The 144,179-nt window shown below is 38.0% G+C and overlaps 1 protein-coding gene and 1 long non-coding RNA gene across 13 annotated transcripts; both read right to left on the bottom strand.

Moving 5' to 3' along the window:
- Positions 1–24,021: 24,021 nt before the first annotated feature.
- On the bottom strand, positions 24,022–121,438 carry LOC139827833 (uncharacterized). 11 transcript variants are annotated; one of them, XR_011738886.1, is made up of 7 exons: positions 49,906–50,076; positions 48,024–48,246; positions 39,707–44,176; positions 33,867–34,069; positions 32,482–32,580; positions 29,328–29,640; positions 24,022–24,559 (listed from the first exon to the last, which is right to left on the bottom strand). It is a non-coding gene; the product is annotated as an uncharacterized lncRNA (long non-coding RNA). The 11 variants fall into 11 exon arrangements; XR_011738876.1 differs by lacking the exon at positions 24,022–24,559 and having other exon boundaries at positions 29,327–29,640; XR_011738880.1 differs by lacking the exon at positions 24,022–24,559 and having other exon boundaries at positions 29,327–29,640; positions 48,058–48,246.
- Positions 121,439–130,657: 9,219 nt separating this feature from the next.
- PCDH18 (protocadherin 18) lies at positions 130,658–140,018 on the bottom strand. Of its 2 annotated transcripts, none has more exons than XM_065836516.2 (4): positions 136,999–140,018; positions 136,038–136,126; positions 135,745–135,908; positions 130,658–131,836 (listed from the first exon to the last, which is right to left on the bottom strand). In XM_065836516.2, exons 1-4 carry the CDS (start codon positions 139,501–139,503, stop codon positions 131,172–131,174), a joined length of 3,423 nt encoding a protein of 1,140 aa, XP_065692588.2. In that variant the 5' UTR covers positions 139,504–140,018; the 3' UTR covers positions 130,658–131,171. The 2 variants fall into 2 exon arrangements, with proteins under 2 accessions (XP_065692588.2, XP_065692589.2); XM_065836517.2 differs by having other exon boundaries at positions 136,038–136,123.
- Positions 140,019–144,179: the final 4,161 nt, after the last annotated feature.

Below are 144,179 nucleotides of genomic sequence, written 5' to 3'. Positions count from 1 at the left end.
ATCTCTTATGTTCCAGTTTGCACCCATTGCACCTTGTCTTATCATTAGTTGTCACAGAGAAGAACCTGGCTTCACCCTCCCAACACTTATCCTTTACATAGTTATAAATATTACTGAGGTCACTACTCAGTCTCCTCCAAACTAAAGAGACCCACCTCCCTCAGCCTTTCCTCATAAGGGAGATGCTCCACTCCCTTCATCAGCTTCATTGCCCTGCGCTGGACTCTCTCCAGCAGTTACCTGTCCTTCTTGAACTGAGGGACCTAGAACTGGGCACAATATTCCAGGTGTGGTCTCCCCAGGGCAGAGTAGAGGGGAAGGAGAACCTCTCTCAACCTACTAACTACTCACTTTCTAATACATCCCAGGATGCCATTGGCCTTCTTGGCCACAAGGCTCATGGTCATCCTGCTGTCCACCAGGACTCGCAGGTCCCTTTCCCCTACACTGCTCTCTAATAGGTCATTCCCCAACTTGTACTGGAACCTGGAGTTGTTCTTGCCCAGATGCAAGACTCTACACTTTCCCTTGTTATATTTCATTAAATTTCTCCTCGCCCAACTCTCCAGCCTGTCCAGGTCTTGCTGGATGGCAACACAGCCTTCTGGTGTGTCAGCCACTCCTCTCAGTTTTGTGTCATCAACAAGCTTGCTGACAGCGTACTCTATTTTCTCATCCAAGTCATTGACGAATATATTGAATAGGACTGGTCCCAGTACCGACCCTTGAGGGACTCCACTAGATACAGGCCTCCAACTAGACTGTCCCATTGACCACAGGTCTCTGGCTTCTTTCCTTCAGCCAGTTCACAGTCCACCTCACTACCTGATCATCCAGACCACACTTACTCAGATCAGCTGCAAGGATACTGTGGTAGACTGTGTCAAATGTTTTACTGAAATCAAGATAGACCACATCCACTGCTCTGTCATCATCTATCCACCTGGTTACGTCCTCATAAAAGACTATGAGGTTGGTCAAACACAACTTCCCCTTGGTGAAGCCATGTTGGCTGCCCCTAATGACGCTCTTATTTTTGATACACCTTAAAATGGCACCAAGGATAAGTTGTTCCAACACATTTCCAGGGAGGGAGGTGAGGCTGACTGGTCTATAATTACTCAGGTCCTCCTTCTTGGACGTTTTAATTAAGCACCAGGATTTTGTGCCACAATGCTGTTTAGGAGTCGGCAGGCTACTTAGAATATGTTTAGTTTTGAAGTAATTAATCCATTGTAAGCACTGTAAAGCTCTCCTGAAGAGAGATAAAATCATCTTTACCTAAAAATATTCTTTGTCTGATTGAGTTTCTGATGTTTTTCTCATTTTACCTGGTATTTGCTCAATAGCTCCAGAGTTACATTCAGTGTTGTGAAGTTCTGTCCCCTACTGCCAGCAACCAGGTTCTTCTTTGAAAATAATAAATAGCTTTTAGTTCTCACATTTTACAATGACATTATGTTGTTTGGTATTCTCAGCTTTTGACCAGAGGCTAAATTTAGAGATGAGGAACATCCTTTAGCTTGTATTGTGTGAACTACATTGCAAAATTTGTCTCAACTGTGACAAAGAACGTTTGAATTTATTTGTACAACCTTCTTAGTATTTAACAACAGTATCTGATAAATTGCATTTCAGGTTTTCTCTCACACAGGTGGCAAGTATCTGTCCTATTATAAACAATAAAACAAAATACATTAAAAATGTATCTTTGCAGCACTGATCTACTGTAGAACAGGCATGATCTCGAACTTCATCATTGAAATATTTTATAAATTCTTCACTTCTAGTGGTGGAGAAACACATTTCATGAACGTATTTCTCCTCACACTCAAAAAGATTTAATTTACAATAGAAAAAGAATTCTCTGATTTTTTCCACTTATAACGAGGTTTTCTCTAGAAAAATAATGGCCCCAGCAATAGGAACCTCCTACCATTGGAGGGAGCCAGCAGCACTTGTTCAGAAATTCTCTTTCTAAAGTCTCTGGTTTGAAGTCAACTTTTTCAGCACTGCAGTAGTTGAATCATGTGCTGAAATGCTGCAGCACTCTCCACTTTTCATAATAAAAGTGGATTTCAAAAAATAATGACCTATTCCTTAAGATACAGTCTAGCTACTCTTATTTTGAAGTATTAAAGAACGTTCTTTAATCTTAGAGCAAGCTGTATTTGGTCTTGTTTTGAAGTTTCTATAATAATCAATAAGTTTACTTTACAAAGCTGTCACATATGCTTTTAATTTATTTAATACATTAAAACGGTGATAAATACAAACTATTTTTTTTTTAAGTTTAAAAATAAAACCACCTTCTGTCTTACCATCTTATTTAACTCTACAGTTAGAGAGAGTAGAATTAGGAAGAAAGTAACATAGAAAAGTGTTGTATTTGGATTTTTAAATGCCATTTTCCTTGTGCACCAAGGTGGTGCATGAATCAAGATTTTAGCTTTTGTAGGGTTATTCCAGAGACAGCAAAAAATATACAACAGCATTGGCTACACCTTCAAATAAAATACTGGGTTCTGGACTTTCACAGATAAGATCACTTGAGGACCCACAAAGCCCATATCCAACATCTAAAAATGTTTTCTTATTTTTTATTTAGATTATAATTTCACTTCCATTTAACCACCACATAGGTAAACTAGGTCAGGAAAACCAGAAAGTTAACGTTAAGAACCCACCAAAGTTTTGTTCTAAATAAAAATTGTTGAGTTAAACACTAGTCAGAACCAGAAAGGGAAAATAATTAATCCAGGTTGTATTCCAGCTTGTAAATATTTGTCCTCTATAACTGAAAATAATTGTGCATGCCTTTCATAGTATTCTTTTATTTTTAAAGTGCTTTCCTTTCACAGAAGCCTAGGTTATAGCCAGGCCTGTGCTTGCGTGTAGAGAAATAAGGAAGACTAAAGCCTCTATAAGATACCTTGGCATATTGAAAAGGCAGAAAACTGTGGGAAATTGGTATGAAGTATTTACCCTCCCTTACTGTGGTCCCCTGAGGTACCTTTGGATGCTATGCCTATGACAATAGCCGTGCTACTGCTGTGTCATAATTTCAGCAAGTTATCATTATAGCAACATCATTAAGTCTCAGATGACTCAGACTGGGATTATCTCATCTCAAATCCCTCAGTTCTGGAAGGAGTCCTTTTTCTCCTTGCTGAACAGATCCACTAAAGTTCTGGGCTGGCTGCATCAGGTTCCCTGAAAATTAGACCAACACAGATATTATGCTTATTTTATTACTTGTGTGTTTTTATTTGTGTTTGGAGATTGAGAGGTATTCTAGTAACAACTGACATTTCTGGTTGCAATTGTTGGTGATCTCAGAATTATCAAGGTAATTCATAGTAAAGAGCTTCACTGCAATCAAGTGACAACTATTATTTTGTACTATTCCAGGCTTAATGGTGTAAACCAGATGTGTTGTTTTCTTCTGTAAGACAACAGTATATTCTAAGAAGGTAAATTATTATTCATTGCACATAGCTTGTCAGCTAAGTATCATGAGTCTTCTCACAGAAGACATCTATGAAAATAGACTACTCCTGTCCTTGACGTATTTTGAGGTACACAATATACAAACTACAAAAACACTCAAGAGTGTTTATAATGTTGTCTCTGCTTTACATTAGGTCTCGCTATTTCAAAATGTCCTGGTTTAAAGATGTAACTTTAACAGGAAGATTTAGCAAAGGAAGTTCAGGACTGAATTTTTTCAGGTGTCATATTCTTAGCATTCAACCCATCTGACTAATTTAAAAAGAAAATCTTAGTATACATCCTCGTTTTGACTGGGATAGAATTATTAATAATTCTCTTCCCAGTAGATGGTATAGTATTGTGCTTTGAAGTTAGCATGAGAATAATGTGGATAATACACTGATATTTTAGTTGTTACTAGGCAGTGAAGGACTTTTCAGCTTCTCACACTGGCTTGTCAATGAGAAGGCAGGGAGTGTACACCAGGTTGGGCGGCGACAGTGCTGGGACACTTGACCCCAACTGACTGAAGGGATATTCCAGATCATACAACATCACGGTCACTATGTAAAGCTGAGGAAAAAGACGGTGAAGGGAACATTCGGAGTGGTGGCACTTATCTTCCCAAGTAACTGTTACACGTGGTGGTGCCCTGCTGTCCTGGATATGGCTGAACAACTGCCTGACAATGGGAAGGAATTAATGAATTCCTTGTTTTGCTTTGCTTGCATGCACAGTTTTTGCTTTACCTGTTAATCTATCTCAACTCATGAGTTTTCTCACTTTTACCCTTCCAATTCTCTCCTCCATCCCACTGGGGGAGAGTGAACAAGTGGCTGGGCAGCGCTTAGTTGCTGGCTGGTGTTAAACCACAACAGCATAATGGGATAATTCAAGTTGGAAGGAACCTCAGGAGGTGTCTGCTCCAACCACCTGCTCACAGCAGGGTCACCTCTGAGGTCAGACCAGTCTGCTCTGAGTTTTATGTTGTGAAGCTCAAAATAAAAAGACTACCCAAGCTCTCTAGGCAGCCTGCTACACTGCTTGGCTGCATCCAAGGTGATAAATCTTTTCCTTCTGTCCTGAGAGCCTGTTGTTTCAGTTCTTGTCTGCAAGCAAAATGGGGGTGTGTATCTATATCTGTATCTGTACAGCTAAACACTCAATGAAAAAGCATAATGTCAATGTCAAAATCTGTCAGTTCTTATATTAAAAATATCAGCCTTCCATAGATTGTTACCTTCCTGAAATCTGCACTTGTGCAAACTGAGTTGGGTTCTGTTTCTTTGATTTTTCTGTAAAAAATGAAGAGATTTTGAAGAGTTATTGAAACAAATAATGATGCTGTAGCTTTGTAGTAAAATAGTAGTTGTCACTGGATTGTAAAGAAGTTTTGTGAAGCCTAGGATCATTAATGTTGACCTAATAAGTCCTTCACTTCCTCTGTGAAGCACTTGCTTCTCTGCTTCAAACTTGATTATAATACTGCAAATTCATGTGTATTCAATGTAGTGCTACAATTTCTTTTTTTTCCCAACACCACAAATATGTGGCATAGTTTATCAGATGAAGAATGAGAAGCACTTGAAGGATTGTGAAATCTCAGGTCTCATAAGTTGTTCCAGTGGGTTTCATCTTTCATATGAACACTTTAAGCTTTTCAAATTAAATAATATATGCACAATTAACTTAAAAGACACAATCACGATGAAGGAAAATACTATTGTATTGACACTGCAGACTATCACTCATGTTTTTCAAGAGGTTTCCTGAAATGTGCATCTCTCAGAACTCCCACACATAGACCACCCTTTGGCCATGGTTCTTAGAAGACAATCTCGCAAGTCAATCCCTTAGCTCTGCTTCCATTCACCTTGAAATGATGGAAGCCTGGCTCTACCTGCACTTTGGCTTCCAAAGATCCTTACAGTGAAGCTGGGAAGTATCCTTTGTTTAAAAGTAGGCTTACAAAGGATTCCAAAAGAAGGATTTTGGAACTTCAGTGTGGTATGCCTGGTATCACAGAATGACTCTAAATAGGGATATGCATCTGGTTACACACTGCCCAACACTGCATACTCAAGAAGTTAAGAGCAGAAACAGTATTTGCATGATCAACCACATCTTGCTAACTGAATATTAAATATATGTGTATATAAAAAAATATATAAATGCTGTAAACATAATAATACAATTAGACTACAATACAGAAGTCAGACCTGTGTCAAAACTGCAGTGCACAAAAACTTTATTTTTAAAAAGAAAGTTGGTCCTTGGAGATACAAGGTGGAAAACATCAGATAATGCATTTGTGTTGAACAATTTTCCATTGTCCTAAAATGCTGCTCTTACAATTTAGAATTTTGTTATTGTCCTTTGATAATAAGTGATAGTTTTTGTAATAAGTAACAGTTATTACTATTAACAGATAGATGCTCTCTGTTAATAATAATATCTGTAGTTCTGGATGTTTTCAAGTATCCAGAATAAATGACTAATTCTTTACTGGGACATCATAAGAACGAACAACATTTGCCATCACTGACTTCAACTGCGAGAGAGACACTTCTGAAGATAAAGTAACCGGATCCTCATTTGTGCATCTTGGAATAAGTGCAGAGGTTGTAAACTTGTCAGGAAAAAATATAAAAGACCAAATGGTTCATTTCCACTGTTTCTGGTCAGGAGAGCTTTGATGCTTGCCAGAGGCAAATCTGTTCGCAATACCCCCACTTTGTACTGGGAGCTTTCCTTCACACCACGTTCATTGTAGTTGTGCAAGACACTGCACACAGTTTCCCTGAGCTGTAATCTACCTTTCTGATAAATTTCATCCCCTGATGTCCTCCCCCTGAGACCGAGACCAATACAGGAGGAGCTTATGTTTGTTTAATTATTCTGTTCCTGGTTCCTTTCAGATCTCACACATCTTGAGAGCATCCTGTAATTCTTAACTATAATCATGTTGATCAGTTAAATATGTATTTTACACAGGTGCTAATCTGTGAAGATGATATAAAAAACGAATATTGCTGGGCTCTAACCAGATCTGAGTTTTAACTTGGATAGACGGTATGCAAAGTACTACTAAATTTAAACACAAGCCTTTAGGTTGGTCTCATACTTGACTATGAAACATTATATTTTTATCTATTTTGAACTAAATTTCCCTTGCCAAATAGGAGGAATGGATTAAATTGCTATAGAGCCTCCAGGAAAAGAGACTTTGCCTGCAGAACAAGCATTTCTTTTTCTAATAATTCATGTCTGCAAATGTCATTGCCTCAGAGATATAACAGTATCCTGCCACAAAATATTGCAAAACTGTAGGCATACTTGATTGTGAGTTACTAATGATAACTAGTAAAAGGGTTTTATTATTCTATATGATATTTAGAGTGTGGAACAATGAACACCGCAGGTGAGCCTGTGCCCCACACACCTGCTGTACAAAGAATCATGCAAAGCAGAAAAAGCAATTGGTTTTGAACTCTCTTGTTCCAATTTTTTTTTCTTTTTTTTTGGGAGGGTAGTACTGACCTATCAACTACCAGGCTATGAACTAAGATGCTCCACAGAAAGCACGTAAGACCACTTGTAAGCTAGTTTTCACTGTGCTGAAATTATGTATTTAGGTACCTTGATTTCTCTCTTATGCTGTTTTGTTCATATCATAGAAGGCACTCTATAAGAATTTTGCAAAACTATGAGAATCTTCAGTATAAAGACCTGTGGTTTCTACAGCAAAACCCAGTTTCTGAATGGATCTTGGTCCAGTACTACATACCGATCTTTTCTTTGAAAACAGAAAGGTTGCCAATTACAGCTGCAAAGAAAAACGGCAAAACATTGCTCTCATGTAATCAGTGACTACTCTCAATGACTGTGAAGGGCTTGCCTGTTTTTGGTTTGTTGTTGTTGTGTTTTGTTCTGTTTTTTTTTTTTTTTTTCAATGCGGCAACCAATTATAAGAATGAAAATTCAAATTTAGGCGAGTGATCTACCATTGACCATCATTGTCATCTAGCGCAGGAATTTGCTGCAACAAAGTTCAATTATTCAGTATCAGAAAAATGCTGCAATGGTTATTGTTCTATGTATAGGATAAAACACATTTTCTGTTTAGTGAGATAACTAATAAAGCTGCATTGGAGGAAAATCATTATTACATATTTATCTCATTTTCTGAAAAATTTACAGTCAGAATTATAACATCTCTTTAAAAAGGATTACTGTCACAATCTAATGCCCACGTTAATTCAGACTATAAGTTTTTGTTTCACTTCACAACATGTTTCTTGTTGTTTTCAAGAGAGGTAACAAGAAAGACTGAAAAAAAAAGTCATGACTGTGAAAGACTAAAATAGTTGCAGATCACTTATTTGGAAAAGAAACAAGAAAACCTACCTAATTCCAATGAGTAAGGTTGCGTTATACACATATGATCTTGCCTAAATTACCCAAGAAACAACTGAGGTAAGCATTGATTTACAAAGTGTTGTGTGGCTTTTGAATGTATAACCTCACATCAAACATAGCCTGATATGTCTTTGAGAGGTCTCTTGGATGCCTTTGAGGGGATGCACCTTATAAATGTTAACTATTCTGTCAAAATTTAAAAATGACCATTTCAGGTGCAGACTGATATCTACAAGCTATCTTACAAGCACACGTCTGTCTGTGCTGCACTCAGTTCTTCCTACTTCATAGTATACTCAGATGTTTTCAGAAAAGGCTTAATTTTGTATTTTCTCATTATCTTGAAAAACAAACAAGCAAAAAAAAAAAATCGCACCCAAAAAACATACAAAAGATACACGCACAAGAAAACAAACAAATACACAACCCAAAACAAGAAGAAAATAAAATAAAGCATTGCGCCAAAAATATACCAACATATTACTGATAAACATTGTTTTTCATTAACCAACTCCTAAAGATTGTAAGACTGATTGGAGAAAGTTTCCAAGATTTTGGAGACAGAGGAAAGAATATTCGATAATTTCTTACTAGACTGAGAAAAATTTACAGATTTTTAAAATTTGCTTTGTACTACAATAATGCAAAAGCTTATTTAGACTGACAAAATTGCTTTCAGTAATTCACTAATGGAAATATTGGGTTAAAAAGCAACCATGATTAACATTTTGAGGAGGCAGGCGAGCATTTCTGACAGAGTCATCAGGTTCTCACCCATCAGGTAAACCCTCTTGAAAGAACTCGATATTCTAGAGACTCAGCACGGTGACATGTAGTGCTACCACACATCACATGCCAGGCTGCACTGAGCTCAGCCTTCTTCCTTGTGCCATGGGAGGAGGCACATCTACCAATCATGTCAGTTATTAGATTTCAAAGCAGTCAACTCTGAGATCAAGAACCTGTTTAGAACAACTTTGCCCACTGCAGACAGCCCGTGTAACTTCCAGCTATCCTGAGATATTAAAGATGGTGGTAACTGTAACATGAAGATCCATTTAGTCTCACATGTAGTCCAGAACCCCTGGTCTTAGGTGGATGTCCAACACCCTAATATAGACAGTCTATATTCAGATATTTTGCTCCTTGCACCCCCCTGCCACCCTGAGTCTAACATTTTAAAGCAGTTTTCTTCACTACACACAGCTCTAAAGACCAATGTACCTGGTTTTCTAACAGTACATGATATTTGAAGACATTTTTTAAATGTTAATTTAATCTTAATGTTTGCTATTATTTTAAAAGCCAGTACAAATATCAATGAAGGCAATGTTAGCAAGCTAAAGACCAATTGCTATAATCTATTCCTTGAATATTATATGACAACACACTATGGTTTTATGAAGGCATACAAGCTTTGAGCAAATGGTTTCTTTAATAATTTAAAGATTTTTCAAATTACTGTATCCATGTGTTGCCTCTGAGTACATAAATTAAAAAAGTAAGACAATGAAAACATGCTTAACTTATAATGTTATTTCTCAGACTGAATCTCTCTTTTGAACCAACCCATCCAATGAAAAAAAGAAATTTAATCAAGGGTGACTTTTTTTGTCAAATTATTACTTTCCCTCAAGACTTATTTAATTTTAATTATGTAATAATGTGCTTAATAACAAGAACTGGGTTTTAATGAAAATCTTTTCAGAAAAAAAAGGTTGTAAGGGGATCTTTGAGTTCTTTTTAATACCAAATATAGATATAGCATGTAATGCAGTTGTACTTTGTAGCCCTTAGCAAAAGAATCTGTTACTACACCGCTTCTCATTTTCTTTCCATAAAATAATATTGCATTTGAAAAATTCACATTATTGTGCTTGTAAGAATTCTCTTACACAGATAAAGAAAAAATGGTGGTGGTGTATTACATTTAACCAAGAAGTTCGAAGTGCATTTTACTTGTTACTTCTCATGCTGTCCGATACCTTCTCCCTCTCTCCCCACACATATGTCACAGTTATTTTCCATGAAGTGTAAGAATCTCTGTTGTTACAAAGCATTAACAGAAAAACTCTTAGAAAGACTCCACTTGAAGGTATTATAGTACTAAGTGGCTTAGGTATTTGGATTCTACGGTAATGGAGCAGGCTCAGAACCTGAAAAGAATAAGGGAGAATGCTTAATGCATCTTACACATGGCAGAAAGGCAAAGGGCGAGGGTGACAAGTTACCCCAGCTGCAATTGTAAAAGCTACACAGGAAGAATCTTTCCACACCACAGCATCATTGCTGGAAAATCAAGCAGTTGAAGTCAGGGTTTGGTGGAACACAAAGGGACACAGAATCATTGTCACTTTCCATCATGCTCTGAAACTGGACATAAAGAGAGGAGACGAGCTGGAGGGTGTGACACCAGATGACATAGAGTTATGCTCTGCAGCTTATGCAGATGGCCTCTCACAAGACACGCTGGAATGAAAGATGTTACTCTGCTACCTTGCAAGTTCGGTGTAGTCCACTTATGAAAACTGCCATGAAGAGAGAGCGCTTGTAACTGAGCTAAGAGACAATACATGTGTACTGAAAAGCAGCAGTGGAGTTGCTGAGAACAAGTCAATTTTCATGTGTGTTTAAGAAACTTGATCAGTGTTGACAGTTCTACCAGGGATGAGATAAAAAGGAGATAAGCCTCAGGGACAAGCATACACAGAGAAGAGGGGAAAAAAAAAAAGGATGAAGTAACGAACTGATAAACATATTAAGTTTAGAACCAAAGTACAACATTATCAAACTAATCCACCAACAGTATTTTTCTTTGGGCTGTAACCTTTAACAAATTTGGTAAAAGCCAAATATATACTAGCTCTTCCCTTCTTCCCCTTTCTGCTTTCCACATTCTGTAATGCCAAGTATGTTTAAAAAAACTAACAAACAAACAAGAAAATCTCAAAAAAGTAGAGGTAAAAATAGATAACATACATAGCACTTTTTTTCCTGTGGTTCTATGATTTCTATTTCTTCTCCTCACGCTGTTATAAACAAAATCCCACCCAAAACAACCAGGACTTGTATCTACTGCTTCCAACAGCACAGCTAAAGTCTAGAAAACTTATATATGGATTACTTCTCCACATGTAAGTAAGTGTGGATGGAAGATAACATAACTTCATGGCAAGAACATCCAGTCAAAGCATTTAACCCCTCTGACAAAGAATTCTCTAAAGGAGTACCTCCAATGTCTACATTTCCACAATATTTGTATACATCCCTTAAACCTGGAAGGTTAAGAATTAAGTTTAGTGAAAATGATCAGAAACCTCTATGTATAAGGCAGATGCATTTATATGATTGACTGGTGGACGTGGCTGACTTCAGTAAAGCATTTGACACAGTCTCCCACAGCATCCTCACAGCTAAACTGAGGGAGTGCGGTCTGGACGATCGGGTAGTGAGGTGGACTGCGAACTGGCTGAAGGAAAGACTCCAGAGAGTTGTGGTTAGTGGGGCAGAGTCTAGTTGGAGGCCTGTATCTAGTGGAGTGCCTCAAGGGCCAGTACTGGAACCAGTCCTATTCAATATATTCATCAGTGACTTGGATGAGGGAACAGAGTGTACTATCAGCAAGTTTGTTGATGACACCAAGCTGGGAGGAGCGGTTGTCATGCCAGAAGGCTGTGCTGCCATCCAGCGAGACCTGGACAGACCGGAAAGTTGGGTGAGGAGAAATTTAATGAAATATAATAAAGGCAAGCGTAGAGTCTTGCATCTGGGTAGGAATAAGCCCACGTTCCAATAGAAGTTGGGGAACAACCTGTTGTAGAGCAGTGTAGGGGAAAGGGACCTGAAGGTCCTGGTGGACAGCAGGAGGACCATGAGCCAGCACTGTGCCCTTGTGGCCGGGAAGGCCAACAGCATCATGGGGTGTATTAGAAGGGAGGTGGTTAGTAAGTCAAGAGAGGTTCTCCTTCCCCTCTACTCTGTCCTGGTGAGACCACACTTGGAATATTGTGTCCCGTTCTGGGCCTCTCAGTTCAAGAAGGACAAGGAACTGCTGAAGAGAGTCCAGCGCAGGGCAACAAAGATGATTGAGGGAGTGGAGCATCCCCCTTACGAGGAAAGGCTGAGGGAGCTGGGTCTCTTTAGCTTGGAGGAGACTGAGGGCTGACCTCATTAATGTTGATAAATATGTAACGAGTGAGTGTCAGGAGGATGGAGCCAGGCTCTTTCTCAGTGACAACCAATGGTAGGACAAGGGGTAATTGGTTCAAACTGGAACACAAGAGGTTCCACTTAAATTTGAGAAGAAACTTCTTCACAGTGATGGTAACAGAGCACTGGACCAGACTGCCCAGGGAGGTTGTAGAGTGTCCCACTCTGGAGACATTCAAAACCCACCTGGACACATTCCTGTGTAGCCTCCTCTAGGTGTTCCTGCTCTCGCGGGGGGATTGGACTAGATGATTTTCTGAGGTCCCTTCCAATCCCTAATGCTCTGTGATTCTGTGTGAAATTACAGGTCCTGGCTTCTGCTCTCCTATATCTTTTCAATGTCCCTTCCTTGGATGTCTCATTCAGTCCATCTTGATTCCCAGCCTCAAGTCACTTATGTCTCTTGCACAGACCTTGCCAGTTGCCAGCCTGGACACAATAGCAGTTTTAATAATTAATAAGTTACCTGTTCTTCTAACTTACTTTAAATGAATCAGACAAGAGAAAATATTTGCCTGAAGGAGAACATTGTGCTTCAAAAGTTTTAATTCTGAAGTACATATAGAACAGAGTTTACTTTTGACAACGCAGGCTTTCCAATGTAGTAGGTTTTCATATTATTTGAGATGATAAATCAGTGGCAAATTGACTGTTTACTTGTCAACAACTTTGATGTAAGTTGTACACCTCCCACCTGTGACAACATGATAGACATCTTTCAAAAGCTATGTGATTCAAAAAATTTGCCATTTGATGTGATTCAACAATAAGTGCAGACCCCCTCCCAGCTAACACTAATATGGCAACTAACCCCCAGGGTCCGTTCCTGTAAATATGTACTTAACCCTGTCACAATTGGCCTTTGACAAGGATTGCGGTATTTCAGATCTATAATATTTTAATATTGTTTTCACATTATTATTTACTTGGTATTTCATTGGCTTGAAACTCTGATATGTTGACACGAAATACCTTCACATACATACATACAATAGGAATCCAGCTGTAATGTCTGAAGAGGTGTTGCTGTCAACCACAATTGCCCTGAAATACATTCTTCTTTTCCCCAATCCCAATGGTTCCAAGGAGCTACATACATAAAAGTCTTGTATACTTCAAATACTACGTGCCAAAGTGTTTCACATATTTAAACTCTTGGTTTATTTTGAAAACATGAAATGTGGACATCTAAAATATAGATATGGGAAAAAATAGAATATAAATGATTTTTATAGAAAAATCTATAGAACTCTTGTGCTGAATATTTCCATTATATCAGCTCAAGACTTCTATAGACTTTCTCTGCTTGTCTTCATTCCTTGATGGAAAATCCCTGCCAGCAGATACTTAAATGCCATACAGTATCCAATTTGAAATGTTATCAGTAAGTAACAGTGCAGCCAATGCTGAATTATTTCATCTTTACTATCAAGATACCAGATGATACTATCATGCACTATGCACTCAAATTATACAGGCCAGTTGAATGTCATCTTTTCCATCTGCAATATGCCCCTTATGACTGTACTACCATTTTGGTTTTGTTTGCCCTATCTCTGCATATTCTGGCGCATTACATTAAAAATCACAATTACTGTGTATCAGTTCCCTATGTCCTTCTCTGACATGCTGAAACAATTCTCTGCTGAATAAATAATTCATGTATGCATTCTGCAGATTTGATATCAAACTAGAAAGATGAAGGGAATCAGATTCCTCTTTTTTCCCAATATCTAAATACACACTATTATGCAAGAGGTGTCTGATATAAGGACAACCTCAAAAATACTTCAGCAAAACATAACTTACAGTGCAGGTAAACTTTCTGGTTTTAAAGAAGCATCTGTACATAACTTTACATTGTTCAACTTTGTAACTTCTGTAATCATAAAAGCTACATGCACCAAGGTAAACCTAATTTGTGGTATATCTAACAATTATGAGACCTTTTATCTAGGAATTTCCTGTAGTTTATGTAGTGACACTGAAAATATTATTTTATAATGCCCAATAATTTTTTAGGTATACTCACAAAAATTTGGTAAAATAAGAGATAGAATTTTGGGTTAGTACTCAAGGTTTTTCTGAACAGCAAAATTAAAAATATTTAGACTTCTAAATAAAACAGGAATTATGAAGTGAGAATGTATCAAACCATGTAGCCACAAATCAAGCTCGTATCAAACTAATCTCCCCACAGCTTGTCTCCAAGCGCGTGGTTTGGCATGGCCATTTGTTGGGTATTGATAAGGATCGTGGCTGAAAACATTGTGGCGCAACTAGTTCATCCAGCCACAGGAGATGACAGTGTAGGAGGAACTGCGATTTATATATCAACGACAAGCTAACGAGCCACAGCCCAGGCAGGCTGGCTGATACTGGAGGTGGGGAATGAGCTGAAGGGCACATAGCTCCATCTCTTGATAAGCCCAGCTTGGCACACAAAGGGGAAAAGCTGAGACCCCTTAACATGGCCTGGGACTTGTCAAAACTTGTTGATCTTTCGCAATCACCCCTTCCCCCAGACTTTCCTCTACTCTAAGAGCTATAAAAAAGCTCACCTAAAACAGTACTACTAGGGAATCCACCACCCTGAGAACCCTCAGCCCACCAGCCTCACCGAAGGGAACCCACCACCCTGAGGACCTTCAGCCCACCAACCTCAGCGTGGGAACTAGAGCAGACATCAGAGGACACTGCACTTCTGAACTACAAACCCCAGCATCCTTACCACAAGACACCAGAGGCCATACATCATCGTACAAGTCCTGTCATCCACGCTGTGGAGCCATAAGAGTGACTGGATGCCTCACCCTTTTCTTTCTTCTTTTCTCTCTGCTCTTTCCTTCTCTCCTTTTTTTTTATATCCCTATTTCTTTGTCTCTCCTTCTGTGATATATTACTCTATTTCTCTCTCTCTTATACCTTAGTTTTCCTTCCCTCTCTACCGCTCTCCTTTTCTCCTTTCCTTTTGAACTTATAAGAGCAACACCATCTTAAGCTCTGCTGTTGGATTCTTGTTAAGTCTTGTATTATAGCTACTAATAGTTGCCAATACATCACTTGTAGTAGGACTTCTGCTTTTAATGTATTGAAAAGCTCTGTGATATCATAAAATACTTTTGCCAAACCACTATTTGCTGTAACTGGTATTCCAACACGTACTTTCAGTAAAACTCATAATTAATTTGGACCTCTGGAGTGATTGTCTGTCATTCACTTCACATAACCGTGCAGAATTAACCCAGAGTTAACTCACATCTGGTCTCATCTGTTGAGTCAGGCTGTGTGCCACGTTCAGAGTTAACTCATCCTTCACCTCATCTGTTGAGACAGGACACCATTCTGTCCCTCTGTTTGGTTTGCTGTGTATTTCAATTCTCTCTAGTGCACATTACACAAGGCTCAGTCCTACACTATAGGTCCTCATTTGCATTTTTAATAAAAACAGCTTTCCACAAGTTTACCTCATTACCACATCCAACACTGCATCAATTGTACTTGTGGGATATAACTACATATGGCCATCACTATATAATTGCTGAAACAAGGCCCAGCCAGAGCATTTGTTGCAAAACAAAACAAATAACAGAAAGCATTACTCTTAAAAATGCTTTGTGTCTGTATGTTATTATATATCCAATATGTGAAATGAATTAATGTATACTTCTTAAAATATTCCTAGATAAGGGATTTATTTGGAACTGAGTGGGAACAGTTTTAAAAAATAATAAAAGACAAATAATTGAAAAATCTGTTTCTACTGTATAGCCTGTACAGTTGTAATGTCTCACATTTTCACTGAATTTAGAACTACTGCCAGTTCATCACTCAGCAAAAGGACCAGAAAGCAATCATGACATACCTTGTACTGATAAATTTTATTCCAAACTCAACCACACTACCAGACTACCACATTACCTACCAACATTCACTGACATAAATGATGTCATTACATGATATCATTCTACATGTATCTAGCACAAAATTACCATACACTTCTTCTAAAAACTGAAGAGCTAGTAAGGTGCTACCACATATTTAGAGCAAAAGATTTGTTGTAGCCTTGTGAAAATCCAGCCCCTTAGAGCACAATAGTGTAGTAGGGATCTTGTACCCTAATAGGATAGATAATATCGGAGGTAATACAGAGGCAAGAAAGAGGATTTGGGCATCTGTAGGTGGGTCAGCCTCACCTTTGTCCCCTGGACATTTACATGGCAAGTGTCCTGGAAGTAATTTTCAAGCACACGCAGGACAAAATTACAGTTCAAAACAGCCAACATGGATTTACTAAGATCATGTGTTGCCTGACCACTGTGATGAGACAAGTGGTTTTGTGAATAAGAGGTAAGCAACATATATTGTTTACCATGACAGTAGTAAGGCCCCTGACACTGTCTTCAATGCTATCCTTATAGCCAAATCAGTGAGACGTGGATGATTTGGATGTTGAAGAAGTTATGAAGGCAATTAATAAATTAAAAAAAAAAAAAAAAAAAAAAAACAACCAGAACAAAAAAAAAAAAGTAGTAACTAGCTGTTGGCTGAGTATCTTTTGGAGAAAATTATTTCTCTACATGTAGTTGCATTGGCCCCCAGTTCAGGCAATATGCTTCAACGCAATGAAATCATACCTGCCACCTCAGGAACAAATATAGGTGTCCTGTCATTGCTTTCTCACTCAGCCTCAGTTCTGGCTGTTTCTAATATGTTGTTAATATAGAAAGAATCATCTATAAAATGTGCTTTTACAAAGTGTATTTGTATTTTAATGTGTTACGAAAAATGTACTGTTGCAATTTTTGAACACTGCTAAACAAAATGCATAATCATCACACAAAAAAGGCTCGACTCAAGAAACACTTAAGTCATGATTCCTTTCCTATATGATCAGCTATTGAAATGTTGAAGTCTTCAACTTAAATATATACCTTAATTAACAACTTACATGAAATAGCATCAGCCGAACACTTCAGACTAGCCTCTTGACCAGTCAAGTATGTGGTATTGTCAAAGAGAAAGCATCTGAAAATTCAACTACTGAAAAATTCTAGTTACTTTTTAAAGAACTCAGAGTCACAAACTTAAATAGAGAAATCAGTCTATAATAACAAAAACCAAACTTTAAAAAAAATTGAGTTAAATTAGCAAAGTATACCGCTTATATACCTTATAAACCTTATACTTGTTTAGTTAACAAAATGTTCAACCTCATTCACAAGTTACTACATGCAACAAGCCATTTTGAAAAGCAGCATTGATGAATGATATATATTGCTCAATCAGAAAGCTATGAAACCAAGTCATAGAGCTGTAAGAAACAAACTAGTTAAGTAGAAAGTTCTACTACAGAAAAGGAAAATAAACTTCTTTCGCTAAAATCAGGTTAACATGTGATATCTTTCATTTAAAATAACATTTGATATTTCTTTCCACACTTTCAAAGTTCCACCAGAAGAATAATAAAAATAGACTTGATTATTTAACCAAATAAAAATATAAGAAAACTGGAGTGTGTACTACAACCTGATGTTATGAAGTCTTATTTTCTGATGTTCTTTCTTAGGCTGTCCTGAATGAAATTGCTGGCTGGTCTTTCAAATTCAATGTAAGTAAAAAGGGTGGATACCAGCTAGAGAGGCCTCTTTAAAACCACTCTTCTCAGGTGTCACTGATAAGCTCTAATCAAAGTGATCGGAAAAGACTGTGCTTTTTATTCCTGAACTTCAGAAAAGGAAAAGAAAAAAAAACCACACACACAAGAGAGTCTGCCCTTGTACAAGGTTAACTTGCAAGAGAGCACAATGCTTGTTAACTAAATGTAAAAACTATAATTTGGCAGACAAATACATAAACATGTTCTGAAGTGGTCTTACATTGCATTCTGGCATGCTTAAACTGACTAGCAAATCAATATTTGCTATATAGCAAATATAGCAACATAGAGATTAAACAGAACTGGCTTCAATATTGAGCCCTGGGGAACACAACTTGTGATCGGCCGCCACAAATATAGTCTATATAGCTGCGAACCACCCAAAGTATGTGCTTGCCCAGACACACAAGTAAGGAACATGAGGAGAGGAACAGTGGCTAACTTGGGCCATAACAATAAACAGAAAAATGAGCTTCCTTTCTTTGACTGATCGTAGAACCTGACCTTATTGGGCAATACTTTTCCTCACCAAAACGTTTATTCCTCAATATAAAAAAATACCTGTTACTACTCCTTTTTCGTTGTGATCTGGTTTCAAATTCATGAATACTTAACTAGCTATAAATAGGGTTAATGACTTACTGTAATATTTTTGCCTTAAGTGTCAAAATTCTAAGCTTTTCCTGTGTGCTTACTATGAGACAAAAATTTCTATGAAATGTATTATAAGATACATGAGAGTTATCCACTACTGCATACTTTTATGTCATTCCATATTTGCTCAATAAATAAAAGTTGTATGCATTATTTACCAAGAATATCACCATTAAATTGCTCTAAAACAAAGGCATTCAGATGTTAATTAAGGTAGAGGTATGAACGTGCATGAATGTTAATGAAGTATCGGTTCATGTGTTGGGTGATACTTCTGCCATGATTGACAAAAATTGGAAACCCTATTTTATATCTGATGGAAGAATTTTAACCCAGGCCTCCTGTGATCTGAAATCATGTCCTCTTAACATCCATACTCATTTTGTTTGTAACAACTGCAATTTATGACTCTGCTAGATAATATTCCAAAGCATACCAGGACCCTGGTCTGTAAATCCCTTAATGTAACTTGACTGCTACTTTCTGTTATGAAAGATTAGTCTGTTTCCTGGAAAAGCTTTAAGAACTCTGCTGATGGAAGCAAGTTGTGGCGGCTGGGAATGCCTTCAGGCTACAGAAATAACTTGATGTCATCTGCAAACTTACAGAGGATGCACTTGATCCCCTTGTCCTGATCAATGATAAAGAGATTAAACAGAACTGGCTCCAATACTGAGCCCTGGGGAACACACCAACTGGATTTGGCTCCGTTCACCATAATTCATTGGGCCTGGCCACCCAGCCAGTTCTTTACCCAGTGAAGAGTACACTCATCCAGGCCATGAGCTGTCAGCTTCTCCAGGAGAATGCTGTGGGAAATGTGTCAAAGGCTTTACTGAAATCTAGGTATACAACATCCACAGCCTTTTCATCGTCCACTAAGTGGGTCACCTTAGAGACCTTAGGAGGTCAAGTTGGTGAATCAGGATCTGCCTTTCATAAACCCTTGCCGACTGGGCCTGATTGCCTGGAGGTCCTGTACGTGCTGTGTGATGGCACTCAAGGTGATCTGTTTCATCGTCTTCCCTGGCACTGAGATCAGGTTGACAGGTCTGTAATTTCCCAGATCCTGCATCTGGCCCTTCATGTAGATGGGCCTCATGTGTCAAACTCCCATCAACTGGGACCTCCCCAGTTAGCCAGGATTGCAGATAAACGATGGAAAGTGTCTCTGTGAGCACTTCTGCCAGCTCCCTCAGTAGCTCCCTCATTTTACAATCCAATTAATCTTTTGACTTTTACTGATAAGGGTGGCATGTATGAGATACCCAGAGCAAGTAAGCTATGTGAACTCAGTCACATAATTTTTCCATTTGTATTTGAAGCTACCTTCTAAGTTTGGTCCTGTCTTTTATGGCACAGTAGATCATATTTGATAGGGAAACAATGGACAGAAGGAGAGGTTAGAAATCAAAACATCAGCTTGAGGATTAGTTTCATACAATGTGGTATAATCTTCTGGTGAGCAGAAAGAGACTAAATGAAAGAATCAACAAGTTTTTCCGGTTTCAAATATCCCTGGCAATCTGTATTTCACCATTGACTATAAAAACTTTCTTAAAATGCCCATGCAAATCTGCCAATTCACTCTGGTTTAGTTCTGTTTAGTTACTTTCCACAATAACTGCTGCTAGCTCTGCTCAGTCAGCTGAACTCTCTTTGCCCCTTCTGTATTTTATGCAGAACCACATCAGCCAGAACAGGAAACAAATAAGCATTTAATCCAGAGACTGATGTATCAAGTGAATGTGAGCCAGGAATAAGCTCCTGTGACAGAAAAAGCTGTTTGTCTATCTGCCCAATTATGGTTTTCAGTGCTTCTTTTGAACAGTGCTGAGGTTTCTTTAGATATGTGTTTCTGTTTGTGTGAGCATAAAAAGGCAAGCAAGAAAGGATATTATAGTCCTTGAAATACCAAAGCAGTTTAAAATCAAGTCAAAGTACATTTGTTTGTACAAAGTATGTTTGACAATATTATGAAGTGGCTAAATCAACTCAGCTAGCTAGGATAAGAATTTTTTTTTTTTTTTTCTATTTTTTCTTTTTTTTTTTTTTTTTAGTTTCAGACAGGTGTGTTACTCCTTTAAGATAAAATTATGAACTATTTATATAATTTCACAATATCAGCTTAGGTGGGTTGGAACATCTAATTCCCATTTCAGTACTGTCATCTCTCTCTACAACTCACATATAGACAAGTCCACAGACTATGTCTTCTTGGGTAACATTCTACAGATTTCTGTAGAGTAGGATTTGACACTTTTTATTTATTGCATAATGTCCTATGGAATCTAATAACAAGCATTCTCTGTCTTGCAGTTTTCCAAGTTCCTATGCAGACAGTCTGCCAACAAGCACAAAAGCCAGAGCACTTGTATAACATATCTGTCACCCATGGGATGTGTTATGACAGCCGCAACAAACACATTGACTTGCTAGACTCAGCTGCCCATTGCTGAACATTAAATTACTAAGCTGTTAAGGGCTTTTGTACAGACTATGACTTAGAATTTAATTAATTAATTGTTCTTCTTACTTCAAAAGAAATAAAATATATGAACTCGCTTTTTATTAAGTTATTTGAATGATTATCCATTTACAAGGCAGAAATATAGTCCTGTAAGAGAGCAGAGAGTTCCTTAGTCAGTGACAATGTTGTATAAAACAAAAAAAAAAAAAAAAAAAAAACCAAAAACAAAAACAAAAAACAAAAACAAAAACAAAACACACCAAAAAAAAAGATAATTGTACTATGAATATGATTTTTTTCTGGCACTTTTCAGTTCCTGATCCTGCAATTCAAAATGCAAGCAAGAAAAGCTGATGTGAAAAACCAGAGCTTTTGAAAGCTGCACCTATCTGTTGTACCTTCTTAGCAATCTGAGGCAACATTATCAATTCAGTATTCTCAGTGAATCTCTTTGCAAAGATAGAGAATATAAAAAAGGGAATTAGTAACCATCTGAAGAGATGTGTCTAAGATAATACTATTCTTTTCTATCACTCAGAGCTTTTCTGAAAGCTGTGATAAGTGTGCCATCACAATATCTTTGCCTAAAAAGAAACCGCTATCACTCTCATAATTTCAAATAGAAGAAAAAGTAAAAAAAAAAAAAACAAAACAACAAAACAAACCAAACAATTGATTTAAACAGTTTTTATACTGTCATAGTTTCAGTTAAAAGAAGAAAATTATTGATATTAATTTCGTTCTCGGCTTCTGAAAGAGTGAATAACTCGGAATGACAGCATATTTAGATAAAATCGAGGAGAAACTACTGAAGCCGTACCCAAAAGCTGAGACATTGAAAAAAGAAAATCTTTTATGTTTTTACTTATTATATGAAATATTTTAGAATGCTATAAGGAAATATAATATTTTATATTTAATTACAGTTCATACCCTCCAGAAGCAAGGTGAATAGATTCATCACAGCCAAATGAACATTCAATGTCTGGATGTTATAAAATTAATTCAAAAAACTGTTTGGCACTTCTACTTCAAAGACCATGTAAAACAAACATATTGAGTGGAATAATATTTTTTGTGTTATTTTTTCCCACTTAAACATATTTATCTTATTTAGTCCCATGTGGACATCCAGGAAGAAAGAACTGCTTGTGGTTACAGAAACAAAGGGTCTAGATACCATAGTTGGGAAACAGAGGGAATGTATTAGAAAAACAACAGCGCGGGAAGATCTTGTGAATCTGAGAGAGAACAAAGGAAAGAAAATGGGATAAAAATAATTTATGGGGCTGCTAGCCGAGGATTTCTCTTCTCTCTGAAGGAACTGCAATGGCTTCTTGCAGTCCCCAAGAAAAGAACCCAAGTGCTGAATTTCAGCTTTCTGAAATGAGGTGAAATGAGCATTCAGCATAAAATATCAACCAAGATCAGTACTGAATACTGAATGTAAGTTGTAATCTTAACTCTAATCTTAACTCTTTTCTGTAGGTATTATAGTGAATGACCAGATGTGAAGGTAACAAGTGAAAAACTTTCCTGTTCATGCAACAGTTCAGTTTTTCTGAATCAGTCATTCTGCACAGCAGGTATGAGGTGAAGATATGCAATGGAAGCAATAATGATGCTTTGCAGAATGGAACATTTCCATTAGAGTAAAACTAGAGAGCTGGTGTCAGCACCTCGCAGCTCGGTAAACCCTAGAAGATGGTTCTCTCAAGATTTTTTAATGACAGAAGCACTCACTGCTTTCCAAATAACACATATATAGAATTTGCAGTTCTGTGCTATATATATCACTTTGTATGTTCTGAAGTGAATCTGATGAACTTCTGAAGCAGCAGTTACCTCAATATCCCAAAAGCAAAATGAATTCTTTGTAGTCACTATTTAGCATACTCAGAGAATGAATACAAAGGAATACAGGTGTATTTAGAAATACAGGATTAGCAGGAGCTTTCTATCTCTTAATGAGCAGTACCTTATTATCTCAGGTAATGCACCGTGTAAACCTTTTCAAAAATACATCAACTTTATCTTAAAACTGATAAGTGGAGTTTTTCCATTAACTACTCTCCTGAAAGACTGCATGGTATCTAGTTGTACTGATGGTTAGGAATATTATTATAGAACTCATAATTGCCAGCCTGTGTTCAAAAAATATCTACACGTATTTCTGACAATGCTGTGCTGCCGCGGTGTAAGCTCTAAGGTACATTTCCAGTGAGTCAGTATCTCAGTTATCTTTTCACTGAACCTTACAACTGGCTATGGAGTTGGTAATAGTCATGAATATATGTTTTCAGAAACAGACTCAGTGCCAAGAATAATGATTTTTCTACTTCTGCAATTTTCAAAATAAACTTCTCCAACAGAAGAATTGCAACCATTTTTATTCACAAAAAACACACTCGGTAAAAACAACTCAAACCACAAAACAAGACCTCTTGCAAAGACTGGAACGTCTTAGAATATTTGTATAGTAAGTTGACAGAATATTTAATATGAGAAAGAATCCAGTGAGAAATAAGTATTTTTTTCCCCAGCTTTCATTCATTCTGATTTTCTCTCTGTTCACCACTTAAAAAAAAAAAAAAAAAAAAAAGAATCCCTGTGATCAGAACATATCTATAAAACAAACAGGTTGTTTTTCATGATGGAACTAAAGCTCTAAAATACATAAGCCTCAAACTTTTCCTACTGAAATGAATCTGAACGAGTTACTCCAGGGCAAAAAGACCTGCAAAATCTATTCAAAAAAGCTTCAGCATCTCAGCTATAGAAAGGGAGATTCATACAGCTAAGTAAGTAAGAAAAATTAGGAGAAATTGAATGCCTGTTTTTACCAAGTGCTACACCTGAGTTTCATGACTCACCGAGAATTACAGTGGTTGCATCACAAAATATTTTGTTTATTCTTTTAGTTAAGGTAACTCATAACTGCCTGAAGCTTTAAATTGAAAATAAACAATTATATGTAGTTCAGTCCTCCAAAAGACCTTAGGCATTCTCCACTAATAGTAAACTGCCCATGGCACCAAATCATGGGAATCATCCCATATTTAAATCAGAGACAGTCTGAGCATCAACTATTTTTTTTTTAATTTTATTTTTTTGTGATTCACAATTCTTAGCATTACAAGACAGTAAAATACAGACTAAGCAAGAACAAATTTCAGCCTCCGAGTGACAGAAATATTCTGCATGTTAGTATAGTAGGAACTTTCAGCCGTTTTGAAGCAAAGCCAAATTTCCGCTATCCAAGACTCCCACAGCGATTTTGAAAGATGAATTTTTTTCTTTCTGTTGTTGGTGGTGGTTGTTCTTGTATGGGTCTTTGCTGCACCGTTTTCAGATTTAAACCGTTTCTAACTCTGAGTATAACTGGGCTGTTAGACTATCTGAAGCCATGAGCTTCTTTATTGTAACTTGTTAAGTTCTGTCTTAACTTTTCCATTCCCCATACTGTTCTTGGATTCTGCCAAAACACTCCTTTAAGTGGTGACCAGAGTGCGTATTTGAAGATCCCTGCACTTGCCCAGTAGAAATCTAAAGAGCTTCTTGGCTCATGTCACAGGAATTAACAATCTTATGTGTAGAGAGATTATTTTTTCTTCTTCATATGAATTCTAATTATTTCCTTCACCCAATATTTTTTCCTATGGTATTTGCAAAACAAACAGAAATATAGAAATATGTCAGAATTATACAGCCAATATGTCAGAAATATACAGAGATATGTCCAGAAATACATACCCATTGGTTAAGAGTATTTTTAGCCAAGTTTTCAATGACAGTCTCTGAGACGTGAGCTTTCAAGCCCAAAACTGAAGATATGTCTTGTCAATAAGGATCAGTTATTTCTGAGCATTTTGGACAGGGATTTGTTTACCTACTTATTCTAGAACTGCAGACCTGATGAAAAAATGCCTGCCTCTTTTTTTTAACCATTCAAAGCATCACATATATGCATGATACATTCTGCAGCTCTCAAAGGCGTTCTTCTTTACAGTGAGGTATCATTGTTTTACAGATTTTGTAAATTAAGAACTTTGCATATTTTACAGAATAGATTTTCAGCTCAGAATCACATCAAATATGCTATTGCATGAAAAAGACAACAGACGCTTGAAAAAGCTTTAAGGAAACAGATGTTGGAATTGTAAATGTGAAACAGTACATGTATCATATTTGGGCTTTGAGAAAGAAAATTACACAGGGCAGCAAACACTATGTTCCTATACATGGATGGTTTCAAACAGCACAACCTACAAAATATTCTTAAATTAATTTCTTTAATATTTTTGAAATAAATTAATTATTTTTGCAGTTTTGCATGACTTGTGCTTCCAGAAGTTGTTGTAAGGAAATACGATAAAATTTTGGAAGGGGATGAAGTCTCATTATGAGTAAGCAACTTCATATAGTACTGTAAAATCCTGTGGTTTGTTTAACAATGGCTCTAGCAGGTGGCATATGGCTAATACCCAGTCTGTCACCATCTCCAGGGTGCCAGACATTCCTCAAATCTTCTGTGAGGGGAATTTTTTGGTAGATTTGGATTGTAAAGGCACGTGAGCATCTGCTGCCTGCTCAGTCTCATTATCATCAACAGAGTCAACTACAAGCTCTCAGTCTAGCAGCCAGACCAAGAGCTCAATTTTACTTCCACCATGAACAGTGAATTTGACAATGTATCTTAAACAAATGCTTTGTTTGAACACAAAGGAAAATTTTGTTGTAAAGTGCATGCAGGTTTTTCCGAAGGTATATTAGAAAAGATCAAACCAAATAACTTAACATGATTTCCTGAGCAACATTATTACTAATTTTAAGTTGAATTCTTAAGATGGGATTTAAAAAAAAAAAAAAAAAAAAAAAAAAGTGTTGCCTTTTCTTCACCTTTGTTTAAAAGAAAACTAAGATCTGAAACAAAATATGAAATTCAAATTTATCTGCAGTTGGAAACATCTGAACTATTTATCTGTAACATTGGGTTTTATATTACCATCAGTCATCATAGTATTTAAATGACTTCCCATATAATAAAGTACAATAAAGTTCACCATGGGCTACAGGGAGTCTCTAACATTCTTTTTTCTCTCCTTTAAACAGGTCTTTTAATTTTATAGACCGATATTCCTTTCCTTTCTGTTGCTATTAAATTGCTGACAGCTTTAGTATAGAAACATGAAAGATGTCAGAGAAACTAAATTAAAGAAATCATTAATGTATATTCAAAGTCATCCACTTACCTTTGTGTACTATAATTGCTTTACTTGGGGATAGAATAGAATAGAATAGAATAGAATAGAATAGAATAGAATACAATACAATACAATACAATACAATACAATACAATAATTTCAGTTGGAAGAGACCCTCAGGATCATTGAGTCCAACCATAATCTAACCTAACTCTAGCACTAAACCATGTCCCTAAGAACTTTGTCTAAATGCCTTTTAAACACCTCCAGGGACGGTGACTACCACATCCCTGGGCACCCTGTTCCAATATCTGACAACCCTTTCCATGAAGTTTTTCCTAATATCCAATTTAAACCTCCCCTGGTGCAACTTGAGGCCATTTCCTCTTGTCCTACCATTTGCTACTTGGGAGAAGAGACTAACACCTTCCATTCTACACTCTCCCTTCAGGTAGTTGCAGATAGCAATAAGGTCTCCCCTGAGCCTCCTTTTCTCCAGGCTAAAGAGCTCCAGTTCCCTCAACTGCTCCTCATCACTCTTGTGCTCCAGGCTCCTCACCAGCTTTGTTACCTTCCTCTGAACTCTCTCTAGTACCTCAATGTCCTCCTTAGGAGGGACCCACAACTGAACACGGTATTCAAGGTGTGGCCTCACCAGTGCAGAGTGCAGTGGCATGATCACTTCTCTAGTCCTGCTGGCCACACTATTCCTGATACAAGCCAGGATGCTGTTGGCCTTTTTGGTCACCTGGGCACACTGCTGGCTCATATTCAGCCAGCTGTCAATCAACACCCCCAGATCCTTTTCTGTCAGGCAGCTTTCTAGCCACTCTTCCCTGAGCCTGTAGCATTGCCCGGGGTATCCTCTGTCTCCCCATAAACACAAACTCATCTTTTACCACTGGTGAACTAGAAGAAAGAAAATTTTCCTAACATTGCAAAGCGCTATTGAGAGCTTTGGCTAAAATGCTTGTCAAAAACAGTGGAACAAGTCAAGTGACATTTTGCAGTAAACTTCTTGGTATAGCCTTAGGCTCTCAAAGCAGAAACTGGGTAGAATGTGATGCTTTAGATCTGCAAGCACTCCATTTTTCACTGCTTAAGGTCCCTGGGCACCAAAGAATTTTGAAATGTGGAGAACTGGTGGGCAAATGCATTGTGTCTTGGGCCAACCCTTGACCCTTTGATGACTGCAAGACACCAAGCTTGACTCCTGAAGGATAACCTTCCTCTCTTTTGTTAGCTCTTCTATAATTCCTCTATCCACAGCATGAAATTCAGGTTAGATGCACAACTTGAAAAAAGTCTTCAACGTGTCCCAAAAATATACTTCTTAAAGAGCAAAGAGTCCACTAATGTTCCCTCTAAATAGCTTATCAAACAGATGCAAAGCATGGCATAATGGTAATGTTTTCCTTCTGATGTTAGTATGCCACTTTAATTTTAACGTACACAAATCGTTCAGCTCTGTCATTGCTCCACGACTGCAGGACAAAGCCACTAAAAATCGCTGACACTGACACAAAGAATTTAAAATGAGGATGGCAAATTTTGAATACTGAATGGTTTTGGGATCCTACCCTGCTTTTTTAGACACATAACAGAGCTAATAAAACTCATTAGCACGAGGTAAACAGCACATACTCATGCTTCCACATGTGCACGCAGCTATTGAAATTGCTGTTCATGAGGTTTTCACTAGAATTGTGGTTATAACTGGTGCACAGATAATGACAGCATGTCATCAGCTGTTTAGCAGTAAGGGTACTTCCATAAGGTATTTACTTGTCCAGGTACAGTGATGGCTGTCAGTGTTCTGCAGCGGCCAAGGCCAGGTAGCCCACCACAGGGCTGGACCATGGGGCTGGGCAGCCCACCTGCCCATACATCCTATGGCTGAGGGCCCACGATGAGATTGTAGACCCAGACCAGTGATGAGGGCCATTGCTGGGGTTGTATCACACCCCAAAGCAGCCCATGGCCTGACAATGCCCTCAGGCTGCAGCCTCCTCACTGTCACAGGCACAGTCTGGCCAGGGAGGGGGGATGGGGCTGCTGATGACTACATGGGCTCCAGGTCAGCCCCATTGAAATGCAATGGCTAAACCCTTGAAACTATGCTTGAGATGCCATGTGTAGCTGCAGGATACCTCAACAAACACTGTCTCCAGTGATGCAAAAACCCAACATGCCATGTGTAATCCTGGTTTTGGCTGGTTCAGTTTTTTAAAGAAAAAAAAAAAAAAAAAGTGGGGGGAAAGGAAATAGCCACTTGGAAAATGCAAATTTTTCTCTGTAGTAGCTTCTGTTCCAGAAGGCTGAGAATATCAGTCTCCTTAGGTTAGGGACCAAGTCCAGATGTTTTCTGTAGGATACTGTAGTTGAAACATGGTTACAGTCTGAAAAGTGCCATCTCCAGGGCACTTGCAAGTGCTGCCCAAAGATCTGGCACATGAGAAGAAAAGATGTTGCTAATTCTGAAAGAGCTGAAGGGACAGAGAAATCTCTCTTTAGGAACTGGTGATCCTCTGTTTATTTGCTTTTATGACAGATCAAACTGATGTTAGTACCCTGCCGATAGGAGGAAAAACATGACTTCCCTCCAAAAAACATTTACAGAAGAAAAGCTTTCACAGAAACAGCAGCTTTGTTTATTTGCTTATTTTGGGAACGGGGGGGTTTAGGAAAAAAAAGCTTTCATAGTAAGTTCCCTTTACTGGTTTTGACCTGTCACAAGGAACAAGCCAGATGTTCACAATTAAGTGGGTTTTCATATTTTTCTTTGTAATGAAATGTTAATGATGACAACTATTTAAATACTTTAAAAAGGAATGCACACCCACTTGAAATGTGTAAATGTTCTGAAGTACTATATGTGCCAAGCATTAATCTTAGATATCACATTACAAACCTGATGACTAACAACAGTACGTTCAATGAGCCTTTTGAGGGAGGAGCAGTTGAAGGAAAATAACCTGAACGTAAACGGAGCAGAAGCAGAAGTAATGATGTGTACTTGACCACACCTCTTTCCATGGTCATTTTGAAACATCTGAGAAGAGTTGCCTGGGGAATAGGATGACAGTTTACCCTTACTGGCCCTTAACATGCGGCACTGGCTGCTGTTTATGCAATCCCAACAGACTAACATAACTCAAAAAATTGTAGGAAAATAAGTCCAATATTAATTCCGAAGTATAAGAGTTGTCAAAGGACTCACCATTGGTCTCACGAGAAGCACACTTGATATAGAGTCAAAACCCTGAGAATCTTTTGTTCAGTGGGGTGACCAGTGGCAAACACCATTTTTTCCTGTTTTTTTAACTAGCCAAACCAAGAAACACAGTGGCTGCATGTGGACTACAATGTTACCTTCAGAGCTGGGTTAACTAGGCATACATTCAGACATACAATACTGAGCATGTAAACATCTGATGAAAACTCTCCTAAAACATCCTGTCATTTTACTCCTACAACACATGTGAATCAGGCTTCTCTCTTCTGTTCACAGCATACAAACAAAATGAGAGAACCTAAGAAAAAAAAAAAGAATCATTTTAACAGACCACATACAAATTAAAAGGAATACTTAATAAATAAATATTTATATTAACAACTAAAGGTCTATTCTTCATTAGCATGTACAGTTTTGTAAAGCTCATGGAGACGAAAGCGTGCAGTTTCATGCAGAATTTTGATATTTAAGACTTTGGTTTTATTCTATTTAAGAAATAGGTGAGAGAGCCAATGGAGCTTTGAATCTTTTATCCTAGGACAAAACACATTCTTCATGAAGTAAATATGAACATCCAGACTTGACTTGAGAGTTTTCCTAAAATCATGGATCCTGAGGCCCTGGCTTTCCTAAGGTTCTTACTTGGAGTGGTTGCTCTGTAACTTATTGAGTAAGAGAGAACCACACTGAAAAGGTTTTCTTTAAAAAGTCGAAGAGAATTAAGCAAACAGCCTGAAGAGGCAGTTAAGCATGAGGCCAGAATTCTCTTCATTCACAAGCACATTGCAATGTAACCCTGGTTAGTTTTTTACATTACTTCAATGGTATCACTGTCATAAAATCATTCAATTTTGATGACTGACCCAAGTTCTAATGGATTTTTTTTCTAAATGTCTCTCAAAGTGTTTAGTACCAGAGGGTGATTTTTCTAACATCGGTTAAGATAAATGGTTCTTTGGTTTATACATATTTTTTTAATAATCTCTGTGTGGAATGCAAATAGTGTGCCATTAATCATGTGTGTGATGGTTTTATATCTTTAACATCTCATGTTAGAAATGAGAAATTGGTAGACAACGGCATAAAAGACAGAATAGGTGTTCTATATGCTAGTCTTGTCTTCCTGCTCTACTTCTACATTTGGTGTCAATGCAGTAATATAATATATCGTATACTGTATATGTACATATACAATGTACAGTTTATTGCAGGTGCAGAAATCAATTACTCGTATTTCCCATGTTTAATATTATTGATGACAAACTCTTGCAAAGCGTATCACAAAAATGTCTCTATAGATGCCTAGTTTTGTTGGCTTTTGAAAGTGACTCTATACTATATCGCCACATCTTAAAACTATCTATTTTTGCAGTGAAATTGCAAAAAAGACACACTAGCTAAGGTTTCTCCTGATTCATGTTACAGCACTTGCAAGAATTAGCCCTTGGTGGAGGGTGGGGTCGAGGAAGGATGTGCTGTTCTGGAGCACATAGGTATGTCTGCAGTGTAGGTCTGAATCACGGTGTATCCCTAACACCCTCCCAATGTACAGAACAAGAACTAAAAACACCTCCAAAGATGCAATCTTATCCCCCACCCCCAATCCTTTAAAAGCTCAAGATTGGACCCATTCTGGCATTTAAATTGCTTCTTACCCATATACTATACTTTACAATCTCCTGGTGCCTTGATGATGTGTCTTACCTAAAACTAACGGCATCTGCAATCACTATTTGCAATTTAGGACACATTCAAATATGAGTAGACTATCAAATATGCACATATACAAACATATTTTTCAAGTATCAAATCCATTATAAACTACTGAAATAACATGTTGTTTGTTTACCTTCCTGAAAGAGGCATAAGCCTCTTTTTTGAGCCAAAATCTTCCTTGGTTTTGAACTTAGCTATGTAGTTGAAGGTAAATGTCTTCTGTAATTTGCTAGCTGTATTTAAACCAGTTATGTACTGTATATAAAAATATGCCCCAAGTTTTACATAGGTGCATTTGACTCTTCTGTTATTTCTACATGTCCTTTCCTACATTGCACAATTACCACAGCAATTGTTTGATTTCACTTCTTTCTTCCTCCTCCTCCTAACCAAAAAGCTCATAAATCTTCTTTTATTCCAATTTCACACTCCACTTCTAACAAAAATATTTCCCAAAATGCAAGACTGTCTGCTAACACTCTGACAACATTTTTAGCAGATCAGGTCAGTAACCTAGTCATATTCACAAAATACAAAGATATTCTGCTTGTGACAGAATACATGAGCAGCTTGTTTATTACTTCCTTTTAGCCTCTAGCAGCTGTGTATAAATACCTCGATTATGAAAATTATTTTATTGCCATCCTGGAATTAAAAAACATGCTTACTGTCCTACATCAAGTTTCAGCATCATAAAAGAGCCGATTTTGACAATTAGATCTATTAACAATACTGCAAATGTGTTGTAAGTGGAAGAAGAAGGTCCTCACTCAGTTAATTTACTGGACTATGTTCAAAAGCTATTGTTGAACTGAGCAAACTGTGCGATGAGCTTCCCCTCATTGTTTAACCATCTAACTACTTTTGGTATACAGAAGTTGATGTTGCCATGAGTCTTCAACAGTGAGAGAGGACAAGGCAGTCATCCATATGCAGAGAGGTAGAGACAGGGGAATATGCCACACCTACATCAGGGGTGTGCCTCAGAGGCAGGTTTGGGTATATAACAGTGCTCATGGTGGGAGAGCGAGAAATATTACAGGGCACTTCTCTTGGAACAAGCTGGTAGGCAGCAGACTGAGAATTGCTTTTGAAAGGAGGGTGTAATACTTGTTTTTACGGCAAGGCATAAATGTGTTAATGAAAATCCTTCAGACATATAATATCAAGCAAAATTAATTTCAGTCCTTGAAATTAAATTATTTCTTGTCCTTAAGCAGGAGAGAACCCCAGCAATTAAGGCTTTACCCCATATTGTCTTGCTACATCAGCAATTATGGCAATCATGAGAGCTACTGGACCAGGCAGTCCATTGCTTTATCTGGAGCAGCACAGCTTTTACAGTGAAAGCTACAAATAAATCAGCATGGTCAAACTTTTTAGAGCCTGTCCTGGCCACATAGATTACTCATATGCCACTTACTTCTGTCCAAGAGAATAAAGGTGTCTTCTACAGAACTGGATCAGATTATGAAGTTGACAGGCATTAATCTTCCCTCTCAGCTTGGTCTCATATCAGTCCCTGAAATTAGATAACAAAGCTGAGATGCAGGAGTATGACTGAAGCAGTTTTAAAGTTGCAAGTAGCCATGGTAGAAAATATTTCAGACTTTGTCAAACCCAAATAGAAAGCCTGATCAGTAGCAGGTACATTACAAAATGTTTGACTCTAGAAATACACTGAGGCAGCGGCAGCATGCGTTCCTGTGAGATATCCAACTTTTCAGCACAGTAAATTTTGTTATTTAAAGAAGCTGTCACATAGTGTATGATTTCATTCAAAACATCATTTCTTCTGTAACTTCTGGCATAAATGTGAGTTATTTTCAAGTGACCATTAGACAGTATAAAACATCGGGTAAAAGGGTAAGCACAAAGCAAAGCTAATTTGTACCTTCAGGTGCTGGAAATACCGGAGTTATCTCAGTCTCACACATGGGCTTGAGGGTAATTCTTCTTTAAAATGCTGTATTATTCTGTATGTTCTTATTTCATAATCATAGCCAAAATATTTTTTATGTGAATAATGTTTTGTTTTGAAACTAGTGTGACAACCTGCACCTTAAAATATTTTTTTCTCCTTATTTACGGAAAATGCTGAAAAGGAAGAGTGTTCCGTATATAAACATTGAAGCCCCCTATTAGGTACTTAATTTACAAGAGATCATACACTTTTGGTGCAGGATATAGTAATGAAAACAGTCATAGAAACCATGAGTGTCTATTATTCTCAATTATGTAGTAACCATTCTTTATCCTCCGAATATAATGTGTGAACATCAGTTTTCATTGAACAAAAGAAAGATCTGGACACTTTCTGCAGTTCCAATTGTACCTTATTATTACTACAAAGCAGATGAACAGACACAAAGAAATCTACACTCCTGGAATGTTGAAAAGTGAAAACATTTCTCTTCAGACCCCAACTAAACAAACTCTTTTCAGTTTTCTTAAGTGATCTTTTTAAAATGAAATTTTGATTTGACCCCCATTTTTGATGTCTTAATTGACTTTTATAGAGTTGAATTAAACAAAAAATATGCAATTTTATAATTTTCCTTACCAATTGCGTCATTGAAATATATATTTTTAAACAATTTCCTGATTCCCCCTAAAAAAGGTATTTTTAGCTTCATAAGTTTACCGAAAATAATGTGTAGGTCATAGTAAAAACTCTTTCAGTGAACATGGTATTATGTGGGAACTCTGCAAGGGTTAACCAGAAGTGAAAGTGGAAGAGAACATTCAAACCTTTCCTAAGAAAATGCATACATAGATGAAGTGTTCACAAACAAATAAGGTACTTACAGATTACCACTAAAAGAGACTGTAATATCTCCTTCATAGGCTTGATACATTCCTTGTATTTGTCTCCTTTTTGACATCAGAAAGTTGTATAGTTGCTTCTCTGTTTAGAGGCCTTACAACTCTGCATTAATCAGTAAAAACTGTGTTCACTATTTCAATCCATTTCTGTCAAAATCTGAAGAAATCCAGTGTCTTTTCATTTCCTGAAGAAAAATAACTTCCGTTATTTCAAGAAGAACACCCATATCATGTGCAAGGTTAAGAATAATTAAATTTCACTCTGACTTTTCCATACTAGCCTAGAAGTTTGATTAGATCATGTTGTCTAGCTAGTTAATAAATATCTGGTTAGCGTTAAGAATTAGTAGGACTCTGTTTCAGAGCAGACAAAATGTCTGTGTGGTGGTTTGAACCGCATCACAGGGATGGCTGGTACCAGCACTACAAGCTGAGCAGTGCAACGTGAGCCGAAAAGCTTTATTTACCACTTGGCTTTTCCACCTTTTCTGTCATAATGAGACTACTTGTCTGCTTTTCCCTACTTAGCAATGAGATATGGAAAGATAGCTTGGGACCCTGGCACCCAGAGGCCATCAGGATACTTAGCCTCACGCTTGGCCCAACAGTCTGGCCACCTCCTCACCGGGGATCCCTCACGTGGGTCTCATCACAAGCCCCCATCTCTGCCCACCATGCACGGATGCCGTGGGACAGCTGATGGAGGCACAGCCTGCACTGGGGTCAGCCTGGTCTCCCACCCTGTTCCCCCTCACAAAGCAGCCCTGACAGACGTAGTAGAGTAAAATGCTATTTTGTCCACTACCTTTGCAAACTGTACTGATTTTGCAGCAAAACAGAGAACACGCTTTAAAATTAAAAAGAAATAGTAAGAAAAGAAGGAGCCAGCAAAATTGTGGACGTTAATTTTCTTCATTTGGTATCTGCTAGCTAGCAGTCCCTTGCCTATCACAGTTTCCCCAAACTTTAGAAATGGTGGTAGGAGGCAGATACATCACTTAGAGTTACTGTGAAAAGCAAGACATGGCAACTGTTCTGTGAAGCTCTGAGAAAATGACATTATTTCAGGTCTGAGAGTATGTAGCCCTCTGCTTTACACTCGAAAAAGTAGTTTTCATATTTTTTCCAATAAGCAGCAGGATGGTAGCACTGCCAATGGCATCACACAGGCAATTACTCCCACGTAGTAGTGTAGTTCCCCATGGAAGAGTAGGGTCTCAGTCCCATGGGTTATCATGGTCTTTATTTCATAAGCAAAGCTGCACTGATGTGAATGTCCTCCTGGGAAACATCTGTTTCAAACCAATATTTTCTAGTGGGAAAAATGAGAGCATTCTGATAACAATCTTACAACACTGTTCTCAAAAGCCTAAAGACAAACAGCAACATTAAAGTCTTGTGGGTGAGAGTTATTTAATTAATGCTCACATGCCCTTTAGCAACAGTATCTGAATAAAGAGTATAGGGAAAGAATTAAAAGCTAAGTAGTCAGGACAGAATTCTGCAATAAAGAGCTGATATATTTATGATAAAGACCTTTTTAACAGGTTACCCTAGGACATAGTATGATACAAGTTTCTATGCAGTGAGAACAGGGTTACTGCATTTTATCAGTTGCACTCATACACTGGCTTAATTTCCTCCAGGAAAATAAATGCTATTAGTGTTTCTATCACACTCTTAATCTTATGCAAAAGTGACGAAATGTCATATTTCTGCAGTCACAAAAAGTGACCATGTATGCAAAGAACAGATATGGTAAAAGCTAACATGTTTTTTTCAGTCATATTAGAGTGGTATATAGATACCTTTAATCAAGGTAGAAAACAACGGTGGTATCTTTGGTTCCATTGTACTCTAAAAATGGTTATCTTGTAGTAGCTAAACACATTGTTTTTCTAAAAACTGTACCAGGCAGGAATATAAACTCCATTGTTATTGTAGTTCTGAATCTGAGCAGGATTTTATAAAGAGCTTGCAAAGAGATTCAAGATTTTAGATCCTGAACCTAATGATGTCTGTCATAAAGTAACCTGCTTGTTAGTAAGTGATGTGAAAAATGTCTCTCCTTGGGTGGTTTAATATATAAGGTTGTTTTAAGAGAATATAAGCTTTCTGATTACAATAAAACTGGTTAAAAGTTCTACTCTGTCATTTCTGTAACTAGAAACTTTCTACATGAGTGGCGATGAAGGGATATAAAATCATAGAGTAGTTTGGATTGGAAGGGATCTTCAGAGGACATCTAGTCAAACCCTCCCAGCAATAAGCAAGAACATTTTTAACTAGGTCAGCTTGCCCAGAGCCCCATCCAACCTGACCTTGAATATATGTTCCTGATGTACTCAGGTGAGATTTTTTTTGTTCTGAAATAAGAGAAAAAGTGCTCACGTGATATTTATAGAAAAAAAAAAAAAAAAAGGATCTACAAGAAGAGGTAATTTTTCTATAACAACAAAACTTTCTGATGTAGTTAACTCTTCAACTGCACTTGCCAGACTGGACCTTGTTTCAAAGATATGCAATTAATGATCACAGAATACCTGTCAGGGCAGAAATAGTGTTATAACCATTTTGCACTTTTACTACAATTTTTGTACTGCTGGAAACCTGAATGCAGAATAAATTCAAATTAATATGCAGGAAAGTATCCTGTGGAAAATACATTTTGCGGTTGGTAGTGTTTAAAAAAAAAAAAAGTCATTTTTATACTTAAATATCACTTTTCTCACCATTCATACAGCTAGTAACTTTTCAGAGTTGCATAACTTTGAATTTCTATTCACTAAAATTCATCTTTTCTGACTTAGATAAAAATCTGCTTATACCCATTCAAAAAGAAACAATGTTATATGCTAGCTTGTTCCTGGAAGGTAGTACTCCTACAGATCCAGCTATCCCTTTTATATTACTTTCTGTTCTTCTGTGAGGTAATGCCTACAATCAATAAGAACATTTTCTACACTACATAGTGTAAGAGTCTTCACTGATGCCTTATCTCTTTGCAAGAGGAATAACCAATTTATTTTTATGGCCTATTGCTTAATGACATACATTCTGTGATACCAGTGCAATGCTACCCAGCTGTCAACATCAGTTTTGGCAGTATGATGAAGGCTATAACTGAAGAACACTTTGAAAATAGTGTTAGGAGTTATACAGGAAACCCACAAGACAGAATTGATTCAGTATTTACACCTAGTATTACAGGAAGGAAATTAGGAGGGTTTTGTTTGGGATTTTTGCTTGGTTGGTTGGTTTGGGTTTTTTTTAATTTTATTTTTATTGGGGTTGTTTGCTTTTATAAATTAATCACTGGGAGAAACAGATTCAAAATGTGTAATTTGTTGTCCAAGTCTGATAAATTCCTTTTATCAGGATTATTTGAAACTAGCTCAAGCATCAAGTATAACCTTCCTACTTAATTATCTTCAATAATACTGAAATAGATAATATTCACATACTGTAGTAGATTCAAAATGGGGAGATGATTAAAGTTTGACTCATGCTCCTTGAACTACTTGGCCCCAAACTGGATTTTACACTTACACAGTAGAAAAATGTATCAACAGTAAGAAGTTTGTAGTATCAAAGAATAAGATTTCCATGGAAAGAATAGTAATATAGGTAATAGAATCACAGAATGCTTCGGATTGGAAGGGACCTTAAAGATCATCTAGTTCCAACCTTGCTGCCATGGGCTGGGACAGCTTCCACTAGACCAGGTTGCTCAAACCCCATCCAACCTGGCCTTGGACACTTCCAGGGATGGAGCATCCACAAACTTCTCTGGGCAACCTGTTCCAGTGCCTCACCACCCCCATGGTGGGGCCAATATTATTCAATATATTCATTAACGATTTGGACGAGGGAATTGAGTGTACTATCAGCAAGTTTGCTGATGACACTAAGCTGGGAGGAGTGGCTGGCACACCAGAAGGCTGTGCTGCCATCCAGTGGGACCTGGACAGGCTGGAGAGTTGGGCAGGGAATAACCTGATGAAGTTTAACAAGGGAAAGTGTAGAGTCCTGCATCTGGGCAGGAACAACCCCAGGTTCCAGCATAGGTTGAGAAATTACATATTAGAGAGCAGTGTAGGAGAAAGGGACCTGGGAGTCCTGGTGGACAACAGGATGACCATGAGCCAGCACTGTGCCCTTGTGGCCAGGAAGGCAAATGGCATCCTCAGGAGTATTACAAGTGGGGTGGTCAGTAGATCGAGAGAGGTCCTCCTTCCCCTCTACTCCACCCTGGTGAGACCCCATCTGGAATATTGTGTCTAGTTCTGGGCCCCTCAGTTCCACAAGGACAGGGAACTGCTGGAGAGGGTCCAGCGTAGGGCAACAAAGATGATTAAGGGAGTGGAGCACCTCCCTCATGAAGAAAGGCTGAGGGAGCTAGGTCTCTTTAGTTTGGAGAAGAGGAGACTGAGGGGTGACCTTATTAATGTTTATAAGTATATAAAGGGTGAGTGCCATGAGGGTGGAGCCAGGCTCTTTTTGGTGGCAACCAATGATAGGACAAGGAGTAACGGGATCAAGCTGGAACACAAGAGGTTCCACTTAAATTTGAGAAAAAACTTCTTCTCAGTGAGGGTGACAGAGCACTGGAACAGGCTGCCCAGAGGGATTGTGGAGTCTCCTTCCCTGGAGACATTCAAAGCCCGCCTGGACACATTCCTGTGCGACCTCATCTAGGTGTTCCTGCTCCGGCAGGGGAATTGGACTGGATATCTTTTGAGGTCCCTTCCAATCCCAAACATACAGTGATACTATGATATAATCTAAATCTACCCTCTCTCAGTTTAAAGCCATCACTACTTCTAGGTCCCTTTTAGGTACAGGAAAGCTGCTCTAAGGTCTCCCCAGAACAATCCAAACTCTCTCAGTTTGTCTTCATAGAAGAGGTGCTTCAGCCCTCTGAACATCTTAATATTTTATTAATAGACAAATGGTGTATTTCTTTATGTACCTAAAAAGAATAATGGCTTTTCCTTAGAAAAGGACAATTTCCAAGCCTCAAATTAAGAGCCAAACAGCAACTGATGAGAGATATATGAAGAGCTCTGGAACTGATGCCAAAGCTTTTTAGCTGTTTCAAAATGCAGCAGAGTCCACAAATGTGAACAGATTTATGAAGTACCTCTATTAATCCTAAAAAATCCTTTCTCCTTTTAGTGACTTACAGCATATTAAATTGTATGAAAAGTCAACAGGAGCTGGTGCAGACCTGTGTGCCTTTTAAAGTCTTTCCAAATATCTGTAATCAGCAAAAATTTGCTTGCATATTATGCATACCTTACATATTTTAGAAACTCCTGCCTTCAAACACTGAACAAAATTTAATAAGGCAAGGTTTATCTTGAAACGGTTTTATATATCCCTTGGACTAATTTTGCCATAAAGTTATTGTATCTCCTAACATAAAAGGACAAACCTTTTATTGATAAATGTATTCTTTACCACATAAAGAAGTTCCCTCTTCTTCCTTATTCATTGCCTCCCCCATTCATAATTAAACTCCTTCAGATCAAACACGAATTCACCTAAAATGTTACAGTTCTCCAAAATAAGATGGCTTAAAATGAAGAACAAGTGAAGTCAGGGGACTTGACAGCTTCTATTATAACAAGCACTTTGTATTATATTCTTAGTGTTTTATAGGGAGGGAATGGTAGACCTATTTTCAACTTTGAGAAATAGTATTTCCAGTAAAAAATATATATGTGTATATATATATATGTGTATATATATATATATATAATTTGAGGGGAAAAAATTGCTCTGCAAAGCAAAATTACTTCTAAAGGTTCTTCCATCACCTGGAGAGCTAAAGACGTGTTTTCAAGTCATTGTCTTCTTTATTTGGGCTTCCAGTAGTCACGTTTCTTCTGGGCTTCCACAGCCATTGCCACTTACTAACTAGAACTTCAAGGAAAACAGGGAGTATGAATTAGCTAACTAACCACTACATAAGTTCTTGTTTGAGTGTAAGGAAAACTGATCTGTCACTCAGCTTAGATTTCTTTGTCTTATTCAAGGGACAAAATGTGTTTCAGTAAAGTATAAAGGCTCTATTACCAGCAATAAATGTTCACTGTGTAATTTACATTATACATTAAAACAAATATTTTGTAGTAAAAATACGTATTGTTGAAAGATACTTATTGCAATCCATTACATATATACAATAAAGTTAGTTATTTTGAAAAATACTAATCTGCAAAGTAGTTTCCTAAAGGAAGCTCCGTGTTCCTCAATCCAATTATCAAGACTGCATATAAGAAGAGAGAAGAATCACCTCTGGTCTGTTCCAGCACTTTCAGCCCAATCTAATGTAAATCATGTTCATTTTTGACAATTTTTCTATCATTTTACTAAATTAGTGTATGGAGCTGATGGTGGGAAAAAAGAACAAACATTTTTCCCCCAGATGTTAAGTAAATAAAGAAGCATTTCTAGGTGTATCCTTGAAGTCTACAGGAGGCAGGTTAGACCATAACACCTTTTAACCACACACACTGCTAGGAAAACAGATTTGTAAGAAACAAGGACATAGTATTATGGAGAAAGAAGTGTACATTCTTTGGGATGTATCATCAGCTGAAGAACTTCTGTGTGAAGTCCATTCAGGTTTAGCAATTCGTAATTAATCATCAATCAGTTTCTCCTGTTCATACTGATGCTACTCAGAAATAGTAATTCTTTTTTTTTTTTTTTTTTTTGACACAGATGATATCCAGATGATTATTTAATAGCCTTTGTTTAGCATGTTTTCTCGTGAATTTTGAGTAGACACTGTTTGAAATCCACTTATAGTGTTGGTGACTGCAGTGTTCTTGGCCAATGACAATTTAATTACCTCCCTTCTGTTTGTACAGAATGTCTCTCCATCCCTCTGGTCAGTCTGCAAGACACCTGCAAAAATTAACTTCTTTTGCTGATTCTACAATTTTCTGTTCATAAATATGCTTATTTTGACATAGTTTCCATTTTTATTTGGTATCATTTTTAGGTGGACTTTTTTGCTTGTACAAAATTGTTGAATTAGAATACTGTCTTGGTTTTGTTAAAAAACAAGTTTCTCTTTTAGTGAATTTTTGCCTGTCAGCTAAAGACTTCATATAAGCTGCATTTTCCTGGAGAACCCGACACATGTTTTGGTTAAACCAAGCAATGGAATGCAAACTTATTGATAAGCACAGATGGACATCTCACGAGAGGGGCAACGAGAAACTGATGATCGAGAGACTGACCAACGGTGTATAACATTCCATTCACGTGAATACTTCATATAAAAGTGGGAGATCACGAGGATCTCGGCCCTTTTTTCCCTTTTCCTTTTTTTTTCTCTCATGGCTGACATTAGGAGAGGACCTTGCTGGTCGTCCCTGCGAACTGAGGCCTAGTGAGAGACTGAATCCAGCTCCGGTTGGCTACAGAGTCTAATCCAGGACTTTGGGTGCTGGCTCTGCACTTGCTGAGACTTTCAAGATCGGTTTTGTATATTTTGTATTATTTTCTCTATTCTTATTAGTAGCATTAGTAAAACATCTTTAATTTTTCCAACTCTCTTCTTTGTCCTTCTTTCCCTCCCGATCGCCTGTCCTGAGTGGGAAGGGGGGAGAGGGAGGGGCAAAAGGGGGAAGTGGGGGGGAAAAGGAGGTTAACAATACATCTGCCAGGGTTTGATTGTCACCCCGCAATCTTAACCCTCGACAAATACTTTACAATCACGCTTACAATGGTTTTTCATAAGTACATCTTCATCCAGAGCTTAAATAAGAAATTCTTTCCTGCTTTCAAACTTCTCATTAGTTGCTCCTAACATACAAGTTTATGATGCATAAAAGTGTTAGCCTATGCATTATATAGTTTCCTAACTCTGCCCTAGTCTACCCACACTTAGTTGAAGTCACCTTTTATACAGTAATAATATAGCAGTATTTTCCTCCGATTTTCTGTAGTTTTCAGCATTGCTTACAAAATTGGTTTGAAAGCCCCAATGCTATTCCCCACCCTTCCAGGGTATGACATTCCAATCTGAAGTGATTTTGTAGTACTTTAATGATATAGTAAATGTAGTCCTCTGGTGGTTTTGGTTGGGGTTTTGTGTGTGTGTGTTTTTAGTTTTTTTTTGTTTGGTTTGGTTTTCTAATACACAGTACAATTCTTCTTCCAAAGTGATCTATACTGTCATTTTTCATACCTGGTGACTAGAATATTTTTTTATTTTCTTCCATCAACCTGCTAGGATGCATCACTACTTGCATTTAGAAAAAGTGCTTCCATTTATCTACCATGCTTCCTACATCTACCTCTTAAACACAAGAATATAAGAACATATTTGGTCTTTTCTCATTATGTATTTTTTAGCCCTGCTTAGTAAATACTTTAGACCTCATAGTATTCGGGTTATCATTTTAGACTGAGAAGGGTAGGTATGCATTATACAATTTATAACCAATTACAGAATAAATTAGTTAATTTAATACATGAGAAAGTGACTCCAAATCTGCTCGATACTTCTCTTAGAAGGCACTAATTGATGCTCGCATGAGTTTTCGATTTAAATTACTCATTCTCTGTTGAATCTCTGTATCACTAGCAAACACATACTGGTAACTTTCTCTACAAAGAGCTCTGAATACATAGGAGTGAGTAGCCCAGAACAGACAGTACTTCAGCAAATGCTGAACAGTTAATTTTATCCTAGTTTATGGTTTTAGATTGAAGTTTTGCATGCCTTGTCAGATTAGTCTACATTAGTGTTAGTTGCCTATGCAACACAGAACGTGTAAAATCTATGTTACTAAACTACTGCCGTGGATTTCAAGTCTAAAAACATCATCAAATATTCTTCATCCTCTGTGTGTTCTTACAGGTCTGATTTTATGACTGCTTCATTTTTCAGTACCTTCAGTACTACTTAATTTTTGTTAATGTTAACTATCCATGCAGCTAACTCATAGACATATCCTGTAGGATCTCTAAACTTAGCTTTCCTCAACTGCCATGGCTATGGGAACTTTATTACCATTCCAAGCCCCGTAAGTGCTGATTGCAATTAACTTTTTTTGATAGATGGGGGAAATTGCAATTGTCAAGGCTTGCAATTGCAAACCAAACTGCAAGTTGTTTAGGTCAGTCAGAAAGGAGATATCATTCAGAACCAGAATTACAGACACCTGGTGACATTTGTTGGCAAAACTGAAAACAGCTACACAGATAAGGAATTTCAGCTTTTGTCTGGTGATCAGATGGCAACTCAAAGGACAAAAGTTTGGGAGTGAAGCATAAATACGAGACATATCTATGTCCTCAGGACGTCTTTGTATGTAAAAAGGTCATTAAACCACTGCCAATCCATCCACCAGACAGGTAAGAACTCTCCAGACTTCAAAAATGTTGTAGATCTTCCCTTCAACAAATAGATATGATCTATATTGTAAGTGCTGAAAGAGAGAAATAAATGGCAATTAGTCATATTCAGTTCAGTTCTTTCAGCCAGTAACTCCCTACCAGGAAGGATTTTATGCACCTCAGCACACTTGTGCTTTTCCGTACAACATTGTGCCCCCATAGGCTCAGTTACTCTTTTAGCATTCAGTTCGTCACTGGATTACTATTTTCCTGGGAGTTTCAAGTTCCCAGTTTACCATAAATTGCCATTTGATATCACCCAAACTCCAGAGATGAAATTTGTAAAAGCTATGAGGGTATGGTCCACCACCACTGCAAAATCACTTCAGCAAAATATATTCACATAGTAATTAATGTGCTGACATACTATAAGCGTCAAAACAGTTTAGAGAAAACTGCAGTAAAAAAGGTTAATGAAAATTCATTTTCCAGTACCCTTCCTACTTTTATTTGTTTCTCAATAATATGCTAAGTTCTCCATAAAGATTTGGTTTTAGATCTTAAAGAGATTACCAAGCATTTCCTGACTGAAAGAGTTCGTTAGCTTCCTTCAGTGCAATTTCTGTGTAGTGCTACTTTGCATAAGTAGCAATACTGACTACTAGTATTTAGTCTTAATTGACCTGATATGGGGGAACCTCGATGATGTTCGGGTAGATACTTTCTTCATAAAAGTTGGTGAAAAGATCAGAGATTATGACTATAAAATGACATCTAAAACCAAGTGGTTTGTGCCTCTTAGGATAGAGCAAGTAGGCGTAATAACAACTGCAATCCATCCTCTGGTGTTGATGAGATGCTGCTCTTCGAGCCCACAGTGCCAGTGGCCATGAGAAACTGGGTTGCTTCCATTTCTGCTGGTACAACATCTGTCAATGAATCAAATCCGAAGAACACACTTAGAACAAAAGGACTTATATAGGACTTGTCCTCAAAACACGAGGCCTGATTTTTGCATTCAGTTGCCCGTACATTCTTTGAACATGAATTGAATGCTTTGCTATACAAACAGCAAGGGAGTCAGTGGTGAACGGCTGGGAAGGTAACAGAAATACACAGATTTAAGAGATTAAGACTACTCCATTAAGACCATAAAGAGACCATCCTCCAAACACTTAATGTAGATGATTATTATGTGATGTAATTATCCCTCAAGATAGGAAATAAATATATTGTAAATCAGATGCATATAAACTTCTCTTCAGCTACTAGCTTCTGTAACATGATAAAATAATACCAAAGTGACACTTTAAAAGCCCTAAAAACATGAATGAAATACACTATCAGTCAGTAATGTCTTTGGTGAAATTAGGTATAAATAAAACACTATTAGATCAGCTATACAGGCAGCTGAATGAGACTACAAAAATTAATTATTAAATGAACTGGACATTATTTGATCAGCCCTATTAGCGTCTTTAAATTTCTAATGTACCAGTGGCAGTGACTTCAATATAAATAAGTTTGTAATGTTTAGTGTATGACCAGATAAATATTAGATATACCCAAGACTGAATATCTCTGCATATTTTAATAATTATTAACATTTAAGTACCGAGGTGTATAAATGGGTGTTTCAAATAAATTCTGCAAACTGAAGAAAATCAAAACACCTGGAACTGGAAACAAAGTATGTACTTGGTATTTTTGTTATTTTTTTTCACTTTTTCGCTTTTTACCTTGCCTACATATAAAGCTGTTTAGTACTTTAATATTTGGCACGTATTTCAATCTTCCAGTTCCTGAACTGGAATGCTTTAGTGTTTTCAAGTTGTGGGGTTTAAGTTATTTATTTTTCATTATTTATTTGTTTGTTTATTTATTTATTGTTTTATTTGTTTGTTTTAAGAGTCTGATTCTGAAGACATTTCAATGAATATCAGACTTGAAAAGAAAGTAATAACATTCTCTCAGGTAATAATTCTACTTTTATGTTATTTCTAATTCTTAATAAGCACATATACTTTCCCAAGTATAACTTTCAACTAAAGGTAGTTGGGGTTTTTTGTTGTTGTTGGGTTTTTGTTGTTTCCTTTGCTTCGATTTTTGACACTCTTACGCCTTTTCCTGTGTGTTAAATACCTTTAAAACATACGTATATGTACTTTTGGTTTAATTGACTGCACACTTCGTTTTGGTTTAATTACTTCTACCTCTATCATATAATTAAGTTAATTTTGTGATTTTACCATATCAAATACCAGAGAGGTTGTCACCCCGAAACAAAAATAGACTGATTCTCAGCATCTACCTTACTAAACAAATTCAGTAATTCATATAGTAATACAAAGGTGGAAAAAATATAAAATTTCAGCGTAATTTGTGCTACGTATCATTGACCTTACTCGACAGCTGTCGGCAGTGAGCGATGGGAGCGATTCCAAGGACGTCCTAAATCCGGCTTTGGCACCTCCCCGCCAGCAGACGCGAAAGGCGGCGGCGGCAAAACCTGCACAGCTCCGGGGCCAGCAGGGGGCGCCCTTTCCCCCCGCTCTGCCCGGCCAGCCGCTGGGCCTGCATGCACGGCTTTGAATGCGCCTGGATGTGTTTAACTCCGCGTATATGCACTGAACTGTGCCTGGGTGCACTTAACTGTGCCTATATGCATTTAATTATGCCTATGTGCGCTCCACCGTGTTTGTGACAGGGAGGAGCAGGGCACTGACACCGTGTGCTGCACTCCTGCAAGGTGAGAAATACAGGGGAATATAACAATTTAAACAAAGTTTCCCAAGTCCTTTCAAAGTGCTCCATGCTGTAGCAGAAAGCTTGGGGAAAAAAGATATTTTTCCATTGTTATTCTTACCCTCCATGGAGTATATTCACATATTTTTTCTGATCGTGTGCTGCCCTAGAACAAGTAGCAGCCCCATCCTGTCTGCCACATCACTAGTAACCAATAGCTAGAAACAGATTGAGGAATAATTCAGAATGTTTTCTATCAAAAGTTTTCATATTCACATGGGTCTTAATTTTTGATTTAACAAACCTATTCTGTTGAATATGTTCAGCATCGGTAATACCCATTAGAATGGCAAAACTGGTTACAGAAAACACTATTTTTACTTAATTTATCATTGACTATCTAAAGTTTCATCTCATTTCCAAGTTATTGCTAAAAAACAAAAGCTAACTCATTTGCAAATATTATACGATAGAGAATTTAAAATTTCACTGGCTTTAAAACCTTCTTACATCCACTTCTGATTGACATTTTCTGTGTTACTATCCTCAAGAGTCCTGTCCCCAGTTTTGTGTAAGTATCAAACGCATTTGGATTTCTGAAAACCCAGGAGAGCAGAAGATGAACATGCTTTCTGAGAATCAAGCAAAAAGAAGAATTTGTCTGGCTGCAAACGCCACGGGAAGAAGTGCCCATGCAGAGAGTGTTGCTAGTGAAAGGCTGAGGGAGTAACAGCCACGCACAGGCAGCAAGAACAGCAGGAAGCAAATAACTGCAGCAGGTGTGGAAACTGTAAGCTGAGAAAGGATGTGATTAGAGCTGGAGGAAATACAGGACAAAAATATGGGAAGGAAGTGCTGAAGAGCGAGGGGAGCATTGAGACCTTGCAAGTGGGCTGGTGAGAAGGAAGTCTGAGATGGGAAAATTTGTGTGGGAAGCTATTGGAATGAAAATGAAAAAGTGGGCAAAGGGAAAGGAGGAGTTCCTTTCTGGGTGTAACAGGGGACAAACTGGGTAGGAAATGCTGGGGTGTTCAAATTCTGCGATAAAGGGAGAGGACTGGGATTTGGGACACAAATGGTATGAGACTAGGAGGTAGATGTGCCACTTTGCTACATCACTCCCCTTTTTTCTATCAGAAAGTAATTATTTTAGACTTACCTGGAGTCTCCATATAAAGGGGTTCAGAATCTGCAATAGGGTATCTGGAGATAGTTTCCTAAAGTCAAAACTCTGAGACACTGAACCTGAGGAACTTTACCAGAAGTGTGGATTATGGTACATAACCTCCACTGTAAACCTCAAAGCCACGTTCACCATCAGTGTCATCTTGCTGAAACAGCTTATGAAAAAAAACACAAGGCAAAAAGCATCTGATATATTTATTTAGTTTCAGACTGATGATAACTGAAAATTATTTACTGGTATTTTGTGATTTCTTTTAAAAATGGAAAGAATGCATTCTAACCACACCCAGCAGAGCCTCAGGAAGACAGCTAAGAGTGACAGTAAATATTGTAAGTTTGTTAAGAATTCAGCTTCAGAGGAAGTAAAAGCATCATTGAAGTAAATTCAGATTAAACAACTACTTCACAGCTCAAAAAAACTTTATGCGGAACCAATAATATTTCTATTTCGACAACATTTTTTTTCTTTCAGAGTAGTCCTTCCAATTCTTAGTTGCACTATATTAAAAAAAAAAAAAATCCACACTTTTTCTGAAACAGTTATTAAACACCTCAAGCTGAAGAAATCATTTTGAGTCAGAAATCTTCCCTCTATCCTTCAAAAAGACCAGATATTTATGTTCTTTTAGCTACTGAACTAAAAATACCAGTATTTGCAGATGGATAGGTAGAACAGATAGCTGGTAGCAAAGCCATGTGCTTTAGAAACAGTTCAATGCACCTCCCCCTTTACCATGCCTACCCCCAGTCTTCTCAGTCATTATATCCACACACACAAAAAAAAACTTCTACAAGTTCTGAAACGATTTATGGTCCTCACATCTGCTCCAAAACTGACTTATTTACCTGGTTGCAACGATTACTGCTTCTCAGGAGTTACCTGTGGGGCACGGCCGGAGCCGGTGGTCCCGTCGGGCTGGGCCCATGTCCCCAGGGCACGGTCTACGGGAGGCGGAGCACGGCAGAGTGTAATTCAGCAGCAGCTCCTTACACAGCAAGGGATGGAGCAAAGTCCTTCCATGGGCTCCAGGCAGGAAGGAAAGGAGATGGAGCCAGCAACAAGTTATATCTGATGGATGCACACAGGAGAGGGGCTACTTGCAGTATGGGTCAAGGGGGCAGGGCTGGAGATCAACCCCACCACGTCCTAGCTCAGGGCAGGACTGACAGCCCCAGGCTGGGCTTAAATAGGGCTCCTGAGCACACGGGCAAGAGATGTGGGTGGCTAGGCATCCCAGGTGAGGCTGGTCATGGCCAGTGAGTCCTACTGGCATCCTCTGGGCTCTGACATTATTATGCAACAGATGAGCTGTGATTAATCATATAGAACCATAAAATCTGCTTTGGTTGAAAAAGACCTTTAAGATCACAGAGTCTAACCTCAGTACATGTAGCATGATGTGTGCTAACTCAAATAACAGCAAAATAAGCTAATGTTTCTTCCTGCAAATTTGTGACATGCTAAGAATATGTGCAAATCATATGTCTAAACTCACACATGGTAATTTTCAATTTAATTGGATTTAGGGCTGAGCCCTCAGTGCAAGATATTAAAAGTCCTTGGTACACCGTAAGAGCAAATGGATATTTGAAAATTCTGTATGGATATATTAGAGGAATGCAATTTTTAGCCATTTTAAAAGATAGCTGGGCTGCTATATACATGCACAGGACTAGACTAGTAAAGCTTTATTTAAATGTCTGCAAACAAAGATACACCACAAAAACAAAAATAAAAATGCCTAAGCACCTTATATCCTTTAGGAGATAGCTTTATAGATGGTTTTCAAGTATTTACTCATCATCTTCTCTGAATCTGTTAAGGGGTAAATATCTTTAAAAATCTGCCATAAGAGCATAAATTACTTTTGAAAAACACATTCGTTGTCTTTAGACATGTATATTCCTCTGTATCTTTGCTCAAATGTGGGATGATTTTCGAAGTATTGCCCATAAGCCATGATTTCACTATTCCAAACATTAAGAACCTTCCTGGAAACTTCTTGAAGAACCCTCACAAAAACTGTTACTTTTTAATTTTACTTCACACTACTGCAATTTTCAGTTTCAAATAAAACTCATAAACAGCAATCATGTATTACTTCTATATAGTAGTGAGTGTTCCTGGCCCCAAAAAAAGCAGGGAGGGTAATTCTTTTTCTTTCTATTTTATTTCATGAGAGAGCCGGTTTTGTTTGTTTGTGTTTGGTTGTTTGTTTTGTTTTGTTTTTTAATCCTGTCTTTTCTGTTCCCATTTTTCCTGTCCAAATCTCTTGACTGGGTTAAATACATGATCCAAATAACACCTTATTTATCACGCTGTTTGGTGATGGATGCTTTGGTGATTGCCTCCTATTCTTTTCTGACTGTAAAACTGAATTAGATTCTACACCGTGCAAATGTACACAATACACATTGTAATGGCAGCTGGTGGAGTGCCGCTGCAGCCAATTCTGAGCCTTTTTCCAGTCACAACTTCTGTTTCTTGTCTTCTGTGCATAGCTCTTCACCAGCCCCCTCTCCCAACCAGCACCCTAAAGAAAATGTAAAAAGTACCAGGCAATGGCACCAGCTGGTCCTATTTTCTGCCCAAAGATATTCATGGTCTCTGATTGGAGTCATGGTCCTCTATAAGCCACATTTACACAGAAGAAAGAAAAAACAAAACAAAAAAAACCACAACTCAATACACACACACACAAACAAACGAAAAAACAACTCACTGTACCTTTTTGTTACAAGAAGTTCAACTGTTTAGAAAACAGTCACATGTAGTTCCTGGTCCAAAGATGATCTTTCTTTAAATAATGTCAGTTTCTTCAAAACATGAATCTACATGTGTAAAAACAGTATCACTATGTAGAAGCATGGTTTTTTTGTTTTTTCCACTTCAGTGTGTTTCCCTGAAAGGAATGAGCCACTGTTTAAAACTAGAAGAGTTTTAAACTTGGAAATTTTCTTATCTTTTAAAATCACAGATGTTCTTAATTGTTATGGACATTTGTTGTACAGTAAGGAATCACAAGACTAGCAGTCCCATGAAAAGGTATTTTAAAAAGTAGCTTCAGCCCATACGCCTTTATTGTTTAAAATTTGCCACAGCTCTAGTAACCAAACATTCTTTAAAAAATAAATTAAAAAAAAAATAAATAAAATAAATTCCAGATGTCTCTAAACAAAGACATGCAGGCATTTAGTTTTAGACCTCTGCCTGTTTTTTTCATTCATATTAAAAGGTAGTGATCTGACGTGACACATACAGGTTTCATTTTTTGATTTCCCAATGCAATACAATTTCATGTAAGCCTACTATTGGTCAGCATCCGACAATACGTATCTTGATGTGACTGTGTAACAGACAGGCCAAAGACATTTTGCAGACTGAGGCAAGGTGACTGATAGATTGATTAATTCACTGTTCAATGATGTAACTGTTAAATAGCTCCTCTCCTTTCAGCTGCCTATTTCTTACAGTTATTGAGACAGCAGCTGAACTACTTTTCTTCCCCTTTCTCCTTGGTTAAAGTGAACTCTCTTTTTATTTAAACAGCAAAAATGACATTTCTGAAATTTGGTGCCAAGTGTCATGTGTCTGCTTTACTGCAGGGATAAGGGTAGGTTTTACTGTTTCCACACATTTATCATTCTTTGTGTAAATAAGTGCTTAATGAACACTTTTAATGCCTATGGTTTATAAACATAAGGTCATTTGTGTTTTGCAATCTAGCAGCTTGTTATCTGCCTATGCACTTTTACATAATTTTGTTGCACATTCCACTGTCTCATATACTGCAAAATACAGAAACTTTTACCTGAATCCCCATTCTGACTTAGCTCTCTTGGTGGCATTTTTAATTTTCATAGAATTATATTTATGTTTTTGAGCTGGAATGAACATGATTTATTTTTTTTTAAGTATGTTGAATTTAATAAATAAACTTTTTAAAAATGCTTTTGGACTTTAAAAGAGTTTCAGCTTGAAAGAAATCTCCCAAAACAGGCACTATTGTTCTTTTTCTACATATTGCTCTGCCTTCTTTAATATAGGAAAAAGGAAAAGAAAGGAAGGAGTATGAATTGGTGTCTGTAACTTTGACGTTCTTGACTGTCTGAGGCCATTGGTTGCATGTGGGCCTGGATCTTCCACACAGTACCATGCTCCTCAACACTTATTTTCCTTTTGTGGTCTCTTGTCATCCCTGAGATAGAAGAGCTCCTGATGCACCTTCACCAGCTTTGTAATTATTTCCTGACCCACTGGGAATTTTTCAGTGCTGCTCCCTGACTGCTTTGGTTCAATGTCACAGAAAATCTTGAGCTAAATTAATTTTTTAAACTGAAGAATACAGGCTATATATTATATTTTCTAAAGTTTCTACGTAATTCCATATTCTGATACAGTATACTTTTATTTCAGTAGCTCTGTGGCTTTAAACTTTATAAGGAACTGAGGTATATAGTCTATTGCATTAAGCATGATATTTCATCAATATATTTCACAAAGGAAAACATTTAGTAAAAGCTGGTCCAAAATACAGAGATAGATTTGGATTCAAACCTAATGATCACAGATTTTCTTGGATTATTGCACCAGATATATCTACAGTGTCATCCTGATCTGTCCTTATCATTTAATAACTTTCAATTATTGTACCAATAGTTTTAATTTCCTGCCCTCTATCACCCACTGATCCTTCCCCTGGTGGTTGTTTTTCATCAAATTCATTATTTAGTATCACCAGTTAGTATCAAGTTTTATTATATTATATATCATGGTTTCTGTGTAAGTTCCATTATGTCCAGGCTTCCTGTCTTTTTGTGAATACATGGTGACTTCACCAAGAACAAATCATACACTGAGAAAAAATGTACTGGTCTCATCTGTCTGGAAAACCTCTATCCCCGATTTCTTTATGAAAGAGTTGGAAAGGATATAAAAAGGACAAGTTTGTCAGTTTAAAGCCCCACATCCAACAATGTTCTGTAAGCTGTCTGCACCATGTTTAAAATTGAAAGCAAGGGAGCAAAACATTCAGAACATACAGATAATAAAGAACAAAACAGACCGTAAAAGGGAGACAGCTGGAGACAGCAATTCTGCAACTATAATCTTGAGTATATCTAAAACAGAGCAATCGTTTCTCTTCCTTGACATTAGTAAAGCATAACTCTGATTCACTGAAAATTCAGACTTTGTTCTGATCGTTATGTAGGATATAATCCTTAGTGACACTGTAACTACTGAGTGCATTAAGAATCAAATACAGCTATTCTGCACATTATCAGAAGGCACTGAGGATAAATAAAAGTATATCTGACCTATAAAAAGTTAAATGAAGGAGGAATGTTATCTACAGGAATAATTAGTTAGGAGATGGCATAGAATTAGATCACCCTTGTCAGACATAGGAAAAAAAAAAAATCTACCAATTTGCCTTCACCTTTTCCTCAGAAAAACTTACTGAACCCCATTCTCATCATCTTTGCCTGAATAAAAACTGCACTGAGTTGAGCAGGTTATCCTGGTGTATTCTACCATAAATACATTTAAATGGTCCTATGTGAACCTGAAAACCCAGTGAGAAATGAGTTGGAAAGAAGAGAGCAAGACATCCGACTTTAGGGAAAACTGAGCTGGAATCTCTGGGCTGCAAACCATACTGGTGGTGGTTCAGCATAATGGAAGAAGCCACAATCACTCAGGCCTGATCAGAAGCAGTGGCAGGAGGAGGAGGCACATCAGCTGCATGCAGGAGACCAGATTCACTTCCCATAGATAGGGAGATAAGAAGGAAACACGAAGCAGAAAGCTGTAAAGTATGCAGATTATAGAGGGCACTTCATTCAGTAAAATGAGAGGGACGAATCACAGAATGTTAGGGATTGGAAGAGACCTCCAATCCCCCTGCTGGAGCAAGAACACTTAGATGAGGCTACACAGGAATATGTCTAGGCAGGTTTTGAATGTCTCCAGAATAGGAGACTCCACAACACCCCTGGGTAGCCTGTTCCAGTGTTCTAACATCCTTACTGAGAAGAAGTTTCTTCTCTTCAATATGTGTAAGCAATAATCTTATTGGGACACACTTTTCTCGAAAGGTAAAGTGTCAAGCTTTTGATCTCTAGGTAAGAATACTGAGACAATTTTACTCTGCCACAAAATTGTATTTACCTGTTGTGGTTTAACCTGAGCTAGCAATACAAACACAATAGGCGCTCACTTACCCTTCTCGCCACCCCCCAAATAGGGGAAAGAACTGAAAGGTAAGGGAGAAACTTGGATTAAGATAAACAGTTTAATAAAATAACAAAATACTAATACATTACTACTGGAGCAGGTATAACAGATATTTAAGTCTGTGATTTCTTTGATTTCACTGATAAAACATCAGTTTTTTGCAAAATATTTCAAATTTTAAATATACCTTGGAATCTGATCTCATGGTCATAGCATGCTCAGGTTTATCCACATTTGAAGAAATTCCACCCATTTATGGGGTGTGTGTGTATGTATATATATGTATTCATATAAGCACATGAAACTATACAAACATATTAGACTAATTTGATCTCACAGCTGGTGAACAGAATTAGCAGTGAGTGCTTTCCTAGAGCTAGAATTGACTTTTTTTCCTCTCAACTTACATAAGAAATCAAAGCAGACAGATAAAAGTCTAACAGAAACTGTAAGAAATTGTAATAATTTTATTTTTCAGACTGCCAGTTCTTATCACGTGTCATCCTGCGTGTAAGTTACACATTTTGCAATTACTACACTGCCTCACCCCTCCCAGGCTGATTTCTTGCTGGTTGATTTATTTATCAAGAAATTTTATAACAAATTTTATACCTGGGGGATATTATACCAAAAGAGGCTCATCTTCAGATCATAACTCCTGGGCTGCAGGAATGTCAGAGGAAGTAGAAGACAAGTAGATTTGGAATCAGACAGGTGTAGAATTACCAAAGTCTTTCAGAGAAAGAAGAGAATCTCTACTCCTTTATGCAGAGGTCACTTTCATGTAATTCTAAAATTTCACCTGACACACAATAAAAATATATCTGCAAGCAGAATCAATTATATTGTTTTCATATAATACTTTAAAGTGAGCATGTGAGAGTGAATTTTAGTATCCCCATGCTAAAACAATGAAGCTCTCCTAAGCTTGGTCATAGCAAAACCATTCTTGGTGTAAGAATGAGCTTGATTTTAATTTTCCTTGATTGATTTTCATAACCTTGTAATTTTTCTATATAAGTACCTTCAAAAGTACTCAGGGAAACTGGGAGATAGATATGTGACTCAGTGCCATTGCTTCTGTTTCATAGGAATATTAATACCAATGTAAATGGAAGTGGAAAAAAAGACAACAACAACATTCTACTTAATTTTTAAACTCATTAAGGAAGTTGGTGAGTAAAACTGGGCCTAAAACCCAATATCTCTGCTAGCATAAGAAGAAACACGATTAAGATGAATCTTAACCTCCTTTCATACAAGTGTGGAAATGACAGCTGAAGTTCAGGTAAACAGGGAAACTGTGTGAATACATGAACACTTCAGTCAAGGAATATTACCAAGAGATGAAAAAGTTTGATAGATGGGATAAACAAACGGAAGGGAAAGGGAAAGGGAAAGGGAAAGGGAAAGGGAAAGGGAAAGGGAAAGGGAAAGGGAAAGGGAAAGGGGCCAAACAAACAAAAAAAAGGAGTACAGAGGGAGGGACAAAAAAAGAAAACCTTAAATTAAGTAAATAAAAAAATATGATAAATATGTTGCAGTTATGGACTTTGCTTCTTGGGTTAACAGTTCTTTAGCTTTTCATGTTGGATGTTGTTGTTTTCAAGGCCATTTCAGGTATTCAAGGATATTTTTAAGGCAAGATTTTAGAACTGACACTTCGTTGTACTTACAGCCCTTTTACATCTCTGTAATGCAATCAGTCAAGATTTATCAATAAGTTTATTTTTCCTCTTTTGGTTGCAGAGAAGCAGCTAAAAATGTATTACGGCTATTATGTGAGGTACTTTTATTTAATTGCTCTAAGGCATAACTATTGTGTTTTGAAGAGATATTGGAATTAAAAACAGTGAAGAGGAAATAAAAACAATTAAGACTAAGGCAACAGAAACAAACAAACAAACAACCCCCCAACAACTTTTTCTTTGCTCTTTGAAAGCAGAAACAATACAAGTTTTCTCTAAATAATTCACATGTGGTCCTGGGCCAGCTTCTCAGAAAGCAACATTTCCCTTTTAATTTGCAAGTTTCCCCAAATGTTTCATTAAAATTCAAAAGGCTGTGCTGGAAAACAAACTAAAGTACTTTCAGGTATAGAGATTTGGCTGGGTGTTTTTTTTAGTTTTTAAACAGACTACCTTCTCCCTTATCTTCTTCAGCAGCTGGCACTTTTAAATGAAACAATATTTTAAAACTGTTGAATTCCAAAGTTCTGATCACTAAATAAAGGCTGGTGAGATGTAACACTGGTACATTCTGTCCTCCCATGGCCTTTCCTCTGCTGTTGTGCCTCGCCTCTGGCTCAGTCTGTGGTACTTCATTGCAGAGCCTGATTTTTCTGGTGATGAAGAGATAATGGACCCTCTGAGAAATAAGACACCGCATAATAATGGTCTGCTCTACAGAAGTAGTCCATTTTAATTTCATGGTTGTTGCATTATCCCACGTGATTTCTCACAAGACATTACAGCAGGATCACAATAACGCCACCACTGGAATGTACATAAAGCAAAGTTAACTTTAAAATGTTGCTCTTTCCAGTACTTACTTTCTCTAGGCTGTATAAAGCATTAATTTATAATGACTGAATCTGCATTTTTCTCCCCTTTTCTGGCACAAAAGGGTGTTTATCCTGGACATACACATATATATATATACATGCCCAAAACTAAAGCTGAGGGGTTTTGTTTCAACATAAGAAAGAGATCTGAGACCAAGTACACAGTATTCAGTAGGTAATAACCAATGGCAAAACATTTTGAAAAAATAACATTAAAAAAAAAAGGATATTCATTCAAGAAAGAAAAGGGATAATTCTTTTTTCAGAGGCTTTTACTAGTAGGGTTCTTTTGTTTCTGTTGTTGTTTTCTCCTTTTTTTTTTTTCTTCCCCTCCTTAAAACCCTGAAATACATTGTATTTCTTTAGTTGTTTCAGGAACTCTATGACTGTAAATAATGGATACAGCCTTTTGTTCAGATGATGCAGCTAAAAAGTTGGTTACCCTTAAAAAAAAGTGTTCTTTTTAAATCATCCTTATGTATATGCAATAAAGATAGTGGCATATGTACAAAATTACATCTGTCTTAAAAATACACATGCCTACTACTGTTAAAGGCCTATGAAACCATGTCTTGAAACTTTAGAAAACACAGTTTTTTATATTTCTGCTATCTTGGTAGCTGTATTTTTTATTTCCAAAAGAACTCTAAAACAAAAGGCTCTTTTGACAGTGAATATAACCCCTCGCTGTGCATGAAACATTTATCTCTTTGTGTTCTTTCCAGTCGTAGAATAATTTTCAATGTGCTCGTTTAGGAACCCACGTTTAGTTATTGTGCAGTATTAGGAGTTAGTACAAAAAAAGAAAACAAACCAAACCAAAACACACCACCACAACAACCACCACCACAAATATTTAATATATATCTGTAAATAAATCATTAAAAATATCAGTTACCTGAAGCTCAGCCTGAACATACATGCATTTGACTTAGTGCCTTGTCTCTGGCAGTGGCTGGCAGCAGATGCTTATTAAATAGTAGAATGGTGTTCCCCTAGAATATGATCCTGCTATCCAGGGATCTAAAGTTTTTGGACTTCCTAAATCTGAGTTAACATCATACATTCACTAACAATTCTTTATAGACTTTCATGATTTTTATTTTTAAATACTCTGCTCTCATAGGGTTTTGAATTTCAAAGATTTGAACACCTGTATGATTGAGCTGAATACTCTCTTCTAATCTCAGAGCATTCCTTGCAATACTTCTAGCAATATCTCTTACGTGGAAAATATGGCAAAAAAGTAAATATGTGGCATAATCTCAATGAAAGACAAATAGGCAAATTTCATGCATACTGTGGTTAGTCACTATCATGAAGGCAAAGGATTTCATAACCAGGGCATACAAATAAATGATGTAAGGACATTATTCCTATTGAAGTTTCCTTGTGCAACCCACTGTTTGAGCCTGGATTTCTCTTCCTAGTGGCTGGCAGAGAGAAAAAAAAAAAAAAAAAACACAACAAGAAAACAAGAACAAAAACAAAAACAAAACCACAATAACATGGAGCCTACTGCTGTCAGGAAAGTCTTATTAACTGAGTGGTCTTAGACAATTCTAAAGTTTAATTATTGGTTTACAGGGTGAAAAGTTAATTGTTTTTTGTTTGATTCTTTCATTTACTGTAATAAAAACCTTAATTTTTTGTCAAGCATTGATTCCTTCTATTGCCGCCTGTCTTTGCTTCTTTTTTCACCACTCTCCACTGCTGAGAATTTACAGATCATAAAAGACAAGAGAATAAGTTTTTACATCTCTCCTGCTGCTTTGTGATCTAATACCTCCCAGAGGTATAGCTGGTACAGGAACTATTCACATCCTCCATTCATTTAAATTTTCCAGGTCTGTTAAATGTCAGAATTCTCAAAAGATTAAAGAGACAAGATTTTTAAAGCAGGCTTCAGTTATGACCCCAAATCCCTCTGTCAAGTGAAGGAGAAAAGAGGGATAAACTTGAGGCTAATTCAGAAACATGCCTTGAATGGCTGGTGCATTTCTAGTTAATCTTTTGATGTGACAGCTGCATCAGAAGTGAAGGTCAAATCACGTTTCTGCTTACTGATACTGACGGATCACCCTGTCAGTGGGCCGGACATGCCACCTCCCCAGACACGTCCTGCTTTCTAAGCCTAGGTCTATAAGAGGAAGACTTCAGGAAACGTCCCTCTTATTCGACCTAAGGAGAAGTTATTCAAAGTCCAAAACATACACTTTCAACTACATTACAATACACAGTTGAACATATAAGCTTCTTCAGAACTAGCCTTTCATAATGTCTTAAAATTTACATTTTCTGTGATTTTTAGGGACTTTACAGTAGTCTGCAAAATGGCATCCCTACAGCTCTATCTGGAATGGTGGGGGGTTTGAGTGTCCTGGGCCATTTGCTTAGGTGACATTGAGACAGTTTGCTGCTTTTAACAGGTGCATAGCAACAGATTTCCTGTTAATATCCAGTAAAAACAGCGCAGTGGGTAAAAATAGACAACTTAAGTCTGGTGAAAAATAACGCTGTGGTTCCACTAGATGTCCACTTCCAAAGTACTTTCTACATTGATTCTGTGTACTGAGGTGTAAAAACAAGCAGTAGAAGTGAGGAAAGAAGATGAGTTGCTCACTAATCAGATCAACCTACACACAAAGTGGTACAAGAGCAAATAAAACTAAAAAAAAGTCTTCCGTACACAGGACATTGCTGGTGTGGTGGTTCAAGTTTTCCATTCATGTTATTCTTATCTACTGCAGGATCTGTCCAAAAGCTGGTTTACCCACCTTCATTTACTCTTGTCCACACTTTCCCATTTCTGTGTACACTGGACAGAGACTTACAAGCAAGATACAAGAATTTCTGGATCAGTTTTTTTGAGTCACAGCCCCACATATTAGGATTTCAAATTAATCCTTTACCTGTACATTGTCTAACACTTATAAACAGAAACTAGTATGCTGTTCTTAGATCTTGGTTTAATAATCCTTTCTGAAACTCTGTAGTTTTACCTGATTTGAGTAAGCCTGAATAGTTTTATACAATCTGTACATTTTATTCAGAGCTTGGCTGTACATGTTTCATTAGAGAACATCTAGAGTGTGCACATCAGTCCTTCAAGTCATTAAAATGGGCATAAACCAATTGTGGTATTCTGTTCCTGAAAAACACATGTGGACAGAGCTAGAATGGTATCTCTCTTTTTGTAGATGAGATGATAGCATTAATATTTATCAGTGTCCTAGTGTTTATTTTTTGTGATAATCTTTCTGTAAAATTATAAAGCAAACAAAGTTAGTGAGATTAAGCTAGTTTAAAAGGTCTAGATGACAAAGTTTACATGAATTGATATACTACTAGAAGGGTAATGCTTCAATACTCTTTTTCTTGTATTCCGCTCTTGAAAATAGCTTTCAAGCAAGAGCTTAGGGATTGCTATACCAATAGCCATCTGACCTACTGGCATCTGAAGCCCAGCATGTAGGCTACAACTTTCAGAGGTATAGAGCAGAGAGATCTAGGGTGTGATCAGACTTGCCCTTCTGGTCACTATGGATGCTGAGGTTGGAGCCTGCATCTCATTATTCAGTGTTCAACAGCTCCACTGCAGTCCTGCCAAGGTAGAAGTAGGTAATGGTTCATGCATGAAGGTGTACTAAGTGACTACAACTGTTTTAAAACCTTCTTCCAGAATTTTTTGTTTTGGTTTCCATTTTAACTTTGGTAATTTTGCAGAATTAGGAAAAAAAAAAAAAAAGACTCGTTAATTCGGTACAACTGCTCTAAAGCAGAGTTTTTCTAGTCACATGTTTGAGCTTTTTTGTGTTGAGCTCTGCCAAACAAAATATGTCAAGTAATACTGGAGGCACTTGTGCCATAGTGCCTATGGTCTTTAACAAAAACAACCAAACAAAAACAACAAAAAACCCCCAACAAAAACAACAAAAAAACACCCACAACAACTACCACAAAACAACAAAAAACAGTAAAACTTCAAAACTCAAAAACAAAGAGCCATTTTCTGTAAAATATCACAGCCAGCTACGGTAGTAGTGGTGTTTTTCCTGTTCCTATGCTTCTGTCCACTTTTGTTTTATTCATTTGCTGAAGTATTCCAGTGGGGTGAAGAATCCCATACACAGTGTTCTCATCAGCAAAGCAGAACTCAAACCCACACCTCCAAGGAGCAGCTCTTAATTGCTGTAAAGAAGCACTTTTTATTCCTCCTGTTGAGACTGTCACACTTTGCACAAGAGAAATAATTAACTGGAGCATGAATGCCTAGGAAACTCTGTTGAGAGCACATCTTACATTCCCCTTCCTCTTCAGTGCAAGTTCTGTGTTTCTTCTAGTGATTAATGTAAAAAAAAAAAAAAAAAAGTAAATAAGCCAGGCAGGAGAGTCTGGTATTCAAAATGCTTACCTCTCCCCTATCTTACCCCTGCCTGGAATCGTTTAACCGGGTGGACATGGTCAAGCTATTTTGTTTCCTTGCCAGTCCAAAGTACTAATTGTATCTGCCCAAAAGTTTCAATTGCTGATCATTTTTGATTAGTCTAAAATTTATTTGTGAGAACTTTTCCTCCAACCAGGGAGTCTAAGTTTTAGTCTTGCCTGCAAAAGCTGAACATTTTATTCCAATCAATATGTGGTCTTCAGACAGGCAGAAGATCTTGCATTTCAACCTGAGATACTGAACTGTGCAAACCCTGCCAAGAGTTTTGCTGTCCAGATAGCAATGGAACTTGAGAATTTTAAATATCTGAAAACAAAGGACCTGCAGTGGGAGGGTTTCAGAATTAGGTAACAGCTCAAAAACGTCTTGCTGTTTGGGATTAAGCACATAAGTGGCACAAAGTATATTACAAATTATCATTTCTCTACTAGAAAAAGCCAGGTAGGCTGTGGTGTGCTCCTTCTTTCTCCAAAACAGTGAATGGGACAACTTCATTCTCTGTCCTTTTCAGTTTTTACTGTGATATTAAACTGAAGGCATGAGCTTTCGTTCTCCTTTGAAAACAGTGAAATCCATAACCACACTTGCAGTCATTCATTTAGAAGGAGTTTTTGTAGTCTGGAGGAAGTTGTTCACAAAATTGTCTCCTACTCTTATGTGCTTCACCCTTGAAGCTGGCAGCTTTGTTGTTTCTGAAGAAAGCTGACACAAAAGAAAGTTTTAACAGAATAAAAACCAGTTGTTCCGGGCTATGCCCGGTCTTCCCACACAGAATATTATAAACATATGTTGAACCCTGATCATGCTGCGTCTTATTTCATTCCTGCTCCTTAAGGCATAAGGAACATCAAATAAAATTTTGAATGGATGAGGAGTATAGAAAAAAATTTAAAAAATTTGTTTATTGATAATGAGCAAAGACTTGTAAATGTTATTAATTGTAGATTGTTATGACTAACATTTGCCACAGATTTTGTTCTTTCATTGGACTCCAATTTTGAGTTGATTTCAGATTGGTGACAAAAGCTACAGATACCATACATAGTGATCATGGTATGGATTATTCCCTGCTATTCACAGGTTGTCTCTTGTTCTGTGGATAACTAAAGTGTTACGAGTAAGAATGTGATGAATAAGCCAGTTCTTGTCTGAAATTTTAGATGTTTGCAAGAAGTCCATGCATAAATGAAAATATTCATGAGTACTTTGCAACTGAGAGAGTATTTGTGAGTTACAAATAACCCAGCTCCAAGCTTCAAAGCAATCAAACCTCAGTCCAACACTCTAGATACTACCAGAATGCAAGAAGGTAGCAATAAGGTATTTGTATCATTGTCAACCGAAGTAGTAATATTTTAGTGAATCTACCACTTATGTCATTTCCTTAGCCAGAAACAAGGACAGTCTCTTCCTCACACTTCTTAGGCATCTGTAAGACGCACTCTCTTGATAACCAGGAAGCATTGGAAAATAGGACGAGGGAATAAAGTGTACTATCAGCAGGTTTGCTGATGACACTAAGCTGGGAGGAGTGGCTGGCACACCAGAAGGCTGTGCTGCCATCCAGCGAGACCTGGACAGGCTGGAGAGTTGGGCAGGGAAAAATTTAATGAAATATAACAAGGGAAAGTGTAGGGTCTTGCATCTGGGTAGGAACAATCCCACGTTCCAGTATAAGTTGGGGAATGACCTATTAGAGAGCAGTGTAGGAGAAAGGGACCTGGGGGTCCTGGTGGACAGCAGGATGACCATGAGCCAGCACTGTGCCCTTGTGGCCAGGAAGGCCAATGGCATCCTGGGGTGTATTAGAAGCGGGGTGGTTAGTAGGTCAAGAGAGGTTCTCCTTCCCCTCTACTCTGCCCTGGGGAGACCACACCTGGAATATTGTGTCCAGTTCTAGGCCCCTCAGTTCAACAAGGACAAGGAAATGCTGGAGAGAGTGCAGTACAGGGCAACAAAGATGATTAAGGGAGTGGAGCACCTCCCTTATGAGGAAAGGCTGAGGGAACTGCGCCTCTTTAGCTTGGAGGAGACTGAGGGTTACTCATTAATGTTTACAAATATATAAAGGGTGAGTGTCGCGAGGATGGAGCCAGGCTCTTTTCGGTGGCAACCAATGACAGGACAAGGGGCAATGGGTTCAAACTGGAACACAGGAGATTCCACTTAAATTTGAGAAGAAACTTCTTCTCAGTAAGGGTAACAGAACACTGGAACAGGCTGCCCAGGGGGGTTGTGGAGTCTCCTACTCTGGAGACATTCAAAACCCATCACGACACATTCCTGTGTAACCTCATCTAGGTGTTCGTGCTCTGGCAGAGGGATCGGACTGGATGATCTTCTGAGGTCCCTTCCAATCTCTAACATTCTGTGATGTCCTGGCTTTCACTGGCTTTTCACCCATGGATAATATAGATGTGCAGGCTAGAAGTGCAGTGGGCTTTGGATAAACATTTAAGCTGAACAAAGGAATAGAAACCTGGTACATACTGCAGTATACAGCTGCATGGTAAATGCTCAACTATTTTTTGCTGTCATCAACAAGGCTGAGTGCCTGGTACATTCAGGAAAGAAGAAATAAAAATATGCCAATTTGCAATGGAGACTAGAAAGACTAGCACTTTCTGCATAGAATTGCAGAGACAGCAGTTAAAGCCCACTCTTCCAAATCATAATCTTAATGTTCCAGTTCTGCAGGCATATAACAACATGGAAGTTCACCAGCAGACATGTACAACTGCCAATAGAGCCTGTAACAGGTATTCTTGATGTTTACCTGAAAATCTGTGATTAGACATCCACAAGTACCAAAAGGAAAAGATCGAAGAGCGTATTATTTCGCTCAGGAATTTTTTCATACATAAAAAATATTCACATGAGAAAGAGCAGGTTCTGAACATCCAGAAGAACAAAACTCAGTACAGATCTAAACTATTGTATTAAAAAAAAAAAAAAAGTTTTGAAAAACAGTTAAATCAAAACACTGTTCTGAACATAATTGAATTAAGTGTAGAATCTGTGCACCTAATTCTTGATTAAGCAATATTTTGGATCATTTACCCACTCTTGGGTTTGCTGAAACCAAAGGCTTCCACTTCTGTAAAGTTAATCACATGCTGTATACCTGCTTGAAGAGAATCTTGAAAGAAAACCTAAGAAAATATACCCGAATCCTCCTCTATACAATGGAAAATTTTAAAGGCGTGTCTTCACTGAAATTCATGTTAAAATTAAAAGTTAGAGAGGAACAAGGAAGCAAATCCATTAAAGTAGTTACTACTAATTACTATAACTACAAGTTATAATACATTAAACTAAGTAATGTTTTATAGGGTTTTTTACTCCATACAATCTACAGTTAGAAAAATAGAATTTGCTTAAATCCATAGTTGTGCTGATTTATATCAGCATGGAATGCAAACCTGGTGTACTAAGAATGCCTAATTTATCTAATACACAGCATATGCCTTGTATTTCTTTTAAAGATTTTATTTAGTGTTTTGTAAAGCAAGGACCCACAGTAAAACAAGTAAAGAAATAACATACCAAACTTCTTTCTCTGAAGTACACTTTTGGTTTGTTTTTAAAGCAATTATATGAAGTGCTCTAATTGCTGCTTACTTTAGGAATGGTTTAGCTTCACAAAAATGCAGACTAGACCAAAGATATTTTGAGAGATTTTAGAAAAATATGCAGTGGTACCAAATTGTTGCACCTATGTAGCATTTGGGGTTTCTTGGTTTTTACCTTTTGCAAACAAGGGAGAAAAATGGAAGTCTGCAACCTTGGCAGTTGCTTCACTTTAGATGATGCATTCCATTTCATATAAATTTGTTACAGTAGTTAAGCAAAACAATGGTGTTTCTATTTTCAAAGCCATGTTATTTTTTAACACGAACCAGAGCTGTCATGCAGGCAGCCTGTTTGCCTGCTCTGCAAGAAGGTTTTATATTCCAACGGGCTTCCACCCCCTGCTCCCTAATGGGGAAAATAAATCAGTTTCATCTGCTGGTAGTTTCATTTCTTCTTCCCCCTTCCTCTCCCCCTTCCCTCCCCCCCCCCTTTTTTTTTTAACTTCCCTTTCTTGCCTTTGTGGGCCCCTTTCCACAAAGCCATATGGCAGCTGAGGGAAGGGTAGAGCCACGATCTGCATTTTCAGCTCCTAACAAAAGATGCAAGAGTGTCAAAGAGGCTCATGAATGCATGAGACACACACGTATAGAGAAGTGCCTCCAGTCCTGTCAGGAAGGACTAAAGAGAAGCTTGATAAACCTGACATCGCCTTAGTGCACAGAAAGGCAGCAGCGCTTCTCTTCCGTAGTTCATCTCGCTCCCATCCATCTCCCCCAGCTCCCCCCCACCTCCCTCCCGCCCCTTTGGTTCCATGCCAAAATCCCATTAGCTCTATTAATGACATGTGGTTCGAAGTAAAAGCGTGTGGCAGAACAAGAAAGGCACAAGATCAACCATCCCAGCTATTCGTTTTTGATACATGTATCACGAGAGAGAAGTATTTCAGCAGGGGCCGTGTCAGCTTGGCTACATGAACAGCAAAAAAGAAAAAAATGTAGCAAGAGGTGGTAATCAGTTCCTCAGCTGGCCTTATTCATCTCCCTGAAGTCTTAACACATGAATAGATGAAACTTAATTTTAAAATGCTGACAAAGTTTTCAGCATTCACATTCAAAACACAGCTTGGGCTTTGTCTGCCCCTCTCCCCGAGACTTTAAGCCATTTAAATAGACTCCTGATCAGCATTGTGTAGCAGAATGAACCCACCCTGTGCTATTTCAACCACTTACTTAGGACTCCCTTAGTTAAACAAAAAAAAGGCATGAACACGTTCTTCTGCAAGGGTCCAAAACTGAGAAGCTATCAGGCATGGGATTTCAATATGCAGAAGGTGTTTCTCCTGCAGTATATTCAAGGGGTGCCTACAATAATATTTCCTGTGTTTCTTAATTATTTAGACCTAACACAATTGTATATTGATTTGCCTGTGTGATGCTGTTTCTAAATGCAGGCATTTTAAAAAGAGAAAAAAACAAAACAAAACAAAACAAAAACAACCACAACACACACACACACACAAACAAACAACCACAAATCTGTTTTCAAACTGAAATAAATCCTGACTTCGGCAAGCAACCAAGGTGACATCTGTTATATTTATAAGATGACACCTTATTTTATTACAACAAAGTTGTAATAAAGTACAGGAGTATTGATTGTCTATGTCACAAACATGCTGTTTTGGTCCTTGTGCCTCAAAAGGCTACTTCTGCTTAGTGCACTGACAGCCAGCAGTTAAATTTCATTCAGAAGTTGGTGAGATTTGCCACAATCTTAGTGCTATTAAAAAAAAATAAAAATAATAAGAATATATTTTATAAAGCACCTCGATTGATTACAGAGGTATCAATTCAATCTTTCAACATCTACACACACATTCTTTATTAGGCCCAAATAACTCAGAAAATAGCTATCGACTTGCAGTTGTCTCTAGGGCAAAAGCGTAAAGTTGAGAGTTTCTATTGGATTTGGCTGCACTTAAAGCCTGACTGGATTTGCTGGTCATGGCAACCACCCTTTAAACTCAAAACTGTCACTTTAAGCAGAATTGCAACAAAATAAGTCAGCTATTCAACACTTCCTTTTCTCTCCAAGAACATCTGTTTACATAGCTGATGTCCACTCAACAGGGTGCGGATATGTTATCAGTATCACAGCAGTAAAGGCTGCTTGGGGAAGCAAAAATCTGTGCTTTTTTTTATTTATCCCCTTTAACATTTGTATTGTATATAACTTCAACAGTCTTGCACAGCTTCCTTTCAATTTTTTTAAAGGTCAGAATATGGTGAATTTAAAAAAACAAAACACAAACAAACAAAAAAACCCACAAACAACAAACGCACAGCACAAAACCAAACCCAAATAAACCTCAAAAACACAGTGCAACCAAAAAATTGAATCCTGGTCACAAAGCTGTTTAGTATTCTGATTAGGAGTACCAATAATCCCTCCAATTTCAAAGATCCAAATGGGTTTTGTTTCTAGAATCTTCAGTTCTCTTTTGGACACCAGTCATATGTTACTGATTTCGTCTTAAATTCTGTCGAAATCTGAGTATCTCTGTGAAAACTGGCAACATTTCATTGTTCTTATACCTAGACTTCATTCAGGTAAAGACTGGTAATTCTCCTGGGATGTGAAGCTACTTGGTCTCAGTTATACCAGCTCAATGACTTAGTAGGTGCAAGATTAGGTACATCACAAGAGAGAAACAAGATGAGTAGATCCTTCTGAGCAAGGATACCAAGATGAGTCAACTCATACTATTTCTATTCTGATATAATTAGACAGAGTGCTTACAAATGTGATTCTGTGAGCACTCTGGGATACGTGATTATAGGCACATCTGCAACCATAAGACAACCGTGAGCTGATTTCATACTTTTTCTCGATCAGTTTATTCTTAATGTGATGGCCTTTGCTCTTCTGGATTTTGTCCTTGGCACTGTGCAGTCTTTAGATTCATACCAGTTACACCTCAACTGTATCAGAAGCTAAGGTCTTGTCATATTCGCTGATGTAACTTGGTCAATATTATGTCTAGCATGCACAGACTTTGCCAGCGCATCCATTTTGACACGGGAACTTGAGGCAACACTCTTAGCTTTACTCATTTATGTTTTTCTGGGCACATCAGTCATCATGACTCACTAGCTGCTGACTAGAAATTTCTATACTCATCACAGTGAACTCACCTGTGGTTTGGGATTTAGCCCATACCTTCCTTCATTGTCTGCTTTGTTCTATATAAAGCTAATAAACTAGGGCATTTGGGGAAATATCATAAGTCCATTTTTCAAGAGCACAGAGGATAACTGGTAGTTCTCTTTCATTTTGCCATACAACGTAATTGAGTCTTATTATTTGGAAACATCAAAAAAAAGTATTGTGGTTTTAGAAATTACATGCAGAATAAACTTTATGTATTTTTTTCTATAAGCACTAGTTCAAAACTGGAAATATTTTAATGGAGAGGTAGGCAATCTCTTTACGTACCATAGGCACTTACTGCCACCACACCAGTGGTATCTTTTGGACCAGAGGTTTGCTTTAACATGCAAAATGTCACGGTTACTAGTACAAAAGCAAAAGGTGCTTCATTTTCCTGATGGAAATTATTTATTTCCTGTGTTGATCAAAACAGAAAAAAAACCCAAACATGTCAGTCTTTGCAACATAGGATAATGTTCTGTTTGATAACACTTGTCTTTGGCTCCTTTGATCTAAAGACAAAGAAAAGACACTAAGCTCAAGGAAAAGCACATTCAACATTTAACTGATAATGTTGATAGTGGTGAATCCAAGTGGTTCGTTCAAGTGCAGGTTTTGCTTTTTTTTTTTGTTTTGGTTTGTGGTTTGTTTGTGTTTTTTTGTTTGTTTGTTGGTTTGGTTTTGTTTGGGTTTTTTGTTGGTTTTTTTTCTGTGTTTTTGTTGATGTTTTGGTTTTTTTTCAGTCTTCACAGTGCCTCAAGTCTTTGTGGTCTCAAAGGGTAAAATGCTTTCTGCAAAGCTGTAGCAGGGAAGCATGAAATATCTAACTCCTTTCTCATTGCTTGGATTAGCTGAGCTAGAGTGAGGCCTGAACGTGAAGTGACTTAAAATAAAGGTTCACTGCCTGGTCTAATAGCCTCGATGGGAACTATCAGCAAAAGAGCAAGATGGGGCAAATCATATGGGGGTCAAACTTTGGATTAGAGAAACTTTCAATATACTTTCCCTCCTCTTAGCCATAATTTTATATACCATGCTTGAAATTACAAGTATGGCACCTCAGGTTGATCTGGCTGTAGCAATTTTTTCCTAGCTAGTAACAGATTCATTTCTGTTCAAATTCTATTACTCCTAGCTATTTCTCTCAAGGATTGTAACAATTCTTCTGAAAACAGATCAGCAGCCTTGGTATAATCTTACTCTGTATAACTGGAACAAGGTCCGCTTCTACTAAATCCTGCAACTAGATGTGACAAGAATAGAAAACTTCTTTTCATTTCCTCCCTTTCACCCAGACAGGTAGTAATGAAAGACATTTTGAAGTTTTCTGACTCCAGACACAGCACTAATTGCCAGCCTTCAGTGAAAGAATGAAGCTAATGTTATAAACATTTTTCCCTACAGCTTTGACGTTAAGCAGGGACAGCACAGGAGGGGTCATTTCTCATATATGAGGCTGACAAATAAAGGAAGTTAATGTGGAATAAACATGTAGACTCAAACAGATTAATTAAAGGGCATTTTCATTATCTTTGATGTTTATGAAACAGAGCTCGTGTTTATCTAAATTGAAACCAGGGTATATACTGTAAATTACATGGATAGACTTGAAATGTTGTACATATGGAATTGAAAGAAAAATTCACATGGTCTCCATAATTTCCATCTCACAGGCCCTAATGCTGCATTTTTTTTATATACTTAGATGGATTCAATCTTGTACTATACGCATTATTATGCATAAGGATAAAATTGAAGGCCTCATTCTTTTGGAATGTTTTGCAAAATTTTGCAAGTTACTTCTATTTGACTTTGGGCATTTGGTATTATTTTAATCTTCAGACTGCAAACATGCATATGTTGTGAGCATCTGACATTCAAATGTTTAATATTTCATTTTGGTTTGATAAATGTTACAGTTCACATAGGAATTTTGTTTTTCTTGATTATACAAGCAAAAAGGAAAAGAAGAAGTAGTTTGAGCTGTGAATCGGTGTGGTCAGGCAGCAGATATAGAGCAGTAACATGAAGCATCTCAGTTCTGAGCAACAGGGAACTTCCTGCTAATTAAAAATTCACAGATACGAATTATTAAGCTATTTTATGTGCAGAATTTAGTTTTCTTTGATCACATTCACACAAAGCAATTGTCTGTGCACACACCTTCCTGGCTATGATAGGCATTTTTCAGATCCTTGTCTAGATCAATTTTTCATCTGCTTGTGGCTCTGCTGAATAGCTGTTGGAAACAATATTATATTTCACATTACATTGTAGTGGGAACATTTTAGCTGATGAGCCTAAAATTCATCATCTCTGAGCAAATGAGTGCCAGCAAAACAGTCTCTGGACATTCAAATGTTCACATAATTTATACAAATGGTGGAAAGAAGCAGCAACAAGTCAGCACCAAATTAATTTTGAAAAGGGCATGAATTTATTTTTATACCAAACCAGGTTGTATTCAATAGGGACTAAGTTATAAATCCGAAAAAAAATTGCCAAGTTCAGTATATGCAAACTCAAGTAAGGTAACTAACTGGGAACTCTGGATAAATATAATGAGACTTAACTATGGTTACTTTGAAAAACAATTGTTAGTTGTTAAAATACTTCACATGGGTGTAAGTGCAGGGCAAAGTAATTGGTTTTAGTTTAAGAAGGGAGGTGAAATGTCCCTAGACAAAAGGGGTAGCTGAAGGATTCTGCTAATGAATGGGCTAATCTTGTCCATCAAGTCCACACTACAATGAAGGGCTTCCAAAAAAAAAAAAACAAACCAAACAACACAAAACCAAACAAACAACAACCCTCCCCCCACACACACACAAAAAAATCCCCACACAAACCACAAAGCCACAAAAACTAATGCCACAGGTCAATAGCTATTGAGGACATTCAGGATCTTCTGAAACCCTGTTAAAATTACCTCACAGTACCATATCAGCAGTTTCTGGGCCTGAGTATAATGTCCTGTCTAAACATGAGGACAGACACATTCTGCTCTCAGCCAAGGCTCCCTAATTCCTCTCCTTCTAAACCTGGCCCAGGCATCAACCTTGGACATATAGGGCATGTATCCAGATTTAGAAAGGGGGATGTGATCCCTTGAGACATGATGCAGCTCCTGGGGTTCTGCAGGATCTCTGGAAAGCAGAACAGCTCAGAGTCAGTATTTGGTACCTTCAACACATCCCCTTGGCAGAGTGATGTCCAGTCAACTCAAGGGAAATCTGTCGCTCCAGACTGATATGGTCAGTAAATCTATAGGTATAGCATCTGGAAGTAATACTGCCATAAAAAATTCTCAAAAAGGCATTAGTTGTGCCCTCAAATGTAGAGTTAAAGGAATCCAGAGAAGTTTCAGGGAGGAAAGCAGCAGAGGAAACAAAATTATTTTGGGGGGGCACATCATAAACCTCCATGCTTATTTAACATTCACAAGACTTCTATTTTCAGAGAGTCTAGCAATCAATCTTGACTAAACTCCTGAAGATGAAATCAGAGAATATGTCTCTGAGTCATTATTGCAAATTCACAGGTTTCCTGGACATCTTCATTAAAAATACCCCAAACAAACAAACAAAACAGGCAACACCATGCCACTGTCACTGAAAAGCATCTTAAAATGCCATGGAAACCCTGAGAATCTTCTCCATATTTCTCCTTTTCTCAAATCAGAGTTAAAGTGATCTGTGCCATAATATCCCTATTATTCACAAGTAGCATGTATTTAGCTAGAAATAAAGCACAGGAAATGCCAGATCTCTATTTTCTCAGGAAGCACCTCAGAAAGACAAAAATAATGAGTTCCAGATGATGCAACAGGGGAAAAAGTATCAGAAGCAATGCATTTAAAATTTTGTCCTGATGTACTGGAAAAATAAACAAAACCAAACAGCCTGGTAAGTCTTGAAGATTATTAGACTTGCAGCACATAGTAAGTTATATATACACATCAATATTTATACAAGTATGTGTGCTTTTAGCAAATTCTCATAGCTACCTTGAAGATTAGGGAATTAGGAGATTTTATAAAGATAAAGAACCACCATATAGTATTTAGCTGCTCTGCCAAAGCTGTTTTGGGACAAGCACACCCATCTTGGAGGAAGGCAGCACTCTTACTTGCACATTTAGTAGAATGTATAGAGAAAAGTGCTGTGCAGTCTTGTTTGCCCAATTTTCTTGAGATATAAGGCTGTCTGCTGCAGCAGTGTTAGTGCTGACACAGATACCACTAATCAGCCAGGAGTAAATGCATGGCATTTTTGAATTTGGTGCACTAATCATCTCCTTAGAAGCCAAGATGCTACTAGCACAGTGACAGGACTTAATTTACTTTCTCTTCTCAGAGAACAATAGAATTTCACGTAAATATTACATGGAGAAGCAAGTTATTTCCCGTTAGCCGGACAGTGGCTAATGGAATGTCATCCTCCTTGCATACCTCATGTAGACAAGGTATGTAAAGGGTAAATCCATTCTTTCTAGTTCCTGGAAGAAGCAGCTCTTCTGATTTGGCTGGCAAAGTTAAGTGCTTGTATTTTGAGTTTGGGTTTAAAAAAATAATTAAAAAAAGATTTTTCATCTACTTCATTTGAGATCAATTGAAACATACCATTATGAGTTAATTTTGGATCCTCTGCATGTCTTGTTTTAATTGGTAGTTTTACACCTTATATTTATAATAAATGTACACTGAACAATTGGAAGGTATAAAAACTTTCAAATTTTAAAAATTGAAACATTCTATTCTGAAAACATTAGCATGGTATGAAAAATCAGAAGAGGTGAAAAATATTTTAGTCAAAGCCGACAGGTTCCAATAATATTTCAGATGAGCAGTAATGAGATATTTTCCCTTTGGGGTGATGAGCTTACACATTTAGGGAATAGCAGAACTCCAAAACTATTACTGATAATCAAAATAAATATTACCAAAATATGTCCCAAATCTGCCTTGTAGAGTTTGTCTTTCATTACATATTTGAACAAATGTTGTGGTGCATGTCAGAATAGTGATGAGATATTTTCATCTGTTTTCTGTGACTCAAAAAAATTTTGGTTTTGGTAGAATGGGTAAATATTTTCTCTGAGAACAGAATATAAAAAGGAAAATAGAAATCAAACAATCCAGGTGGGATTTGGCTGAATAATGAAATGAAGACACTTATGTGTGTACTGAGCATGTAGCTGTGATTAGGACAAGTATGTGTCAAGGGCAGGATTCAGCTGCCTCTGTGCAGATGACTGGTCCCATCTGAGCTGTGGCAAGTCACCTCACCTGGTCTCTGACCACTCAGAAGGCCACAAATCTTTCAAAGGCCTTGCGTCGTATCTACCAGTACTTCAGTCATCTTGCATGCCTTTGGTCACCTCACACAGCACGAGCCAGGCACATTTAGGCCACCATAATAGGATCAAGCTCCTTTAAATGAGCAAGAAAACCAAGCTCATTCTAAAACCAACACCTACATTTGGACAACTGAGTCACACTCTGTTCTCCTCAGCTGTACTGGCAATGTCACCGCTGACACTGTTGGAGCTTAGGCAGCTCTGTGTGGATACCTGAATGTAGGTTTTTACATTGTGAATTGAATCCCACCTCCATTATTCTAAAAACCTGGATTTTAAAAAAATTTTTTCTATCTTATTTAGAATTTCAGTTTTTTAGTAGGCCGAAGTCAAAACCAATCTTGAAGGTAGTAAAGTAACTTTAACTTAATATAGCAACAGATTTGGGTGGGTTTTTGTTCGCTTGCTTAGTTTGTTTAAATCTCTTACTTTTTGAAGTCATTGGGAAACTGAAAGTCTGTAATTTGCCCAGCTAAAGATTGGCAGCTACTTCTGAGGAAACTGATAACGGCTCAGAAATTATTTCCCTAAATCTTGTGCTGCATAGTGCAGTCTTAATTTGTCGTTCTATTTTCACATATATTACAACATTAGGTTTTTCCAAAGCTTTCTTTGCTTTCAATTGCAATGAACATCTTTAGCTAGCAACTTACAAATGATTACTTGGAAGCACTAAAACCCACAAATAAGATCAGAAAGAAAAAAATCCACTCCTTAGCTTTTGACTTTTTTGGATCCAGTTCTATGTAGTATACCCCTTCAGGCGGCTACACACAACTCATAACTTAAAAAAAAGAAGTTAACTACTCTACAGTATTTGTTCTACTCTGCAAAATTTCCTGTAATTAAAAATATTTTGTAATTATGGGAAATAATCACAAATTTTTACAGGTCTTTAAAGTTTAAGGTGTTTTGGTTTTGTTTGTTTTTTAATAACATCCTTGCAGCCTAATTTGAATTCTTCCCAAGGAAACTGGCCATGTAGGATTGAATTACAGCAATAACAACTGAATTTAAGCTCCCTATCTGGGTAATCATGATTAGATCACCTTGTATTCATGGCTTTGTGATATACCATTCATCAGCCTTTTCTTACAGTCAGCTTTATTTCATATGTATTTAAGCATGAGCTAGTAAAACTGAAAAGAGCATTTTACAAAAGAGAACTTCTATGCATATGGCAAATGTACAGGAGAGAAATATCTCTGTGTCTTAGATATTTAGATTCTTTTAACACTTTTTGGATTGTATTGTGGTCAAGATAACTCCCTTTGAAGTCAGTGCCAAGTGGCCCAATTAGAGTTGCATAAACAGCAACTTTGCCACTGCAATAAAACCCACATGTTCAAAATAATTTTCTGTTCCATCCTAAAAGCAAACAATTGCTTAAAAAAAAAAAAAAAAAAGTGTTTTCCTTGGAAAAGTGTTTGTTTCCAAATGTTTCCAGTTCATCAGCATGTTGTTCTAATTCATTGTTTTTAATTCTGCTAAAAATATTTCTCTGCTGTGACACTTCTAAATGAGCTTTTCTTCTACCCCAAAAGGAATATAGAGCCTCACCAATAGGATTAATTAGGTTGCAATTTATGTCTCTTACCTAAGACCTGTTATTCTGACACAATACCATTTTACCTCCTTTTTATAAATCTTGAAATGTTTACACGAAGTGATACTTCGGAGAGCATCAGTTCTACTATTAGTTTCAGTGCTCTGATAAATCTCATCTATATGAATACTGCTCTAAGTCAGACATTTTCTATAGTAATCTTTAGTGATAACATTATTATGATGGAAAATGTGGAAAGGAAATAATTCGCATTCTTATCCAGTGAGATGAACTGACAAAGAAAGCTAAAAAGCAGATATAATGAGGTTCCCATATAATGAAAAGCAAAGTCATGAACTTTCACTCTCTGGTGTGTTGAGGTGTTGGACGCTTTCTGATAGACATTACATTCACCCAATAATTGCTGCAATCTTTATGGGCAACACTGGAAAATAGTTTCCTTCAAGGAGAGCTTTATCTCAGGTTAAAGAAAAGTCTATTGCCAATTCTTAGCATTCCCATAGTGCATGTGGTTATTTCTGCAGCTCAAGAGATTGTATTACAGCCCATAATTCCTTTTTAACCCTGCCAAACTCCTGCTGCCATGGTAACTTGAGGTGTCTTTGACAGACCAGCAGTGAAGTTTTCTCTTAGCATTTTCTGTTATTTCTTTTAACAAGCTTTGCCCACTACCAAGCTTGCTTTGCTGCGAGGACTCATGAGTTACTTGAAAATATAGGTTTAAATGAAATGTAGATTTAGATAATTGAAAAAGTTGATATGACACACACTAGTACCGAATGCTGTGATAAGCAACACAAGTTGCAGATAAGTCTACAGCTATTTCTAGGTAAGTGATCAATGTTTCTTTTCTGCTGGGCAATACATGAAGCTGAAAGGAATCTGATACTAGTTGTATTTGTTCATATATGGCGTATACTGGTAAACCTGGAAACAAAGAAAAACTTCCTTAAGTCTGTTATGAGCCTACTCCAATTTTTACTGCTGGCTAAGTGTTGTTTAGTTATGTGGTGGCATATTAATTTGCATCTGATCAGACTTTCACACTGCACAGCATCTTGCCTCAGACTTCTAAAAGGAAGAGAAGCCAAATCCAATGTTATTTCAATTCCACTGATTTTTGTGAATTTCAACACAAGAGCTACATGTCATGAAACTGTGAAAATGTCACATCACCCAATATTCAGGTCTTTCATCCACAAAAGCCTTTGATTCAGACTTACTTCAGTCATCTTACAGGCCAAGTCCCTGGTCACTAAATGGGATCAAACCTCTTTACCCCAGTAGATGTCCTGTTCAGTCACAGCCTGGTTCCAGCCTTCCCAGCTCTGTTCTTCCAGCTTTACAATGCTGGAGGAAGATAGATCCCAGGCTTCTACAGAAAACATTAAGTACAGATACTGCTCCCCACCCTGTTTTCAATTCCCTGAAGGCCTTTTGTAATTTGTAGCTATTACATCAGAGACACACGGGGGTCCCTGTAGACAAAGTACAACTTTTTCATTACAATACAGGGCAGAAGGAATGTGAATTGGCTGCTTCTTTCATTACTGTGACATTAAAAAAAAAAAAAACCAACTCATTTCAAAACAATTTTTCTCCTTCCCTCTCCCCCAGTTGCACCATTCAATTCCTACTCATCCTTATGAGTCCGCTGGAATTCATGATCTTGCACAATAAATTAACAGGTTTTGGTTGCTTGGTGACAATAACTTCTTGGTATTTTATTAGGAGCCAAGCATAGACAGGAAAGAGGTGAATATTCTAATTTGTAATATATTTGGGACCATTTCTTCGCAGGTTTATGTTGTGTGCTCATAGTATGAGCACCCTTTCTCATTTGTGCAAACATTAATGCTTCCTTATCCCCATGTGACAGCTGTGCATCTTCCTACCGCTGCTTGTGTAAGCTATTTATGCTCACACAGGCAGACTTTCCTGCACCTGACCTAGAAGCCTCTGAAGATATATCCCTGGAAGTAAATGAATGTGTAAGGGTGAGTCAAATTGGGTATGTCTATCAGATGTTAATTTTTTACTCTATTTTTCTGAAACTCAGGGGAAAAAATTGATCAAATTTTTGTACTCCTGGCTGTACTGAGTGATAATTCATGTTAGTAGAGAAAAGGACTTATCAAGTGATAGATTTCCAACATTTAGGCATATTAACGCAAAAGCCTTGTATGTTGCCAATGTATTTTGCTTTCTCACCTACATAAATTACAATAGCAGCCAATGATCAAGGCAAGACTGTATGAACACAGCTCCAAAGATAAGATTAAACAGAAGCGAGCAGCTAAACACAAACACTAGCATTCCTGTCAAATTATTAAATAACTAATTCATTAAACTACAGAGCCAAAGTAGAAAAGCTGGCCATTTGTGTATGTAGACCCACTGTAGTTAGGATAATTGGGACCAGCTGTTGTACAGTTTTGCTTCTGGAAGGGATCCAAGGCTATCTGAAGGCAACACCACAACATGGAAGCAGGCTCCAGAGCGATGCGTGTTTCTGCTTCCACCTTCAAGCCCTTTTTCCTCAAGCAGTGTATCTGACAGCTACAATGGCTCAAGATCTGTCCAGCTCTCCAGGCAATCATTAACCAGCTGGAATGATTGGACCTAGAATTAGTCTGTGAAAAACACATAATTGAAAACTCCCTCAGCAATTCATTATGGATGGAGTTTTACCATCCCAAAATGTATACTCATTTTCTTACGCTATTACATCAGGATTAAAAAAAAAAAAAAAAAAACAAACAAACAAACCCCCCCCCCTTTGCCTAGATTGAAATGGCAAAACCAGATGAAAAGTAAGCTTTTTAATTAGGTATGTTAAAATTTCCAGTCCCAAGTGCTTTCCATAAGGAAGAACAAACTATTGCAAAATCTTGTTTTTAAACTTGGCAATTGAGATATCGTTGCACAGCACAGTATGAGATCTTACATAAATGTGAACTATAAAGGGTACTGCAAGAATGTCTGCAACAGTCTGCACATTATGTAATCTTTTTTTGACCCAAATATATGTCATGGAATAAAAGAAAAAAAAGAAAAAAAAAAAAAGAGGGGGGGATTTAAAGAATATACTACAATGCCTGCAGTAATAGGCACACATTTGTGAATTAAATTCTCATCTTCAAACCAAAAAATCTAAATAAGTAACAGTGTAAGTGTTATGTTGCTTATGTGCAATATACACTTTTCTATACTTTATAACAACATTATTGTCTGAGGAAATAATTTATTTGATAGTTAAAACACCAGAGATGTGCTGTAATGCTGAAGTTCAGAGCTGTAAGGAACTTCAAGCATCCCCATTTAAGAATTTTTTGTTAGCATGCTGGAGACAGTATGAGCAGTAAGCACCTGCCTCTATGTTTTCTCCTGACTCCAGCAACAGATAATGATGCTGAAGCTGCTGACGTTTTTATTTTTTTTAAAAGACCAGAACTGAATGAAAGCTTCCAGAAGAGAAGATGGGGGAGGATATAAATAAATGTAATAGAAATTAATTAAAGAAAAAAAAAATTTAAAAAACCCAACATACCAAGTCTTAGAACAAAATAAACCAAAAAAATGTAGTTATGCATTTTGATTTTCCCCTTGATTGAAAAGTTTTTATTTTTTGGTTTAATTTGAAACTTTATTATATCCCTGTGTGTTCTTTTGATTGATTTTCATCTCTGACCATGATTTGCAGAAGAAAATTAGAGGAGATGGACTCTAGAGGACTCTAGACTAGCTCTAGACTATAGCATACCACGGTATGTTCTACAAAGACTGATGCTCTATCCCTCAAAGCAGAATCACAGCACATTAGCACAAACCTGTATAACACTTAAGCTGTTTTCTCCTATTTAAAGCCTGGAATTGTTAAGTCAGGCTTCACACAGCTTTGAGAAATCATCTAATATCTTCTTGGCACAGTGCTGCAGCCTATGGAAGCATCAGCTCACATTAGTGCCAGCTTGGGGATCACTGAAGAACAGGTAGTATAAGAGAGTGCACGAGCACATACAGAGGGAAAACTTATTGCAACAGAGAATAACATTCTGCTGCATAAATATTTCACAGTTTATCTAGTGAGGCATCAAATAATCTTCACTGCAAATTAAGTCTCTGTTATTCTTTTGGTCTTCCAAAGTAAATTTCTGAGGACAGCTAAAAAGGTTTTTCCTTGATTAAGGACTCCAAATCTACCCATAACTTATGACTTACGGCATTCTCCTCTGAATAGATTAAAAACCACATAACGAAAGAGGCAGCATTAATACCCACTGTGTCTATAGGGTACAACCTATTGTCAAAACTGTGTTGAGTCACTATGAGAGTCGTCAGAATTAAAAGTCTAAGGCATAAAAACACTTTAAAGAAAATTAACATAAATTATTAAAATTATATTTTAATTTATATAACTAAACACCCAGCCACTGCTAGAGATGTGTTCCTCACCAGAAGAATCCTCAGGATTATAATCTGAAATATGTATCAAGGATCAACACAAAATACATAACTGCAAATCGTGTAACTCGGCAATTCAGAGCAGATATCTCACTAACATTGTAATCAATATTCCTATTTCCTTGGTTCCCTTGATCTTAGAAGACAAGTAGGAAAATAACATGACTGAATAGCTGTACCTCAAATATTTCCTTCAAAACAAGACAACCTTTCTTGTAAATGTAAATAAAATTTAAGAGCCATGAGATTTAAAAGATAATGTTAAAAAGTCTCAAGCTATATAAATTACAAGACAAATAGCAGCCAAGTAGATATTATTTAGCCCATTTTAGCAAGTAGAATTTTGCATTACAAATCACTGAAATGGTATGCCTATATTATCTGCCAAGTTTCAGAGAGTAGCACCACAATGCTGTAAAAGCAAACCAAGAAACAAATTGCAACATGGTCACCACCAAGTGAGGCCTGACTTCTTCTTTTCAGGAATAATAGAAGTACCTGTTCTTTACTAAGGTCTGAATACGCTACTTTGCAAAGGATTCAGCTACAATAGTCATCATGTTTTTTCAAGGAATAGCTGAATGTTCCCCAGCCTCTCCTGCCCATCTTTCAGAGAAGAGCCATCCCCCTCCGGGTGACAGGGAAGAAGGGAGATTACAGAGATAATTGTACAGTTTTGGGAGGTTAAAGGGATGATTGGATTTTTTTTTTTACTGTATCTTGTCGAGAAGCATCATCTTTTGGTTTCATTCTTAACAGGCAAGTCAAAATCTTGGGTTCTAAGCAACAGCTTTCTCTTGTGGAGAAAAAAACCAAACAAGAACAACAACCGCCACCAAAAAAAAAACCAAACAACCAAACAACCAACAACCACACACACTCAACTTCTGAGGAATCTCCAGCCCAAGGCCCTTGCTGCTGAGCCTTATTTAGTGCTGCAAGACAAGATTATGGAACCCTCTTCTGTAGACTATTTAACTGCAAGCTGTTCTTAGAAACTTATCAACATGCTGCATTTTTTAAAGCTGAGATTTTCTTTTTTTTTTCTTTTTTTTTTCTTTTTGATAGAGCTATAGGTGTGGGTGGTGTGCTTTGTTTTGTTTACTCCCCAGTTTCAAGAAATACTAGACCACTACTACAGAGTTTAGACAAATTACGGACAGACATACATTGAGCCTAAAGATGGCTTTATCTTGTCAGATTCATCTGCTGGAAAGTAGAAGAATACAAGGAGATACTACCTGCATTTCATCTGTACCATTGACAGTTTAATGCATGACATTAATCTGCAAAAATCTCGAATATACATACATGGATTACAAAACCCTTTTACATGTCAATTAAGACCCTGATCTCTCAAACGAGAGCATTTATTTGAAATTTGTTTTTACTCTTTCAAATAGAGAAATCTCTGAGAAAGTGTCTGTCTTTACATACAGGTTTTAATAAAATAATGATCTCAAACTGCAGTTGATTTTAGACCTAGACACTGCTTATTTTTTAGAAAATGAAGACAACCCATTTGGCTAAACAGAAGAGATTCAATCTGCTTATACTTAATACAATAAAAGGAAATAGTTTTGTAGTATGTGAACTATCTTATTGCACTGAAAGTTGTCCATGAAAAAAATTGCTTTAAAATTACTTGAATTTTAAATCTGATTTGCATAGCTAGAAATATAACCAAGGCCAAAATTACTTGCGTGTAAGTTTACTGAGTTAATATTGATACAAATACAAATATTTTATAAGATTTTCAGAACCAGTTTATGTATTTGCCATGTGGCAGCAAAATAATTTATACCTAATGAACTTCTTTTGTAATGATCATTTTTATTGTTCATTTCATGTGAGGAGCTATTTCAACCTTATATTATCTATGTTAAAGCATGAATTTATTCTTAAGCTAATTAAAAATCACAGGGTCCACATAGCTAAATGTGTTAAAGAGCAAGGGTGCAATAACTGATCACTGGTTCAGCATATCAGATTGCAAATGCTTACCTGATACTAAATTCCCAGATACAGCAAACGTGCTCCAAAGCACATAATCTTAGTATTCAGCTAAGTAGGAAGGTTTTTACAGACAAAGTAAAGAACAGCATGCAGAACTTCACCAGGTAACCTCGAGAACTTGCATTGGTCATTTGAAAGCTTGAGCAAAGACCACAACCAAGAGGTTGCCCAGAGAGAATAAATGGCCGTGGCACTTTCTGATGCTTGAAGGGAAGGAAGTTCCATGAAAAGTCTCCCATGTCAGAATGAGACAAGAAGGTCTTTTCACCCTGTAAATAAGGCAGCCAATTTGGGATTGTGTTTGAGAATAGTGCAGCCAGGGGTACATTTCTACCTCAGTAGGAAAACACAGACTGAAAACTATTGGGAGTTCTGATCAACAACAGGTTGACCATGAGTCAATGATGTGCCCTTGTGGTCAAGGCAGCTAACAGTATCCGGGAGCGCATTAAGAAGTGTGTGACCAGCAGATCCAGGTGAGACCGCATCTGGAGTACTGTGTCCAGTTCTGGGCTCCGCAGTTTAAGGAGGATAAGGAATTACTAGGGGGAGTCCAGTGGCAGGCTATGAAGATGATTAGGGGCCTAGAGCATCTTTCTTGTGATGAGAGACTGAGAGAGCTGGGTTTGTTCAACCTGGAGAAGAGAAGGCTGGGAGGGGATCTCAGTGTTTATAAATATCTCAATGGTGGATGTGAGGAGGGTGGGACCAGATTCCTTCAGTGGTGCCCAACGACAGGTTGAGGGCCAGCAGGCACAGACTGAAGCATAGGAGATTCCATCTGAATATGAGGAAAAAATTCATTACTTTGAGTGACAGAGCACTGGAATAGGCTGCTCAGAGAGGCTGTGGAGTCTCCTTCTCTGGAGACATTCAAAGCCTGTCTGGACACATTCCTGCACAATCTACTCTAGTTGTACCTGCTTTAACAGGTGAGTTGGACTAGATGATCTCCAGGGATGCCTTCCAACCCCAACCATTCTTCGATTCTGTGAAAACAAGTGTTTTCCTTTGTTTCTGGAAGGCAATTTCTAATTGATCTCTCTTTACAACAATCTCTGTGTGTTTTTCAAGATTTAGGAGCTGCAAATTTAAGAAGACTTCCACACACAAATTTCAAAACAGTGTATAAGCTTGTAATTCCCTCTGTCCCCACTCCACCTTATTAATTTAGTTTTAAAAACCCCAAGATATCTCATGCATTAGGATCTATTATCTGGCCACATTTCTCTTTGTCTTAAGTTAAGTATATGGTGAGATGTCCAGCAAAGCAAGCAGTTATTTTCCTTAGTATTTTGAGGGACTATTCTTTGCATAAGAGCAGACTAGAAGCTCCAGTACCCTCAGCTGCAGGTTAGAGCATTAATCCTTTTTCCATCCAGTGATTCTTTTGTCAGGATAAGCACGAAGTTTGAGAAGAATTTATCCTCTGCCTTGAGTCACAGGAGGGGAAAAAAAATGAAAAAAAAAAAAAGGTGTGGAGGAAATCGACGTGTGTACAGATACTCGCCATGCTGTACAGCAGTTCATCTGACAGTCTGGGTATGCAGTTCAGACCTGACACACAGATGAGTGCTTTCCATACCAAAAAGGCCCAACTTCCCAATTATCTAATGGAGATTCACATTCTCTCCCAGTGACCATCTACTACAGGGCTTAACACATCGTGGAGTTTCTACAGCAACCTTTTGCAATTTCAGATGCAAGAAATAACTTGTGGTAATGAGGTATTGAATCCAGTAAATCCATAGAGGCAAGGCTGTCACTATTTATGGGTCCAGCCAGCAGGAAAGCTGAACATATATTCCAAATAAGTGCACACAAACTTTTAAAACATGCATACACAGTCAACTATGAAGAGCAAGCACTCACATAAGCACAAAAAGCACCAATGGCCTCATCCTGTTCCCTCCCCTGGCAGTTCGGGATGAAGGTCTGTTAGTGGGAAATACAAATATCTATTTGGATCCCTCCGGTAGCTAGGCTTAGACAACTTGGTCCAGCCAGTATCTGCCCACGGATCCCCAGTTGCTGGCACCAAGGCATGCAAGCCCCAAGGCCCACACAAGCACACAGCCCCACACTGCTGAACCCTCCAGTAACTGGCCTTATACTCAGCCTACTCACTTGCCAGTCCTTGCTTCTTCTCATGTCCAGTCCCATGCACCCAGAGGGAGGTGCACACAAAGGCGTCTCAAGCAGTCCCCAGACCCTGTGGTCTCCCTAATAGCCAGATCCTGCTGGTGCCTCAATCCAGACATACACCCTGGGCTCCCATCCCACTTATTTCTCTTGCCAACAAGCCCAGCTTGATATGCATTGACAATCACACATCAACATACAGACACACACCTAGTCCAGTTGATGGCACAAGACACCTGTGACTCATGAGCCCACCCCAGTATCCTATACCCTTTCCAGGCAGCATTCCCCTGGAGAGCCCTTGCTTTGAATCACCATGAATAGCACCACTCCCAGAACACAGGGCTGACCACTCTCATGGGACAGCCTCAAAAAGAGGAAGATCGGGGTGCTCATCCCTCAGCCAAGGTTATGGGGGTTCCCCCACTCACCTTTGCTTCTCTGTGCTCCTTTGCATGGCTGGGTGAGAGCTTTTTGTCACATAAACTAACAATTATTGTTGTGAAGAAGGGAAGAGAGTTTGTGAGAGAAAACCAATTACCAGGATATGATTAGGGTTTGCAGATAGGTTCATTAGTAGACTGAGCAACCATAAAGTTGCTCCACGTGGAAGTCAAACAATGTATCAGTTCAGCTATACAAGCCACAGATTCAGTTCAAGCTGAATCTGAACGCACCAGAAAAAAAAAAAAAAAGTGAATTTCTGTGACACTGCATACTCTGTGAACCATGAAAGTAATCTCATTGCAAAGTATTTGTAATCATTTTTGGACACTGTTAAATTTTGTAGAAAGCAAATTAGTTACAGTTGTAGAAAAAAAATTTGAAATGTCAACAATGCAAGCTTTTTGTTGATTGCAAAAGACATTTTCCATCTGGTCCCAAGCATAAAAATATCCTGAAATGACCTGCATACACCAGAGCTCAGCTGAACGGAATGATAATGTAATCCTGCAAAACTCTCCAAACAGGGAAAAACCTTTTCATTTAGGGCTAGATGATGCTTCTACTGAAGTCAAAAACAGAACTTCCATTGATTCACTTGGCAGGATGGGTCTCAAAGTAATCTAGTATAATCACTTTTGATAAGCAAACAGATAAACATGTAAACTATAGGCTACATTCATTTGGGCAAATAATTGGCATAGATAAAGAAATCTAGAATGACATTCCATCCCACTGATATTTAAGCCTTACAGTTAGAATAAAGCTAAGATAAAAATAGTGTACTGTAACATTTTATATGAACCACAGTTAAAAAAAAAAAAAGGATATTTTCCAATTGTGTGGAGAAGGAGGAAGAGAATTAGAGAGCAGTAGCAAGCTTAACAATACACATTTTTTCCCTCATTATAGCTTAAATTATGTGAAATCACAATATATTGTCTCCTACAACATACACACAGTAAAAGCCAGTTACAATAATTCTTTAAAAAAATGCTCATAAACACACTTCTGGCTCTCCAAATGGATCTTGTAATGTGTACCAAAAATGGATATGAAAATCTTGCTATCAGCCATTGCACAAATGGACTATAATAGGGGTTATATTAACCATAATAATATAACAGATAATACATTTAAATATTAAAATTTAAAAATGAATATTAATTACTAAAACAATAAGGCTATAAATCTCACTGATACTGATGTGGTGAGTTACACTCTTTGTTTTGTTTGTTTTTTTCATCTTAGGTAATAATTTGAATAAGATTTTACATTATTCAAATCCATTTTACTGATTTCCTTATCCTGTCTAATTTCTCCAATTTGCCAAGTTATTTTCTAAGTATTGTTTTGTAGATCTGCATAGAGGACACAGTAGATGGTTTAGGAGAACATACTAGTTCTAAGCAGGGAGAGACAGTAGATTTCTTCCCACTGTCAGCAAGACATGATTATTTTCAAAGTATAATGAAACATACAGATGTGCTTTTGATGTTCATTTGAATACAGTATTTTCTTCCAAATTATTTTCTGGTAAGCTTAAAGTACTGGGTTCTATCCTTTTAAATTTAATTCTTTTCCACAGTTATATTATAAATTTTGCATTCAGATGCTTAAAATACCTGTAGCTTGATACACTAACTCCACACTATCAAGGGCTGAATCATACCAAAGAGACATTAACTTATATGCGTCACTTGTTTACATGTACTTAACTAAAGAAGTAGGAGCCAAGCAAACCTTCTGACCACTCAGATGAGAAAGTTTGTTCCTCATCCAGGAGAAAGGGAAAATGAAGTGACTATCCAAATATTTATGACAGCTATTACAATATTATTTTAATGAATTGCTAATTGCCAAGTAATAAACCATCTCTCTAGGCCTAGCCTTTGGAAGGAGGTGGGATATGTGCACAGTGTCTTAGGGTAGAAAAACACCGTACCCATCAGCCAAGCCTGTCAGGCCACGCACCCGTGGGACTCTTATTGTTTTGGAAGGATCAGAAGAAAAAACTCAGCAGTGCTTTTTGCAGTACTTTTCATTGGAATCCAACATATTTCCATGTACATGGGCTGACACACAGAAAAGCAAAAACTACCCACTCCTACATTTGCTTTTGAGAAGAATCCAAGTGCTTGACATTGTCAACACTCATGTCAGGTCCCAGTACTGAGGTCTGAGTAATTCTTCCACGGCTGCATGGAGGGAGAATTTGTCCTCCCTTCAGAGTCAGTCACAGTTAAGTTCTAAATTCATAACTGGAACATAATTCACACAGCAATTTACATGCACCAAGAGATTATGTGGCCTCACTCTGGAATGCTACACCACAAAGGAAGTTTCTATAGTTATTTAAAGCAAGCAAACCTTTCCCCAGCTATTAAAGAAATTTAATCTTCTTATCCCTATATGGAAGCAGCCTTTGTTAATATTTAAAAGCAAAAAAAAAAAAATCCCTGGCCTTGTCCTATCGCCCCACCATAAAATTTTTTATTCTTTTTTGTTTTGGCAAAGAAGCGGTGAAAGAATGATAAACTTTTATTAGGTGTTTATTATCAATTACCAGATAATGAAAAACATCAAAGTTAATGGAAAAAAGTTATCCCCGGATTTTATGTTAGATTTTCCTTTTCCTGTGGGAAACCCTGTGAGAGAAGGACAAAGATGAAACAACCTGTGAGGTTTCTCAGATGGTTCCAGTGCAGCATTGCAGAGGGATGAAGTTATTTTTTGACTACTCTTGCCTTGCTGAACAATCAGTGAATCTGATCCCTGTGTCTTGTAAGCTGTATCAGCATCACAGACAAATCAGGTGTATTCTTTAGGAGAATAATTAGTTAATACTCACAAGGCTTCCTTCACTAGGTGCTCACAAAGACCTAAGCATAGGCAAGGCTCCAAGTGTCACAGGCAGCAAACTGGAGAAACTGCTGCTTCCTCCTAAATGCCTCCTTTAGTAAGTGGACAGGAATGTCATTAACTGGGGAAGAACTGCATAGATAAAAAGCTCTGTCCCAAAAAATTATTTGTTATGCCTTTTACATTGGTTTCTCAATGGATTTGAGAGATAGATTACAAGTTATTAAATCTGAATATCTCTTGGATGTTTTGTTGTGATTGTCCTAAATGCTGTGTTTGTGTACAAATAGTGTCCTAACCAGTGTTCCCATTAATATAAAGACAGCTACAGGAAAAGGAATTAGGCATCTCTCCCACGAGAGAAAAATCATATCCTTCAAATACATCATTCTTTGTACATGCGTCTCATGTTGGAAATTCTTATGGTAGGCCAGGACAATTTCAAGGTCAAAAGAAACATATGTGCAGGTGAAAATATATCTGATTTATAATAAAATGCTAACATCGCAGAATGGTCAAAAATGACACAATAACTCTTAGTCCGAAGAGCTTGGGAATGGCCACATGGCTACAGATGCATTATCAAGTTACATGTGATACTAAAGCTGATACAAAACTATTTCTTTCACTTGAAAATCTCACTTTCAGTCTTCTGGGGTTTTAATACTTGATAGTTATAACCCAAGAATTCTGTGTAGGAAATTAACGTGTTTTGAAGTTTTATTTAGGGTACAATAAGCAGCAGAGCAAGCAAGCTCAAGTAACGTGGACACCTTTACACACACAGAAGGTGAAATCTGATACTAATTGTTAGGTGTGCCAAGGGGAAAATAGCCATGTTGAATTATTGTTGCATTGTGTGGACATTTATGTCTCATGCCAAGGTTTGAGCACTGCCAAGTTCCCTGATGTTAAATTATCTAGAAGGCATGTTTTACTTTCTAAAAGTTTTACTATAGGCAATAAAAATTTTAGCTTGATATCCAAATGGTATTTTATTTGTAGAAGTGGTAAGAGGTCCATATGTATCCTTTACCAAATCCAGTATTATTGCTCTAGGGATGGAGGGTCACAAGCCATCATTAAAAATAAAATGTTGTTCAAATTTCTCAGGTCTGCAAGTCATTAAGAGATGATCTTTCATCTTGGGTTTCCTCACTTGTATTATAATAACCTATGTAATTTTAACCCTTTATTCCAGAGTCTAGAATTCAGAAAACTTAGTTCTCTGCTGTGCTTCAGGGACTGGTCAACCATTAATCAAATTAATCAGTAACAGCACAAATAAACCTTCTCTATTCTAGACATTTTGTGAACTTGCCTGATCTCAGTTTGACAAAGAAACAAAAAAGACTGACTGATCTTCTTGGTCCAAGCTTTTCTCCTTCCATCCCTCTTGGGAAGGGTACCCTGTCCCCATTTCCACCAGCCACAATCAGCTAGTTTTTCACTGGCCATTTGGATTGGAAGAAAGATTGTTGAAGCACCATCTAACTATAATTGAAAGATAACAAGGAAAAAAAAAAAAAGCAGATATGGAAGGAAAAGAGTAACGCAATTAAGTGATAGTAGATGGGGGCTGAACTTTGAGTTTCAGTAGCTTGAAAGGCAATAGTATCAGACTCGTGAGGAAGTGGGAAGAATCACAGCCCTGGTGGGTGGCGCTGGCAATACTGGGAACCGGAGCCATGGTGGGAGGCCAAGGCGTGGGTTGGTGTGATCAAAGGCATTCAGTTCCCACTGCAAATGCCTTACAGGAAGCAGCCAGGGCTGGGAACACTGCTGGAGGAAAGCTGCTCGCAATAAAGAGAGAGCTTCTCATGGTCCCTGGTGAGCCTCTTGGGGAAAGGAAGAGTAGTGGATACTCGCCACAAGCGCTGGCTGTTCATTACATCTGTTATCAGTGGGTTTGTTTCTACTTCCATTTATATGGTTTTCTCCAAGACAGCCAATTTAAACTTCACCTTTTTTTTTTTTGACATTCTTGCACAAACAAAATTCATTCATCACTGAATTTCTTAAGCAGATTTCCTTTCAGCCACCTAAAAAATTTCATCAGCTCTAACACATGGTTTAGTATTTCACGAGTGACCATAATGCCTTCTTGACTCAAGTCTATGGCAGTCATTAATAGCAGTGTTTCAGATGCATCTGACACCTGCGAATGCTGGCATTGGGAAAAGTGGAAAGTGGCGAACTCAACCAAACTTCCGTAATTTAAGGCACCTACTTTTGCTGTCTTTAAAGATCACAGCCTGAACATCTCATTTCTGAAATCTATTCAAACTCTCAAGAAACTCCAAGAGTACCAAACACACTTCCCCACTTCCAACAAACCAGGCAATTTCTGTAGGTAGACACTAGCAAACAAGTGCCCCCAGTGAAAGAGTAAGAAAAGCACTTACCTGCTCTCAAGAGATCACAAGCACATGGCATGTCCCCTAGGGAAACCAGGGCACAACAGATCCCACCAACCCTCCAGCGAGCATTGAACAAAGCCAAGAAAACAAGGAAGAGCAATGGCCCAGGAAACCCAGAAAGCAGCTCAGGGAACAGGCTGAAGGTCAACCCAGCCTGGGCTGAGGGCTGAAAGGCTGAGGGAGCTTGCTCGCTGTAGCTTGGAGAAGAGAGGACTGAGGGGTGAGCTTATTAATGTTTACAAATATATAAAGGGTGAGTGTCACGAGGATTGAGCCAGGCTCTTCTCAGTGACAACCAATGGTAGGACCAGGGGTAATGGGTTCAAACTGGAACACAAGAAGTTCCACTTAAATTTGAGAAGAAGCTTCTTCTCAGTGAGGATATCAGAACACTGGAAATGACTGCCCAGGGGAGCTGTGGAGTCTCCTAGTCTGGAGGCGTTCCTGTGTAACCTCATCTAAGTGTTCTTGTTTCAGCAGGGGGATTGAACTAGACAGTCTTTCAAGGCCTCTTCCAATCCCTAACATTCTGTGATTCAGCCACAGCACAGCCTAAGAAAGGGCTGATAGTCCTGGGGTTGAGCTTAAATACGTCCTAAGGCACATGGATGTGGTCTTGACCAGCCACAGGTGAGGCTGATCAGGGCCTGTTGGTGCTCCTCAGGCCCAACACTTGCAGTTGTAAAAGGAAATTTGCTGTCAAGTTTCACAGCACATGGCATGTCTGGAAAAGTCTAATCTGAGCAAACTGGCATCTTTCGTTCTAACTTTTAGCCAGAAATAAATACCAGGAGGTTACCTGTCGATCTTTTAAGAAATAACAGGTTCAAAATCCGGAAGAGTAGGTAAAAACAAACAAAACAAAACAAAAAAACCTCGCACTCCTGTCCATCAGATCATACCACAACTTACAAATCACATGTTACTTAATTTAAAAAAAAAAAAAAGACAACCAATATTATGTTTATAATATCTTATATGTGTATAAATTAATAAGGTAGACATGTTAGGTAAATAAATTTCTGTATTTTTGTTAGGAAAAACTTTTTCCAGATTTTTTACATTAGGAGCAATTACCATAGGAGTCTCTAAGGTTTTGAGGTGACATAATACAAATATAGGCCATTTGTAAATATAAAAATTATTTGCTTTTATTATTGTGTCATGAAGTTCATAATGACCAGTTCCAGCACTGTTTCTTTGTAAATCACAGTAAAATCTAGAAAACACAGTGAGACCTTGAAATATCAGATATAGTTAACTCCGGGTCAATTTGGGTGAGTGATTTTATTTCCACATACTTCAAAATGTTTGCAGTACAACTCAGAATTACAACAAACCCCATGGTTCTGGGTTTCAATACAAATCCTCTTCCCTATGTATGTCTCTGAAGGCAATGGTTTAGCTTGGCAATATGGTATATTTTTTAAGATTAACCAGCGACTTCTAATGAGAATGTTAGTTAGCTCCCATTTTTGTCTATTTGAAGTGCCATGGAGTTCTAACACCATTTCAGACTTTTCAAACACTCTTCATGCTCCAAAACTAGGTACATCTGTATATCATAGACCTTTATTAGAAATAGTATTCATAAAGAGTGATAAATTACAAAATATTAACCACCTCAGCTTCGGGAAATTAAAAAAGGTTACACAGTTTTACTTAAAACTAATATTGAAGTGAAAATATTCATTTGAGTCTTATTTTTTATTTCTCTCAAACCAGTAGTAAAATAGAGATTTATTTTCAAAGGAATGCTTTTCTTACAAATTTTGTCACTGGCGTACATGGTAATTAATTACAAACAAAAACATTTATATAAGAAATTAATCTCTTTATCCATTTTGGAAGCTAGATTAGATTTCAAGATGAAAAAATACTAATAACAAAACAGAAACGCTAACTTTCAGTATACATCCATCACTGTCAAATTAATAAGAATATTGATTTTTGCATGGTTTACGAATCTTCACAAAAGAAAATAAGTTTGTTATCAAAAAGATCTCTATTAAAATTTAGACTTGTAATTACAAATACAAATTCAATTAAGAATGTACAATTAAATTAAGACTGCACCCTGTATTCTAAAGTTATTCATGGATGCTCTCTAGTTACAACTCTAACTCTTTATGTCAGCTGTACCTGGGAGACATGACTCTTAACTACAGTCACACAGAATATTTCTAACCCAGGAAATCTTCCCAGAGAGAGAGAGTTTTTCCCAAAACCTTAACCTCCCTAGAGGAGCTCGCCTATTGCTGCAGGCAAGCTGCAGGCTTGTTGCTGGTGCAAACCCTTTTATTTGATGTGATCTATTCATGTGCTTGTCAAACCTGTAGTTACTGTTCAAAACGCCTGGGAACTCCAACAATATGACAATAGCATGGCAGGGATAACCACCCTGTATCTGGGAAATAAAATCATCTCTATATATACATGTAAAGGGCCAGATTCACTGTGCATAAAAATATGTAGCAATATGTAAAATAAGGATGTTTCACAGTACTGTAGTGCAGCATGTGTTTGGTTTTGGATGCCTGTCCAGTTTTATGCCTTACATAATTTATTCCTCTCATTCCCTTTTTTTTTTTTTTTCCCCCCAGTTAGAAACAAAGGGAAGAGGTAGTATCACGTAACCAATTAGTTCCTTGTGGACCATAAGCAAATGTCCAACAGATGGTTTGCAGACTGCTGTGTGTTATGTTCTTTCCACTCCACAAATCAGAGTCACAGTGTCCCTCTGCACATACAGGAGGCGAAAAGTCCCCGTAGAGATTTCAGGAGGGTTGCTTCCACATGGAAAGTTCACTGTGCCATGAACACAAACATGGACGTGGCATGTTTGGTCTGCCACTTGCTGCTCTACTCCCCCTCAGAATACAAGAGATGCAAAATGACAGGGATGCCAGTAGAGTATCGCCCTGGATCCAGTACCTGGGACCAAGCACTGCAGGCTACTAGTAAACGCAACTCTCTGTAGACAGTTCAGCTGCTTGCTGTATATATATATATGTATATATACATACATACAGTCTCTTATAACTCCCCTATACTTATATATACCCTTGTCCTGTGCTTTCTTTGTATTTTAGTTACTGGGACATCAATATAGACAGTGACAGCACATTTCCTTTGAGGATATACTGCTAAGAGGACCATGTTCCATTTTTGCCTCCCACCAGGCTTGTGCCCCTTGCACAACCAGCTGTGTTTGGAGAGATGTTAGCACTGGCTGTGCAGTGTTATTTTACCAGTTATTTATAGTGAGAGGACAAAGGGTCCCAGGTCATAAAAGATACCTGTAACAAATCTAACTTATGTCTACTAAAAGTGAGAAAAATCTTGAGTCGTCTATTTAGCATATGCAAATAGAGCAAGGAAAAGTCATTTCTCGTCATTTCTGAAGAGAAGAGGCCTTCAAGCTTGAGTCTCATTTGCTTTCCACATCACTTTCCAAAGGGAGAAGATCAGAGAACAACAGGATGCAAGATTTGCACAGCTATTGCTCAGCGCTGTCATGGGAGGACAGTCTCCTCTCCCTGCACATTCTACTGTGCCCAGGGAGGAAGCCAGCCCTTCAAAACCATCAAGTTTTCTCATTTATTGGTTTCATTCAGGTCAGAATTTGTCTTTATAAAATCAAAATTTGAGTTAGCTTTTATGCCTGACTTAGTTTTCTTCGACAACATTGTTGTATATTTCCCTCTCACAAAGAAAAATAATCTGAAAAATATTTGCAGTCTCACTGCAAGAGTTTTAACTCTCAGATGTCTAATTAGTATTCCTAAAAGTACAGAGACATTGTGCATGGATGTATTATAAAATGAACCAACTTTTCCAGGGAAAGATGTCAGGATTTGACATGTACAAACATGAGAACTTTTGAAGTTGCATGGGTTTTTTATTTTGTTTTGTTTTGGTTTGCTTTTTCTTTAAGCTGGCTTCTGTCACCAATTCATCCTGCATATGGTTCTTGGGTAAGCCACCTTTTTGTTGTTTTTTGTTCCTCAAAAAGAAATCTATGTACCTATCAATCTATGCATGGCATCTATTTAATCTATGGCAACGATTCAACATTCTTTGTACACAGCTTTCAATTATTCACTGTTTGCTGTCAAGACTAATGCATGCCTATCAGTTTCTATCAATGTACAGTGGATGAATATGACATTGCATTTTTTCTCAATGTCACCGGGTTCAGTATATAACAAAAGCTCAGAGTTTAGGCTAAATCATAATTACCCTGTGCTCAGATTTACATGAAGCTGCTTGGAGGGAGGATTCAGGGGCCCTTTCATAGCACTGCCACAGCATGCTGAATGTGCTTTATTTCTTGGACACAAAGTTCTACTATGTTTATTTGGGCACATAAGACTCAGGTAGAGTGCCTTGGTGAAAAGTGTAAAAATCGTGTTTTCTCTCTCTCTAAACAGTCCAGGACAGAGGGGCAAGGGCCATATGTTGGGTATGCTTTGTTCTACCTCAGCTAGAGGAACAACATTTTGCTTGAACTTGATACCTTATTTTTCTGCTGATTAAGATATTTCTTATAGGTTAGTTTACAGGGCTTTTGCATCTCTACTGTAAACTCATTCTGTTGCCTCTTAATTGTAACTGTTTTAAGAAATCCCTCCAGTTCAGTCTTATTATACTGGGCCAGGATACCTTGCGGGTACTTCACGCAGGTGCAGCTTCAAGCAAAAACATATCTATATGTCAATATCCCTTCATTATTTGTTGCAATATTTCACTAAACTGAGTAAAACAATATGGATTACAGAGATTATCACTGCAGGCTATGTTAATAAGTTCTTTAATAAAAGGTGTAAAGTTTAATAACTGTAATTCCAAACATCAATTATTCTCATTATTTGATATGTATCAAGCAAAGATAATAGGTCAGCTCCCCTTATTTATTTATCTGTTTCTTTGTTTTTGTTCTATTTTTGTTTCGGGTCTCCAGAAAATCAGTAAAATCTTTACACTAATTGACAAGAATAATTTGGACAAATACTGCAAGAAATTCTGATAGAACATTTAATTATGTATAATTAAAATAAAGATGGTGAAACTCATTTGGTTGTAGCTCATGTTGTATTTAAACTATGGAAAGCATAGACCATAAAGAGTAACCCTCACTTTTGCTGTACTTCTAACCAAAGTCCATGGGACGCACTGCTCAACAACTAATGCAGGTCAGGTAGAAACAAGAAGCTAAAACAATAAGACTTATGACCACCTCCAATTTGAAAACAGGATCTACGAACTACCACTTGATGCAATGCAGAAAAGATCTTCTAAGGTCAAATCTCAACTTCTCATAAAAGAGTCCAGGCTAATGTTACTCTAACTATGGAGAGTGGTGGATGCCTTTAAAATAGCTTCAAGGATAATATATAGGGAAAAGTTAATGGCAGATTTTCCCGCTTCCAAACATTGTTGCTTGGTCAGTAGTAAGCCCTGTGGCCTGTTTGCACTGGCAGATGTGTGCGAAGATGGTCATAGTAAAGGCAGTTCTGGAGCATAGAGTAGTTCAACAGTTAAATCAAGTGACTGGACTGTTAGGCTATTCAGTAGTGCAGAGAAATTAAATGAGAAGAAATTCATCCGTTGCCATGAACATCACGCTTTAATATCCTTCCTGTAGGCAAATCAATTTTGTGATGTAAATAAAAATACTTATTAAATGTATTGTGATGTGGCATGGATTCATTCAAGATTTGACACAATGCACTCAAACTTAGTCTTCATGAATATGGACATTGTGAATGTACTGTGCTTTATAATAATGGGGCCCTGTATGCAACAGATTTGAAAGCTTGCTTTGAACTCCTTGAGTTTATAGAGTGTGAGACAGATTATGACGAAAGCAATAATGAGAACAAGAGCAAAAGGGGGAAAATATCTTCTGGCAGGATTCAGCAGAAGTTACTTTGTCTTCTCAGTCTACAATTTCTCGAGATTCTGTATTTAAAACCAATCTTTCCTTATCTGGGTTCTTGAGGGTTGTTTTTTTTTACTGCATGTCTCTTACAAAGAGAATTTTCTCCTTTGCATTTACAGCTTGTTTTTCAATGCAGATCTTTTTCACAGTATGAACTTTCCCACTCAAAGCTCTATAACTCATTTTTGTAATCCTATGCCTATCATCTCGCACACATTCCATAAAGGAGATGTTCCCAGGGCACTTAAACCAGATACAGGAATCAAAGTTGCCTTTAGGCTACATCTGCTCTAACACAAATTTAATGGAAAAAACAGTGCTTTCACAGTCTATGAAACTATCATGGCTATTAGAGTATTAGAGTCTCAAAATCAGAATAGAAAATAAACAGGAATTCTCATTTCCTCACCTCCAGTGTCAAAAAGAACAACTGAAACAACCAAACAAACCACAAAGTGCATGCATATTTCACTGTTTCTAGCTTAGGAAACTTAAATGGTGAAAGGACAAAAGATATGCACGATATGTTTCAGAACAAAACTTCCCTTTAGGTTTGTAAACTCTTTTTATTTGTTGAAGTGATTCACCCTCAGGAAAAAGGTAAATATGGTTTTAACTGACAGGGAAAGATCATGGTGTCCAGTCAACATGTATAATACTGTTTTTACAGATGCAAATTAGTTTGAGAATTGCAAAACTGAGAATTTTCAATATTTTTGATGTGTTTTGTACAACAATCAGAACTTTGACAGAACCAGGTATTCAAACGTAAATGCTACTGCATCTACTAGAAGCTGGGTCAAATGTTCACATGTGTTTTAAATGCTCAAAGTTAGAACATAATTGATCCTCTCTCTTTATTCAAAGCCAAGCTGTTTTAATGACATTTCTGTGTTATTTTCCAGTAACAACAGGCTTAATTTAGTATCATTTTTTTCTAACATGAAAGCATACATTTTGTAATTAAGTTTTCACTACCTAATTATCATTTCCATGAAATTGTCTGTGAAATTAGTAGGCCTAAAATACTTTCTGCAGTGCCTGAGTGGCTTAGAAGAATAAGTCTCATTTTCAGAAGAGACTGAAAAGCTCAGATCACACTGACTTTCTGCAGGAGAGAGACTGTTAAGTCACTTGGGCATTTTTGTCAATAGCAGCTGATTCAGTGTAGAAAACATCTGGAAATGCTGACATTTCTCTGCATTGTGGCCTTGTTTATTGAAGAACTTGTTGTGTACCATTGAGCTTTAGATTAGGCTCATCCATGTATTAAAAAAAAACGATTTATAAACAGTATGATCACTTTTGTTCTTCTGACAGCTGAAAACAAGCACTGCTCTTTTGACACTCACTGTTAATCAATAAGTTACTGTTATAAAATTTAGTTACAGGGTGTCTAAATATTTCTATATAGATATATCCAAATACACATACAAGAAAGGCTTAAGACAAGACCAATCTCATTATGAACATACACAAGCAATTCTGTGAGAGGTATGGCCTTGCAGCTGAGACCACTTGAAAGACTAAGACATTGAGTCACAGCAGTGGGACAGGGCCCTAATTGCCTCTCTCGGCCACTTCTGATCATCAACCAAATTTATCTGGCTGTTAATGTCCTGAAATACAGTTTTTTAGCAGTGACTTTATCCTCATAGCCTAGCAAAGAAGAAAAATATGATGAATCTTAGTGTTAGAACTGAAGATTCTACTACCTTGCAGCAGGAGGTGCCTTGTGAGATTCTTTACCTGAAGTGATTCAAATTGGCCTAAACCTGGTTGTGTTCAGATTAGACCATTCTCAGTCCTAAGTTTTTGTTTCCTAGTTTTGTGTAGTGATGATTCCATCTTGTCATTGTCCCCATAAGCTCAGACTAATACAAAAAGAAAATACTTGGAACTTCTGAAGAAGTAGAAAAAACACAGGATCTTCAGATACTTCACAAGGTCTATAAGCAAATAATTTGTGAACTGGTAATATCACTGCTGATAGATGATATCTCTGTATACAGCAATGTTACTCACGTTGAGACAAAGGCTGATTTATGTATTACAGGGGTGATTATGCTAATCTTGAAATTATTTTAGAACTGTTTTTAAAATTTAGGTAGCTGCTGAAATAACTATGCATTTAATTATTTGACTTTCTGACAAGTTGATGCAATAAAAACAGTTCAAATGATTGATAAAAAGTTTCTAAACTGCGATTATATACTTTTTCTATTTTCATAAAATAGTTTTTGGCTTGTGCAAAGCAATTATTAATACATTCTGATACTAATGATGGATAAATAAAAACTTCAGAGTAAATTATTTTCTCCATGGTCCACAGCTGAATGGTAAATTCTCATTATAACCTAGACCTTGTAAAGACGTCTGCTTTCATGTGTGTCTGCATGGAAATAGAGTTCAGCTGCTCTTACCAGAACTCTGAATGGCTTGGTTATGTGGATAATTTATAAATCTAATAGTATAATTATTATATCTAGATCTTTCCTATTTTCTTTCCATGAAAAAGAAAAAATATTTTTGACAAAACGTTTTTCACATAAAATGTTTGATTTTCTTGGAAACCTTGAATTTGTCATTGAAAAATCAGATGCATGTGCACATGCACACATACCCGTCTACACAGGAGTATTTTTCTTGTCACAATGAATGTCCAGGTATACTTACTCCCTTCTGTGCTTGGCTTGAAGTATAGGTAGTGTATAAATCAAATTTAGTTTTCATGATAGATGCATCCGTGCAGAATCAATGTAAATGTGATACAACCTTCCCCGTAGATACATGTTAGTGCTGGAAATACTAGCACATCGTTAATGATAATAGCCCTTTCCTCCCATTCACTAAGATCACAAAAATGTATTTCTCTCCTATTCCCATGTAGGGAACTCATCAAACCTCAAGAGACCCAAGTTGGAGAAATACACTAAACAGATTCCAGGTTTGTTTTTTTAAAGCCTCATATCAGGGTTCCTGAATAGTTTGAGTATGGTCTTGAATAATTAATTTCCAAACCTTTGTTGGTTCATCAGATAGTAGATTTCCAAATAAGTTTGTCTCTGTTCCTCAGCTGGCTAACATTATGCCTTATACATTCCCACCCCAGAAGTATGTTTCTAATTAAGCCACATAATAAGAGCTTCCTGTGCAGGGGAAGATATGGGGAAAACAAATAGTTTTTAAAGTGGAAGCTTTATTCCATTTAGGCTTTTTAGACTCTAGCCTCATTCTATTTAAAGATAATGAATATCAAAAATAGAATGAACCAACCAACAAACGAAAAAACCCACACACCAAACACCACCATATATTTATTTTGCAACTTAATCTGTAGACTTATGTGTGGCAAGGAATAAAATGACTCTTCCTGAAGTAAAATAGAAGACCTTCCACCAAGGGAATCTATTTTCCACCACTGGCCACTAGGAACAAGACCAGAAATATTTCTCAAAGGGAGCTTCCTCACCTGCTGGCTATGAAAGCTTATACTGGAGCTGTAAGTTGGAAAACAGATTGGTGTTTCATTACTCCATCCTTACAACAGCCCTTAAGGGTGAAAACAGAATGAGTCTGCTGGGTATGAATTTCCATCCTTTGGGACTTTTGAAAATATGTTGACTCTAAATAAGCTTTCTACCATCCTTCTGGTTTTGCTACCTTCTAGTCACCTACTAACTGGTAATATGTTTTTACTTTCCTTGTCCTTTGAAATGCATTTCTTAAGAAAATCAGCAGATGCCAGTCCTATTAAAAAATTTAAAAAAAAAAAAAAACAAACAAGCCACACACACAAAAGAAAAAAAAAAAAAGGAAACACCACCACCAAAAAAACAATAAAGATGTCCCAATGCCTCAGGACCTTTTTTTGCAAAACATGTGGCGTGATCTCGTTTGCCTTTTCATTTCCTCAATAACAGTGTTTGTTAACTAAAAGTGTTTAAACGATGTCAGATTTGGTTTGAGATTTACCATGGACGGAAAGCTCATTCAGATCTGTGGTTAGTCTGACAGTGTTTGGAACAGGAAGTTAAAAGAGAACATAAGGTTGTTGCAGTTGTTTTCTCAACCAAAATGAAACTTAGCAGAACTTGCTTGTTGCTCATATCTTCGTGAATAACTTATTTAGAACACTGTGTTACTGGAAAAATATCCTCTGGGCTGACACATATCCACATGCCCCTGTAAAGCCAGAAGTTGACAAGGTCAAAATGAAAAGAGCCCTAGTGTGTTGTGCTTTTGTGTGGTTTTAGTTTTCTGTTGTTTTTGTTTGTTTGTTTTTTTGTTTATTTGTTTGGTTTTTTTGTGGTGGTTGTTGTTGTTTGGTTGGGTTTTGTTGTTTTGTTTTTGGGGTTTTTTGTTTGTTTGGGGTTTTTTGAACTTATTTTTAAAAGAGGAACATTTTTACTTTCATAAGTATTTTATTATCCAAATAACATTGGCACAAAAATACCACCCCATGCCTTTTTTTGGGAGGGTGATTTTTTTCTTTTTAATCCCTGTTCCTTGGATCAAATGACAATTCTGTGCCTTCTGATTAGAAAACTAGTCTTTTAGGTACATTTTGTGTCACAAGCTGATTTGAAAAGTTTGTACAGAATAATTTAGAGCCCTGCCAAATTCATGCCAACTATTTCATATTACAGGTAAACTGTAGACTGTATCTCATGAGATGCTCATCAAAACATTCTGACATGTAAGAACTTGTGCCAGTGAATTCTGGCCTTGCCACTCAACGGTTTCATTGTATTATGATTAATATATTGTTGCAAGATACAGATGAATGTAAAAATAAATTTAACAATAGGACTTTGAAATTTGGATGGAAGTTGCAATAAATATTATCATGAGAAATTATTACGACAGGGAGACTGTATTTCTTGCTGGTAAGATGGAACTGTAGTATTATGCAGCAGATAATATCTCTTACTTGGCCAACTAACAAACTTAAAAGACAGGACAGACTGCCAAGCATGCAAGCTTTTATTCAGGTAGGAGATAGAAATAGTGTTAATCAAAGCTAAGTTCAAGTAGTGAACAATTGCTTGAGTTTAACTTGATAATATTAAACAGAGCATCTGAGAAAAAACATTCATCTTTCCAGAGAGTCTGACATTTGAACTAAATGTTTGTTATAAGGAATGTTTTATTTTGTGTTCTTAGTTCCATTGGTTGGTTGTTTTTTTCCCTCTTCTTTCTTCTCTAATCATCGTCAAAGAACAGGGGAAAACATCCCAAGTAGTACTTCAGTCTCTTTGATATGGCCAGGACAGATACTCTTAAACAAGTTCTACCTTAGGTAACTAACCCCTGAGATATGCTACCACTCTCCATTGCTTTCAAAGGCTTTATTTTAAATTTGAGATAGTTTGCAAATATCTAGCAATATGAAAGAAAGAATTCCGAAGGGCAGAAGAATAATTTTTAAAAGTACTGTGTACTCAGAGGTAGTATTACCTATATTAGAGTTACCATTCTGAGCATGAAATAGCAGGAAAAGGCTTTGAGCTATACTCAGTAATACATGTCATCTTGTCCTTTGCCTTCAGTGATAGGAACTAATTAATCTTGCACCTTTTTCTGTTACTTCACTAGACAGAAATTATTCCTTTTTTTGACAAATTAACTTTTGAACATGTGCAAAGAAGCTAATTGGTATTCCAATCTTAGGCTATGTTATGCCAAATCTTCTGTATTGTTGCTGTAGTATTATAATCTTTGTGTGATCTCTGATCACTGTTTTCTTACTTAAACAACTATCTCTACTGTGACCACAAGCCAACTGTATATAAAAAAAAACTACCAAACAAAGCCATGGTTCTGTCAAAAGCTGAAATGTTCTCCCAAGTATTTTCATAGCTGGTCTTTCTTTCTTGATACTGCAGCGCTATCAGATTAATCATGGGGATAAGTTAGTCTGATGACCTTTGAACGGAAAAGGACATTCAATATGCAAGTGCAGCTACAACAAAAGATGTTGTGCACAACATTTTGATTGTAACAGCAAACCAACAGTCAATTACACGCTACATAGAGCTGTCATATTTTTGCATAACCTCAGCTTTCCTTACCGCTCACTCCCCAAGCCTGTATCTTACTTAGTATTTTGGGAAGGACTAGATCTTACTTCTCCTTTAATCCAATCTTCACGAGAGGCAGACCATTCACTCCTATATAATCAATTGCGTAATTACAAGCATTCATTACACATTCCCCATCAGAAAGATGAACAAGCCTGGTGGTGTTTATGAGTCTAGGCTGGTTTCCAGTAAAAGGTAAACTGACTGCACACAATGAGGTGGAATAGGATAGATGCACTAGCCTAAAGTATTTATAGGTGGCTTATTTATATCATCTGGATATTAAAAACAGATATATATAATAAGGGAGATAAAAAGTCAAAATGTAAGTTTAGCTAACCTAAAGTGCTGCTTTCTCTGCAGTGTGCTTTCGAACACCTTTTGACTCACAGAAATTAACTCAAACTATATTTCTATGCTAGGCAGAGGAAAATTGGATATTTGTAGGTAGCAAGAATACACTGTATCAGTTTCATTTATATTTGCTACTTACTGAGGATATATGCATACAAAGTCAGGTTTTGGTAGCAAGTTTGCCGTGACCATGAACAAAACCATCAAAGGAATTGATGAGATCTGTACTGAATCCACCACCATGTTCTGAACCAACTGAGGAAACAAACAAGATTTATTTTCTGGCAAATTGTCAGAAAACATTAAGGACACACTTCTGTTTAAAATAAAATTCATCTAGGCACAGTCACCAGTGTTTAATTAGAGAGCATGAATTATTGAATATGTGCTGCTGTTCTCTTAGAGCTTTAAAACTAGAGCCACGTAGATTCAAATCGTGGCATGACAAAAGGGCATGTTGCTCTGAATCATTTTCTAACATCCTTTTTCTCTTTTTGACTGCAACCTTTTCAGCAGTAAATTCAACTGAACATGCTAAAAGCAAAAATATTAAAGGTGAATCTCCTTGAATATGTGCAGGGAAAAAAAAATTCAAACAAACTAAAGCTAAAAAATAGACCTTCATCAAGTAGAGCTTTGCTATGGTTAGCCTAATTTTCAACAATTCCTTTGATTGCAACTGCAATGTCTGTCTGATCAAAGAAAGTAATTTCAGATTTTAATAAATGTGCCCCACTTGTCAGTAAAAGGTAGCTTCTATATACATGATTTGAGTAAGTTTTTCTTATCTAGTGACATCTGTCCTAGGAAATCTCTTGCCAAGAGAGGGCTTACTGAGCCCAGCCAGGCATTGCCTGAGGTAACTTTGACTTACAGCTCTCCAAATCCCTGGGAAGAGTAGTCTCCTCTGGCTGTGCATGTGAAATCTTTTATAACAGATCTCTGGGTTATTGTTTCATGGATTACGTGTTACAGCTATTAAACAGGAAAGAATTTCAAACAAGACAAGACAAAAAGTGTCAGTCTTGACAGGGTTTTAAGCTTTCTGCTCATATTTGTAAAGCAACCCTCTCAACCTATTTTAAATATCTCTTCCTTAATTAAAATAATCTTTTTGTTTAGATTAAGAGATACACAACTAGACGCTGTGACTGGTCTCTTCTTTTTTCTCCTGTTTCTAGACCGTTGCATGTTCAATTAATTCAATTTCTTTGGGGCTCCCAGGGCTTGTTTTCCAAACAGGTACAGCATCTCTAAATACTTCTGGATAGGCAATTTTTTTTCTGACCTATCTCCACAATAGGTTGCTCCTCATGATCATGCTATGAAAAGACCCATTGTAGTCATGACTCTGCCAGACATGAAGCAAGAAGTGAAGTCTTGTACTGCTGCAGTCAATAGCAAAACTCCGATGCAGTATCCAGGGCTTGGATTTGAATGTTTATGAGCAACATGAGATCTGTATGTAAGGTTCTTTAGTATGGTCTAGCTCTAACAGCTGGGAAATGCTACATCTCTGTGAGGTCAAGTTAATTTATTTTATTACAGCACGTTGCTCTTCTCTTTTTTTACAAGTCTATACTGCATTTAGTAGCATATAGAACCATTTTCTAATATGACTAAAATTAAAATTTTACAGTATGAAAAATACATGATACAGAAAATATCGTGGCATTGTAGAATGAACATTTTATAATGAACAGGCCCTCAGTGAAAAGAGAGACATTGCATCTCAACTAAACTACCCTTAGCAAAATCAATTGCAAAAGCATCTGGAAAGAAGTATGCACTCTATTAATTTTGAATTTTGATGAACTTGTTTTATGTATTCATTAAAATATCTTTTAGGCTAAGCAACATTTTAAAGACCAAAGAGAGAAGTAAATATTTTATTCAAAACAGTTGTATCTAACATCCCAAGTTTATTATTTGTACTATGGCTAAGTGATCTAATATTCATAAAGCTGCTCTGGCTTGTATGAAGGAAGCAATTTCACTTCACACAGGGAAACTTACTCTAAAAAGTAAAACTAAGCATTTTGTCAGAAAAATACCTTAAAATGCATATATCATCTGTAATAACAAGTATGAGTTCCTTTTCTACTTTCTTATGTATTTTTTTTCGATCACAGTTAAGCTGTGGATATTTGCCAGAATTTCACTGAGAAACTTCTTCTATACTTACCTCAAGCTAACCAGATCTGGCTGCAAACCTGTTTCAGGGTTGTGAAGCCTTTACTGGGAAATTTCTCTCTGAAGGTTTTCCTTCATTTTGTTTTAAAGACTTTACTAAGACCTACAATTTTTTTTTTTTTTTGCTGTATAGTTGGTAACAATCACCAATGTTTCTTCACAAAGAGCACCACTGTGGGAGTCTGCAATGTGTAATATGCAAGGAGTAAAAACAACATCCTTTGAAATATTCTGAATAAAGGCTTGATAAAGCATAACAAGAAGTGATACAGAACCGTTGGTGCTGTATCTATTTATCATCCACAGTATTTCTTTCTCCTGGATGCAATGAAAGTTAAATGAGTATTTTGCATAATTTTCTAATATCTTTCACAAGGCAGTTGAGTCACTGAGAACCTGTTATGTTACACAGTACCTAACAGGCTGTTGTACAGTTAATACTACAGTCAAATGCTGGTTGTTTCCTTCTAACTTTCAGGTAGAACAGGGAGAGATGTTCAAACCCTCACTGGAGAAACTGGATGAAAAGATGAAGATTATCATGAGGGTGGACTCTTTGGGAAACAGTAATTAGGGCTAAGCAGAAAGGCAAATCTAAACCTGCAGCTGATATTTTTTGAAGTTCTTTTGGATTATTGGTAGATTTTGTCCAGAAAGAGGAAACATCTGTTAACAAAAATATGTAAAAGAGAGTAATATGTCAGTGCCCAAGAAGCTATTATACCCCTTCTCTTTAGAAGGTGTTAAAAACCTTTTTCTCCTCTGATGCTGAAAATTCAGAAGTCAGAGCTAATTTAGGCTTTAGATACAGTTATCTTAAGTTATCCAAATACTGTCTTTATTGAGAAAACTATGGAGTGAGACTTTGCACCTGAGCCCTTTTCCACTCTTTCCCCTTGCCTCCTCACCTCATCCACTGCTTCATCGCCCTGCTCCTCCAAGTCTCCATCAGGACATGCCATTATATCTCAGTGCTAGTGCAGAACAACATAGGGCTGGGGGCATATGTTTGGAACTGCATAAATGCTCTGCGTTCCCATTAGGGACACTTTAAAGGGACTCAATGCTATTTTCCATGGCACACCACTGAATTTGATATGTAAGAGGAACAAAAGAGGAACTGACATTCTCACAGGCTTGATTTTGCAACATTTTAAACGCCTTTGAACTTCTTAGAGTGACTCATTCCTACATGACTTAGAGTTTTATAGTCTTTGTAAGACAAATTTTCAAGGTTTCTGTTTATAACTGTGTTATGTTTGTGCACACATTTATGCTGTATACGTACTTTCACGCACATTGTGTTGTGCATACACATGTGGCTTATATATGCTGTTCATACACAGAGATTTTGATACCTCAAAATGACCTGTGAATATTAATAATTGCATAACAGAAGAGGATATCCAGAGGAAAAAGAAGAGAAAGGGAAAGTTAATGCACAAGTACCAGATGGGAAAAAAGTAGATTGTGGATGAGGGTTTATTCATAAGTCAATGAGTACAACTTGAGGAAAGTATATGCTTGAATACTGATGGGAGGAAGCTGCAAGAATGCAGGTAAGAAACATATGGAGATGACAGGGGGTGGAGAGATAAGGTATCTGCAAGTGGAAGTTTGGGAGGGAGAGGGCACTGAATTCTTATTTACAATTTAATGGAGGGTGAAACAAAATATAGCTTGAAGGGAAGACAAGCAAAGAACTAGCAATGAGAAGGGTTTGTGGGATGAGCACAACTATGGATGAGGGACACAGGAAAAAATCATTACATACTCTCTAAGAATGGTGCCATTTGGTAATATGTGAATCATTTGTTTAAGTCTGCATTAGATAGTCATAGCTAACTCAAAGTTTTCATGCAATCAGCAACTAAAACTCTTATCAATACTAGTAGCCCATATCTACCAGGCAAAAATCAGGACTGACCATTTCCATGTGAAACATCTCTGTCTTTGCAAAGACAAAACAAAATGAAGGAGTGGCTATCTCTATTTCTGACCTCTGTCTAGTTTAACAAAAAAGCAGTGTCTATGTCAACCCAAATATTTGGGAATTTTATTTTTGTCGTGCATCATTTCTAAATACCTAAAAAGAATACCAGTTGTAAGAGCTTTGCCTGCCTTAAAATCAAATATGTTGTCTATTGGACAAGGGGTTCTAAGCCGCGTGACAGTCTAAACATGGAAATAGAATAGCACAACTCATGTGAAGTCTGGGAAAGACAGTGAGAGACAAGGAATAAGCAGACGTTTTAGCATCTTACTTTCCCACCGCCCACCAGATTAATAACTATGTTGTTACTTTACACTGCAGACAATGAGAACTGTGCACTGTAGACTTATGTCAAGTACTAGCTCAATTGCAAATGTCTATTTTACATAGTATGGTTCTGTCATTTAAAGAACACACACTAAAGCTATTTTAAATTTAATGCTCCAGTTCCCAATAATGCAGCAATTTCTTCAATAAAGAAATACTTTTTTTTTTTTTAATAGGGAACTATTGTTTTGAATTTGACTTAATTTCAAAGGACTTTTTCAGTCTTTTTTTTTTAATGTTACAGCTGATCAAATTAAATATTTTTTTTTATTCATAATGAAAGGGCACATTACATTTTTGCTATGGCAGATTAGGCGTTAACTTAATCAACATTTCAGAAACTAGAATTGTTTCACAACAAAAACTTTTAATATCATGTTTGTTCCCGTTTTATTTATAAAAAGTAATAGACATTTTTTTTTCTCAATGTTTTAGTTTCAGTGAAAATGCGTTTTCCACTTAAAGTTTTGAACATTGGTCCACATGGAATGATTTGCTCAGCCTCCTTTTATACCATGCTATGGTTCTAGGATAGCTTAGTGGTATAATGGATCAACGATGGTGCAGAAACTCACAAAACAATTTTTCCAGAATATCTAAAAGGCTGCTTTTTTGTGGGAAGAGGCGGCGGAATATATATCATAGAATGTTCTGAGTTGGAAGGGACCCACAAGGATCATCAAGTCCAACTCCTGTCCCTGCATATGGCAACTCCACAGTTCACACCATGTGTCTGAGGCTGTTGTCCAGTCTCTTCTTGAACACTGTTAGGCTTGGGGCTGTGACACCTCCTTGGGAAGCCTGTTCCAGTGCTCCACCACCCTCTGGGTGAAGAACTTTTTCCTAATGTCCAACCTAAACCTCCCCTGGCACATCCTCCTGCCATTCCCTCAGGTTCTGTCATTGGTCACTAAGGAAAAGAGTTCAGCACCTACTCTTCCTCCTCCCCTTGTGAGGAAGCTGTAGATCATGATGAGGTCTCCTCTCACTCTCCTCTTCTCCAGGCTGAACAGAACAAGTGACTTCAGCTACTGCTCATGTGGTTTCCTCTCCAAAGCCTTCACCAACTTTGTAGCCTTCTTCTGGACACTCTCCAGTAGCTTTACATCTTTTTTAGCCTGTGGCACTCAGAACTGCACACAGTGCTCCACGTGAGGCCACACCAGTGCAGAGCAGAGTGAGACAACCACCTCACTCACCTGGCTGGCAATGCTGTGCTTGATGCACCCCAGGACACGTTGGCCCTCTTGGCTGCCAGGGCACACTATTGGCTCATGTTCAACTTGCCATCAACCAGAAGCCCCAGATCCCTCTCTGCAGAGCTGCTTTCCAGCATCTCATCCCCCAGTCTGTATGTACAGCCATGGTTGCTGTGTCCCAGGTGCAAAACCTGGCACTTGCCCTTGTTGAACTTCATGCGGCTGGTGATTGACCAGTTCTCCAATTTGTCCAGATCCCTCTGCAGGGTGTCTCTGCTCTGGAGAGTGTTGGCATTGCCCCTCCAATTTTGTGTCATCAATGAACTTACTAAGCAATCCCTCAAGTCCTAAGTCTAAGACATTTATAAAGATATTGAAGACGGGCGCCAAAACGGGATCCCTGCAGAACCCCACTAGTGACTGGTTGCCAGCCTGACACAACCCCATTTACTAGAACCCTTCGAGCCTGGTCCGTCAACCAGTTGCTCACCCACTACATTGTGTGTTTACCCAGCTGTTTGCTGGACATCTTGTCCAGGAGAATACTGTGAGATACAGTATCAAAGGCTTTACTGCAATGCAAAAAGTTCACCTCAACAGGCTTCCCTTGGCCGACTAGGTGGGTAACCTTGTCATAGAACGAAATTAAGTTTGTAAAGCAAGACTTTCCCCTCATGAACCTATGCAGGATAAAAAGCTGGGTTTTTAAAAAACAAAACAAAATTTGTTCACTCTTTTTTTGTTGTTGTTCTTTTGAAAAGTAGAACCAGTTGATTAAGGGAATGGAGTATCTCCCTTATGAGGAAAGGCTGAGGGAGCTGGGGCTCCTTAGCTTGGAGGAGGGTGAGGGGCGAACTCATTAATGTTTACAGATATATAAAGGGTGAGTGTCACGAGGAGGGAGCCAGTCTCTTTTCGGTGGCAACCAATGACAGGACAAGGGGCAATGGGTTCAAACTGGAACACAAGAGGTTCCACTTAAATTTGAGAAGAAACTTCTTCTCAGTAAGGGTGACAGAGCACTGGAACAGGCTGCCCAGGGAGGTTGTGTAGTCTCCTAGTCTGGAGACATTCAAAACCCGCCTGGATGTCTTCCTGTGTAACCTCATCTAGGTGTTACTGCTCCCGCAGGGTGATTGGACTAGATGATCTTTCGAGGTCCCTTCCAATCCATAACATTCTGTGATTCAGTTCAACCTTCCATCAGGTTTAAGACACACCTAACTTTGCAGTTACAGTGATAAAGCTTTACCCCCAGAAGAGATTGCAAGACTTGCTCCCACTCACTATGTTGTTTATGAGCCTAGGGAGAAGGTTATCCCACATAGTCCACATGGTACAGTCCCTAAAATGAAGGTTTTAGACTACAGAACAAAATCTGACCATAAAGGAGGCACAGGTTTCCACATGACAACACTTCCAAATGATGCATCAAAATCTTTAGCAATGGGAAAGCATGAAGGGGGGTAAGTGACACAATTCCTTTCCATCTGGTGAAGCCGCTCCCTTGAGCCTACAGTGAGAGCGGGGCCTGGCTCTTCAGAAACACATCATCCTGTGTTTGGGGGCCTTCCAAATTAGTCCAGTAATTTATTGTCACTTAATAAGAAGAACTGAGAAACTTGCACCGGTCTGGTTGGAAAAAATATTGGCCTCCAGCTGGGGTGGGTGTTCTCAGCCTTCACCCAACTTGCAAGCAGGTACAAAAGGCACTCACAGCTGAAGCTGGGGAGCACAGAAAGGAGACCTTCAGCCTCTGATGAATTATACACCAGCGCCAGGCCCCAGGAACAGCAGATCAGCTCTCACTTTGAAGGATAAATCAAAGCTTTAATCGGGCCTGTCAGTAAAGCAGGTGTTTTGACTGCCTTTACGGTTCATTTTTATGCAAAAGAGTTGTGGGGATACAGAAATCATCAGGGATTGAAAATAAATGGCACTGACAGCACTGATCCCACCAGGCGAGGGGGCCAAAATCGGTCTGTCTTTTCAGATTATGAAATATACCTAACGGCAGGCTTTTTAAACCCCACTTACACAATGCACTGTCTGTGCACCCAGGACTTTCTTTTCTCTTCCCTTCCCGCCCCACCCCCTTTTTTTTGAATTTGATATGCCAGGGGCCCGTTTCTATTCTCTGGTGATAAACTACCCCAGCAGCCATAGCAGGTTCAGAATGTTAAAGAGCCACCACTCGCCTGAGCTGACAAAAGGATCTCGTTTTAAAGGGCTTAAAGGACACTGTTAGACACTATCCCCACCCCCCTTGTAGGATAACGTCTTTTTCTTCGTGGGTTTCATCGTTCAACAACAGCTACAAATAAAACATCATAAGAACATGTCGATGCAAATTTTCTAGCATGGGCCGGGTTGAGGAGGAGCATCATTAGGGGAGAGGCTCAGGCTCTTCTCTCTCTTGTAGGTATCCTTTTGTGGGCTGCAAGTGAGCACCCACGGCTACCCAGATTTTTACTTTAATATCAAGATTTAACTTAGCTTAATTTGTATGTCTCAATATTAATAGCAGGCATAACTTTTTAGCTTGTTTAAAGAAAAATTTGAACACACTGTAGTTGAATCATTCTGGCATCTTGTAATATTTAAATTATGGTTCAGGAGGGTTTTAATGTAGCACATGTTTCCAGAAAGAAAAAAACACATGAACGCCTTTTTCTTTCGTTCTTCTATAACTCAACACTTTCTACACTATATTCTGTACCATAATTTGAAATATTACTGCAGGGTATTGCTAGTAAATTTAATTTACCCTTTACAAGCCACAAAGCAGAAAACAAAAGGGAAAAAGAGAAAAAAAAGAAAAAAAAAAAAGGCAAGTGCTTCCCTTCCTGTACTTTTGCACAAAATTATTCATGTCTAGTGCCTCACCATTCACAAATGACAGTTTTTCACAAGCTTTACTACGGAATTTCTTCTTTTGTCTTCCCATATAAATTAAAAAGTATATTAAATGAGCAACATCTTGCTGGCAGATCCTTAGGACAGATTGCCTGAGGATACCTTTTTAAAAACTTCTCATAGGCTACATGAAAGATAAGAAATTCATTACGCTTGATTGTGGTCATCCACACTGCTCTATCTAGACAGAAAACTTTACGTCTTTGTAAAAAAATAAATAAATAAAAACCATGCATTTTATGACTTAGTTGCATAGGAAACAACCTCACTGTCCCTTTTTTCAAGGTAGGTTGATGCCCTTAGTCTCTATAAGTGCTTATGCAGCTTTGGTTTTTTGACCTACTAAACTTTTTGCAACAGAAATTTAATGTACATAAAGTCACCATACCTTCAGAAAAAATAAACAAACAAACAAACACACACAAAAAAACCCCCAACCAAACAAAAAAAAAAACAACAAACATAAAAAACCCACCCACGCTTATGGACTTCTTGCAAGCAATGTAGGTTCTGGTTTTCCGAACATATTTTTATCTTTACCCGTATAGTAATTGCATTTAAAATAGTATTATTACACTTCTAAAATACATAAGTATTTTCTGCTCAAGGACTGCATATTGCACATTAGCAGTGGCACTCATATCACTTTTCTACCAAACTTAATTTCAGTATAATTTCTCATGCCAGTGAAGTTATTTCATGCCAATAAGAATTCCATACTTGTTTGCTGTATTGAGCCTTGAAACCTCAATTTTTTGAAACATTTTAGGGCCACAGTTTATGCAAGCATTGAAAAATTATGCATCTTCCAATAATTTGCTTGAAGAAGGATGATACAAGTCATTAATCATGGCAGATATATTTAGTACTGTGGACGTTAGCTGAAAATTCATTAACTTTTATCTCTGGAAGAATTGCTATGCTCAGTAATATTTTGGATGTTTAGATAATAAGGTAATTCTAACATTTTGATTAACAGTCTCTTTAGAAAAAAGTTTAACAAAATTTAACAAGAATTAAAAGTCCAATTTAAATTCACCAAGTCTTTGTTCCTGATTACCTGTTTAACATTCTTACTGTGAAGCCACTTGCTGTTAATCTAGGAATAATACAACAAACAGTAATTAATAAATACTAATCACACAACACTATTTACTTGCACTTATCTTCCACAGAGTTGCAATGATTTTTCTAACAAAGTGCAGTACTAGGATCTGGTTTATAGACCAACCTACAAGCATCTGTATTGTCCCGAGTAGAAGGGATTTTTTTTGCGTAAGAAAAGGTTTAAACCACTAAACCTTTCAATACGCAATATTAGCAAATGCTTTAGCTCAGAACAGGGCATACATAACTGGTGAGAGTAGAATCAAACATTTCTAGTTTTTAATTTCAGGCCATTTTTTTCTAATTAGTCTGCCATGGAAACTCAGATTTCTTCTTTCTGTTAGAACTTTATCTGACTCATGAGTAATTTTGGTATTGACCGTTTCTCATCTACCTCAAACATTAAAATGTCAAATCTTTTCATAATTTGTTGCCGCCAACTGTTTCAGATGCTATCTAACATGCAGGGATGAAGTCTGACTCACATGTAGCAAAATACCAACATACGGGCATGAATTAGGGTCAATTGAAGGTGAAAGTGTTACGAAGTTGTAAAAAGTATAAATCTTCAAACTTGATTTTCAATATTTCTAGAAATATGTATGGATGAGTATCAACTGTCATCATTCCTCGCTAGAGCTGTCTTTTGTTCTCACTACCCTTGGTCCAAAGACAATCTGGGTCCACAGATTTCCCTCCCAGTGGCACAATGTGGCAAGAGTTTATTTTTATCATGTGGCTGTATTGCTCCTTTCACAGTGGGATTTCAATCCACAGTGAGACATCTAGACACTGCTGAAATACAAAAAGTAACAAACAATAGTGCCTTAAGGCTAAAGTTCTAGTCCTCAGATATTCTTGGAATCACTCAAAACTGCAAATACTTAACAGCTCACGGAACACGAGGCTAAACCACAAAAAGAAAACAGTTTCAGATGGAAAGAGGAGGATGAGAGGGGCTGAAGAAAAGTTGCTTACTGAAGATAGGGTTTAGTTGATGGCTTTTTTCTTTTTCAGCCTCATAGACTAATTCTAATGTTTGTTGCTATTAGGATTGTGAATAGATTATAAATGTCGGGTTTGCCTTAAGCATATTTAAATGGACAGGCAACCTACTTTTAACAGGCTCTGTCTCAACTGATAGGCAGTACATAATGTAGTTGTCATGCCCCCACAGTGGTCATATCCCCTTTTAATGAAAACCAGACATGAGTGTACCTGTGTTAGTGTTTTTTACTTTGCTGAGGACTCAGGAGGATCTAAGCTGTCTGTATAGGCATACAAGCCCAGAAGCTTTCAGTTTAATGGTCATAGCAAACTTGCTGTATTTAGCACTGATTTGTGAAGATACAGGATGGAAATTATGATGAGTAGCATGTTCTCCCTAGGGCTTCTCATGCCTTTGGGACTGCTTTGTTTCTATTGCACCCTGCCTGGTAGCTCAAGCTTGTTAAAGACTTAGGTGTTTTGTAAGACCAGCTTTTCTATTCCTGTCTAAAAATGGACAGAATTTTAGCAAAAATAATTTTAAATTACTTTGTACATTGTAATTCACATTCCTTTAGTGTCATTTGATGTGATCTCTTTACATGCTGGTCGATATGGAAAGGGTAGCAGATAGTTTGCAGTTGTTTAGTTATGCTTAGACCGCAGTTTGAACACAGATTAAACTTGCACAAGTGCGTAAAACTGTTATGGTGAATGTCAATAACTCACTAACACCTTCAAATGGTCACAACTGCACCTCCTCCCACCAAGCAGTCACAACACCTTGCTCAAACAGAAGCTATAATAAACTGCAATTGAGTCATCACTACCAGAATAATTGCCTGAAGTTCTTTCATATGTTCCTGAAGGTTGCTCATCCAAGTACAGGTCTAACCCAAATGGTTTAAAGGTCTGGCATTAACATTTCAACGCAAGTTAACACTGATCTTGGGCATATTACTCACGTTACTGTTACCAAGGTCAGTGAGTTAGCCTTTGCTTTGTGACTGACATGCTAAAACTCAGTTGAATTTTAAGCTTCTCAGTATAACAGGTTCTGGCCTGAGTGAAAAAATTCATTTGAAGATTATTTTGAACAGTTATTCCTATCTTCAATTATAATGTTGAAATTTTGTGCCCACTGACAAGACTGGTACTACTTGCATTACACAAGAACATAACTAAAAATATTTTAGTAGTTCAATAACTTGAGTAACTGAATAACTTAAACTGCCACTATTAGGATTAGAAAGGATATCAACAAGAGAACAGTATTTTAAATAATTTAATTAGTAATTATTATTATTTGTACCTTAATTTTCTTTCGTTTATATTCACACTTGTCTACAGAATACCGGACCTTTACTTTAAAACAAACAAAGAAAGAAAAATCCACCAAAAAACAGAGAATGCAATTCAAGTGTTTATGTTTTCTTTCGTATAATATAACAACTGTCAAAACTGTTAAAATTATTCCTCTTGAACTATATATAATTAAATAGTAGAAGTTACTGCCATAAGCATACTGCCATTATGTTAGAAAGTGTCAAGGTCTGATTGCGAGGTAACAACAAAACAGTGGCAGACATATTGTTAACCACATCTCCCCCACTTCTCCCCCTTTAGCCCCTTTCTCTCCCCCTTCCCACTAAGGACAGGTAATTGAGAGAGAAAGAAGGAGAGAGAGAAGAGAGTTGGAAAAATTAAAAATGTTTTACTAACGCTACCAATAAAAATAGAGAAAATAATATAAAATATACAAAACCAATCTTGAAAGTCCCAGCAACTGCTCCAGCAGATGTACGACCGGTCCCAAACTGGACTCTGAAGCCAACCAGAACTGGATTCAATCTGTCACTAGGCCTCAGTTCACAGAGACAACTCGCAAGATCCTCTCCCAATGTTGGTCATAAGGAAAAGGGACAAGATCTTTGCGATCTCCCACTTTTATATGAAGTATCACGTGAATGGGATGTAATACTTAGTTGGTCAGGTTTTGGTCACCTGTTTCTTGTTGCCCATCTCGTGATATGGGCACCCATCCCTATCATGACCTCGCATTCCATTGCTATGTCTACCAAAACATGTTTCTGGCTTTTCAGGAAAATTGAGCTAATATGAAAGCTTTAGCTGACAGGCAAATTCACTAAAAAAGAAACCTGTTTTTAACAAAACCAGGACAGAAAGCTAGAAGCATTTTTTTTTAATGTGAAAAATACAAAAATAATGGACAGCCAACACAATATTTTTTAAAAGCATTACATAGGAAAGTATCACTTATATTACAGTGGAACAGAGAATAATATAATATATTTAATTACGAAATTAGGTTGCATTTTATTTGCTAGAAAAAATGAAGTATTTCTGGGGTATTGTCCTGGTTTTGTTAAAAACAAGTTTCTCTTTTAGTGAATTTGCCTGTCAGCTAAAGCCTTCATGTTAGCTGCATTTTCCTGGAGAACCCAACACATGTTTTGGTTAAACCAAGCAATGGAATGCAAACTTATTGATAAGCACGGATGGACATCTCGCGAGAGGGGCAATGAGAAACTGATGATCGAGAGACTGACCAACGGTGTATAACATTCCATTCACGTGAATACTTCATATAAAAGTGGGAGATCACGAGGATCTCGGCCTTTTCCCCTTTTGCCCTTTTTTCCCTTTTTCCTCATGGCTGACATTAGGAGAGGACCTTGCTGGTCGTCCCTGCGAACTGAGGCCTAGTGAGAGACTGAATCCAGCTCCGGTTGGCTACAGAGTCTAATCCAGAACTTTGGGTGCTGGCTCTGCAGTTGCTGAGACTTTCAAGATCGGTTTTGTATATTTTGTATTATTTTCTCTATTCTTATTAGTAGCATTAGTAAAACATCTTTAACTTTTCCAACTCTCTTCTCTCTGTCCTTCTTTCCCTCCCGATTGCCTGTCCTGAGTGGGAAGGGGGGAGAGGGAGGGGCAAAAGGGGGAAGTGGGGGGGAGAGGAGGTTAACAATACATCTGCCAGGGTTTGATTGTCACCCCGCAATCCTAACCCTCGACAGGTATATATTAAGAGTCATCAAAAATTAAGCAATCAAGAAATAAAAATCCTTAGTTATCCCATTTTAACTTCATATTTTGTTTAGAAATATGAAAATATACTTGTAAATTTGTAGTTTTAAAATGGAACAGTAACAAATGTAAAGCCTAACCTCTTATTTGCTACTTGTAAAATAAAAGATTATTTTTTTTAAATTCAAAACAGTTTTGAAATTGTGAAGAATTTTTTTTTCACTGGAAGAAATCTATCTGTATATCACTGAATTTTATTATATACTCTTCTGTTTCTGAACATAAAAACTAATTGACAAAAATTTATATGTAGGCAACTTAATTGTCTGTCACTTTTTATTCTCAGCTCTATCAGAACACATTCTCAGTAAGAGAAACTTTCGGTGTGTCACTGTCTATGAAGCCATGCATTAAAAATAAAAGATACTATCCATATTTTTGCCAGTTTGCTAATTTCTGTTAATGTTGCATTTACTTAAAATATTATTCAATTCATATGACTGTATCAGCCCTTCTAGCAGTACAATACCATTCTCACTAGTGTGATTCATATCTATGTATTTCTCTGCCACAGAGTCCACCTTGTTTTCATGTTTTTGCCTTTTTATCTGTTTCTGTGTAATAAGCCAGTTGGTGATCTTTTGGGAGAAAAATCAACAGGTACTTAAACCATTCATAATTTGGCAATAAATTATTAAATGAACATTTGGTGACTTACAGCTGAATATTCAGAGTCTTTAACTAAAATGAAACCACAAAACTAATTTAGTTGAATTTTTGGAGTTGACAATTGCAATTCCTGCTTACAGACTTATTCTCCTTATTTATCCTTCTTTCCCAAATGATAAAGGAGCACAGAAATATAAACAAATACAAATAAAAAGTGGTAGCTGATAAGCATTTATTTTATTGTCCTTTAATCGTGTGATTGTGAGAATACTTATGCCCATCCCCCATTTTCCCAAGACCTCTTCTCTCCTGTCCCCATTAGAAGGGTCCTAAGGTGGTCCCGGCTGGTATCAGAGTACAAGTAAAAATAATAATCCACAATATTAATTTTATTTTTCAGAACATTCTGATTTGGATACTAAACAGCTATTTCCATTAGGCTTTTGTATTACTTTTAATGACAGTTGTATTCTATGGGTAGAGAGTTGGGGTTTTTGTTGTTTTGTTTTGGTTTTGGTTTGCTTCTTTTATCTCCAAGAGGTAGGATTTATCTAGTCTGCACTATATCAAACGTGATATTCTTCCCCTTTCGCTGGTCACTGCTCAAAGGAAAAGCTAGTGGTTGTTACTCATCTTCTGTGGTTAAAAAGGTGACCATAAGCTTCCCTGGACTTCTCTATCAGACCATGAGCAGCAAGCTAATTCAGATGCCAACAACATAAACCTCTTTTGGGATCTCCCCAAGCTTCACACAGGAAAGGAGTAGAATACAAAATCTAGAGTAATGCACTGGGCTGTCCTTGCATTCAAAAGTATCTGAGATCAACAGTAAGCCTCCCCCAAAACACAACTATAGTTGGTTCATCAGTTTGGCCAGATATTGTAGATGATATAAAACTGCTCCACTATTATAACTTCAAAGGACATATCCTTTTTGACACCAAAAAGATCAGATCCACAATACCTCATAAGCTGGTGACTCTCAGATCTTGCAGACAACATATGTTAATAATTGCAAAAAAATTTCTTGTCCAGAGTCTCAGAGAAGGATAGACTGTCTTTGCTATTAGCAGATGACTCCAATACAGTTTGGTTTACTACTCCCCCACCACCTCATATTTCAAGATGCCGGAGTAATTATTTTACCAAAACAACAACGAAGTTCAATAATCTTTAAAGCTGATAACTAGTTAACTTCAGACTTTTCACATGCTAGGGTGAATAACTGGAATGTTTTCATGTATTTTTACGGCGGTTCCTTTGTCTTATTCAAGTGTACATACTGCCTGTTATTTACAGTAACTGTATGACTCTGACTGCTTGAGACTGCATTTTTAAAAGGCAGTTCAGCAAGCACCCTCAGCAAAAAAAGAGAGGGATTGTAATTATAACTGTGCTTTCTAAAAATTAAACAAAACAAAAACTCAGCCAGGTGGCTTCAGAGTCATCTGCCAACACATTTAAAAAATACAACATTAAAAAAAAAAAAAAAAAAACAAAACAATCAAACCCAGATAAATGAACAAAATTCCACAAGGAAGAAAAAAAGGAAAGAAAAGAAAACAGATTCTTTTCTGGCAGCCATAGTTACGCCTGTAATACGGCTCACAAAATTACTCAGTCTTGAATTGCTACCCACATGACCTGGCTTTGGTGGTAGTGGTTACAGGAATCCAACTTCAAAAACAGAATAAAAAAAGAGCACAGAGCTGAAAAGCAAACAGAGAGAGAGAGAGGCAGATCTCATTTAGTTTAAACTTCTGTTATTTTTAGCTGCCACATATTTAATGTGAGTCAAAGGGACTTCTCCCCTCTTACAAGGATACTTTGGTATCACTTTTATCAGTTTCTGACTAGCAGATCAAAAGAGCTTGAGTATAATGATTTTTATTATTTGCAAAATTTCCAAATTGCTGTCAAGAATCCTCTTTGGCACATGACCCACTGCCCATCAGAAGTGATCTCAGGCCTCAAAAACATACATCCAGCACAGAGAGGGCACAGCCCTGGAGAAGAACGGTCAAAGGGAAGGTTTTGGGGTATGAGCACAGAGGATAGATCTTAGAGCAAACCAGAGTATCACTGCAGTGTTTGTTCACTTCCTATGCCAATAAGTAAAGGGTTTTCCCATCTCTATGAGCACCCTACAAATTTTCCTTCCCCTCTCCCAGCATTTCACATGAGACTAATCTTCCTCTGGCTAAAAGTGGCTGGGTGGGGCTCTCTCCAGAGTTTATTCATGTCATTTCTGAATATAGTCAGAGAGGACATGAGAGTGTGACATGAGATGTACTTTCCATATCTTTCCTTCTCTGCCAGCACTGGGAAATGGTCTGCATAACCTAATAAGTATTTTCTGTCTCTAATTTCCATCCTGTTATGCTTTGCAAGAACTGCATGAGCTGTGTACACAGAGCTTCTTGCCAGTCTCTGAGCTAAATATTCTGCTCTTTCACTTAGGGCCCCCGTTTCTGCCATTTCCTCCTCTTTTTTTTTTTTTTTTTTTTTACCTCTATCATTCATGTTATTGTCTTTTGCAGTTCTGCAATTCCTATAAATCCCTGTTTTTCACAAGACTTTCTTGAAAGAATACCTGAAATCCTAAAACAAACTGAAAGCCTACATTTCAGTTTAAATGTGCAACTCTGTTACTCAGCACTTCAGTCCCCAATAGCCTCCAGCTAAATAAACACAGTGCTATGAGAAGACAAAAACTACTGTAACACAGAGTAGTGCAGGAGATACTGTGGGGATAGTCCACTTCCTTCTCCCTATTATTTCCACAGCCTCCAACCAATTTATTTTAATCATGGTTGCTAAGGCTCCATGATGCACATTAGATATCTTCTGTGAAGGGTTGTGCTCTGTTCTCAAACTGACCAAAATGATCTGAAGCACTTCTCTTGGAGAACCAGCTGCTGATACTCCAGTCTTTTCTCTTAATTATGTTTGATGTTGAGTCACTTGAAAAACAAACTCAGATATGGAAGCAGGATGAAGAAATGCATTTTCTGTTTGTAATGTTTTGGAGATCGGATTTCATGTTCCGTAAACCAGGTATCATTTTCTTTGTTAATGTCCTTCTTGAATTAGATCCAGGATGTTTCCTCCTCATTGTCTCATCCTTTGCTTTTGCAGTTACAGATGGGAGAGGGGTCTTTTAACATGTCAGTTTTCTGGATTAGAGAACCAGATAACTTTTTACAAATCACATCTCATTAGAGAACAGAGAAAATAAGGGAACTAAACCCAGATATTAAGAGTATGCTCATTGTTTTAAATTACAAAGCATTTTCACTACCCAGCAGAAAATTTAATTATTGTGTCAACAAACTAGTTAAGAGACAGCCTTCCAGCATTAAACTCTGCTAGATATCAAGGTGTTATTTTCTTTAGCTTTTAGTAGGACCTGCCCTATTTCAGAAAAGACTTTTTAAAAAGGAGATATTTGTCCACCCTGTAGTTCTGACTGCTTGGATATATTGTACTTGGCAAGCTTTTGCTGGAAAATTCCAGTCTGGCAGTATCAAATTACTTTATTAATACAAGTAAGTTTGAGGAAAAAAAAAAAAAAGTAGTTGTCATTTTCCAGAATGATGCTAGAGAACATCTGCCACACTTTCCATTACCAGTGACATTGCTTAACCTGAACTACCTTTCTGCAAATTTTGTGCCTTTGTAAAACAGTGGCTTGCATCAATATAACAGCAGAAACAACTGTTGGAAGCACTTCTCACTCTGTTCTAAGTATGGTTTGGAGCAGAAGTCTGTTCATACATTAATATATGCTTTTGGTTTTCTGTTGTTCTTTGGCCTTGCCTAAGCCTGTATTTGTTTTCTTGCCTGTAAACACTGGAGTAACTCTTAAAAACTCTCTAGAATGCTGTGATTTGTATTCAGTATTTGTGAAATGAATGATATTTCAAATATTGTTGTTTTCTCTCCAGTTTGGCTGTTTACCCACCTGTCACTGGAAGAGTCTGTATTTTTCATCTGTGCTATGGTTCAACTCCTTGAGCTATCTATCTAAGCCCTTCTGAAAGGGCAAGTAAGAAAAGTGCTTATCTTCTGGTGTAGGGTCATCATGATCTAAGAACCTGTTATGTTTTCTGATGTATATGACTTTGGCTGATTAGAGGTGTCTTTTTACAAAACAGCTTTTGTCAATGGTCTGATTTTGTTGTTTTGTTTTAAATCAGGGCACTTTTCTCCATACATTCCTATGTTTAAATAACCACTGTATTCTCTAATTGAATGCCTTCAAAGTAATTGGACTTGGAAAAATATATATGCTTCTGTAAAGTTAAGAAAACATCCACATCAGCTCTGAGCATTGATATTCACTTTATGAAAACCTTTTTAAACACTTTCATATTCAGTCATAGTTAGTTTGTCCTCAAGCCAATTTCATTCACCTGAGACATAAGTCTTCTGATTTCATTTTTTATATTTTAACATATTCTACATTGATCTCCTCAAAATGTAATGAAAAACAAAGAAAAAAAACAAACACACACCAAGAAAACACATCAAAAATAATTTAGAGAATAGTCTTCTTGGCTGAACGGATTGAACCTAAGTATTTTGCTGAATTTCATGTTGCGTTATAAAACATATTTGAGTCCCAGCAATATATATTCTAGGTTATTTGCCCAGTAGATTAAACAACCATAAATATTGAGCGATTCAACAGAGCAAACAGCACTGGTTGAATAGCATGTTAATAGATACTGGAGCTGTAGGAGACATCAGAAAATTCTGCCTAAGTAAGCTTACTAAATGCTACTTTTCTAGATACTTAATAAAGTACTAAGTTACTTATTTTACTAAGGGCTCACGTGAGAGTTTTCCAATGTGATTAAAAGCCCTCACGAGTCACAGAATAATTTACTAAATGTAAGGAGAATAAAGGGCAGGGCAAGAAGCCCTTCCAGGTAGTCAGGACCAGACAGTCATCCCCAGGTAGGCTGGAATAAGAGGAAAATCAAGTCCTAATGTGCTACAACTGGAATATCTTTCTCATCAATAATCTCTTTTGAAATTCTAAAATGTTAGGTAAGAAAGAAAGGATCATTATGTTGTCTCCAACACCCCTTACAAAAAATGTTCACGTTTTATGGACTTAGACACTTCACCACACTGTCCTTTATTTCTACTTTCAGGTATTGTTCCTTCAAACAATGCTTCATGGAACGATACCATTAAACTGCATAATGCTACTAAACACACAACATTGCTGCTAATACTCTTTAGAAGTAATCTATCATACCTTATTTAATTTAACTGGCCTCGTACAATGAGTCCCAGGCTCGACATTTAACTAAATTGCCCAAAGACACTCTTCCAACCATATGGAACATACAGTAAGTAATTCTTCTTTAAATTGCCTGGGAACATACTGCAGCACAATTCTCAAGAGAAAACTAGAGCTGAAATATTTTCTCAGGCACCTTCCACCCGGGTGACATTCCTCTCTTGTTCCACACTTGCCTCCAGCATGACCGAATGGATGCTACCCTTTTGCACCCATGTTTGTTTGTGTTTGCCTCCTGTTGATATTTATGTGTGCTGTTTCCGATACGCTTGCAGCATCATCTTAATTCTGGCAGCGGTTTCTGTGTGTTCAGCTTCCAAGGGGAATAGAGAGAACACAAGCTGTCTCCAAATTGAAGGAATCAATTTTAATTTCTGAAGTCAGACAGGCTTTCACTTATTGCCTATTGACTCCACAGAGAGATAATAATAATAATGTTGCTGCTTTCAGTATAAAAGACCATTACCAAGGACAATGCACTCAACCAAGAAAGATACCAGATTTCCTCTTCCCCAGAGTGCCAGGGTAAAGGGGGTATGAATCTTTTTGGATACCAGTCCAAAAAGTCTGGAGAAAATGCAAAAGTGAGCACAAGCCTTTTCCAGACACCTACCTCCTCATCCCGCCAGCCCCAGTAGCCTTGTCCACAGCACAGTCACTGTCTGTTTGGTTGCCACCCACACAGCCAACAGTCCTTGGAACAAGACACCAAATTCATCCAGACTCCTCTTGCTAGTGCTGATGGACATCCAGGCTTTTCTGGCTTCAGCCAAGCTTTGAGCAGACCATGCTGGAACCTCTTGGCTCAATGAATCAGCTCCTGTATTAACAGAGTCTGCCACAGTTCTGATCAGCCTCAGTGTGATTGCACCCAGTAAGGCCATAGGCACCTAACAAGATTTACCAGTCAAAAATTACTAGGTCAAGTCAGCAGCTGACAATTGAAGTTGATAGGGATGATACAAGATTTGCCATTCAACTCCAGTTTCATTTTCAATGAAACACTACCTTGTTTTCTGTACTCTTACCACAACAGTCTTTCAGAAGTTCTTTTAAGTCATGGCAATGATTTTTTTTTAAAAAAAAAAAAACAAAACAAAAAAAACCCAACAACAACAAACAAAAAAACCACTAAATTTACTTGCAAAACAGGAATATGTTTCATATAGATTCCCGTTCTGTATTTGAATGCCTATATTTCTCAGAGTTAAAGCATCTAATAACCTCATAGCATGCACAGTCACTCACATGAACATGATCTAAATGACAGGGGGGAGTTCTGTTTGTTTTTTGCAGTTGGCTGTGAGTCTGCATGGTTACAAGTGGCTATGCTTCATATTTTAACTTTGGAAGTGTCATTCTAATTTAATTGCCAAATAATTATTTTGGCTCCTTTCTGACACCTTTTTAATATATGTTTTCTTTTGCCTAAATCTTGTATTTTAAGATTGCAGTTTGTGATGTGCATACATTTTCCAAAAAGCAGTATGAGGTATGAATCAAGTAATTTACTCTAATACATGTAAAAATGCAGACCTAGCTATGCTTACAGATCTTCACTATCACTCTGCACAGTTAACTTGAGCTGCTGCATATTCTCTGTGAAGGTTTTGTTGTAGACTTTTGTAAATTATGTTGAAGAAAATTGTATTGAATTATACATGTACTCTTGCTGTCCACCCACACTGACAGAAAGCCACTGAGTTTTCAGTTGTTTGCAAATGTTTTCAGTGATAAATCTCTTGCTATTTCCCATATGAAGTTACACACACAAACACGTGCAGCACATACTTTGCTGTTTTAAGTGCTACAGTAAGTAAGAACCATCAGAGACACCTGAATTTTGGTTGCCCTACAACATATACATCTATGCTTCTGTTTTCGTTTCACAGATTTTTAAGACCATAAGGCGTGATTGTGATAGCAAAACTTGATTCCTTAAAATAATGCAAGTGCCATTCACCTATTGCATCACTGAAACTGTAATTTCCCAATTCTATTGTCTTTCTAAAAGATTTAAAAGTTTAAATTATAGCACTCTCCATAGTATCAGGTCAGACATGTCATAACAACAACAAAATCTAAAGCTGAGGATGTATAAGGATTTTAATATCACCTACCGATATTTTGAAAAGTTGATAAATAGATCACTTTACCACAAGCATTTTTCTAGTCAACATGTTCTTTTTAATTAGGTGACCTAATTCTCATAATAATTTAAGAAAGCCAGATGGGTCAAAATAAGTCCAGGTGGTCTCAAACCTGCCAATTAGCAAGCTTATGTTTTAATTTTATTTGAATAAAAAATGTCTATCATTCTTTGTCAGAGGTGCAGTAAGCTGCTATGGTTGTTTGTCATCATTTGTATAAAAGCCAACCAGGCTACCTGTCAATTTGCAAATACTGTGGATAATAGGCATCACTTGAAGCAGCACAGACCTGATTAACAAGAAAACTGGAATTTTTTTAACCTATTCCTTTCATTCTCTTCTTGCATAGTGCTATACTAACTTGCAAATGTTTGGGGTTTTTTTTCCCCACATACTCTCTAAGAAAAGGGCTGTACCTTCAGCTAATTAGACTACAAGTTCTTACAGTTTGCTTTTGCTACCTGTAAGCAGTCAACTCCTCTTACTCTAGGATTAAATGGAAGGAATCTGTCGTGATCCATCCATACATGGAAAACTGATTACCAGGCTCTCATGTTTCCCTTCCCATTTCAATCATGTTTTATAGCAATGCGCATGTAACAAACAAAACATGTAACAAATCTGTTTATGTGTAAAGAGAACAACCATTTTATTTCAAGACCAGCTGGAGCCTGTGGAAAGAAGACACAAACACAATCCTCTCTCATCTAGACTTTGCTTATTTTCCTTGTCTTAGCTATTTTTTCTGTATATAATAGTAATTGGATAGTCTGAATTTGCCTTCTGAGATCTAAATATAATCATTGCTGAAGTCTTATCTTTATAAAAGATAAAAACACTAACTCATGCCAAGTCATTATAGCCACAGCACCAAGTGTAAGAGGCTGTTTCATTTTCCATACACAGCAGAAATAAAACTTCCTTTTAAGGCATAATTCATGGTTGCTGTTTAACATTGCCATGGTGACCTTAGGACTCTGCCTTACCAGCTAGAAACTAATCTTGTCAGGCAGGTAAATATTAACATGCAAAGATATAATTTTGCACTGAATAATTTAGCACAAAAAAAAAAAAAAAAAAAAAACAAACCAAACCAAAATTTAGCACTGTCCATATTTGCTGTAAAAGTCTGCGGATTTGAAGTGTAGAATGCTCTCCTAGACCACAGAGGACAGGAGTAGCTTCCCTGTGCCTTTACTCCCTGCTGTTAGATTTCCGCATCTCTAAAAAAAAAAAAAAAAAAAGTCATTCTGTGTTTCAACGAGATGACCGGTATTAGTATCCAAACTAATGAGGAAAGGAACAAAACACTGAAAGAGTAATTTTCATTGAACAGACAGGATTCCTCTCACACTGATTTTCACAGCAATTTAAGACTAAATGCACAAAAGAACACATGCACCTTTTGATATAATGAACTCTATAGTATCTGTATGCTTTCTGTGCAATACACTAGAAGAACTTTGCACTTGACTCGGAATGTCACAGCTGAACCTGTCAGTAAGGAAAGCAAATGATGGTGGTCTGGATTAAAGCTCCAGTCTACTGAGAAAGACCACCCTCCACAGCCATATCACGACCATTTTAGGCTGTGGATTACTGGCAGAGCAGCCCTAAAGCACAGAGTTCAGAGTATGTCACCCAAAATGTTCTGCAGCTCGCCCTGCACTCCAGGCTCTCCCAGGTGCTTTCTCAGCAGCTTTCATACTGCAGCAGTTGTGTGCACACTGGTGAGCAAGGGCACAGGTCTGGAGCAACCGATGCCAATCAAAGCCCAGGCTGTGTTATACTCAGGAGCACCTCTGCAGCAGCACATGCATGATCATGAGCAAACTATTACTTTTCAGTCAGATCAACTCCTTGAACTGTTTCATGGTAAACTTGCTTGAGCAACAGGCAACAAAGTAGCAACAATGTCTAGGGGCTGCAGGAGGGAGAAGTTGGAAGGGTAATATAGTGAACTTGGGTTAAACATAAAAGTTTAAAGAAAACAAACCAAAACAAAACACCACCAGCACCATGATCAATCTTATCTTCAGAGCAAGAACCTATGACAATTCTTCCTTCCAAAATACAAGAATATGGAGGTATAGCAGATGTTTTTATCCTTATCAGCACTATGAAAAACCCCAGCTTCAAATCCCTCTCTCTTCCCAGGAAGCTTAAACTTTTTGTCCAAACCACTAGCCTATCATACAGTTTCGATTTTAACCATGGAAGCTGCTGTCTTTGTTTAACATTTAAAACACAGATTTTCAGCCACAGAGAGAAAAGAAACAAATAAGAATTCAGAGGTGACTGGGTAGAAAGGAAGACCATTGCTTTCCAGTGCCTGTCGCAGCATGCAGCCCTCTTCTTCCTCTCCCTGTATTTTCTCTGTAGTCTGGTTTTGCATCTGTGTTGAGACAGACAAACCTCCACAGCACTGAGGCCCTGACATCACCCAGGCAATGGATCACTTACCCTTCACATGTTCAGGCCATGCTGTCAGCAGGCACAGATATTTTCCTCATCTAGAGAAATTAGTGTAGTATTTACATAGGAACATACATAGTCACCTATACATCAAGAGTCATTGGCAATTTTATAACTCATAAATTCAATCAACAAGAATTTGAGATTTTACATTTAGGATTTAGATAAAAATTATGTTAGATAAACTTATGGTTTACTCAAGAGATTTTCTAGCTCTGCCCCTCAGTCTGCATAAAAATATTTTTCCTCACAAATATGTAAGGAGTCGTCTCACTTGAGTCACATAGCTTTTTTCTCTGACTTTGTGAACTTCTGAAGCTTACCTGGCATTTATTATGTGTGATCATTACAAAGATAAGAGCCCTTCAGGGAATACCTAGGCTATGTATAAGGGGTGCTGTTGATTCATTATGTAGTGTTTCTTGAGTTGGTACTAAAGCAAAGTCATGCGATGAAACTGGATGCATGGTGATTGCTTTAAATGCTTCATGAAAGTGGTAAAACAGTTTGCCTGGTCATTTCTCACCATATTTCCCACAGTGCTATTTGTGCAAGTGGTAGAAGAATGTGTGCACTGGTCAAATTTCAGCTTAGGTTATTGCCCATTTCTCTCTGAGTCTCCCTTGAGTTTTAATTAAATAAGGTATTAGTTACCAACACTGTTGTGAGTTGTTTTTACAGTATGGCTTAAATTGTTCCTATGCATCTCTCCAGAGATGCTCTTTTTTCAGTAATGGGTTAAATGATCATGGCTCTACAGCCCTGAGAATGTGAAGTGAGACAGGATTGCTAATTATGATGTTTTATTGATTGACATTACAATAGTAACACTTCCTTTTCTTGTTTGTATAAACCGCATTATAGAATATGTTGCAGGACAAGTTTATATGAAAACAGAGTCTTACCTTGGGATATAGTTTCAGATACAACTTCTTTCTATAAGTCTGCACTCTTGAAAGGAAACTTATGTTTGCCATAGTTCCTAGGGATCTCAATTTAGATACTATGCTGATCTCCTTCAGTTGCACTGAACAAGAGGCAGCTCTTCCTGTGCTTGTGCTTTAAAGCAACCTGCACTAATCTTCATGCATTGTCCTTACTGGTCAGATTTAAACGTAAGACTTTTCTGCATAAATCCAGCCTTTTTTACAGCTTGCAGGCAAACTTTGGCTGCTTATCCTTGTGTAGGTGCTGCAGTATGGAAAGTTTATGTTTCATATATGCAGCTGACAGTCAAGGTTTTCAAGTCTTCTAATCTTTGGAAACATCTGACATTCTCTGCAGGTTGCAGAGAAGAGGAGGAGATTAAGTTTCCTGGCATTTTCTACGAATTTCAATTTTTCATTAAAAAAAGATAGGAAACCTTAAAGGTTAAATATTTTGTGATAGCTTTTGTTTGCTTTTTATTGCTGTTCTTAAACCAAGTAACTATGAACATGACCAGGGTGTAGAATGCAACAAAGACATTACTGACAGCCACATCCCCCACATCCTCTCGATGTGTTCATCCTAATGGACATCGAGTAGTAAAATGCGATGCAGTGGTTACAGAAATACTTTAAACACAAATTAAGTGGTCAAACTCACTAGCTCTGATAATTCTTTCAATATATTTTTGAGTTTCCTCATTTCAAAAGTGACTAAAAAAACCATACGTGGAGTCTGGAGAAAAATAGTGGTTGAACATCCATTAATCAAGCTTTTTTTTTTTTTTTCTTTCCGAAAGTCTTACTAATTTCACCTTCGGTAGCGATGACAGAACCACCAGCACATAGTAATAACCAGTATTTTGGAAATTAATATTTGATGACTTTCATGACCTTTTCTGTCTATTGTGATAACAAGGAAAACCTTTTGGCTTCAAGGATAAAATTCTGCCAAGCATTTACAGAAGTGCAGCAATCCAGCAAAGGAAACAGTAATCCTGCATGTTTGATGCTTAAAATACACCAGCAACCCCTAACCCTCTATTAGCTATCAAACGTAGCAAATAATTTATTTTTTTTTAATGTGTTTGTGTCACATTGGTTTCCACTGTTCTTGACATAGAAGAGATTTGGTGCTACGATTTTTCTCTAAGTATCTATATACATGTGTACATACAAATATATATAATTTCCCCTATTTATAAGAGAAACCTGAGAAAAAGAGGAAGTCTAAACAGAGTAGGATTAAGATAGTTTCCCCCCCCCCACTTACCACAATCTACAGCTTGTTAATAATCTTCCTATTGATAGTAAATGCAGCTCAGGCTCTGATGCATTTCAGATATAATATAAGTAAACATTTTTGCTCCTCGAGATTGGTGTAACTGGTCTCTTTACATTATAAGATTCTTGCAGCAACACATGCACCAAATACAGTGTGTTGGTTCAGAAATCCCTCTAGGAAAACCTTACACATTTTATGATATGTGGATGCCTAGTGCTAACAGAGAAATTCATTTGGATCTATTTTTGCTAGAAAGCCCCCTCTGCAAACAATGGCTCTTTAAATCATAGAGACTATCCACGTGAAATGGGCCAGTGGACATAAACTGATTTAAGGATTTTAAATTTAAAACAGGTTGGTAATCCCTAGTGGACGATGTGACTGTAAAAATGCAGTTTATCAGGCTGCCCCTCAAGTGTGTAGACAGTGCAAGCCAATCTGAGCCTGAAGGTCTAATATTGCCTCTTCTAGAAATAGAAAGCAATATCTATCTGCATTCATTTATGAAGGAAGAATCTACATCACATGAAAGGGAGTTTCATTTTCAGCTGTCGATTTCATAACAGACAGCAATGTTTTATCCATGTCAATAGAAAACTTCTAAAATTATTTCCAAGTTTAATAGCTATTAACTGTACTACCACGTTGTACATTTTTAAGGTAACTCATATGACCTCACATACCCTGTGTGTCCAGGCTGGCATCAAATAACCAGTGATTTCCTGAGCAGGTATGAGTTTTGTCTTGAGAGTTGCTCTGCCTGGGCCTCTCTTTCTTATTCAACTCTCATGCAAAGTGAGTGGCAGGGAGGTGCAGCCAAGCACATCATCCCTTGCCACCACTTGTAGTGACCCAGTAAGAGGCACTGGGTGCGTAGGAATTCAGGAATCCAGCTGAGTTTACAGTGACACCTGAAAAATTATGGCAAGAGAAGATGTGATTAATATATTAACTAGACCCAGCTGAAGAAGTAAAAACTGGGAATTTCAGTTGTAGGCAGTGTTATTGGGACACTAAACACCCCGTAAGTGCAAGAGTACATACATGGGCCGTGCAGGATTAGTACGTGGGTAACAAATGACTGAGAAGCAGAGTCAGAGAGCTGAGATGACAGGAGAACAAGGTAGGGGTGAGAGAACTTGGAGAATGGGACAAAAACTGGATACTGATTAAAAAAAAAAAAAAAAAAAAAGAGGGAACATGAAACAGAAACCTAGCTAAGAAGGAAGCCTCATGAACTTCAGGCTTTGGTAAGGCTGCTACAGCATCTAGACTGATCTCAGAGTCAACCTGGCCTTGCTGATAAAGAGACAGGACTTGGCATAAACATTACAGCATTGGAGCACCAAGAGCAAGGCAGCTCAGGGAAGGGTAGACAGGCCAGGAGTTGAGCACAATCCTGACACAGGCAGTACAATCACTGACAAAGTGCCATCATACAGTACCTGAATACAGCAGGTTGAGCTAGGTGCTAGTAATGGAATCCATCAACAGTCCCCCATCATGGCAAGGGGCCAGAACAGGATCTATCAGAGGACTGCAGCCAGCAGTAGAAGACGGGATTGGAGACACTGCTATAAGTACACCCTACATCCATCAAGGACACAAAGGTAGGAACCAACACTCATACAACAGGTGAATGCCATCGGCTGAGCTTAAATGAGCTCCTGAGGCCTCGGGAAGGTGGGACCCAGGTGAATCTGCTTGGGGCCATTAGTGGCCTGACAAGAAAAAATGGTCTGTGTGTCAGGTGCTGGGAAGGGAGATGAGACTCTAGAGAGATGGAAATGGCTAGAAGCTGGATTAGGAGTGAGAAAAGTTAGATCTAAGACTGTGGACTGGCTCTGGTTGGACACAGGCAACAGACGTGCAAGAGGTTCAGTGGGAAGGTACAGGTAAATCAGGGAAGAGACTTTGAAATATTTAATAAATGAGATGTTCTGTCTTCTTCCCTTCAGTAACTGGAGTTAGTTCCATGACACTGAGGCCATTCCGGCATTTTAAAGGTGCTGTAATAACTCTCCAAAACAGAAAGAGCCTCCACTGTTAGAGGATCTTCTTATACCAACACTGATAAGCCAATTGCCTTTGATGTCTCATATACACAAAACGACATTTTGATACAATAGTTTCATCTGCATTATCATTTCTGCCAGCATGGATACTTTGTTAGAAATCTGAGGTCATGGCATTTCTAACTAGCATAGCTATATTCCTGAAGTGTAAACAAGGTGTGAATCTCTCCATTATTCAGATACCAACAAATGCCTACATGTAACATCACATATACAGCACTGGGAATCCAAAGATGAGATTAAAGCTTCCTTACAGAACAAGCAAATAAAGCCTATGCAGACAACAAAATTCTGACTTTTTTAAGGTAATACTAAACAGGATTTTTCTGTATCCACCATTAAAAATACACTATAGGGTGCTTTACAAGTGCAATTCTCCAGAGTAAAGGTATGTGACAGTTTATATGCACAGGTTCACTTGAGTTTTTTCAAGTTTTACAAAAATCTCCCCGCAGATGACAGGCTAACCAAAATTTTTATTATTTTTTTTTTTTTTTTTAAAAAAAAAGAAACTAAAGGGACCATGTTGACTCTGACAGTTATCTGAGAAAGATTAGTTATTCTGCGGAGGTGACGGCACCATGGTATAAATTGCTCAGTTTTCATTAAGCTGCCTTCAGTACAGGGAGAAGCTCTGCTAGAGGATGGGATTCAGTGAGAGCCAATGTACTTGCAGGTAACTGCCACTAATAACAAGATAGCTCTTTTCTAGGAAGTTCAAGTATTGCTATACTACTTTGCAAATGAAAGATGGACAACCTTAAAACACAGGCAGGATATAGTTATATCAGCTGCTTTCCTGAGAGATGAAACATTTTATTTTGGTGTCATTTACAAGTATAAAACACTCTGGTCTATTTTTATTTACATAAATTGAGAATTCGGCTTGAGGTCAGAGAAGTTTATTTTATTGCTGTCTTTCAAGTATACACTGCTCACTTCAACTGGTTTTGCAGCTTAACAACAGCAGACAAAATTTACCTTTATTTTGCGGAGTCAACTGGAAATCCCACCACTGAATTCCATGATTTGTTCACTTGGGAAAACATTACAATAATATATTAATTACATGAGAAAATGAATCTACAGACCAAAAGCATAAAAATAAAAAGGACATTTTAGGCTTCATGGGAGTTGACAACTCTTTATTATAAGAACGGAACATTGCAACAAGGTGTTGGATTGTTTATTTAAACTAATGTTTGCATAACTTTTCAGTGGTTTGAATTAATATTTATAACATTTGAGACAAAAGAAATAATAAGGGAAAACAATATCCCTCCTCTTTTTTTTTTTTTAACATGCCTGTGTGGCAAGAATGCTGGCAGTTTGACATAGGTGGTACCATATATATACACTTAGGAAAACATGCTTGCTGTGGGTGTACAAAAATAAAATTTATTTGTTAAATTACACATAAATATAAGGTACAAATGTATTTTTAAAATACAGATAAAGATAATCACACTTGCATTGTGTACATATGAAAATACAGTATTTTAATATTCAACATACACAGACACATTTATGATAAATGCAACTAATTGGCAATGCCAGTTCTTCTCAGTCTGTTTTTTGTTCTCTTTTTTTTTTTTTTCTTTCCAGTTTTCCATAAACGTGGAAAAATAGGCTTTTGAAACAATTAGTTCTGCCGGACGTCTTGCAACAGCTTGTTAATCTCTGCCACCAGCTCACTGGCATCCATGAGTTCGTGTTTACCATCACTCAGGTGGTTGAGCACATTGTCAAAATCATCTTCTTCGTAATTCTCTGGGATTTCCTCCATGGCTGGCAGCCACTTAGAGGATGGCTGTGCGCTCGAGTGAGTCCCCAGAGCGGACCCGTTGCTGGCAGGATTTTGGAAATGTGTGCTGGCTGCCCAGGCTGCCACCCCCTGTGGATAATTCACAGTCTTAGCTGGTAAATGTCCTTTCCTGCGCTCCAGCGAGTTAGAGCGATCCATTTCATTGCACTCCGTGTAGGCATCCAGCGAGGGAGGCAGCAGGCGCTGGAAGACGCTGCTCATTTCGGAGAGGAGAGAGGAGGTGCAGGTGTCCCCAGACTCCTCCTCGCTCTGGCAGTCTTTACCAAACGTTGAAAAGCTCTTCTTCTTCTCGCTGACGTCTGCAGGCTGTGGGTCTTCCTCTACGCCCTGCTGCTGCTGCAGCTGCTGCTGTGGCGACTGGAACTCCTCCCCAGGGATGAACATGTTACTCCTGTAATCAGAGGAGGGAGATGGCAATGGTGGCATCCAGCACTGGTCTGAGTGGCCCAGAACTCTACACTCCTCCGTGCACAGCCGCATCGCTGCAAGAGAGAAAAGAGGAGAGTGAGCGTCTTCCTTCTGCTGCAATTACCGCTTACATTCACAGGGACTAACACACAAGGACTGAATGTCTCCAAAGATGTTCAGATCTGGCGTTTGGATTCTTGTTCTGTGTGCATGAAGATGGCAAATGCAAGTGGTCCAGATCTAAACATACTTCCGTTTCTGAACTGTCTTATAACAGGAGAACGATAAATGAACAACATGTAAGACAGCAATGCCATCTCTTAAACGAGGGTTGAAGATAAACATGTAAATCCCACGTGGGACTTAAAGATATTTGTTCCCTTTGTACAGTGCTATTTCATTTAAACAAAACAAACAAAAAAAGGTGTTTCTACCTCTAAGCTTTTACTTAATTTTTAGTGAAATCTTCCACATGCAATTAGAGAAGCATATCAGAGTAAGAACATGGCAATAGATGGACAGAGGACAGAAAGGAGAACAAAACTGTACAGAAGGATCTCCCTCTTCAATAACACATCTTCTCTTGATCTGACAGTGAGGTGTACTTCGAATACTAGGTGATCCACTGCCATCTTAACTTTTTAACTGGGTCAGTTAAATTTTAATCCAGTATCAGCATACCCAGGGCTTAATTCACACCCTGTGTGACTCCAGTGCTTATACTGGAGCGACTCTGAGGAGCACCTGCAGCTCTGTAGCTCGGGGTGCTGGACCACACTGGCTCAGGTATTGGCACAAGGGGGGCTCTAACACTTAAGGTGGGCATCCAGGCCAGTGAGGAGGGCTATTTGGCGGGACTGCAAAGAGGAATGTGCCAGGAGAGAGCTCAAATTTTCCTCTCCAAACGGAAACCAAATCTGTGGGACACAAAGCTTCAGCATGGGCTGGGTGCTGCCTGGGTGCCTGGCAAACCTGTTGGAAAAGACGTAGGTGCTGCAGAGGCCACTGTCTTGAATTTGAATCACATACTTCAAAGAGAAGTTTTCAGAAATGCCAGACTGTTAGCATTACACATATTTTGACCACAATAAAATTTTGCCCTAATCCTCTACCAATTAATGGTTAGATTATCACATGCAGAACAGAGTTTCTTTTTCTTTCTCTCTTTGTATACTGAATACATGAGAAATGCCACTTCTGAAACGAAACGTTTGCAGTCATGGCCTGTAAGTTTTCCTCTCTTTCTCATCACATTTTCCATCTGACTCTGGATCCATTCCGTTTATCAAAAACACATTTTGCAATGGTGTAAGTGAACTGAACAGAGTATTTCAGCTTAGAACACACCAGTTATTGATAAAGTCCTACTCTGATGGTGTCAGCATTATTTATCTCCGTGCTTTACACAGACCATCACGTCTGCTTTCCTAGTGCCCTTTCCATTCCTCTGAGTATAAACTCTCTCTGTGTGTTACATGTGAGAGCATGAATTTCTTCAAGAGTACAGGTTTAGGCTACAGGCTGGATATTGCACAAGCTATTGCAAATGGCCTGCTGATCGGTGAGCTTCAAACAAAACAAAAGCAACCTAGGAAATATCAGTGCTTGAAGCCTTGATATGACTGAAATGCCTTGAAGTGCTTTGTTCCCATGTATGAAAAGCACATGTGTGCTGTTGTGCAGGAAATGCCTAAGAGTTAGAAATGAGAGAAGATATTTAAGTGATCCGTGGGGTCTGAATCAGCTCTCAGTCCTCACCCAGAAGGTGAGGATTACTGTTCTAATTAAGAAGGTTCCTGTAATTTAATGGTAGACTTTCAATGGTCTAGCATTTCATTAAAAGTGAGGATTGTCTCATTGTGAGTTTTGTAACTCAGGATTAGTTTTCATATAAAATAATCAATTCTGACATTCTTGAAAATAAGATTAAAAGATACTCCAAGGAAATGGAATTGTGTCACAGTCCGTCCTTAAATCGGCAATAAATAAACAAAAACCAGATACACAACAGTTTTGGTTTTGTTTGGTTTTTTTTTTGTTGTTTTTGTTTGTTTGTTTGTTTCCCCCAGAACTTAGGGCTTATTGGTGAAGATTTAAAAAGAGAAAGAGAAATAAACTGGTCTTTCAAGGACAGTTCTTGAACTTTCTAATCACATCATTTTTGAAGTTTTGGTAGATTGGCTCCATTCCTTTCCAGTTCCACCTTAAAGGAACAAACTGCAAGGACTTTTCCCACAGCATTTTGCCTGTCTCCAGACTGACAATGCAGAAACCTTTCAAAATGAAGAACAGGAAAAACTCCAGGAAGTTTTTCCTTTCCTCTTTTTTTGTTTGAATTGCAGACCCATTCAGGTCTCATCTGGAGGGGTTCAGCATACTTAGCTGATGGACTAATACCACACATGGCAGCAAATGGACATCTGGGTGAGACTAAATGCCCGTCTTGATAGCCCAACCCAGTTCTGTCTGTACTCAGCAGGACTTTTTCTTACTCTGAATGCAATTAGTGTTGGGCGAAGGCCGGGCACTTTTGGAAATCCAACCCTTTGGCTCCCTGTTTAGAGACTGAATTGCGAGAGCTGAAAATGAGCCATGGGCATTTTGGCTAGCCATGAGGGTAACCACTCCTGCTGCCCGCTAGGAAGAGGACAGCTATTCCCTGGCAGCATCGGGGACAGATGCCGGAGCAAACACCATGGCTGCTGAAGTTCCCCTGGCAACTGAGAGCTCCAGCGGATCTCTCCCTGCGTCCTTACTAACTACAGGAGAGAATGAGACAAGTCTCATGCTAGATGGCAGAGGAATAAATAGTAGGATCTGGGGGAGATGAGGATAAAAAAAATAGCTAAGGGCTCCAGACTTAGGTTAAAGATTCTGAAAAAAATAGTAACTTTTCAAGGTCTCTGGTTCTGAAACATTGGGTATGTAAGACTAGGCTGAGGAGATAGCTGAATGCCTGAGTAAGTGATAAAAAACCTAGTCTCAAGAAAAAAAACTTAAGAAAATATTAAAGTTCATATGTGTAAGAAGACCAAATTATAAACTTTTAGGGTTTACTCCTGTCTAGTATAAGAGCATATTTCTTGGAGTAAAACGCATGGAGGTCAGGTGCGATTCCCCGCACTGGTGTTGCCTGTGCGGGCAGAGGGAAGAGCTGCAGCTCTGGGCAACACCTGGGGAAGGAACATGTGCTGCACCACCTCAGAAAGCAATATGTTCCTCTGTATAAAATTATTTTACTAAGCGTTTAAAGCTTACACTCTTGGTGTAAATTTAGACCACACTGAAATTATCCGGCCCTGTCAGCTACACAGAGAAAACAAAATATGAGCTGAAATAAGTACTAGATGTAGCGCACAACCAGTGGCTGCATAATTATTAAAGTAATTCCGACCTCTGTCCGTGAATTATATTTCTTAACATCTTTCTTCTAGAAATTAGGGTTGGAAGATTCAAAATCTGGGGCACATTTAGATTCTTCCCTTGCCACTCAAGTTCCTTTTTCAGTGGGAAAAAATATACTTTTGTTTCTTGTACATCCATATTTCTAGAACACCTTCACAGTCCACTTCTGAACTCCAGAAGTTTGTATCCTATGGATCAAACCCACTGTGGAAAATCTATCTCCTAAATTACAGTTCAGTGTATTTTTAACAAACCATAACGACCTGGCTTTGCAAAAACATCCACCCAGTCATTAAAAGTCTAAGGACAGACTGTGCTTTTGTGGAGAAGTTTGGAGCCAGCTCATGATGATGTGAATAACAGAAAAAGCAGGCATTGCTCTGGGCCAATTTTCAGTTGTTTCATTTTACTAGATAGGTGAAGGCTTCAGCTCAATGTTTGTCATGAAGCAGAGTAAAAAGGAAGGAAACACAACAGTTGAAAGCTAAAGAATTTTTGCTTTCTTAGTAGTAGCTTTATCAAAGTGACAGCCAGGCAGCTCTGTAAATAAACTGTTCAGTTTCCATTGTGCTCTTACCTGCAGGAATTCTCCCATCTGTAAGGAAAAGGTCACTGAATCCTTCTCCAAGAAGTCTGTCAATTGGAGACTCTCTACCCAAATCATAATCACTGTCTCCAGCTTCGCTATCACCCCGGCCACTGTCTTTCAAGCTGAATTTATCCATATCTTGTAGGGCATATCTGCAAAGAGAATTGTGGTAATGGTGAAATTAAATTATGGTGTTATATTCCACTTTTTGATTCAAAATACATGTCTGTATTTTCTGAGACATGTACAAGCATATGTAGCAGAACAGTCCAGATCCTTACCTGTAGCTTCTGGAATACTTGTTTCCTCGAAAACTTGGCCTTGGTTGATACTGGCCCTGGTGAAGCATTGAGAGAAGTTGAGAAACCTGCTAAAGAAAAGATGAAAAGACTGATTCCTTGAAATGAAAGCTCAAATCCCTAGTTGTAAAGCCACTAATTGCCTTTTGTGTTCCTTTTTTTTTCTTTGAAGTTTACGTAAATCAAATTCCTACATATATGTAATGCAGTACAACACACTATGTTTTATTACAGTGCATGCCACAGGAAACATCTGAAGACCTTGTACAATGAGGAAATGCATTGCTGTTCATTAGCCTCTGAACTCATAATAATTAATTCGTTAACAAGTAAACCAAGCAATTAGACAGAGGAGTTTCGTTTTAACAGATAAGAATCAACCCATTACCATTCCAGGATCCGAATTCAAAAGAAAATTTCATTGAACTACATGTAAAGAGTTACGAGGACACAGCTCTTCGTACCAAAGTTTGACATTAGTGTGTGCATATATCAGGTACACTACGATCATACATTGCTACAACAGCTGTACTTCAACTGTGTCAGTGTTTAACCTCTTAGTTCTCCATTCCCATTAACGAAAGAATTCCCTGCATCATTTCCCTATATAAGTATGCTGGCACTCTTTCTTAAACGGGGCTATACAGAAGGGTAGGGAAGGCAAGGAGGAAAGAAAGCTCAGTAAACCAGAGCAGAATACTGTCTATGTTAACGCTCCATTGTTTTGACCTTACACGGAAGAACTGAGAAATAATTCTGTTAATAATAGATTTAATCCTGTTCCCCATGGTAATGCATTCAGTTGGTACTGGAGTAAAACCGCAAAGCTGTGACATCTGAAGAGAAATCCATAACATGTTCTCAGTGGGCACTGATCCAATCACCCCATGCTCTCAGTGAGCATGTGAGTGAATGGATGTGGAAAACAAGGTATGGACCTTACCTCAACAGCCGGAGTAGCATGGGTGAGCTCCAGGGAGAAGTTTTCGGGCACGTGGTTAGAGGATATGGTCACCAGGCTGTTCAGCGATTGGTGGCTGTGGTGGCTCTGTCGGCTGCTCATCTGTCCCCTTTCCAGGGTTGGAGATGATGATGGAGAAGCTCTGTGGTGAGATCTGATGGGTAAAGTGCCATTAATGGTTGGCACTAATGTAATGTCCCCTTTGTGGATCTGTCTTGAGGGACGTTTTGGGTGGTGCTGGTAGGTCGATTCTGCCACACGACAGTTGTAGGACCTGTTGTCCTTTTTCTCTCGATTACATCTCGTAGCAAAGATAACCATAATGACCAACAACACGGCACATATTGATCCTAAAGATATAATCGTTATCATGGAGACATCCAGGGAGGGTTGGCTTACCAAAGTAGCTTCTGTGCTTGAAAATGAATAAACATACTCAAAAATGGTACATTTCAGAAGTGCTTTAGTACTAAGCTGAGGACTGCCTTTATCCTGGACTATCACAAAAAACTCCCATTGTTTTGCTGGAACTGATTCAACGCTCACATTGATAGAGATGTCACAAGTTTTGGGATCCATCACAAAGATGCTGTTTTCCTTGTCAGCTGAAATGTAGCAGCTGAGTTCAGAGTTCATACCAGAGTCTCTATCTGTAGCCCTTATCCTGGTGACAAGAAAGCCGATTCCAGCATCTTTAGGGATTGAGATTTCTGCTGTGCTGTTGCGTAGTGCTGGCCCCACGATGACAGGAGCATTGTCGTTTTCATCAATGATGGTTAGTACAACCGTGGTATTGCTAACAAGCTGCTGACTCCCTCCATCCCTTGCTTGAACCATAAAGGCAATTTGATTTACTTCTTCATGATCAAAGGTTCGCAGGGCATAGATTGCCCCGTTGGACGGATCAATGGTCACGTAGGTGGTTATAGAACTTCCCAAAATATAGCTCTCCAAAATAGTGTAGGTCACCTGCCCGTTGTCACCTAGATCTGGGTCTGTGGCTGTGACTGATGTGATGTATGCTCCTGGAGAGTTATTTTCTAAGATAACAACTTCGTATCTGTTTGTCTGGAAGCGGGGTGGGTTGTCATTTTCATCACTGATTTGGACAGTAAAGTGTTTCACTGTGGAGAGACTCGGCGTTCCCTTGTCCTCCGCTATTACAGTCAAGCTGTATTCAGATCTCTTTTCCCTATCTAGAGTGGCATTAGTCAAGATTAAGTAGTTATTTTCATAAGTCTTTTGAAGTTTAAAGTGGCCATGTCCATGGAGCTTGCAAACTATCTCTCCATTCACACCGGAGTCCTTGTCTTGCACTCTGACCAAAGCAACAAAAGTGTCCAGGGGTGACCCTTCAGAAATGTAAGCTACCTCTTCTTTCTCCGGGGACATCAGGTTTAAGTTAATTTCCGGTCTATTGTCATTCACATCCACAATTTTAATTATAATTTTGCAGTGAGCTGGAATAGAATTTGGCCCCAAATCTTGAGCTTGAGCATCAATTTCATAGGATTTGGTTACTTCATAGTCCACTTGCTTCAGCAGGGTCAGATGCCCCTTTTCTGAATCTATCTTAAAAGTCTCTATAATTTTGGAAGACACATGACTACTAAAAGAGTACACGACTTTCCCATTAGCGCCCTCATCTGGATCAGTAGCATTGAGGTCTATGAGCAAAGTCCCAATCGGTGAATTTTCTAGGAGCTGAATTATATATGACTGTTGCTCAAAAACAGGGCTGTTGTCATTGGAATCAGAAATGCTTATTTTCAGGATGGATGATCCAGACCTCTGAGGCACTCCTTTATCTGAAGCAGTGAGTTGGAGTTCGTAACTTGACTTCAACTCCCGGTCCAGTTCTCTAACCACAATGAGCTCTGCATACTTAGCACCATCAGTCCTGGTTCGCACCTCAATACTAAAAAAATCATTTGCAGAGAGGGAGTAAGTGTGAAGGGAGTTGTCCCCCACATCTGGATCAAAAGCACTGTCCAAAGGGATCCGGGTTCCTACAGCTGCACTCTCGGATATTTCGATAGGGATAAGTGCTCTGGAAAACTGGGGAGAGTTGTCATTAATATCCAGCACTTCAACTTCAACGTGGAAAAGCTGCAGATGTTCAGTGGGCAGAGTGATCACATCAAACTCTATGGAGCAGTTTAAGTTTTTCTGGCAGAGTTGTTCCCGGTCAATTTTAGCTCCTATGCTGATTTCCCCATTATCCTCACGGACCACAAGCAAGGGAGAATTCCCCCTCTGCATGGCTCGAAAACGAACCGAGGACGGGTTAGGCATTTTTAATAAAACATCAGCTACATCCTCCGATAGTCTCGCAATTACCGACCCAACTCTCTGCTCCTCATAAATCCTGTATTTCAAATTCTTGCCCAGCACAGCCTTATTGAAAGATATTATCATCAGTGCAAAAATGAATATAAAGTGCATTTTACTGCCGATTCGGTGCATTTGTAAGGTTTTGCAATTCATTTCTCCAAGCAAGTTAAAAAGCAATTATCTCGACTTCCTTCGGTACCTCAAACCCAGCGCACATCTGGTCTTTTATAAAACTTGAAAACGTCTTTTCTAGTCAGCCAAGTATTAATATCTTAACAGATCAGAAAACTTTTGTTTGCCTTTTTTTTTTTTTTTTCATACACACCGTGCCAGGACATCCAGATACAATCTGTACGCGGTCCGCCCTTCCTCATTTGACTCCCCGCTCTTCTTCCAGGATGAAATCGCCCAGGGCAGCGTGCTCCTCTCCCCCAGCCAGCATCCAGGGAACCCGGGGCGAGAAGATGCGGGGCGGGGGCGCTCGGGGATCCGTAGCCTCCCGCCGAGCTCCGTTCCTCCCTCTCTCCCTGCTCGGCGGCAGACTGAACACCCGCGCTCGCCAGCTCCAGCCTAAAACCTCCGCAACTTCGCTCCAACTCGGCAGACAAAGCTCTCGCCCGCCATGTGCCCGGCCCCGTTCCAGCCAATCAGGCCGCCCGCCCCGCCGGGGCCGGCAGCGCCACCGCCCCCCGCCCTGCGCGCCCGCCCGGGCGGGGTGAGGGGCGAGCGGGGGGCGGCCCCGCCGGCAGCGCTCGCCCGGCGCCGCCGAAGAGGAGGGGGAAGCTGGGAGGGGGAAGGTGGAGGGAAGCGGGGACGGAGGGAGGGGGGGAGAAATTACTAAAAGGCAAGTTTAAATCAACTTCTTGCCCCTTCCGCCCCTGCATTTTAAGAGCAGTTTCAACCCGGTTTTGTGATTTTAATTCCTCCCTTTCCTTGCCACGAAAAATGCGATCGCGCTCCTCATTTACATGCTCTGAGGTTCCCTTGTTTAACTAACTGGGATCTTTTTAGTGCGTTTGCTTAGTAAAGGAGCTGAGGTTGACGTGTCTGTGACCGTGCCTTCTTGCTGCTTATTTACCTATTACCTGCGTTTTCCCAACATCTGTGCTCCTTACGTGGAGCACAGAGAGATCTCCTTCGTGCCTTGAAATCTCTCCCTCCTCCTGTCCAAGGCAGTAACGTTTTGCCCTCTCCTCTCCATCCCTTGGCTTCCCTTTTGCAGCATTTCTGTCCCCAGCACAACTGCATTTGCCTGAGCTGGGTTCTGTATGTGCGTGTAGGCAATCGTCTCCGCGTGTTTCTGGTGCTTATTTTTACTTGCTGTTCCAGTGATTCTTCAGAAGGTCTTTTTCATTCTAGTTGAAAAACGACTTCATGCTTCACCATGACAATTAGTGCTAAGTACACCTTCTACATGCCAAGTGTTTTAAAGGAAAAGAAGCCACCAGATAGACTAAGTGTTTGGAAGATGACCGTTTCCTTGCCTCTCTGCTTTTGCTGAAAACTGTTTTCACATTTACCCTACAAAACATTTACCGCCCCCTCCCTCCCCCCCCAAAAAAAAAATCTTCTCTAGTTTGTGTACACCACAAACGCTACAGACTGTTCTGTGAGCTTTGTGCTGCATCCAGCTCACAGAAGCTGGTACGTTGTTCTCGTTTAAAACGTGTCTATTTATGATGTGATATATATTTTGGTCTTTTTTGCATTTCTTTTTTAAGTTTACCATTGCAGCCCAGGTCTTGCCATGGTTTTCATTGTTTTTCTGCTAACTTTGTCCACTTGTTTATAGGTGATTCCCGTAATCATACCATCACTCTCTTTTATTGCTCTGTTTTGTCTCTTATATTCCCTCCCATGTCCAGAAATGTAAAAAGTAAATCTCTGATTCATCCAATTTGCTTAGTCTCAGCACAAGTCACCAAGAAGGTTCCTGTTGAAAAAGAAAGCAGAGGAGGCTCAGTGTGATCTCTCCTTCTTTTTAAGCATTCAAAAGCATTTTATAAGCTGTTGTCTCTTTTTTTTTTTTTTTTTTTTCACAAACCAGTGCCGTGTGGCAAATTGTGCAGAATAGAAATGCCCATAATGAATGTATTTAGTACTGGGTCACGCCGATGAACATTCTGCCCCCATGAATAATACTGTTTTACAAGTTTGCAGCCCTTTCAAATTGCTGATCCCCAAACCCTATAGGCAAACTAAAAAAGCTAACACAAGCAACTGGGACTTTGGAAACCCATAGCCATCTGGCCTAAATCTCTAACAATCCAAGCCAATAATTATATCAATTCAGGCTTTAGTGAACCCCTTTGCAAACACCAAAAGAGCAAAGAAAGGAATTAGTGGCCATTCTAAGTTCTGGTGGAGAGAATTCAAAGATAATCTAATTCCATTAGTTCATGGACAGCTTTTTTTGCATCTCTGATAAATCTTCCTAAAGTATTTTTCCAAAACACCAGTGTAAACTCTTTTCTGACGATAATTGGGGAAATAGGCTCAATTAAATGCTGCTCTTAGTGCCAATAAAAAGTATCTTGTTGATAAAAAAAAAGTCACTGCCCCGTTACATGGTGAATACAGGAGATGAATAATTCATAGTAAAAATAAATTTACTGATTAAATACTAAAATATTATATATATATTTAAATTATAAAAATCTTACAAGTACCTGTTTAGTACATTTAGATACGCAGAATTTGCTTGATGCAATTTTTATCACTTTCCACTTCATCACATCGGTCTTTCTCAGAGGCTTATTCTGTATAGTGACAGACCACAGAATACCTAGAGAGAGGAAGTACAGCACCTCTTTCTCTTTTTTTTTTTTTGATTTTGCAAATTTGCCAGTTAGGTTATTTGTAATTATCACTTAAGTCCACAGTCTTGCGACTAACCATTTACACTTGTAATGACAATACAATGTCATTGGCACCATAATCCTTATCTGAATTCTGAACTAAAGTAATGAAAAAGCGTTGTGTTGGTGGTTGGTTTTTTTCGGCATTCATTTGAACCTACAAGTGAGGAAGAACACATCTTGTGGTTGGTTGTTTAGGTGCAACAATATTTAAGCACATGGCGCTTCTAGAGTTGATACTTCCATGGGGCGCTTGTGAGCAATCGTAGCACTCCCAAGGCTGATTCCTCACGTAGTCAGGAAAAGAGTTTTGTCTGAAAGTCTCTTAAACTCCAGTCCACATTTCACATGGCAGACTTCTGTTACGAAGAGAAGGGAGAGTCCCACGTGCAGCCAGCAGACAGTTCTTAGGGTATTGTGAGCACTGCTTGGCACGTGAGCTGAGTGTTGCTGGCCTCCTGGAGATTAAGCTCCCTTATTCCCACCTCGTACGGATCCATTCACCACCACATTCTCCTCAACTGCTGCATTCAGAATTCACTGGTGATGTACCTGAGGAGGAAAACCAAACTGAATCCAAATAGCACTTCCATTTGCCTACAATGCTACTTCAGAAACGACAGCTGCACAGCAGATTAATTAATCTTTGATTTAGCTGAAAGTAGATTTATTTCTGCGGTCGATATACTTTAAAGTCCGTCTTGTTTCTCTGAGGAGTTTTATAGAGCTCTCAAGCCCATATTTTCTTATAAAAGTTACTGATCCCATAGATGCACAGTATATATGCAAAACTTAGGTGACAGAGAATTTTATTTTGAAGAACTGTTTTGAGAAATAGTCCCTCTGCAGGGACAGGGGAGAAAGAAAATAAATTTCTTAACAATGACTGAAGCACAGTGAAATTAACACAGTGCCATTTGGTTCATTCCCCTTCCTGTACACACACGAAAATGAGGTTTTATTCACTTTCAGTATGATTTATTGCCTTATGTTGCATCATGTTACAAAATGTCATATACATTATGCTCCAGTGCGCAAGACATAGCAAGACAAAATTTGATTTGACACCTGTGTAATGAATGTGAAAGACAAGTCTTCCTAAGTCAGAAGTGTATTTTAAAACACCTTTTCCATCACAATGAATGACAAAATTGGGGGGCTTCCTCTCTCCTCTTTCTTCCTTCCTCTCTTTGTCTCTCCCTCTACCTCTTTTATCCCTCTTCAACAAGCTTGTTTCCCAGAGTAAAACTAAGGACAAAGCTCTCCCTGGTCTTTGTACTTAACATTTCCATCTGTTGCAGCACAAGTGCAACTTGAGTGAAGAGTATCCTTGTAGGCAAAGGAGTGTTACCATTTCATACTCACTCTTGGACCCACAAGTGAGCTGATCAAAGGTCAATATGCTGTTCAGTGGAGTGGGTGAAAGGAGGCTGATGTTTCAGTCTGATTTTTTGCACAGACAAGCACATTATAGAACTCATCACAAATTAATGCTGTATTTGTCCAGGCTACTAACTCTCTCATCAGTCACGTCTATACCCGATAGCTTTTTCAGAACTGAGGTGCATCAGAGGCTGGGTTACTTCAAGAGATGCTAAAGGCAGAATGGGTTATTGGATTATCAGATGTGACCCCTTCATCACAGTCTTCTTAATTAAGCCCAAATGCATTAGGTAGGGCATATATTTTAGTCTCTGGGATACTAAGCAGCGTACCTCAATTCGGTATCAGTTATGTGTTTCATCTGAAAAGGCAGTGAATTAATGATCTAAAATGGGGTCAGAGGACAGGAAAATCAGAAAACAAAAAAATCCACTTGATAATATCAATCCTGACCTCCACAAAATCTATATCTTAACTACATACACATATACCTATACCTTAAAGCAGTCCTGCTGAAGATACCTTGCCTAACAAGTCTCTGTTCCCAGTCACTACCCCTTCTATGCAACATCCAACACAGGAAGTCTC

Source organism: Patagioenas fasciata, chromosome 4, assembly GCF_037038585.1.
Source record: "Patagioenas fasciata isolate bPatFas1 chromosome 4, bPatFas1.hap1, whole genome shotgun sequence".
NCBI classification, from domain to species: Eukaryota; Metazoa; Chordata; class Aves; order Columbiformes; family Columbidae; genus Patagioenas; species Patagioenas fasciata.
This window is presented reverse-complemented; position numbering and strand designations above follow the sequence as displayed.

What these genes read in the sequence shown, in the direction of transcription:
- PCDH18 (XM_065836516.2), bottom strand. Translation starts at nt 139,503, where the DNA reads ATGAATTGCAAAACCTTACAAATGCACCGAATCGGCAGTAAAATGCAC. An exon ending in ATGCTACTCCGGCTGTTGAG is followed by an intron (nt 136,127 to 136,998) that starts GTAAGGTCCATA and finishes TCTTTTCTTTAG; the next exon opens with CAGGTTTCTCAACTTCTCTC. An exon ending in AGATGGGAGAATTCCTGCAG is followed by an intron (nt 131,837 to 135,744) that starts GTAAGAGCACAA and finishes TCTCTCTTGCAG; the next exon opens with CGATGCGGCTGTGCACGGAG.